The sequence below is a fragment of the Nothobranchius furzeri genome, chromosome 11 (assembly GCF_043380555.1).
Source record: "Nothobranchius furzeri strain GRZ-AD chromosome 11, NfurGRZ-RIMD1, whole genome shotgun sequence".
NCBI classification, from domain to species: domain Eukaryota; kingdom Metazoa; phylum Chordata; class Actinopteri; order Cyprinodontiformes; family Nothobranchiidae; genus Nothobranchius; species Nothobranchius furzeri.
In genome coordinates, this window is record NC_091751.1 from 51774508 (window position 1) to 51914314 (window position 139807).

Genomic DNA, 139807 nt, shown 5'->3' on the forward strand with positions numbered 1-139807 from the left:
AAAAGATATTTATCATTGTTGCATTCAAGTCAAGCAGACATCATAAAACATTAAAACTATGTCTGAGAACCAATAATAAAATTATTTATTTTATAGTACAACAAGGATTACATGCACCCCAAACTGCCCTGACGTTTTTGCTAAAACAGTTTTTAATGGGAAATCAGGTAGGCTGTTGTAGTCCATCTGCTTCAAGGTGTTTCCCATTTTTCTTCTACCTTTGATATCAAAAATGCATTTTCATCCACAAAGCTGATATCTTATTAGCATGCCCATTGCAACAAGGTGAGTAACAAAGGAATTGCCCTGGGCTCTGAGCTGGCCAGGGCCCCCCAGACAATCGCAGTTTCTAAACACTCATGTACACTAGTGCATTCTTGTGTATTTGTCAAGTACGTTCTTGGTAGATACAGCAGAAAGTCCATTTTACCGAGTACGGGAGGATGGAGATGGCATTTGGAACAGAACCGTACTCCATACATCATAGCAACAAGTGCTGCGTTAAGCTGCGGTTAATTAAAAAAACCTAAAAGTAAATTAAAAGTCTGGTTTGTCCCTTAGATAACAAAATAACAATCATTACATTATATTTGTATAATATTTGGTCCACTTTTTATCCACCGTTAAATGAGCAGCTATGCTTCTTATTCATCAAAACAGAGCTATTTAAGGCAACACTGCTTTTATTTTGATAGCGGGTTAGCTAGTTAGCATTTAGAGGTGTCATGAAGTCAGAAAAACAAAATACACACACAGCTAATTTTACACAATTAAATACAATGACAGACAACTTGATATTTATTTATTTAGACAATGTTATTTGTATTTTTGATTTAGAAACACTACAGTTATGAACTTTCTCTTCTGACTTTTTCCATTTGGGGGTGTAATGAATCAATAGAGGGTAAATTGGATTAAATTAATTGCTTAAGAGCTATTTATTTTTATTTTCATTACTTGTGACCCATAGCTGTGATAATCTATTAATTATAGAATATCACCTGCTTGGTCTTTAAGATGATTAGGCAGAAGATTCTAAGACTCTTTATTTATTCAGGGACTGTCATCACTTCGTTTAGGATTCAAGAACCAGTCAGGTTTGCAAACAAATAATAATTTATTTCACAAACAATTTGACACTTGACAAATGGTTTAAACTATTATTTACTGTGAGTGGATGCGAACTAAGAGATGGGTGTCTGGAACTAGGTGTGCATATAGTATTTCAGAGTCGGTATCATGAGAAAGCTGAATCCTGGATGGAGGAAATTTGGTTTGCAAGTAAGCTACAAGCTGTTATTTATCAAACTGCATACAGACGCTATCTGCCTGTCTACGTTACCCATAGAGGCACCCTCTTGACGGATCCGAAAGTCAGAGGGGGTGGGATGACCACTGGTACCGGAGGGCTGTAGAGTACAGAGATACCATCCTTTCAGTCCTAGAGATGTGTCTCGGGTCACGCCAGATGGATGGAAACCACGCGTCTTGGACTCTTAAGGAGTCTAAACAAATCAGCTTTTCTGCAGGAAAAGACTATCTTGTTGTTCGGCTTCACAGGTGCAAAAGCTTAAGGTTTTGACTATGTCAAAATCCTTCTGGTGAAATAGGCTTGCTCAGACGGCTGTTCTGAGCTTCTCTCTCCCTGTCTGTCTGACTTACTGAGACTGAGAGTGAAGCTCTTTTTAAGGCCTGGTGTTATCTCAGAAGTTGCCAAGCATCTCAGAACACAGTCTCCGATTCTGAACTCTGAAATGTGGGACAAGGTTACTCACGTGTCATGTCTTCATGGCTGCATGTCTTTATGGCTGCATGTCTTTATGGCTGCATGGTGGCGCAGTGGTTAGCACTGTTGCCTCGCAGCACGAAGGTTGCAGGTTCGAAACTCGGCTCGGCTGCGGCCTTTCTGCGTGGAGTTGCGTGTTCTCCCAATGCATGCGTGGGTTTCCTCCGGGTACTCCGGTTTACCCCACAGATCACAACATGCCCTATAGGTTATAAATTGTAAGTTGCTTTGGATAAAAGCGTCTGCTAAATGAATAAAGATAAACATGTCTTTATATTAGCCTTACTCTGTCTGCAAGTGTGATGACCTAATCCAGTAAACATACTTAGTATCATTGAAACAGATTCATGAAACATTTCATCATTTATAGTTATACATGGCAATATTTAGTGATTATTAATTATAAAATCTTAGTTTTAAGATCTTCTTTTCTTCAATGATTATTTTGAATTATAAAATGATTACTTTAGTTATGAAATCATCTTTCTTCAGGGAATAAAGATTTCTCTAATACAGTTCTCTTGTGAAGAATCCTGGAAAAGAATGCTACTGTCATTATCTGATGAAGCTTCAGTTCAGCTGATGAAGTCATCTGATTAAAGAGCCTGCGTGCAGACATTCCATCTCCTGTCAGGGTAAAATACAGCAGAACTTGTGTAGCCAGGGTTATTTGCTCTGGCCGTGCATAAGAACTGTGGGATCTCAAAATCAGTCCATTTGGTGACGTTACAGGGGATAATGGGTCGCAATCCATTATGGGATACTTTGTCGGCATGAGCTCGCTGAAGGGTGCATCAATGCATGCTTGATACAATGGGCAAAGCAAGAACACATCTGGGAACTTTGAACAGTACTTGAGCCAGCATTGATGACACACAAGTTCTGACGAATATGCACGTACAACTGGAGCAAACAGAAGAGCACACATCACTCCTATTCTAACGTCTCTGCACTGGTTACCCATAAAAATAATCCATTTTAGAATCCTGACTATAACTTTCAGAACTCTACATGGTCAAGGATCTTCTGACATCCTTTAACTCTGCAGTCAAAGACGCTAGGGTTTCCTATTTTTCCAACCTGGTGTCCCAGACCAAAGGGAACCCCAAGGTGCTGTTTAACACCATCAGCAGCATCGTCTCTCCTGCCTCTCTTACAGCCTCCATCCACTCTGTTGCAGACTGTGAGATCTTTCTGTCTTTCTTTGTGGACAAAGTCAATAAGGTTAGATCTAGCATCTCTCCTTCAGCCTCTCCTGACTCCAACCAGGCCCATCATCCTAGATAGCTTTGCTCCTGTTTCTTTGCCTGAGTTAACCAAACTAGTTAAGTCTATGAAGACCTCTGCATGCCCCCTCGACATCTTACCCTCATCTTTGTTTAAACGTGCTTTTCAGTCCATCAGTCCCAGCGTGCTCTCTATATTTAATGCTTCTCTGGTTTCTGGTCAGGTCCCTGCTTACTTTAAGAACGCTGTAATCCACCCGCTTCTTAAAAAAACAAGTCTTGACGCCTCTCTCCATAGCAGCTTCAGACCCATCTCTAAACTTCCGTTCATCTCCAAGATCTTGGAAGAGGTTGTGGCTAAACAACTCACAGCTGCTCTTGATGAACAGAACATCTATGATTACTTACAGTCAGGTTTTCGTAGAGCTCATTTTACTGAAACAGCTCTTCTTAGGGTCTCTAATGACCTTCTGACTCACTGTGATGCAGGGGACTGTTCTGTTCTGGTCCTGCTGGACCTGACTGCAGCCTTTGACACTGTTGGCCATCACCTGCTACTGGAGAGTCTGAGAGACTGGGTAGGCCTATCAGAAACAGCTCTGGAGTGGTTCTCCTCTTATCTTTCTGAGCGCTCCTTTTCTGTGGCCGTCTCCAAGTTTAGGTCCTCCACCACCTCCCTTACCCATGGTGTCCCACAAGGTTCTGTGCTGGGGCCTCTCCTCTTCCTCCTCTATCTGCTTCCCCTTCAGCACATCCTGAACTCCTTCAAAGGAATCTCCTACCATCTTTATTTAGATGACATCCAACTGTACATCTTCTTTAAGCCCCATGAGATGTCTAAGCTGCAGCTGTTACACACCTGCTTAGACTCTATTAAAACCTGGATGGCTGGGAGCTTTCTTCAGCTGAATGAATATAAGACTGAGATCCTCATCTGTGCCCCAGACAAGCTGGTTCCCAAAGTCAGAGACTCTCTTGGTCAGCTTGCTTCTCACACCAAACATTCCGTCAGGAATCTTGGTGTGACCTTTGACCCAGCTCTCACCTTGGATTCTAATGTCAGTTCTCTTGTTCGCTCTTCCTTCTTCCATCTCAGGAACATTGCTAAGCTGAGTCCCATTCTGTCCTTCTCTAAACTTGAGACTGTTCTCCACACCTTCATCTCCTCACGCTTAGACTACTGTAACTCTCTTTTCACGTGTCTGAGCAAAACCTCCCTGAACCGTCTACAGGTGGTTCAGAATGCCTGTGCTCGGCTTCTGACCAAGTCCTCCAAACACACCCACATCACCCCACTTCTCCACCAGCTTCATTGGCTGCCAGTCAACTTCAGGGTTTATTTCAAGATCCTGGTTCTGGTCTATAGGGCCTTACATGGACAAGCACCATCTTACATTGGTGATCTTCTTAGTCCCTACACCCCCAGCAGGTCCCTGAGGTCCAGTGATCAAAGCCTACTGGTTGTGCAGCACACCAGGCTTAAGACCAAAGGTGACAGATCATTTGCTGCTGTGGCCCCCAGACTCTGGAACTCTCTCCCCCTGAGCCTGAGATCAGCGGACTCAGTGGTCTCCTTTAAAAAGCAGCTGAAGACTCACTTGTTCAAGCTGGCTTTTGGATGACCTTCTTCACCCTCTCCTTGTTCTGCTCACCCCACCTATTCCACCTTCCTCAGGATCCACTGATTTCCCTCTTTCCTATTCACTCTCTCTCTCTTGCTTAACAATTTTTAATCACAATAGTCTACTTTTTTATATTTGTAACCATTTTCTAAATTCTTTTTTATATTTTTACATTTTTTTGTTTTTGTGAAGCACCTCGTGATTTCTATCTTGAGAGGCACTATAAAAATGATATTTTCTTCTTCTTCTGATTATCTCTTTGTGTTAACAAGTAACCGAACAGGTGTGCATTCATCCATTAGGTAACCAAAGGAGCAGGAGAAGAGATGGGTGGCTATCTCAGAGCAAACTTTCTATTTTTGTCATCGAACCTTTGTTCTTCCTCAAGTGCAAGAGACGAGAGTTGCCCCTCTAATTAAATGGCCATAAAAAAGCTGCATAGCAGGGTGCCAGAGGGCTGAGAATGAGTTCTGTCAGGCTGATAGACTGGGACTTTAACCTCACTATTAGCTGCAAGATGAAACTGGATGAGGGTGGTGAAAAGCTGTGAAGTTCTTTGTAAAGCCGCAGCTCCTGGTATACTGTATGTGCCAGTCTCAAGTAATGTGTTTTAGGGGCCTCTGCCTCCAACTGCAATGTCAAAATAATAAATAATGAAACAGCTATTATTGCAGATGGTTGAGGACTAAACTTCATTCTGTGGCATGTTACTTTGGTAGAAAACAAGATGATGAATAGATTAATTAAAGAAACTAAGTTTAGTTTCTATGTTTTTAATTCACCAGGGTTCATTCTTGATTGGGTCAACTAAAAACGAAGTCAAGTTCTACACGTGTGGTTTTTCATGCTGCTGTTTAGCATTCACACTTTTGGCAATCTGTAGATTTTTTTGTAAGCTTTTTGTAAGTTTAGCCATTTTTGTTTCAGATATTCCGTTATTCCATGCATGAAGAGCGTTCTCATTTACGTTTTGTCACCTGTTTAATAATGTGGTTTCTAAAGTGTCTTGATTTTAATTTCATGGTATTCTAAGCTCATCAGTTTCCTGGTTCTGAGCCACAATTTCTAACACTCTCCATCCACCCTTCCATTTCTTTTCTCTAATTGATCATTAATATTGTTGCTGTAAAGCAATAACCATGCCATCCATCCATCGATTTTCATTCACTAATCTGGGGTCGGGTCGTTGGGTCAGCAGCATAAGCAGAGAGGCCCAGACTTCCCTCTCCCCAGCCACTTGGGCCAGCTCTTCCGGGTAAATCCCAAGGTGTACCCTGGCCAGCTGAGAGTCATAGACCCTCCAGCGGATCTTCCTTTAGGTCTTCTCCCAGTCGAACGTGCCCAGTAAACCTCACCAAGGAGGCGTCCAGGAGGCATCCTGACCAGATGCATGAGCCACCTCAACTGGCTGCTCTTGATGTGGAGGAGCAGCAGATCTACTCCAATCCCCTCCCAGATGACTAAGCAATAACCATGCATCTCCCAAAACGTTTTATTTTTACAATAAATAAACTGTTTCGAAGTTTGCAAACGAAACGTTGCAGGTAAATAAAACCTTTCTGTTTTTTAAAAAGAACTAAAAGATGGAATAAGAATTTCAACACAGCAAAAACACACCAAAGATGTTTAAATAAACTCTATGTTAGTCACAAGCTCCTTTTTTTAAGTTTCCATAGAAAAGTCACAAATAAAAACATAACATTGAAAAATGAAGCTGAGGTTTTAGCTGCACAGCAATGGGAGATAAAGTTTCATTTGGGGATCTTCTGCTACACTAAAGCAGACCAGCAACATATCTTCGACGTGCTGACACATGCTGTCGTTAACTGTGTGAAATATTGTCTCACCCATGCTGTAATGATCTTTTTGGGTGATTCTGGACTTTCCCCAGCTTCACAGTCAAATAACAGAGGATGACGGTCCCTGAGTTCTCAGCAGTCACACCACCACACCTGGGCATTAGCATCCTTCCTGCCCTCCCCGGGAATTCTTCACTTTCACCACCTGTGGAGGTGCGTGGAAGGGTGGGTGTGAGGAGGTGGGGTCCTCGTCTTTACACCTTTCCCTCTCTTAAAGCCAGGCCCTGCAATTTCATTCTCTCTCTCTGCATTATTAGAGAAGCCTGTACAAGCTTGTGAGGAAGTAAAATCCTCATTAAAGAAGGGAAGACAGATGTTTTGTTTGGATGTCGTCGTACGAGTCTCATTAAAGGATGTGATGATATATGTAGGTGCACAACGATTACTCTTCTCCGCTTTGAATAACCAGCTCACAATTATTTTCTGAACACCCATTCTTCATCCTGGTGATGAACTGGTGTTTTGTTGCTAGTGTCCCCTGCTGGCTGCGTGTTAAACTAAAACTATTTATTTCACTGACACCATAGAGCAGTGGTACTCACTCCTGGTCCTGGAATGCCAGCATTCAGCATGTTTTACTTTTCAACTCTGCTTCAATACACCTGATTTCAATCAGCAGGTGATTAACGTGCTGATCAGGAGTAAGTACCACTGCCTTTCCAATTACACGAGAAGTTAAGGGAAAAGGTGCCTAGAGGTAGCATTCCATCTAATCTTGGTTGTGTTTTTAGATTAGACAGGTTAGCAGCAAGCTTAAGCAGCCAAATAAAATAATAATAATAAAGAAATTAAAAAGAATTGATTCTGCCAACGACATTTGTTTAATCTAACAAGAGTTGTGGTCACGCATTTTCATAGTTTGTGTTTTTTCATTTGGCAATGAAAATATGACATAGAAGTTGCATTTTTAGATACGTCAATGAAAAAGCAATAGATTATTTTGTATGAAACCACACTTTTGTGACAAATTGGCGTACTGGTGTTTCTTTGCCAATTAATGAGATTCTAACCTTTTTTTCTTTCATAAAATATGGTACAAATTAGACCTCTTTGAAACCAGTCAATTTGATTCTGTTTTCTTTTTATTCTTCCAGGTTTTCCTCTTTCATTAGAAATTTTAAAAATTGCTTTTCTTACAAATAGCATTGTCTCTAGTAGTAGAAAAACGTATGTCCTTGTTCCAGTTAAATGATAACTCTTAGCTAGCCTATGTTGCTACACAGACTCATTTAGAGCAAAAAGGTGTGTTAGCAATGGCTACATTCTGTTTAGAAAAATCCAGCGTATTAGAAGTTTTTTAAATAAACAACTGGCATGGGTGGAACATGGCCCTCGTCATTACGCCGCTTCCTTTTCTTTCAGGTGAAAGCATCTGCTGCAAATATCTAGCACGCCGTTACATTGCAGTCTCAACATTTCCAGGGATCTCTGCAAACCCAGCTTGTTGAAGGAAGAACCCTCCCTCATCAAGATTACACAAATCCTTTGCCATTTATTTACACAAAACATCAAGCAACGCAGTATTATTACACAAACATGCTGTTTACATGGAACATGTTATACACACAGACACAGTATTGCATGAAATGATTACCAAGACAGAAAATAGGTTATAAAAGTAACAAATGTCACATAGCAACACCAACAGCTTGGTTTAGATCATAGGTCCCTCGCTTGATAAAACAGTTACCCGTCCAAAAGTAAAAAAAAAAAAAAGGGGTCATCATCTCATATACAATAATACGTATTAGGGATGCACCGATATGAAAATGTGGGCCGATATCAATATCACCGTTTTACCCGATAACTAAAGTTTGCTGATATCACAGAAGGAATGTAAGAAAGTATGAATACACTGAAATATTGTAATATTTGTTTTACCAATATTTAAAAGAAGTATATGAGTTTTTTATTGAGAATTTACAAGCACATATTTACTATAATTCTTTTGTGTGGTGTAATTCAAACCTCGACTGCTAGGTGGCAGCAGCTTTTACCACCTTCACTGACAGAGCAACAAAATATTGTTGACACACTTGGAATGTCTGATCTGAGTTTTTCAATTAAGTTCAGTCAAAAAATTACATTTATCATCTGGCTTTTAGTTTTGCAAGATAATGTATCGTATCCTTTGTATTGGCAAATTGTTACTAATTAACACCCCAAATATAAGATATACTCTGACCACATACATTAACACTTCTGAGATGATTACTATCACTTTCATATGACCAAACAATTATGCATTATGAAACCCATCCCTTTCTGAAAGTGATGCACACATAGCTACTAGATGTAAAAAAAAAAAAAAGAATTTGTTTGTCAATTTCGCCTCAGTTTCACATATCGGACCGATACCGACTTGTTAAAAACATGACTCAGATCAGCCGATATAGGGTGCATCTCTAATATGTATATATATTTATTGTATTGTATAGATCATCGACAGATGACTAAGATGAGTCCTGTATTGTATATTATAACCATACTCTAATACAGCAGCCTCTATATTCTTTGAGAAGTAAAAAAAAAAAAAGATTATTGGCCATGAGTCCCTAAAAATGTTGAGTGGAATACTTTTACTGTAGTTTAAGAAAAACTCATCCAGTTAACATCAAAAATATATTATAGTTTAATAATAAAAACATATCTCCACTAAAATAAACACATGCTTCCATAAACATCATACATACAGCTTTTAAAGTGGTCGTGTTCAACACATCTAAAAGACATTTTAAACTATTTTTAAAGCCCCATACACATGTGAAGAGTACCATTGTCTAAACACATTGCATAGATAAAGAAGAGAACTGTATCCAAATTCTGCAAAACTGCACCAATTTGCTCCACTGTTTTAAAAGTCTCCTCCATAATAAAAGCAATTATGATGCTTCTGTGACCTCACAGCTGTACAGTTGCTTCAGCACGTAGATGATGACAAATACCAGAAAAATAGATGCAGCTATATAAGAAAGTTCATTTGAAAAAAAAAAGTAGTAAGAAACTGTACAAGACTACTGCTGATTACCAGTGGAAAACACATTTCTGTCATTTAGCTTCTTTTTTGACTAATTTACAGTTCATATAAAAAGAAATTAAATGTCACCATTTTCTTTCTCGTGGATATCATTCGTTTTCCAGTTAGTATCCAGGATTAAAGCCGTTTATCTTTCCAGGTGATCAGCTCTCTCCTACTTACTCCTTTGTGAACCGATCATCACTCTGGACACAAAGTTGACTATGGCACTTGCTGGCTGCTCAGGATCGTGCTCTGCAAACAGGTGACAAATGTTGTCCTTGGAAGTGCCAGTTTTCCTCGCCACAAAGCCAAAGATTCTGCAGAAAGGTGGAGTAAAGTACTTAATAGCAGCAACCGTGACCAACCTCAGACTGCTTTTAGAAATACTTCTGGTTGCAATTATGGGGAAATTATTTACTTACTTAGCTGAAGGGAATCCATCTTTTTTCCACCTATGAGTGGTAATAAAAGTGGATCAGCAAAGTGACATTTGAATAAAGACTTTTAAAAAACATTTAAAGGCACAAGTCAACTGGCAGTTTAGCTTGCTTTTAGCACCCCCTCATGTCCATTATTAATTCTCTGTGGTTAAACCAAAAATGAAACTCCTCGGTGTGCGTTCGTCTTTTTAACACCTCAATCTAACAGCTGAAATGTCTCCTCAGCTTTCATTAGTGTCTACAAGAGGGGTTCATCAATAAATTAAACTGTTAAACTGTGTTTGTGATCTAAAAAAATGCAGGAAACATGCTGGAACCAGACTGCAGCGCCAGGTATGTCAGCTCCGAAAGGCGCAACAGGCCTGAAGTTGCAAATGCGGTATTCCGGCCACAGGGGGGCAGTGGGGGGTCTAAGTGGCATTTCATTATCCTTGTAAATGGTCATTTTAGCACATACTGGCTCAAGAAAAGGAGTATGCCTTTAAATAAAATTTCATAACAGAAAATGTTATGAAAGCAAATAAAATGAATACTCACTTTCTATCTTGAGGGTCCAGAGTACAATATATAACTGTATTTGCATTGTAATGCCTCCGGAAAAAAAGCCTGAAAATAAACAGTTTTATGATTTATAGATGTATCTTTATATGAGCGATGTAAATATGTGTGTGTGTGTGTTAAACTCACTTCCTCTGATTGTCCGTCAGAGTGATTCCCTGAGAAGACACTTTGAAGTGGACCACAGTGGAGTTCGGTGGAGGATCAGCGTTCAGGGTCATGGTGGTGGCTTTCTGCACGGCCTGAGCGCCTGTGAGCGACTCCATATCCACGGAGCCGAGATACCACACATTACAGGCTGAGTTGCACAAACAAAGTCAAATCACACATTAGAGAGGGAGAAAAATGACTTGTTTGCAGAGCAGAAATAGACGGATGTGTCAGGTGTTTATTTGCACACTCGTCCTCTTGTGTTTGACATAATGTCTATTCAGAGTGAGCGATTACCTGCTCCCTGTTTCAGCAGCTCAGCAGCAGAGTTTGTGACCGACTGAGCAGGGCTCTCCACTACATCTTCAAGAAGATCTTAAAAATGAGAATAATAATAAAAAACATCAACAGCAACACTAACAGGCAAAATTCAACAATCATACAGATAAACAGTTTATTAGAATGATCTTTGCTTTCTTTGTTTTTGGAAACAATCTGTGTTTGATGGTGTACCTTTGTCAGGTATGATAAGTTTGCAGGGCAGGGCCAAGGGAGTGATTGAATGCTGGCAGACCAACGCGGTTAGGCTTCCTGTTAAACAATAGTGTGTCAAAACCAAATTATAGTTTACAGTAAAGGTGCAAAACACTACCTACTCCACTCTGTACATAATTAGTGAAATTTGGAAAAGTGAGAGAAGGGATATGAAGAAAGAAAACGTCAACGTCAAGTTTGTTTTAGATTGAAAAAAATAAAAGAAATATTAATCTCCTGAGACCTGAAATTGTATCTGTTATGATTAAAAAAAAAAAAAAAGAAAACACTTCTAGTCATTACAGGTTGGTTTACTCTCGTAAACGTGAACAAAACACAAAAAATCTAATTAAAAATTTAGCAAACTTCTGAGAAAAAAGAATGTTTAAAATTAAAGTAAATATTAAGTGCATCTAACTAATAAAAAAAAGGTCTAAGTTAAAGACAGTACAATATTATAGTGCAAAAAGTCCACATATGTGGAAACAGGGCCTTAAAACAAGAACATAAAATTATTTAACTGTAAGTCCAAAATATTCTAAATGATTGTTATACCCAATATCTTTCAAGACAACCAAATTTAATCGGATCTGAGCTCATATCTCAGATATAATGAATGATGACAGCTCATGATGCAACAGCAAACCACTGGCAGACAGCACCATGCACCAATAGAGGGCAGTGTCAGTCATAAAGTTGATGTTTTGCTGTAGAGGAACCAAAGAGACGGACGGTGAGGAAAGTCTCTGCAGAGGAAAGACTCACCGAAGTAGGGCTCATTGGGACATCCCTTCAACCGCACTCCTTTCTGCGTGCACTCGATCAGGAAGTGACGCACTAATTCAGTGGACAGATCTCCTCCTGCTGAAGAAATGGTTCCAGTTTAAACATCAGCTTCTGAAATGTGTCCTTCCCAAGCTCTTCCATTAAAGACATCAAACTGCCACAGTGAGATTAACTCTCTCTGATGTGGCAATAGGACTCCCTCTGATGGCGAGGAGCTTATTTGTGGGTTTGATTTCACACTTTTAACAAACTAGACAGCTTCCGGCTCAAATTGAGGCTCCATGTTATCACCGCAGGTGCTGCTGGACCACAGACAGCAAACAAAAGGACAGGTGTGAGTGGGACTGAACACCAAGTTAGATAGTTGTAATGGAGGAGAGGGGCAGTTAAGAGAGATTCTTGCAGACATGTAACTGTGAAATGTGCTATCACCAGTGATGGGAATAGCAGCGTTAAAAATAATAGCGTCATTGACGGAATTAGTGTTTTTTAATAGTGTGTAATTAATTACTTTCTCCAGCGTTATAAAGCGTGTTACTGTAATTCTGTAGCATGCTGTCATCTGATCAGGAGGTAAAGGGGCATGAATCTGCTCTGCATTCTCTGGGTCTGCAGCTGTACCTTCCATGGTGTGACCGCCGGAGCTCACATATAACTGCTCAGACGTCAGTTCATTCATTCATTGTCACGAACTCTAAACTTCCTAGATGCTTCTCCAGTCATCCAACTGGAACCAGATATTGTTCCTGTTCTTTCCCGAAGTCCCGCTGTAACAGTGACTCTGCCACATTTCGTCTGGGTGCTCAGGTTTTACTAAATACCTCCCAGCATCAAAACTTCCATGTTTTGGTCTGATCCAAGTTTGCAAATTTAAGTCCTCAACCACATTTGTGTCAATTCTAGATTATTTTTAAGGATTTTTATTTATAGATATGCTGCCACTAGATTTAGAATAATAGAAATGCTAATAAATGTAACAGTATTACACACCGCTTACAGACTAAAACTACTGACATTATTTGTCTTTAAAGAAATAAAATGCATGAATCCATATGAAAGGTAATTTACACCCAGGGAAAAAGTGATTTTCTACATCAGTTGTGAGCAATTTAATCCACCCCTGCCCTAATGTTAGAAATGTAGAAATAATTCTATTTGCAATTATTAATTTAATTGGGGTCTTGTTTCATATCACACAATGGCATTTTAATAGATTAGAATGTTTCCTTTTTATAGATCCTCCTGTTTGGTGTCCAATTCATTTCAATTATTCATTTTCAGAATAAATAATTTAACACACATTTTATTATGTTCACGTGTTTTTGGTAACTTATGTTTTAGTATTGTAGTAATTCATTTAAAATGCAGTAAGTTCTACAAAGAAGGGATCCAAATTTACTTGCATATACAAGAAAAAAGTAACGCAATAGGCTAGTTACTTTTCCTGGTAATTAGTTACTTTTATAAGATAGCAACTCAGTCACGTTTTTGAAGACATAACTAGGAAATATAATTAAATATTTTTTAAAGTAACTTTCCCAACACTGGCCTTCACACAATTAAACATTAATATATAGCATTTATGAGAATTAAACACCCGTGCTTGCAGTAAGAAGTCCTGTGCTGACTAAAAACTGAACTTGGATGGTAGCACTAAAAAAGGCTGTTTTATCATTTCTCTGGAACCATTTTTTTTTTCAAATCTGACAAAAACATAAAAGAGTTAATGCATTTGCCATTAAAGAATTCCTTATGTGTCTTACATTCCCTGCAGTTACATCACTCAAAGCAATTCTTTGTGTCTTTAAGTGATTTTTCTTTCAGTAAATGGACAACATAAATAATTAAACTTGTTTGCAAGGAAATATTTTGAGGATTTAATGTCTTAATGTCATCTCCTTTGTTTTCAGGCTCAAACATGGCCAAATAATGTTTGGTCAGGCTCCTCTAATGACCGTTTCTACGCCTAAAACTAAATAAGCAAAACCAAAATCAAACTACAAACTAAACAAACAACATATTTTGATTTTAGGACTTAAGTATAGCTTTTACGTCAGACAGGGAGGCGGTATGTGGAACAGGGAGTTTTCCTGAAGAATCTCCTGGCATTAGAACAGACGTATCCTTTGTTTGGTGCTGAAACATTAGCTGCACATCTAAAACTATCAGACAACAGAAATCTGTTTTGTTTCATAATGGCGACGCCCGGGAGAGACATGCAGATAAAAGAGATTTTGGACACGAACAGAGAAAAACAGTCTCAGGTTCCACCATGACAGAGAGTACAGTAGCTTTAGGTGTGACTTTTACGATTCTGTGGAAGTCTAATCAGAACTGTGACATTCCAGTGAGACTTTATGGAGTCAAAGGTTGGTGATCTCTAGCGGAATTAATGCCTTGCAAGTCGTATTCTGGGGTTAAAAAAAAGCTCAGAAGTGTCTATTTCAGCACAGTGATTTCAGACAGTTTTGGAGTTTTATTTCCTCATATTTGGACATCTCGCCTTTGATTTGCTAACAGAAACGCAACTACCATTGACTCTATTTGCTTTGCAATGCTGATGTTCTATCTCTACAAATAAAACAAGGAGTTCTGCTGTGTTGTGCAGTTGCTAACGGTTAGCTTCTACTGGCTGAGACGTTCTCTGCTGTTTCCTGGACGCTGAACCAACAACAGCTTTCTCTGTCACGAGTCAAGATGGGTGAGTCCATGAATGTTGAGTGACAGTGCGATGCCGATCTGTCAGGATTTTCAAATCCTAGCGTCTATTTTCTATCACAAGCTAATGCAGGAGATAGGTGGAGATTATTTTCATGTTCAGCCTACATGAAAACTTCAGCATGACCGATAATAATCAGAAATAATGACTGAAAAAAGTTTTGTCAGTGAAGAACCACTTTAAGTGTTATATTAGCATTGATCAAGATAGTTTAAAGCAGCTGAAATGCATTAAGTGATGTTTAAGGATAACTTATTCATCTGTTTTCTCAAATGTTGCATTTCTTCAAACTCAAAAATGTTGCAACGAAACAAGATTGGCACCAATCAGAAAGGAGTTTGATTTTAAACACACCAGACTGTAAACAAACCCTGCGTAACACACCTTTTTTGCTCTGTTGGAAAACCGAGGGAGGGGGCGTGGCCACCTTCATAGCCAGACCGTACGCTCCTTTGAAGGAGTGGCTGTCCCGCACAATAAAACAGCCGGGCTCTTTGTCCTTTAACACTGAAATAGCTAAATGGAGAGAAACAAAACTGTTGACTGAGTGCAGAAAAAGTTTCATATTTTCTTTAAAAAAATAAAATAAAAAAAGGAACAATATCATGAACCCACCTTGATCTCTTGAGATGTCTGGTTTGTACCAGAACTTCGATGTGTCCTGCACAAACTTGGCAGTAACTTGCTTGTTGGCTAGCACATCTGGAAAACAAATCAACCACCAATGTGTGTTTATTTATGATAATCCAGATGTTAGACACACATGGGGCAATTTGTAATACGCCGCTTACCTGGTAGAGGTGAGGATGGTTGAGGAGTCTGAGCTGACAGGTCAGGTAAGACGTTGGGGAAAGGAATACTCAAGGAGCTCCCACTATGTGGACTGGAGAACCCACTGAGTGCAGGAGAGACTGTTCCCATTGAGTGCTCCCCATCTGATGCTCTCTTTTTCTCTGGCAGCAGTGGAGGCAGCAGCAGAGATGTCTGAGGCTGATGCTGCCCTTCCACGGAGGATAAAAGGTTCCCGTCGATGTTCGGACAGTCCGTCCTGTAGCCGTGACCCGAGTCATCCTGCTCATCAAAGTTTTGAGCGTGATTATGGCTGAGGGCATAGCAGGCCATTCGGCTTAGCTGGCTGCATCGGGGAGAGCTGTGGGCGTTAGGGGCAGGGTGGGGGTGGTGTAAGGGAGGAGAGTGGTGGCCGTAGTCCAGAGACGTGGAGTGTGGTGGCAGCTGTCGGGCAGTGGGGTAGTTGTTCAGGGAGGTGTGGCGGCTCAGGACAGGATGGTCTGGCCAGGACTGACCCACAGATGAGCTTGAGTAATAATTGGAATAAACATTTTATTAGATTTAAAATCATTCTGACCGTACGACTCCTTTTACACCTTTGATTATGAAAAATAAAAAGGTGTGCTGCTTAAAGGCACACATGGCAGCTTTGCTTGCTTTTAGCATCCCCTATATGGAACTAGGATTGGGACAATATTACATGTAACTTGTACCAAGCTTTGTAACCTGTAACATGTTTTGTAACTGTAACTTTTGTTTTGTAACATTTGGTACGTAACGTGAAACTTTCATTTTGTAACTTGCAGAAAACAATCAATGTTCAAGTTTCAAATCACAACTCTCAAAACACACATCTTGGTCTATAGTTACAAAAATAAGTCTACAAGTACAAAACATTTTGGCCCAATTCTAGCTTCCTTCCCAAAGAACCAATGGCAGGCTTTGTCTGACCAGCCAATCATGAGTCTTGGATTCCTGTCGAAGACGATTTCTGTTGGAAGCAAGCTAGAATTGGGACAACATGTTTTGTATTTGTAGACTTGAGTTTTGTAACTGTAGACTGAGATTTGTGTTTTTGAAAGTTGTAATTTGAAACTTGTTCATTGAGTTTTTTCCGCAAGTTACAAAATAAAAGTTTCATGTTATGTACCAAAGTTGCATGTTGCCAAATGAGAATTACATGCTACAAAACTTAAGTCGAGTGTTACAAAATGAAAGTTACGTGTTACAAAACATGAATTACATGCTACAAAGCAAAAGTTACAGTTACAAAACATGTTACAAGTTACAAAACGTGGTACAAGTTACATGTAATATTGTCACAATCCTAGTTTCATACCCCTAGTGTTTGTTTAGTAGAACCGTCACCTTATCGTGGTGGAGGAGTTTGAGTGCCCTAATGATCCTAGGAGCTATGTTGTCTGGGGCACTTAGTGCCCCTGGTAGGGTCTCCCATGACAAATTGGTCTTAGGTGAAGGGTGAGACAAAGAACGGTTCAAAGGATCTTTCATGGCGGTTAAAACGAAGAGTCGGAGTACCCGGCCCGGAGGGTTACCGGGGTCCCACCCTGGAGCCAGGCCTGGGGTTGGGGCCCGTGAGCGAGCGCCTGGTGGCCGGGCTTTCGCCCATGGGGCCCGGCCGGGCCCAGCCCGAACCGGATACATGGGCTCGTCCAACTGTGGACCCACCACCCGCAGGAGGAACATGAAGGGTCCGGTGCAATGCGAATCGGGTGGCAGACCAAGGCGGGAGCCTTGGCGGTCCAATCCCCGGACAAGAAAACTAGTTTTTGGGACATGGAACGTCACCTCGCTGGCGGGGAAGGAGCCGGAGCTTGTGGCAGAGGTTGAGCGGTACCGGCTAGATATAGTCGGACTCACCTCGACACATTGCATTGGCTCTGGAACCCGAGACCTGGAGAGGGGTTGGACACTCTACTTTGCTGGAGTTGCTCCGGGTGAGAGGCGGAGGGCTGGGGTTGGCTTTTTGTTAGCCCCGAGACTCTCTGCCTGTGTGTTGGGGTTTACCCCGGGGGACAAGAGGGTAGCTTCCTTGCGCCTTCGGGTCGGGGAACGGGTCCTGACTGTTGTTTGTGCTTATGGGCCAAATATCAGTTCAGAGTACCCACCCTTTTTGGAGTCCCTGGGACGAGTGCTAGATAGTGCTCCATCAGGGGACTCCATTGTCCTGCTGGGGGACTTCAATGCTCACGTGGGCAATGACAGCTTGACCTGGAGGGGTGTGATTGGGAGGAACGGCCCACCTAATCAGAACTCGAGCGGTGTTTTTTTATTGGACTTCTGTGCAAGCCGCAGTTTGGCCATAACGAACACCATGTTCGAACATAAGGATGCCCACCGGTACACTTGGTACCAGGGCAGCCTAGGTCACAGGTCGATGATAGATTTTGTAGTCGTATCATCTGACCTGCGGCCGTATGTTTTGGACACCCGAGTGAAGAGAGGGGCGGAGCTGTCAACTGATCACCACCTGGTGGTGAGTTGGATCAGATGGCAAGGGAACATGCCGCGTAGACCTGGCAGACCCAAACGCATAGTGAGGGTCTGCTGGGAACGCCTGGCAGAAGAACCTGTCAAGACGGTTTTCAACTCCCACCTCCGGCAGAGCTTTGACCACGTCCCGAGAGCAGTGGGGGACATTGAGTCCGAGTGGGCCTTGTTCCACTCTGCGATTGTCGAGGCGGCTGTTGCTAGCTGTGGTCGTAAGGTGGCCGGTGCCAGTCGTGGTGGCAACCCCCGTACCCGCTGGTGGACACCAGAGGTTCGGGGAGCCGTCAGGCTGAAGAAGGAGGCCTACAGGGCGTGGCTGGTCTGTGGGTCTCCGGAGGCAGCAGACAGGTACCGGATAGCCAAGCGGGGTGCAGCAGTGGCAGTTGCCGAGGCAAAATCTCGGGCGTGGGAGGAGTTTGGTGAGGCCATGGAGAAAGACTATCGATCGGCTCCAAAGAGGTTCTGGCAAACTGTCCGGCGCCTCAGGAGAGGAAGGCAGCAACTCGCTCACACTGTTTACAGTGGGGATGGGGCGCTGCTGACGTCAACTGAGGCTATAGTCGGACGGTGAAAGGAATACTTTGAGGAGCTCCTCAATCCCACCAATGCGCATTCCGAGGAGGAACCAGAGCTGGGAGGCCTGGGGATGGACTGTCCGATCTCGGGGGCAGAAGTTGCTGAGGTAGTCAAACAACTACACAGCGGCGGAGCCCCGGGGGCGGATGAGGTTCGTCCTGGGTATCTTAAGGCTATGGATGTTGTAGGGCTGTCATGGTTGACACGTCTCTACAACATTGCGTGGTCATCGGGGGCAGTTCCTAGGGAGTGGCAGACCGGGGTGGTGGTCCCCATCTTTAAGAAGGGTGACCTGAGGGTGTGTTCCAACTATAGGGGGATCACACTCCTCAGCCTCCCTGGAAAGGTCTACTCCAAGGTACTGGAGAGGAGGGTCCGATCGATAGTTGAATCTCAGATAGAGGAGGAGCAATGTGGTTTTCGTCCTGGCCGTGGAACTGTGGACCAGCTCTATACCCTTGCAAGGGTGATGGAGGGGGCATGGGAGTTTGCCCAACCAATCCACATGTGCTTTGTGGATTTGGAGAAGGCCTATGACCGTGTCCCCAGGGGCACCCTGTGGGGGACGCTCCAGGAGTATGGGGTGGGTGGCTTTCTGTTAAGGGCCATTCAGTCCCTTTACCAGAGGAGCGTGAGTTTGGTCCGCATAGCCGGTAGTAAGTCGGACCTGTTCCCAGTGAGGGTTGGACTCTGCCAGGGCTGCCCTTTGTCACCGGTTCTGTTCATCACTTTTATGGACAGAATTTCTAGATGCAGCCGTGGTGTGGAGTGTGTCGAGTTTGGTGGCAGGAGAATCTCGTCTCTGCTTTTTGCGGATGATGTGGTCCTCCTAGCTTCATCCAGCTCTGACCTTCAGCTCTTGCTGGGTAGGTTCGCGGCCGAATGTGAAGCGGCTGGGATGAGGATCAGCACCTCCAAATCTGAGACCATGGTTCTCGACCGGAAAAGGGTGGCTTGCCAACTCCGGGTCGGGGGAGAGGTCCTACCTCAAGTGGAGGAGTTTAAGTATCTCGGGGTCTTGTTCACGAGTGAGGGTAGGAGGGATCGGGAGATCGACAGGCGGATTGGTTCGGCGTCTGCAGTGATGCGGACGCTGAGCCGATCTGTCGTGGGGAAGAGGGAGCTGAGCCAGAAAGCCAGGCTCTCGATTTACCGGTCGATCTACGTCCCAATCCTCACCTATGGTCATGAGCTTTGGGTAATGACCGAAAGAACGAGATCGCGGATACAAGCGGCCGAAATGAGTTTCCTCCGTAGGGTGGCCGGGCTCAGCCTTAGAGATAGGGTGAGGAGCTCGGACATTCAGGAGGGACTCGGAGTAGAACCGCTGCTCCTCCAGATCGAAAGGAGCCAGTTGAGGTGGTTTGGGCATCTGGTCAGGATGTCTCCTGGACGCCTCCCCGGGGAGGTGTTTCGGGCATGTCCTGCCGGCAGAAGGCCCCCGGGTTGACCCAGGTCACGTTGGAGAGGTTACATCTCCAATCTGGTCCGGGAACGCCTTGGGGTCCTGCCGGAGGAGCTGGTGGACAAGGCCGGGGAGAGGACGGCCTGGAGCTCCCTAGTTGGGATGCTGCCCCCGCGACCCGGACCCGGATAAGCGGAGGAAGACGACGACGACGACGACGACAAAAGCAAAACGTGTCTCCTCCTTGTGAAGTTGTCCTTTTAACACCTTAATCTAAAGCTGAAATGTCTCCTTGGCCTTCACCTTCAGGAGTGGTTCATCACTAAGTCAAACAAATCAGCTGTGTTAATGATCTAAAACATGCAGGAAACGTGCTGAAATCAGACTGCAGCGCCAGATATATCAGCTCCATTTTTTTCTAAGTTCCACAGACCGGACCAGCACTCTGAAGTTGCAAGTACGGTATTCTGGCCAGAAAGGGCGGTAGGGAGTGGCATTTCATTAACTTTGCAAAGGATAATTTTAGCACATACTAGCTCAAGAAAAGGATTTCTAAATATGAACATTTCCAAAGTATGCCTTTAAAAGCAAGTCTCTACCTGTCTGTGTGCTGATGGGTTCCAACTAAGGAGGCAGAGTGTGTAGAAGTTAGCGCCCTGTGGCATGTGATGGAGGCATCTGGCAGCGTCTCCACTGCAACATGACTGATGTCAGAAAATCCCTGGGGTTCTGCAAGGGTGCCAAGAAAATGTAAAACAAAAGCTCAAAAAGGATTTTGAAATGCAAAGGCTGAAAATACTGAGCATCACTGTTGGTGGTAAAAAGAAAATATTGATTGAAGAACGTTACGGGAAAAAATGCAAATAATAAACTTAAAATAAAATAAATGTAGCACTTTTAAGTCTACACCAAGAAAAAAAAGTGATTTTAATTTGTTTGGCTTTAAAAAAAATTTAATAATCAAGTTCAGTTAAGATGTTTAATCTTTTATTCAAATGCTTTTATGTCAAATTAGTTATTTTTCTGTGAAGTTCAGTGCATGCTTTGATTATTTATAGAAACTAAAATATGACCACGACAAAAAATAATTTATAAAAAAATTATATAAATTAAAATAAAAGAGTGAACATTTATGTAACAAGCAGGACTCCTTAACCAAGAAATGTGGTAAGGGAAACAAATGGAAAAAAAACTTTAAATGACTTATTTTCCTGTAAAAGTTGAAATGAAATGAAAACCTTCCACCAATCATCAAATTTAGGTATTAAGTCTATATATCCATATATAGAGTAAATCACAGATTGACCCTGCCACAACCCATGGAGTCAACAAGCCAGACTGTAGCTAGAAATTAAAAACCTCCTGCCATAATTACCCAAAATCTTTACTTAAATAAACCATAGTGTAGAGTTGCTGACATCTACTGAAATGCTGACGCTGGGTCTGTACAGTTGGGCTGTTTTTTTTTTTTTACCTTACTTTTATAGAAACCTGAGGTACAAAGCTGAAAGACACTTTTATGGAAGAAAAATACTTTTTTTTAATTTTTTTTTTTTTACTTTTCATGCCATGCTTTCTAACTCTGTCACCATGGAGACGCAGTGGAAAGGAATGCACGGACCCATGCCTGCATGTCTGAGGCACAGCAGGAGCACAGATCTGCACCCGGAGCCCCACATCCTTTAGATTTACTGTAGATCTCCATGGAAACAGGCTGACAAGAGGTAATAAAGGCATAAAATAAAAGTAGAAGGCTAAGAGCTTAGTGGGATTGTGTTCGGCACAGGAAGGAATAACAGGCACCAGGAAGACTTGAGTTCTCTAAAACAGAAGAGACTAAAAACAAAGTATAAATTTGTAGATGATGGTCATCCTGTGGGATTTTGGAGCAGACATTGCAAACAGGGTGTTCTAATCTGCAAAGAAATACCATGAAAAATGAAAAAGAAGAAAATATCATCTTAATTTAAAGAATAATGAAGTTCTCTAGAAAACTATTCAAGCATTCCTCAAAGGGCAGAGAGCGGTTAGGAGTTTCCCTGTTTTACCACAAGAGGCGGCACAGTTTTTAGCCTCAGTCTAAAAAAATGCAGAAATGTATGTTTAAATGTATTTATGCCTAAGGGTTCACCAAAAGAAAAAAAGATAATGTAGAGAAAGTGCGCAAGATGACTTCTGAACCTACCATGATTTGTTCTGTAGCCTCCGTAAGATGAAGCTTGCATGTGATCGGTCAGTTCAGACATACTTTTCACTTAAAACACATTTAAAAGAGAAACATCAGACAAAACATTAACATATTTCGGTAACGCTTCCTTTTACGGTCCCCTAATTACGAAGTACTTACATGGTAATTACATACCAATGCCTCAATTTCCTCTCCACTGTCGCTTTATGCTTGCTTAGTATGAGCATTGCTGATGCAATTTGCTGGGTTCCTTATATAGGAAACATTATTTCTGATTGGCTTAATGAACTGACCTGAATTGGAATGTTTATCATGTGAAGTGCCTTGAGACGACTCTTGTCGTGATTTGGCGCTATATAAATAAAATTGAATTGAATTGAACATTGTAAGTTAGAGTGTATTATTGTTTCTGAGTTCTTTAACAGTTATTACCATGTAACTCAGATTTAATTCTAGTTTTAGTTTTTTAATCATTACCAGCTTTACACAATAATTACACCTTATTACAATTATACATTTTAATTGCACAATACTACACTTTAACTTACTGTGTAATTACCATGTTATTACCATGTAAGTACTTAGTAACTAGGGGACTATAAAAGGAAGCGTTACCCATATTTCATAATATGGAGCTCATGCAACACTTACCATAAGGTGTTGGTGGCGAGAGGGGAAACGCAGGAGTGGGAGGAGTCATGTCACTGCCTCCCTCAACTCCACTGTCCATCATGTCTGACCCGTGGCTTCTATAACTGGCACTGGCACTCCTGTACAGAACAGCATGCTGCAGCAAGTGACACACAGGGATGTCATGTCCCAGTAGAACAACACAGAAAATGTGTAGAGGTGATTTTTCTGCAATAATTTGACAAATACTACCTGTAACTGAGGGGGGACACCAGGGGAGTATGTCCTCTGGCTTCTGTACTCCTCTGTGTCCCCCCATCCTGATTTACAGAAGACTGGGTGGTCCAGTACATGGTTGCTCTGGCAGCTCTGACTCCGTGTGATGCCGGCTCGCCCGTCGTGGCGCTGCGCAGCTGCACACACACACACAAGGCAGACAACAGCAACGAGTTCAGCAATTTGTATATTTTATTGAACTTCAGTATCAAAGTGTACTCTGGTTTAACTTTTTTGTTTTATTTTTCAGGTCCAACTCACTCAGAAAACACAAAAAAGAAGAAAATGCAAAATTATGGGAACAGAATCCTTGATTGAACATAGCCCGCCGTGGTATAGCTAATAGTTTACCTCAGGCAAAAGTCAGCTGAGGGGTGTTAAAGGTCAGAAGGGTTGGGCTGATGGAGGAAGTGGAGCTTGTGTGTGTTTTACTGAGCGCAGCCAATCATTAGGAGGAGGGTGCTAATTTGATTCTCTCATCAATGAGATCTGACCTCTTAGCACTAAAGTAAGCCAAAGCGAGGGATTGTTATTCCTGATGACATTAACATTGATGTATGGATACTTAGTGCTCAAAATCCTTAATAAATATGACAATATTCTATATATTTCTTAACATTTATTTTTATAAAGTGGATCTTTACTTAGAGCTACAATCTTGAGTATTTTTTCATCCCACAGCACAATCTAGTGGCTGACAAATGTATCACACCTTAAGCCTTTCTTATCACTTCTGTATTTATGTGCGACTGTGGTAGAGAGGGTTAAGTGTCCATCTCGTGATCGGAAGGTTGCAGGTCCAAGCCCCGCTCAGTCTGTCGCTGCCGTTGTGTCATTGGGCAAGACGCTGACCTAACCCATATTGCCTGCTGGTGGTGGTTGGAGGGACTGGTGGCACCTGTGCACAGCAGCCTTGCCTCAGTCAGTGCACCACAAAGCGGCTGTGGCTACATTGTAGCCCATCACCACCAGAATGTGAATGTGTGTGGGTGAATGATTGTGTTGTAAAGGGCCTTGGGGGGCTCTAAGTCTCTAGAAAGCGCTATGTCAAACGCAGGCCATTTAGGGCTGAAAGCAACACCTCTCGTTCGTGAAAGTGCATCTCTAGCCGGCAAACGGAGCTAAAGCACATTGTTCTACACGTATTTGTTCACGAGAAAGTGTACAAACTCTGCCTCTGTCTAGGTGCGTCCTCAAACGCTCGTGCACGCTCTGTGATTGACAGCTGTACATAAGTGGATGTCCAACGTTGTGGGCTAACACTGAATGGCAGTCATTTTAAACTGAATGGGGCTCAACAGGGCGGGAAAAGGCCTAGCAAAAAAATAAATAAATAAAAGACGTATTGCCTACATTAACTTTCTATTATAACCAAAGCAAAGAAGAAGTGGGTCTGTTGGGAGTAAAATCCACAATTAACACCTTGGCTCGACTGTGTGTTGCTTTTTTCCCAGGAGTTATTTTGAATAGCTGAGCAACCAAATTGTCCCACTAAAAGTATTTTCCTGGAGCTAGGTACAAAAAAAAAAAACCAAAGCTAGAATTAGTGGTAGCTGCTTCGTGTTAATTAAAGCTTTATTATCATATTTGGTGTGCCATCATTTACTGCTGCTGTGAGTTTGGCATAAACTGTACACACACACACACACACACACACACACACACACACAAACACACAGAGTATCTCTCAGCAGGTTGGGTGACAGTTAAAACAACTTAAAGTATTGTAGGAGGATCTTGGGGCAATTTTCCAGAGCCAGTGGTCCAACAGCTTCAGTGCAAAGTTCTTGCTTGACATGGACTATCATACTGACAGCAGCTGAAGGTCTTTTAGGAAAAAATAAAGTTTTACAATTCTAAACTCTTCTACTAGTTTCTTCTTCAAAAGGGCACCACATCATGTTTTACATAAACTCCAAATATTTTGTTTAACTGAGACCCATTTGAAATAAGGTTGAACTATGCAGACCGCATTTTCCCCTTTCGAAATTTTTAACCAGAGTTAATTTAGGTAAGAAATAAAAAAATAAAAAAACATGCTCCGTGGTGTATTCTATCTTTGGCTACATTTAGTAGACAGGGTTGGGTTAAATAACTAAGAATCTCAAGCACCTGACTGGGGTAAAACATCTTATTGTATGATTTTTAGGATTTGTATTTGTTTTTCTCATTAGAAACTCAAGTAACTCCAATTTCTGTATTTTGCACTCTGGGAAATGTTTAATTTTGTCAAGTAAAAATCAAATCTTTCCTTCATTACTAATGAAGTGAACAATACAACTGCTAATGAGACTTTGTAGCTAATAGAAAAGCAAAGACACACAGTAGGTCAGAAATAATGTGACCCTGGAAACCTATCAGCCTATAAACGCTTTAAAGGAGTGCTTGACTCATTTAATCAATTCATTTGCGGTGGTTTCTAGTAGGAATCAAAGTCATTTTCAGGGGGAAAAAGTATATACCGGTGGTGCACCATTTCTCTGACCTAAAAGTTGTTGCCCACATCACAGCTGATCTTCGAGTCTTATTTCCTGACATTTGGACATCTCGCTCTGGATTGGCTAACAGCAATGCGACTCTACCGCTGACTTGCAATGTTGATGTTTTATCTCTACAAATACCACAAGCCTTGTGGAGCTTCTGCTGTGTGGTGTTGTTGCTAATGTGGTTAGCTCAAACTAGCCGAGACATTCTCTGCTGATTACCGGACGTTAAATCAATTGCGAGTCGTGAGTCAAGATGGGTCAGTTCATGAATGTTAGTGTGACATAGATCTGTCAGAATTTTCAAATCCTAGAGTTTCATTATCTATTTTCTATCAGAAGCTAATGCATGAGATAGGTGTAGGAGACTACTTTCATGTTCAGCCTGCATGAAAAACTCAATGCATGTGCAGCTTAAAGGGGAAATCTAACTAGAAATATCACAAACTGGCATTGGATCTGTGCAGCCAGTTATAGTAAGGACTCTGCTGCAAACATCATTTGCACCGATCTATAAAATATCTGTGAACTGACAGGGAAAGAAAACAAATACTTCAACCAGAGCTAGTTTATCCTGCAAGATAATTACCACCTTCACTAAATGAAAAACAAAAGCTAGACTGCTTTTTGTTGTCGTCGTCTTCCCCCTTAACATGAATGAAGTCAGCTTCTAATTTAATCTCATATTAAAGTGTAACAAAAAAAACATCAAAAAACCCAATTGATTCCTATTACCTAGTTAAAGAAGCTCCTGTGTTGATATGCGTAGACAGGTAAGTATTGGAATCAAAAGGAAAAAATGGTGCCTGCGGGCTCACTTGTTCCCTGCGTGGAAATTCCTTAGGCCTTTGCATCCCCTCCTCCCCCACCCCCACCCCCCACCCCCACCTCATCTCCTCTGCAAACACACGCTCGATTTGTGTAGCTGTGTTTTGTTAGTCAACTTTGGTTTTTAGTTCAGCTGCATTTTGTGAGACTTCCTCACATGTAGGATGAAAAGTTTCAAACTAGTTAAAATGTTTAAAACGTATCAAAATGTTCATCTTTGTGGTTGGTAGCAGATAAATTTAGTTCATAGATGCAAGCGGGATCGTGTTGCGTAAGTTCTTAGGTCTCAATAAATCTAAAATCAAAAAACAAAATGAAGATATAAAAGCAAAAGGTGTAGTGCCTGAATAAAACTAGAAATGCGTGTACTGAAAAAGTGCATGACGATTGTAAATTATACATAAAGCATAATCAATAACTAACTGTTTTCATTCTAGGTTGGATTACTCGAATAACGAGAGCCTGTCAATGCTCACAAAGCTTGAAGAGAAGCTTCTCCTCTACCTCACTGATCCTGCGCTCAGATAGCTACGTGTGCAAGTCTAGACAGCACCCTTCCCTTAGAAGCACACTGAAAACATCTGAAACCCTGGCAAGAACCCTGCTATTTCTGCCACTAAAGCATGCAGGAGAGGAGGGAGCGAAGGTGCGCTCTGTTAGATCACCTCCACACTGCATGAGAAACAAAAGCAAGGCTGTTGGGGAACTATTCAATAATTAGTAATAAGAATATTTTATTTGTCTTCTGTTTTTTTCTGTTTCCACGACCACACCCCACTCAGGTGGTACGACCATCTTACCTGTCTGTTGTGCGTTTTTTGGGGCTGCCAATTTACTATCGTTGTATCTGAGATCGATGTCGTTCGAGCATTTGCTGACCGATCCGTTGACCTGCGCCTCGCCGTTCCTCTTAACGGAGCTCGACACTGGCACAAAGGTGGGATCCAGGTCCATGATCAGCTGATTGAGCTGATCGATGGAGTTATCGATGTCGATTGTGAGCGATTTAAACTCTTCGTCTTGTTTCTTATTGTTGCTGTTGTTTGTCATGACTGGCTCTCTGTAAGAGGAGGCGGTTTTAACAGGATCAGGTGGAGCGGCCCTGATGGGGTCTTGTGGTTCAGCGGGAGGTTGGCCATCTTTGGGCGAACTCCTCCCGGGTTTGTTTCCGGGATATCTTTCTGATTCATTCCCATCCTCGGGCATGTAGATAAACTGCTGGGCCACGACCATCTGCTGCTGACGAACCCACGACTGAGTAGAGTAGCTTCCCTGTCTGTACACATGCTGCTTGGGTGCTGGAGCACAGCTGGGGTTAGAACTGGCCACAGAGTTGCTTCTGGAGCTCAGAAAGGCTTTTCTAGCCTCTGCATAGGATCGCTCGTACTCTTCTGTAGGAGCAGGGTGATGCAGGTGGTGCTGGTTTTGAGCCTCTTCGCTTCCAGGACATCCAAATCCATCTGACAAGAGGGAGTTTTGACTGCTCTTGTGGCATGAAGATGACAAAGTCCCTAGACTGTCCACACTGTGCAGATCATGCCCTGTGATGACTTCATCATCAAGGATGTCCGTTTCCCTCTCTCGTGGCCGGGCATCTCCATTAAAGTGTACTTGTGCTGGGACAATCTGCTGCATGCCCACCTTAGCGCCTTGGTCATCCATTTCCTCTAGTGATGGATCTTCAAGTCCAAAACCACTGAGGAGTCGTTTGAGTTGGACCTTCTCTTGCGGGCTGGGTCCCTGGTTAGCCCTGAGGATATTGGTGGAGGTGACAACTGTGGGTTTATCTGCCCACAGGGAGGTGCTGGACAGGCCTGAGTCGCTGCTGACGGAGAGGGCGTGGTCACTGTGATCAGGACTCGAGGTGGTGGAGGTCGTGCGGGTCCCTCGTCCCAGAGTGGCCTCTCCTCCTCCTCCAATGGGGCTTCTCTTGCAAGCGGCTTTGTCCTGGGTTAGGCCTTGAGAGTGGGGTGCTGCAAAATAGAAGAAATGCAGCCCTTCATACGGTCATCCAGTATGGACACACGCAGAAACACACACACACAAAAATGGAAGACTCACAAAGACAAGGACGGGACTCGGGTTCGCACGCACAGTCATGACTTTCAGCAAAACAGTCTAAAATTGACAGGGACACTTGACATCACGCCATAACTCATTACAACCACATACCAGACAAACAGAACAAATCATCAGAACATTACAACAAAAACAGACAGAAACATTAATTATGTTATTGAATGGAGACAAATCACCTAAATTAGAATCGGCACAAAAATTCCATCCTATAAGGTCAACTGTAGAAGTTTCTAGTAATGGTGTGGAAAGTGGAATGTTATCTCTTTGTGCACGTTCTAGACTAGATGTTGAATCTTCTGCCTGCTGCTACAAGATTCTGTCTACAATGGTTTCTTTTGACCCCTGCATTCCTCACACTGCTGAGATCAAGCCACTCTACTTACTCTCGCTTGCCCCTTGACCCCAGGACATATGTCCAAATAAACTCCTTAATCCACAGAAGAAAAGGGGAAAAAATCTCAAGAGTCAAGAATCATCTGGCCTCACCTTGTAGATGTCTGTAAAATGACAGATAGAGATAAATGGGAGGTATGGAGTAGAAACAGATATACGGCCACCCTCCATTTGCCTTAACAAAAAAGGAGCTGGAACTTGACTCCTGTGCTTTTCTGCCTCAACATACTACCTTAAGAGCTTGCCTTTCAGTAAAACCATGACTAGAGGATCCAAATACCAGACACGCATGATAAAAGCTCTCCCTCTCTCTCCCTCCTCTTTTGCAAAAGCTCCCATTTTGCATGCCATGCCCCCCCACCACCACCACCACCTCTACTCACACAAACATGCATCATGTCCCGAGCAGCTTCGGTTCAGAGCTAAATGCAGGTCAGTCCCATCGGGATTTTTTTTTCTACAAATACTCCTCAGGATTTAGCCAAGTGGAAACCAGCTTTTTAACCTCTTCACCTGCATTCCTGATGTTTTTTCTCTGCCACCCCTGACATCTGTAACCCCCTAAACTCGTCATCACCCCTACAACTCTTCACGACCACCCATTTAGGTTCAACAGAATGTCCTACCTTGTCTGTCCCTGCCAGGTTTGCACACGAGACAGTCTCCAGAAAACGTACACTCACAAAGGAGGAGAGACAACGCAGACACATGAGAGCGAGCATGGCTTTTGACCAGCAGGTAATGGTCAGGGCCAAGACAAGAGAGTTTGAATAAGTTGGCTCATTTTCTTTCTCTACTGAGAAGGTGAGAGTGTTTGCACTCTACACAAGGAAGGCAGTGTGGTGGTGGTGGGGGGTGGGGGTAAGGGGGGCTTGAGAACTCCAAATAAGGGCAGAGGAATGTAAACAAGTGAGGCGGGGCAATGTGGCAGAGGCGGGCTAGAGGGAACCAGTAACCGACCTCTTGCCCCAGTGTAAAGGGACTACCCCACTGGGGAGTGTGTGTGTGTGTGTGTGTGTGTGTGTGTGTGTGTGTGTGTGTGTGTGTGTGTGTGTGTGTGTGTGTGTGTGTGTGTGTGTGTGTGTGTGTGTGTGTGTGTGTGTGTGTGTGTGTGTGTGTGTGTGTGTGTGTGTGTGTGTTGGGGGTAGAATGAAAGTGAGAGAGGGAAGGACGATGAAAACAACATTCCTGGAGCTCAAGACATATCTACTCTGTAAAAAGACACTTTGTAATTAAAGCAAAGATTAACTTCTGCCCGGAGCCTTGAGCGATTTCCATGAAAAATGGCTGCCAAGTTGATTTTCTCCTCAAGTTGTGTGTCAAGAAATAACACGCTTTCCATATTCACTCACAGACTACATAGAAACAGATGTTCTTTAAATGCTTTCAAAGGCACCCGGGAATGTTTTCAGTAACTACCTAGGCTACACCAGCAAGTCAAAGATGGCTTACCAAGTATGCGAACTTGAAAGAAACCATCTCTATCTATGTTGCCTGTTGTGATACACTTGGTTCTTGAATAAAAAAAGAAAGAAAAGAAAAATCCACCAAATATAGTGCAGAAAAACAGAAAAACCACAGCTGTTCCCTAAGCATCAGGAGCGCTGGTTGTGTAAGGCTGTGCAATTACCCAACCCTTTCCGTTCTGTGTCATTCTCTACCATTCCACAGCATCCAAACACAAACAAACATTGCAAGGATGATTATCTTGATCTTCAATTTCAATTAAACGCACCTTTGGTGTAGTTTAGAAATCTAGACCCACCATAGCACTAGCAAAAGATTTTGCTCTGCAGGTCGGTCTAGACACGCTCCATTGCAGCCCCAGCAGGTCTTACATTGGACTGAACAGTGTTTTGTCTCGCCAATCACAGCGGGTTTAACACTGGAGCTACAATGGAGAAAAACTGCAAAGATGGCATCGGCTCAGGAATGGTGCTTGTTTGAAATGGTTTTGGCATCAACTTTGGATGATTTAGACAAGTTTTTCTTTAAGACATGAGCAGATAGGGGAACTTAAGTCCTTTATATCGAAAAGGATGCATTTGCTTCTTGTTCAATGGTGTATGGTGGACTGTCCCGTTGACTGACATCTGTAGTGGTGAATATATCACGTTGTTTATTGCTCTGATTGGTCCTAATGTTGTCCAAATGTGTGTGGAGACAGTTGGAAAAACAACCGTAGATTCCACTCCACGACTAAGTGGTTTTAATGGCTTGTGGCCAGACTGTATATTTACATGCATACGATGGCTTGCTAGGCTACCTTTGGTGTATACATGTTTATGTTTGTGTTTATTAATTTAGCAGACGCTTTAATCCAAAGCGACTTACAATCTATAACCTATAGGGCATGTTGTGATCTGTGGGGGAAACCGGAGTTCCCGGAGGAAACCCACGCATGCATGGGGAGAACACGCAACTCCACGCAGAAAGGCCGCAGCCGAGTTTCGAACCTGCAACCTTCGTGCTTCGAGTCAACAGTGCTAACAACTGCACCGCCATGCACATTTTAGCATATTTTTTAGGTCCGACGTGTTGCTACCAGACCTACAGTGTGAGCAGTCTGGTCGCATCCGAGAACTGGGTCGTACAGTGTGAGCACATAACTCGTGAGTTCTGCCCTGCGAGGGAGTCGTAAAGTTTGAGCTGAAGCTGAGTGCTACGAGTGAAAAAGTTGCACAGTGTCCGCCCAGCTTAAGTGGGTTCATGCGATGTAATTAAAGAACAAGCCATGCACATTTTCTTGTTGGAAGGTAGTTACAAAATCATTTCATCTCATTTTATGTGGTTGTCAACACCTCCTTGGTTCCTTACACTTTCTAACCTACGTAAACTTGATTGGGACAGTTTTGATTTGGATTCCTGAAGCCCGTGATGATTCTATTTGACTACTTTGAGGGGATTTTTAAACACAAAATTTGAGAAATCAAACTGAGGATCCTCACAAATGTTCTGAGACAGTTTGAGAACTTTATTTGAGAATCCGTCCATTTTCATCCGTTTATCTGGAGTCGAGTCGTGGGGGCAGCAGCTTAAGCGGAAAGGCGCAGACTTCCCTCTCCCCAGCCACTTGGGCCAGCTCTTCTGGGGAAATCCCAAGATGTTCCCTGGCCAGCTGAGGAAAAAATTTCCCTCCAGCGTGTCCTGGGTCTTCCCTTGGGTCTCCTCACTGTTGAACATGCCCAGAAAATCTCACCAGGGAGACATCCAGGAGGCATCCTGACCAGATACCCGAGCCACATCAACTGGCTCTTCTTGATGTGGAGAAGCAGTGGATATAGTCTGAGCCCCACCTGAATGACCGATCTTCTCACCCTATCTCTAAGTGAAACCCCAGACACCCTGCGGAGAAAACTTCTTTTGGCTGCTTCTCTCCATCACTACCCAAAGCTCGTGACCATAGGTGTGGGTAGTAACGTAGATCTGTAAATCAAAATCTTCGGCTTCAGGCTCAGCTCTCTCTTTCCCACGACAGACCGGTACTACAGACGCGGCACCGATCCGCCTATCGATCTCACGATCCATCTTCCCCTCATTGGTGAACAAGACCCTAAGATACTAAACTCCCCCACTAGAGGCAGGACCTCATCCATGACCTGGAGAGGATATTCTACGCTTTTCCAATTCAAGACCATATTTATTTGGGAATGCCATTCGCAAAAATTACCAACGGTTACAGCCCAATTAGTCTAAACAATTCTACAAGTGTATACTACCTGGTTCGTATGATAACGGTTTTCTTTCCGTTAGGAGCTCTGTAAAGATAAATCCAGCTTGAATTTCATCGTGACCCTGTTTTTACTGAGACTTAGGTCATTAATTAGGTTCTATGTGGTGACGTGGGAACCTTTACCCATAAAAAGTCTGTAAATGAAGTGAGAAGAGACTGTAGAAGAAACTCACCACTAGTTAAAAACCCTTCATTCTTAGTTTTGGGATAAACACATTTAAATTAACGAGGAGCCATTCAGGCAAATACAGTTTCCTCTTCACAACCTTTGCACTAAAGTGTGACTAAATATCTGGCCGTCTTCCTTCCTAACGAGACGAGGTGGTCTGCTCGAAGCAAACTGGGCCTGCGGGAAGACTGCTGGTAAGTAGATGTAGAATTTCATCAAAGCTTCCAGTCCTTCCTCTTATATGTAGTGTTTACATGAGAAAACAAAGCAGTAAACATCCCACATGAATGGTTTGGAATCGACATTTAAAAGGAGCTGGATTTGGTTGCTGTTGAAGCTTTCCTTTGATGGGTAGCTAAAATGAAGCGGTTGTGCTGTCGTTTTAATAGACACAAACTTCTGAGTGGATGAGTCGGGTGATTTTAAATAAAAATACATTTTTAAAAAGGCAGTTTGTTCTCATCAAGCAGAGCTTAGCCAATAAAAACACTCAATGAAAACTGGAAAAGGGTGGATTTGTGTTTTTGTGCTGCCACTGGGATGCTCTATTCTGAGAGGTTGTTGTCAATTCTGTGGTTCGGTGGAGAGAAACAACCGCAGCGAGAACGGGACGCCCTAACAGGGTGGCTCTGACTTTAAGTATAAGTGTGTGTGTGTGTGTGCCTGTGTGTGTTTGTGTGTGGGCACTAGTGAGAGTGTATATTGGTGTGGGAAGGCTAAAAGCATGCCTATTTATTTTCAAGAGTTGGAGAAAACGGAAATCTCCTGAGAACTATCTGCTCTTCCTCTGAACCCAGCATTCCTCACATAAAACAACACTCCTCTGTACTTAGAAACAGCACTTGCTGCGCACTGAGGTAAATGGGAGCCTCCCGTTTCGTGTCTCACCATAGCACTGCCTGAGTTTTAAGTTGCACTTGTAAGTAAAGTCCATCAGCTTTTGTTACAGGCATCAAGAACGTCCCACAGGACCTGTCGCCATGTGTTAATTGTTTGTGAAATAAAAAAGAGAGGGAGAGAAAAAGAAAGAAAGAGCCTTAAGGTGGGAAACTGCTAAAGGTCTGCTGTTTTTTAGTCAACTGTTTGTGTTCAAACAAAGTCTGAGTCATCATTTAGACCTCGGCGTTGTTGTAACAAAGCCTTCATGAGTCATGCTGCATCTGATGTGGCGCATCAATTGTACCTTCACCGTCGCAGATGTTCTGGTACGAGTCCCAGCGGGTCAGAGGATCTGTTGTGTTGTAATCCACAACAACATCAGGGCCATTCTGCCACAGGTCAGCACCTGGAAAAAAAATTTATATAGATCATGTTACTGTATAAAAACCATGAAAACGTGACAATAGTACCTAAAGCTGCAACAGTAAATAGGCAAAACAAGCTGGCTTTGAAACACAATCACGGTCATGGAACTCTCACACCTTCTATCAGCTATCATTCCTAGGCCACGCCCCCTGATACAGGAGCCCGCGTTGCCAGAGTAAACAAGATAGCGCTAAACACCAGTCAAACTTTTCTAAGTCCAAACGTTTTTTGTTGTCTGTGACTTCAAATGCCGTTTTTCTTTTTTGGACTCTGGTAGTTTGTCCTAAAGTTGAAGTGGTAGCAGCCAGCTGTTTCTCCTTCTCTGATATTATGATTTTGTGAACCTCTCACACCTGTGGTGTTCTGTTGCTAAATATGAGCGTGTGTAATGAGTGGAGGAGCCAGGGAAATGCGGAAGTGCTATGGTTCGGCGAGACAGACAACTGGATGGTCCAATCGTTGGTTTTGGACCGAGCCGTCTTAGTGGTTGAGGTTTCTAGACAAATGCGGAAGAAACACTTTATTCATTTTCTTCAATTTTTTTTCATCTCCACAAAATATGTATAGCTATATTGGGGGCATTTATACATTTCTCCAGGGTTTACTATGCTTGAACATTGTTAAGAGGCATTAAAAATAGTTTTAAGCTGGCTTGTTTTGCTGATTTGCCTTTGTAGCTTTGGTAAGCTCTGGTCTTGACTGTACTAGCCTTTAGCTTATCAGTCATGTAGGATGTAAACTCTGTTTCACTAAACAGAGGCTGATCAGTAATCTATCTGCAAGGGGTGTAACTGAAATTTAAGGTTCATTGTTTGCTACGTATGGGAAAAAAAGTAAAATGATAACTTTTGGTGTTTTTAATAGGTGGCATTTACACATTTCTCCAGGGTTTAATTGTGTCACCAGAGGGTGTTTAAAAGTGCACAAGCTATGACCCATACAGCTTATCATACATCTGCCTCTTACTCAGCCGCTAACAGCCATTAATCCCCATTTTCTTTTGTCATGACCATTTGCAAACAATTGTTTTATTTTGAAAAATCAAAACCAGATTCAAGATGGCAGAGGTGGCTGTGACTAATTTTCTCATCATCTGGTTATCTGTGCCAGTCCCTTCTGTGTGTACCATGAAGGCTTGATACAACTTGTTCTCCCTGGTATCTACAATGAATTAGACAGTAATTATTAATAATTTTAATACAAAAAATACCCTTCTAAATGGCCAAAGAAATCCCGTTTTTAGTGAAGTCTCAATAAAATGTTTGCATTAAACTCTCAGCAAAAGAAATGGTAATTCGTCATTTTCAACAGACCAAAATGTTCAATAATAATTAGATCATTTATTAAGTTACCAGAATATAGAGGATCTGCAGTGTGCACAGATGCACATATAACACCCAATAAAATCCTACAGAGCCACATAGTTTGACTCTTGTGGGGTTCTGGGGCAGCACATGCTGTGCCTCTTTACCCCTCTGTCAGCACACACTTCACACTACATTTCCCTTCTGCCGCATTCCACATCGCCTCCCACCAGGAGGCAAGAGGGGGAAGTACGAAAACCAACATGAAAATAGGACAAAGTCCTTCTTTTCCAACCACCTCTTCTCAACACAATTGAATTGTATTAAATTTGAAAAGTTAAAAAAATCTACCTGGTATCCTCTCTGGTCCCTCAGAGAAGATGAGCTCAACTTTCCCATAGCTGGGAAATCTGGGATCTGAAACAGCAGCACACACACAGGAACACCATGAATGTGGATTTTCTCCCCGTACATGCAACATGTTTGGGAAAACAAGATTTCTGGGCAATTCCTAAACTGAGTCCAGACTGATGCTAAGAGAAGCTCACTGATAGATGCAAGTTGAGGCCTGCTCTGAAATCCATATGTTTTTTCTCCAGGTGTACCTTTGTTAGCACTCTCCATGTCTTCTTTGTCAAACATCAGGTTGTAACCCTGCACCGCTCCTGTGTGGAACTGCAGCCGGAAAATCACCTCACGCTCCGAAGTGACATCACTTTTGTGATAGCATTTGATCTAGAAAAAACACACAAATAAAACACGCTGCAGTCTCGGTGCGATGTCACTTTGTTCTAGGAATATTTATTTCCTACCATGATGTCCCCCTTCAGGAGTTGGGCCGGCTCCAGAATGATGCAAACACGGTCTCTGTGGCCTGCACCGACGTGGCTAAAACACATACAGTCAAAGTGAGCCGCAGCGAGGAAACGAACACAGCAGTGACTCCGAATCCAAATTAACAGGCTAATTTAAACAGAAGTCTGCTTTTAAGTATTACAATGTCCTTTGAAGTACGTGAACCACATGTGCTACTCACTAGACTCCAGATGAGTACACGGCCTGCATTCCTTGGTAGACCTTGATGTATGGGCGACACACTGGAAACAACAAGAAAGGAGAAAAGGGGAGAAAAAGATTAAAACTACTCATCTTCCTGGATGTTCACTCATGTGAGAATGGGGTTTTCACTCCATGATGTGACGTCAACTTTTGTTGATTCAATCAAATGAGCGCAAACAGTAATTTACCACATTTTCATAGAAATTCCCATGACTTATTTCAACCCCGTTTGCCTGACAGTACAAGTGAGTGTTTAAAAAAAAAAGAGTTAAAGTTCATGTAAGACTCCAGCTCTGATGCGGTTGTGTTTAACCCTCCTTTTTTATAATTCATTGAAACTGGCAGCTGTGTGTTGTGGTGAGTTTAACCTCTGGTGGCGGCGTCGAAGTTTGGTAGCCCGTGAAGGATGACGCAGTGCAGGAACAAAGGAGAGGCATTGATCTTCATGGATCCACTCAGCAAACTGTTGAGGATCCATACGTACCTGACAGGGGGGCGGACATGTAAACGTTAACATTTAACAGGACTGTTGCAAATATTTAAACACACACAAAAACATGAAGATCAGGTTACACGACTTACACAACTAATCCTTAACAAAAATCTTTCTGACTTTTTCCTCACTGAGTAATTAGATGTTTAATGGATGTGTTTAAGAGGTGTGTGTTCATTTGTAGGCATCTGGTTTAAATGTTTAATTTAATACCATTTAAGGTCTGATCTAATAAGCCACTGCTTCAAGGTCTAATTAGTTCAAACATAATTGTTTTTATGAGACAACAACAGTTACTCCACAGCTGCAGGGTTGCGTATCACATATGCTAAATGTTTACACGACTAAATATATAAATAATTTAAATGTTTGGATGAAAATCCTGGAAATTATATATTTGATGTTTTGTTTTTGAACATTATAGTCATGTCTACAATGTTTACAGTTTTCACCACAAATGTAGATGTAGTGTTCAACATACACTCTAAGAAATTAAGTGTTCAATTTAATTAACCAAGTTATATCAACTGGTTTGACTAGCTGCATAAATGTAAAGACTGAGACTTTTTAACACCTTAATCTAACTGCTGAAATGTCTCCTCAGCCTTCATTAGTTTCTACAGGAGCAATTCAAACAAATCAGCTGTGTTCACGATCTAAAACATGCTGGAAGCAGACTCCAGCGCTATTACTATTGATTAACAAAGACAGGTCTGGATACTCTGAAGTTGCAAGTATACAATTATGGCCACAGGGGGAGGCTCGGACTGAGTGGCTTTTCATTAACCATGTAAAGGGTCATTTTAGCACATACTGGCTCAAGAAATTTTTTTTAAAGGTGCAGTATGTAAGAATAGAGTGAGAATTATACAGTGAGAACTTTTCAAAATAGTCTAATGTTTCAGTCATTTTGGAAGGAAGGTTATACTGAAAAATATTTCATATCCAGCTGGCTGCACGGATCAAAATAAAGGAAGGAGGGATGTAACTACTGTTTACCATCAGTGAGTGTGGGGTTACCGTGTCTCCTGCGAGCTAATACTGCAGCACCGGTAAAAAGCTCCAGAGTTGATAGAAATGGTTACAATAACCACATTTTACCACAGGATGTCCTTTTTACTTCATTTCTACACAATGCACCTTTAAAAATATGAAAAAGTTGCATAGTATGCCTTTAAATTCAACATTTCATTTTTTATAGTGTAATGTTCAAAAAGATCTCTTATTCATGTGTGTATTTATGACAGCTTCCGTGGTTCTTCATCTGCCACACGATACAAATGGGCTCATGTTGAACAGTAATCTTTACTTCACTTGACTTAAACCAAACTGTTCTGTCGTCATCTCTTGACAAAACACAGATTCATGACTCATCCTCGCATAAAGTCCATGACTGCTTCTGTTTAGCTCATTGTTTTCCTGTTTTTCTCCATTTCTCTATCTAAACCTTGCTCTCATCATATGATTTCTTTGACTTTGGTCACAAACATTGATTTATTTATCCAGGGATGTCTCTGCTTTCCATCAGTCAGGTTTTTATTGCTTACTTTGGTCTGCATTAGAGGTCAACAGATGTTGTTTTTTCCATTGCCAATATATGTAGGAGCCAATGGTCAGCCAATGGTCGATATGTACTACCAATTTTTGGAGCCAATTTTCGTGGCCTATATCTAGACATTTTCCACCTTATTTTCATGCTAAAATGTCGTTAATGACATCAGTTGATGCACAAAATTTCCTAAGCTGACTCAGTTTTTGAACTCTGAATTTAACAGAGAAATCTTATTTTTGCACTGCTCAGTATTAAAGTCAGACATCTAAATAAAGTTAATTTTGAGTATTTATTATGCAGATGTTATTAGTGAATGTAAAAATTCATTTAAATAAAATTTTGCAGGAGCACCGGGCTGCCCGAGGATGTGCCCAACTTATATCGGCTTTACTAAAGCGGCCAGTGCCGATATATATAAAAAAAGTTAAACATCAGCACAATACGTCAGCCGACCGATATATCATTCTACCCGTAGTCTGTATTTACTGACTTTCATTTAGAGACTCATCGTGTGTTTGATATAGTGCAGTTGATTGTTTAAAAATACAAAAATGGAGATGATTCTTTCATACTTTCAGTTCATTCTTAATCCAAAATTTGCTCAATTTAAACAAAATACTATTAATTACATACATATATATTGTATTAGATGTATACATTTAAAAATGTATTTCTCTCATATTTTATTATACAAAACAAAAAAAATCTGAACGTAGTTTTTAAACACATTTTTGCCTAAAGTGTGACTCCATCACACCTAATGTATAGAAACAACTAAATTATATATGCTTTTATTTATTAACCCCTTAAGAATCCCAGCCCATGGGACAACCCCCATTGTGTTCATTAAACCTGGAAATTTAAGGGTTTGATTGAAGTCATATTTTTATTTATTTGTTGGCATCAGATCCAATATCTGTTCCATTTTGAAGCACTTTTGAAAAGTAAAGGATGAGTGCAAAAAATTTGAATTTCAAAATGTCAAGTCTATCTAGAAAAAAATGCTGATTCAAAAATTTGAAGATCAAAAGTTTCTTAATACTTTACTTTCCTTACGTCCAGCTAAAACAAGGCACACACATGGTCAAACACAATATTGTTCAGTGCTCCTACAATCCTTTTAGGATCGTTGTCTTCTTTCCAACACATATACGGCTCAACTAGAAGTAATACTTTCAAAATAAAATCTAATAATTTACCAGAAAATGTTTAACTTTTTCATTGTCCTATTATCAAGCTGGATGTCAACAAGACCTGAAACAATATGTTGAATAGGGATGTAAGAAAATATCAACATGACAATATATCATAATTTTTTGCCAGCAATATTAAATAGATATTCAAAAGCCATGTATCGAACATTTGGAAGAATTTACATGCAAGCATTTGTGTATTTTCTTATCGATTGGTGCAATTCAAACACCGACCACTAGTTGGCAGCAGTGTGCAATATGTTTTGTTTCCACCACTGAAATGTAAATCCCTCTATTATGGTTCAGATACATCATGTTAAACATGTTACCTATCAGTTTGGACTGTTTATTGAATTTTCCTACAATTAATTCAGTCCGAAAAAAAATCACTAATATGGTCTGGCTGAATGTATCGCAATAAATCGTGGTATATCGTCTTGTCCCCCCGTATCGTGATATGGATCGTATCGCCAGAATTTCACCAATACACATCCCTAATGTTGAAATCTCAATGATCGCACAAAGATGAATTTGTTTTAAGTTTTTACCAGAATCAGAGTGGAGATCATTACTGTGGTGACAACAAGAGGAAGTAAACGCTAAATGGACTGTATTGATGCAGCACCCATTAACTTCAGCTTGGTTTTACTTATTCAGTCATTTGCACCTCAGTGATGATGGAGGTGAAAGAACTGCGGACACACAAACAACCCACTCCACTTACTGCCACCCCCAAACTGAGTGCTGTTTAAGTCCTCCAGTTGTTTACTTTGGATATTTGTTTTTACTTCAACTTGAATTCAAGTAAACATAAAAGGAAAAACATGATTATTTAAAGAAGTGGAATTAAAAAGTGCTGAATATGAAAAAAAAATATCCTAAAGCTGATTTCTTGATGTTGCAACAGTTTGTCTTTGTTGTTCCAATTTTGCAGAATAAAGAAATCAATCTTGTGCTTTATGCTAAATGCAAGCCTTTTGTAGAAAGACTGCAAGAAAAAAAAGCAGGGGATGCCGGTTACACTAAAATCCTCTTTCTGGCACCTCTATGGATCAGTAACCATCGTCATCGCTGACTGTTTCTACAAACACGAAGGCAGACTGCATGGAGTAACCAGTTCTACCCATCAGAGTGAGTGATGATGAATCATACAGGTTTAGGATTACACTGGGTCACCATCAGATCCCATTCTCATTAACAATGGTGGGCCTTCAGCTCAAAAACAGACAATCAGGACCAGAACACGGAATTTTTTTCCACAGAAAGGGCGGGTCAGAAACATATTTGGTTGCAACTTGAAGACGCTCCTGAATAGAAGGGCGTGATTTTGTTTTGGTTCTCACCGTTTCTGTGACGGCGTCATCAAAGCGGAGACCTTATCGTCGTAGTATTTCCTCATGGCGAAGCGGTCCAACGCCTGATCAGCACTTTGAGGGAGACAGAAAGACGGGCTAAACACTTGTGGTAATTATGACTCAAAGGGAGATTATACTCTGAACTGTAATTGACATCCACACACACAAACACACACATGTGAATCCAGACATCACTGACAAGAGGGAAAGTAACTATAGAGAGAGGCAAGACGATTCCAGCAGAGAGGAAGAGAATGCCAGCCTTAAGTAAACACAGAGGGGACAGAGTGTGTGCACAGCTTAGATGTTCAGACACATCTAAAACCAACAGAAGCTGCAGCCTTTTCACCAGAGCTGGAAATCTGCCTTTTTGTTTTCCCATCTCTTCCTCTTTCTGCACTCTCTTTCAAATTCACTCTGCTGAGCCGGTCCCCCTCACTTGGAAACAAGTACTTTACATATTAAAAGAAAGTCTAAATCAAAAGCTAATATGAGCCCCAGGCAGTGTAAACATCCATGTTTTAATGGTTGGTGGGAAGAACGCATTGAGAATTCCTGAACCTAACACTGTGCTCGGAGGATCTGGAAGTCACAAACATGAGGTTGATTCATGCATCGATGCCTAAATCCCAAGGTTCTCCTTTGGATCTGAAAGAGGGAACATTTTTGGTCAACTCGTTTCTGAATCATCTTCCCTCAGAGATTAAAGGAGGTGAATATGTCACCTGTGGCTGAGTAGAGACGCAGCTTGAGGTCTACAACATGTCTTTGAGAACGGTGAGTAGGTGCTGCCTCATTGTGAAAAATCGGCTTCAGAAAATTGGAAAAGCATTTGGTTGTTTTGGTCATTCCTCAAAGCTCATGACCATAAGTGAAGCTTGGAACACAAATCAACTGGAATATTAAGAAATTTGCTCTCTTGCTCATTCACCAGAAAAGGCCTATCAGCTGCTGTTCCATCCGTCAGATTTGGAGATGTGGCTCCTCATCTCAGCTGCATCATATTTGGAAAGATTACGTCTCTAGACTGGCCTGGGAACACCTTGGGGTCGCACCAGAGCAACTAGTGGAGGTTTCTGGTGGAGAAGTCAATCTAGACCTCTCTATTAATGCTGCTGTTCCCATGACCCAGACCCATATAAAGATGATAATGAGGTATGAGGTATGAGGTAACATGAGAACAGTGGTGGTGGTGGTGATTACCTGGCTGATGCATCAGTGAAATGCACAAAGGATGAAATGACGACACCAATCCGACCCTTTCCACCCTAAACAAACCAACAAAAACAAGACGCCACAGATTCAGCACATATGGTGGTTTTGGTCTATTTTAAAGACATGAAACAGCTTAAAGGTCTCCTTTATTCATATTTTAAGTACATTTGCAGTGGTCTCTTGTAAGAATGAATGCCTTGTAAGCGATACTCTGGGGGAAAAAAAGCTCCGGTGCGCTTATTTTAGTAACTAAAAGAGTGTCGGATAAGAGGTGAGCTGAACACGGCAGGATTCCTATTTCCTGTTATTTGGACACCTCGCCTCGGATTGGCTAACGTGACTCTACCACTGACTCTGCTTTGCAACCTTGATGTTTTATCTCCACAAATAACTGAAGCCTGAAGGAGTTCTGCCGTGCTGTGGAGTTGCTAATCCTAACAGTTAGCTTCTACTAGCTGAGACGTTCTCTGTTGTTTCTGGTCCCTAAACTAACAACAGCCTTCCCCATCGTAAGTCAAGATGGGCGAGTCCATGAATGTGAAGTGACAGTGTGATGTCACACTGTCAGGCTTTACTAATCCTAGAGTTTTACCGTCTATTTTCTATCAGAAGCTAATGCAGGAGATAGGTGTAGGAGACAATTTTCATGTTCAGCCTGCACGAGTGACCGATTATAATCAGAAACAATAATTTAAAAATGCTTTTTCAGTGGAGTTATTTACTCTAATCTATTAATTTTTAAAAATGCTTTAGAAAAGTTGAAAAAGGCATATTTTCATATTCCTGCGAAGAGATTGACGCATCTAAGATGCACATTAAAAGCTGCGGGGAGAGTTTCTAACACTGTCAGGATCAGCAATAACATAACTGAAGATATTTTATTCAGTCTTTGGAGTCCAACATTGGACTCAAAGTCCCTGTTGTAATTCATAATGAGGAAACCAAACAGCTGAACTCATGATGAACCGAGTAATTTACGTCTGGTCTCACTGAAAGTTTCTGCCAGGAGGCCAATTTTTCTGCTACCTTAAGTATTTTGAGGTGAATTAAGATTACCTTCAACTCTATGATTGTTTCATGTATGATGTTACTACAGACTACAAGTGTCTGACAATTTAAGTCAAGATTGTGTCAAGAAATAAAAAAATGTTTTTGTTATCAAATGTTGTAGAAATTTTCCTGAATGGTTTCACTTGAGATAAATAAAGTTTAATTATTATTTGTATTTGGAATTATCACTAGCAGCAACTAATGCAGCCCTTCTAATTTTCCCTGGGGTTGACTTTTTGTAGTTATTAAATTTCTCAAGAAAACATTTTTTTATAATAAATAAATGCAGTGAAAATACTAAAAAACGTCACTTGAACCAATATAAAACATTGGAAATTGGAGCTATTTAACAGCAGGAGCAACATATCTTGGTCCAGGTTGCACTTAGACTAGCCGTTAGCTCATCGCTCCTGTAAAACATTTTTTTTATTTTTGACCATAAACATGTAATGAATATGAACATATGAGATTTATTCCAGATTTAATTAACAGTGAAAGGAGGTTGCCTAGATGCCAAAACAATTGTAAAGCAGAATATTTAATTTCATATAAAAATATGAAACGAGATTATATCTGTAACCCCAAAACCACACACAACACCCCAGCATGGATGCTCACCCTGCAGTGTATAACAACCACATGTAGCGGGTCGGCGTTGAGCCAGCTCTCCATGGCCTTACATATGGTGCAGATCTTATCGAGAGGAGGAGCGTGCATGTCTGGCCACCCTGTGTCCAGTGTCTATAGATAAAAAACATTCACGTGTTATAATCTCTACAACTCAGTTAAAAATACAAAATAATGTATTTGGGATACTGCTTGTATTTTCAGAAAATTAATTAAAAAAAAGAAAATAATCTTACCTTAGGATTCATTCTGGAGAGATCGTGCCTTTTCTCTGACAGGTTAATAGTCTACAGAAAACACAACATGACTTTAAATGACCCCTCTGCTCTCTACTGCTCAAGACTCAAGCTGACATCAATCTCTTCATGTCAACATCTGGCGAAAGCCCCATCGCAGTTCACATCAGAGCACCCTGACATCTGACTTCAGCACATTTTGAGGACCAGACAGGGAGAATCAGCACTGACCAGGTAATTATCAGCATGCTTGGACTTGAGCATCCGCGTGACGTCCTTCAGGTTGTGGGAGTAGATCTCCTCGGAGCAACCTCGAGGGAAGGAGACAGCGATGATCCGTTCTGTGATGTACGTGAGGTCCAGCTCATAACCCTCTTCCATCGTGGATCGGTCCTGTTAAAGTGAAATCAGAGCAGACGTGAGGAAAAGTAATAAGGTTGGTTCGATTGTGTTACACCATCACTATTTTGAGCAGGCGACTTTACTTAAGTCAATATTTGGAGGTCAAAGTCCTCAGGTTTAGTCATTCTTTGCAGGTTTTCCACAGATATCTTTAGGGAATGACTTCAGCTTGAGATTGTAAGATAAAGGACGTCTTGTTTGCACAGTAACGGCCAACAGCATGTGTCCCACATACTGTACTGGCTGAAACAAAACAGGGACGTTTTAGAACATGGAAGATGAGTATTACTTATCTGGGCCGTGAAAAAAGAAGAGAGTTAAAAGCTCGGGCACCAACAATCTGGTTGCACAGATGGTCCGGTCGAGCAACGATGACAAAGAAAGAAAAAGAAAACAGACGAGGTCCAGCTGAAACCAGTTGTTTTAAATCCCTGCGTGGCAGCTTGTCCCTGTGACCTCATGGTCATGAACTTCCTGCCTCACCCCCCTTACTGGTGCCTCACCACACCCCCAACTGTCACATCTTTTACGCCCTTTTAATCTTGGTCTTTGCTGCACTGCTTCAATGTCTGTCAGCTGGAGAAAAGCAAGTTGTTGCTCAGATTCGAAAAGCAGGATTGGATCCCTACCGACTGAAAATCTCACAGCAATACATTTTATTTTTAAAAGGTTATTTAAAAAAACCACATTAAGACAACTAGGAGACGCGAGCAGCACTCGTATCTTGTCACAGTGCTGCATTCTGTTGAGCATGCTTGCTATTTTTTATTTTGCTTTTGATGGGAATTTATGTGATGTTGCACATACAACCCACCCCTACAATACTAAAGGTCAACTTCCCTGAAAAAATATTTTTTCAAATTATTATTTATGATTATAATCGGTTAATCAGATTTGAAAAGCCTGACAAATCTACTTCACACTGTCACTTAACATTTATGGACTCATCTTGACTCGTGATAGGGAAGACTGTTTTTATTTAGCGTTCAGGAAACAGCAGAGTATGTCTCGACTAGTAGAAGCTAACTGTTAGCATTAGCAACTCCACCATACAGCAGAACTCCTTCAGGCTTTTGTTTTTTTGTGGAAATTAAACATCAACATCATAGAGCAAACAGAGTCAGTGGTAGAGTTATGTTGCTGCTATCCAATCAGAAGGAAGATATTAAAATATCAGAAAATAAGACTTCAAATCATCCTGTGTTCTGGCGCTCTCTTCTCCAGCTGACTTCTCCATCCTAGAATGGGCACCTTGAAGCTTTTTTTCCTCCCAGAGTATGACTTACAAGGCATTTATAATAGGGATGTACAATAGATCAGCATCAATATCGGTATCGGCTGATGTTAGTCATTTTTTAACATATCGGTATTGGTTCAATAAAAAAAATGGGCCGATATTAACAACCAATATTTTTTCCATCTCATCTCCATTTGTTTGCCTGTTTCAGAGGGGGGGGGGGGGGGGGGTATGTGCAATTATTTAGTCATGTGAACAGTGCATCAAATGATCTCAGAACTGTAAATGAATGTGTTGTGTGTACATAATAACGTAAATTCAGTTTTGATCATTTTTATTCTATAGAAAATCTGCTGATTTTAGAATAATTAATGTCAGTATATCAGTATCGGCAAATATCGGTTATCGGCCATAACAGTGATCTCAATATCGGATATCGGTATTGGCCCAAAAATTTCATATCGGTGCATCACTAATTTACACCTACTAGAGACCACTGCGAATGTATTAAACATATGAGTAAAGATGACCTTTAACTATAGATGAAGGAGCATGTTCCGTTACAGCAGCCCGTTTTCACTATAACACAACTACTCCAGTTTCTCACACAGCTGCCAAACTTTCCAGATTCAAATCCATTCACAGGTTTGCAGGATGTTACAAAAGAGCTAAATGACTCAGACAACACAAAACACATCAAAAAGTCTGGGAATCAGACTTCAATCAGACTGTTTAATGCTTTAAGACTGTGATTGTAATGATTCAGTTTAAATTAAATAAATATTTGAAAAGAAATACCCACACTTTTGTAAACCAAACAATCTCTATGTTTAATTATTGAAATCCATCCCTTAGACTACAAATTAGCTCTATTTGAATTCATGTCTTTATTTTTTTTAACTAAAAACTTTAAGAGAAGGACTTTGTTAAAAACATTTCCTCATTTTTTAAAAACATTTTCTGATCAGATATCTTCAAATCCAAAGTAAAGAATAGATTCAGAATTTCCAGAGAAGCTTTTAGAAATATCTTATAAAAAAATACACAACTTTGTAATGCAAAGCCAGCTCATGCGACTCTGAGTATATTTATCTCATTTTTGAGTGTGTTAAAATCTTCTGCTACCCTGCATGTATTTTTATGATACTCTTGTTTATTTGGCTTTTTTACAGTGTTTGTTTGTAAGTTTAACCATTAATATATGAAGTCAAAGACAATTAAACTGTGGAACCACTGTTCTACATAGATGAAATATTAGGAAGCCAACAGTGACTCACTTCAAAAGACATGTACACTAATATAATGTATCTAGAAGTTTGGGTATGGTAGTCGCCCAAACCCCTATGAAGCATACTAGGAATGCACTGTTTTGTATCTGTAAGCACAAGTTCCTTTCTTTCATGTACTTGCGTTAACAACAGTCAACTGAGGTCTACATTAAGAGGAGGGTTTGTCCCAGTCCCTAGCATAATTCCAGCAAAAGGGTCCTGATAATAAGAACAGTACCGGTAATACACATACATTTTACATGTCATTCATATTCAGCCCTGCAGTCATCAAACTCATCTTTTCTACCGCACCCTCCCATTTCTCCCACTCAACATCACCAACCTGCCCCAGCACGCACTTGAAATAATTGGTATTTAATTAGCACTGACTGCTTTTGTTCCTGCGTGGTTCTGAGACACGGCATTAGCTCACAAAGACAGAGTAAGCAGCGGCAACATTCTCAAATGCAGAGCCCACCCATGGTAGCGAGCGCGAGGCTGGCAGAGGTGTCGAGTACATGCAGAGGTTGCTGGGTACTGTGGGGAGCAAGCTCCAACAGGTTTGCTAAGGTCAGGATGTTGGGGGGATTAGGGTGTGTCTGCCTCCCCACCAGCTTCAGCCCCTGCAGGTAAGTGCTTGACTGAGCTGTGTCGGTGCTGTCGGCCACGTTTACACAGGCATGACCATTCCCTGGAACTTCTTGCAAATGCCTTTCTTTCAGATACGCTGAATAGCATAAAGAATTTAATTGAATCAAACATTCCAAATGGGATGGTGATGGAGAGAAAAATGTTCCCTTTAGACACAAGGAATCTCTAACCAGGTGCAAGCAGGTGAAGCTTGAGGAGGTTCTGAAATCTGAGGTGGGACATTAAGGGTGTTAGCTCATCGTTGTCGTCAATCAGACAATCTGGAAACTGAAATTTTAGCAAATCTGTAAAAGATCACATGAGATGAGAGGATAAAACAACGGAAAAATAGATAAATAAGGTGCCTCCATGCACATGGAATTAATGAAAGTTGTCCAACCCCTTACAACACTAAAAAACAAACATCTAGTGGGTCGCTTTTATGAATGGGGCAACGACTCCCATCCATCCGTGTCCCAACATGATCTTAAAGCCTCTTTTTTTCTGTTGTAGCACAGGTTCAGTCACAGCTGGGTGGTACTTCTCTGCAAGCAGACGATGCATCTGCTTTGCAGGTTTAGAAAAAGGAGGTCAGTCCTTTCTTTTTGGGGGAGTCTGGACAGAAAAATGATCTGAGTTGTTTGTGAATCCGAGTTACACTTTATGTGCTGCAAACGCCATAAAGCATCAGGTTACAAGTTGTATTCCTAAATATTTTTTTCATTCTAATAAAATATTTTTGCAGTTTTCATTCACATCTAACAGCCATCTAGTAAACAGGAAATCTGTTTTATCCATTCCAAACCTGTTTCAGCAGGGCTGTGCGTTTCATTATGTCCACAGCGACACGATGAGCTGATTTTAAAGCACAGAGAGGGACAAGGCCACAGTTTGTTCTGGCCTTTTTCCTGTCAGGGGCTCTGTATGTTTATGCTGCGGCTTTGACACCCATTCACGCTTGAGGAGCTGAAATAAACAAGCCACGAGAGCTATTGGGGAAAAAGAAAACAAGACGGAAAAGTGGGTGTGGGGTATTTTTAGCTGGTTTATTACCCAACACTGAAACTCTACTCTAGTGCATTTTTGTCTCACATTTTCATGAGATCTTTTGACTAAAAATGACCGTACCAACTCTGTCCAGATTTGTGGAGTCTGAAAGCTTCCAAAGTGCTCCCTAATTACCATTTTCTATCCCAAGGTCATAGTGGAATGCGTTCCAAAATGGATTATGTTCCTACTTGTGCTCTGCCGTTCTCTTTTCCCCTCTTTCTTGCTGTCCATGCCCTGTAACTGCTTTCATTCTCCTTCCTCGTCTAGATCTCTGCTCCTTTAATGACTTACACATGTCACCCAAAAGGCAGCAGTGCTGCGACAAAGTGAAATGCCTCCGTCCTCTGTCCTTTGCTGCAAACACAGTGTTATGTTTACAGTACACAACCCCAACCCTCCGCCATTTGCAACTATTGCTTGGGATCCTTAAGGAAAATACTGACATGTTTATTTTGTTCCGAGGAGAAAGAATTTGTTCGTGTGACTCAGAAAGAACCAGCAACAAAAAAACTATAATTGTCAGTTTAAAAAAAAGTTTCTCTTGTTTTTCGTGGTCTGTAATTAGAGGAAATCTTGAAAGCATTCAGCCTGCAAAACGGCTCAGAACAGCCCGCGTGGTTTATGTCGGTTGAAAGGAAAGGTGTGCAGGAGGGTGTGGATGCAGGTGTGTGTCTGATATGCAGGTGAGGAAGACTGGGTCTGCACTGATGTAAGCACACTTGTACAAGTCATCAACAATGGCTGCCTGAGAGAAGCGAAAGCCTCGAGGGTACAAATACCGCAAAGCAGCTGTAGCTCAAACCAAAAAAAAAAAAGAGTAACAATAAATAGTGTTTTGTGACTATTATTTTCTGACTGGGAGAAAAAAAAACAAAGGTCCTTGTGTGGCCAACATTTATTTTAGGTTTTAATCTTTTTTTATTTTTGGATGCAAGTCATTCACGAGCATGGTTATGTGTTTCATATTATAAAAAGTTATCGTCCACCAAAACACCAGAACACCAAGAAAACCCAAATTATAGCTTCTACAAAGACACAATTCTCCAAGGAGGGCCTTTAAAAGTTAAAAAAAAAAAGAATACAAGATCCAGTCATGCTGCATGGAGTTCACTGTAAAGGCCTTCAGTAACACTTATCCAAAGTAAGCACACACACACACACACACACACACACACACACACACACACACACACACACACACACACACACACGATCAGTTCTTGGTTAGTTTGAAAGACTACATTCTCTGTCCTCACACAGAACTGATTGAAAACAAGCAGAGCTTGCGCGCGCACACCCACACACCCACCACTGGTGTGGGCCAAAGTAAATACAAAGAGCAGTGACCTGTTTTGCTCATAGAATAAATGAGCAACCTTCCAAATCAGGAGCCAATAAGAAAGTTACACATTCCTCCAGGTGAAAAAAGTGAGACGTTTCCTTTAAGAACAGCCTGATTTAAATTAATGATTTACCTGAAATTGTTCGCCCAACGTGACTCACCTTCTAAAGTTATCCCAGACACGTCTTCCTTGTTCTTTTTCCACTCTTGATTCTTCTAGCTGCTGAAACAGAATGAGAAAGTCCAAAGAGTCCCCTGCCCGTCATACAGGCTCAGTGCGGACTGAGAGGCGCATTTCTCCTGCTGGAATGTGATCTGAGGCGCTCCACTGGACCCACTTTGTGCCTCAAACCGGCGCTCCCTTCGCCTCTTTCAGCGGTTATCTGTGATGAATTTTAAATCCTGAACTTGCGCACCAAGTCTTTCTCAGTAGATTTCCTCCAGTGCGAGCTGCCGCTGCGCCGCGCTGCGCACACGCATACCACAGGTTCTGGCACGGGGTAGTCCTCCTCCTCACTCCGGCGCGGAGGCTGTTCCTCATGTTCCCTCCCTTTCCTCTCTCTCTCTCTCTCTCTCTCTCTCTCTCTCTCACACACACACACACACACACACACACACACACACACACACACACACACACACACACACACACACACCCTCGCTTCTCACGCAGATGGGGACTTCCTGCCAGCCCCCACAAACAGCACACCCCTCAAAAAAACTTCAGGAGCAAATAAAGCAACCATGGAGCAGTTAATGACGTTTTAGAAACATCTTATATTGATAAAGGAAAAATATTTATTTCTGACTTAATTGTATTTTTGAATCACAAACAGTGAATGTGACTAAAAGTGGATGTTTTCACCTGCTCTTCTGAGATCCTGATATCATTTTAATTTTCCTTTAATGAAAGAAAAATAACTACTTTTTGTTTGTTGAGATGAAACCTCCAAGTGAGATATAAAATCTACACCTAACTAAAAAGATAGTTGCATTAGATAAAAACACAAACGTGTCTTTAAATCAAGATGAAACAAATGTTTTACTCAAAATCGTAACTCGATTGTTTAAATACTTAACATTTATATTTTTAAGGTAGACTTTTGCGAATTTAAGACAAATTCTCCACTAAAAAATCTAACATCTGTGGCTGTTCAAACCAAGTCATTAAATAATCTTATGTTGGTCATGTTTTTGTCTGGTAGGGATTATGCTGCTTTACAAATTTTTAACAAAGATAGATAGAGCTGCAAATATTAAACTAAATGGCGATTGTGTTTTATGTTTTAGAGTTAACATGTCAATTATAATTATCCTGAAGAAAGTCTATTCACAAAGTGAGATTAAGTGTAAAAAGTTTAGAGCTGGAATGGATGAGAAAAAAAAGGCATAAATCCATTTTGACAACTTTATTTGTATTCAAAAGGGAAAAAAATACATTTTTTAAATGGATATAGTATTCTTTGTAATTATTTTCTGAATTTTACCAAAATATTTGAGATGAACAAAAATGATCTCAGAAAACATGAATGAAGCTAACATAAATGAACACATTAGCATAACAGAACAAGCAGAATCACTTATATGTTCATGTTAAATCTGAAGTCAAAAGCTTTTAAGGTAAAAGTTTAAAAATATATGCTGTGTGCTAAAACAAGCCAAAGAGTATAATCAACAAGTGTTACAATATGAATAGTACTCAGCATTAATAATAACAACTAAATATAACGACAACTGAAGAAAGCTGCAAATCATCAAAACAAAAGAATAAGCATTACAGTAAGCAGTTAAACAACCAAACCCTGCTAAATAAACTCTAATGGCAATTGTCAAAAAATAGAACTATTTCAGAACAGTTGGGGTGATTGTGCATTAACAGAGACTATTAGAGCTAAAGTTGGTGGACGTGAAGCTGTAAGTGAAAGTAGATGAGTAATCCACGCTGCCTCTACGAGACCCACTCCTTGAACCAGCTCTGGAGCCAGAGCGAGATCCTGGGTTTGAGACGTTGTAAGGGCTGCTTATTCCCTTGCTGGATATGGAGGATGCCTGAATCATCTTCATGCCATTTTTCTCTTCTACCATACAGCTGTCCATGGCTTCTTTGTACGAGATCTTTAGTTTGGTCTTTGGACAGGTCAGGTTTTTCTGGTGGTTTCGTGTATCCTGCAGCTTCTGTGCACCTTGACCATCTATCCACCCTTTACGGATAGCCTCCTCCATTGTGATTCGACGTCCATTGCCTGGTTCTACAAGACCCCCTGTCAGGTACTGAAACTCCAAAAACCTTTGGCCAGCGTCATATGGCAGCCATGTCTCCTTTACTGCCTCAGCTGCAGAAAGTCTTCTTTTGGTTTTCAAATCTTCAAAGCCAAGGTAAGCTTTCTGGGCAGGCTTCAGCTTTGCGGCCATACTTTCATCGATAATGCTCTGATGGACAGCATCTTCCAGCGACAGCCGCTCACCTGTTGCAGGGTTGATAATGCCACCTGTGCAAGCCTGGGCCTCCAGCAACCTTTGAGCCGTAATAGTGTCAACTATGCCTCTTCTATGCCCTTCAGGAATAGTTATCTTCTCCAAAGTCTCTGTGTCAAATATGGCCGCCACTGGGCTCTGATCATCAAACATTCCAGGAGGGGAGACTGTGATAGAAATACTGCTGAAGCGTTTACGAACAGTAGGAGAGGATGGTGCTACCTGGGTGGGGCTGCTGCAGGTGACCATGTCATCAACATTGCTGGCTGCAATGGTCATCTCACTGCTGCTAGTTTTGCTGGTAATTTTGTCAGCAAGCTCAGTCAAGGTTAATTTACCAGAACGGTATTGATCAAAAGCATTTTGGTCAATCACACCTTTGTTCAGACAGCTCTGAATGTCATACTGGGTTCCAGTTTTTCTATCCACAATCACCAAACGTGAAGAGCCATCTGGTCCTTTGATGTTGATTTCTTCCCACTCGCACTCCTGCTCCGACAAGTCCAGGAAAGTTTCATAATCAATCAGCTGCTTGTGATAGGCCTCCCTAACTGACATTTCAAGACCTGTGTCTGGATCAACAATGACAACACGCCTCTTGCGAAGGATGTTGGTGCGGCTTTCCTGTGATGCCTTTTCCTTGTTCTTGTCTTTGATTGGCAGGAGTATTAGCCCAGTTTTAGAATCGGTGATACATCTCTCCTTCAGTTGAAGATAAGTCAAGTTCTCCTTGGTATTAGGGTCAAAGAACCCTTTTGTATCATCTCCTTCATAGGTTAAGATCTCATTCATCTCCTTATCAAAATATCCTCTTTTATAGGCAACAGAGACATCAATGCGGTGACTCTCAAGAGGGTCAATAATTCCACCACTAGCTATTTGGGCCTCAAGCAACCGGATTCCGTGACCTTTCTCAATAAGATCTTTCTCAATGGCCTGGAAAAGGGAGATCGTCTTTCCTGTGGATGGATCTTTGTATCCAGTTACTGCCTTTTCAGCAGAAAGCAGCTTGTTCTTAAACTCCTTCCCAATCAGACCTCTTTTTGCAGCATCCTCCACTGTCAAAAATACATTGTTAACTGGATCAACAATGAAGCCAGATGCAGCTTGAGCCTCAAGAAGCTCCAGAGTGGTTCCCCTCATTAGCAGGCCTTCCTTCATTGCGTAATAGAAAGACATAATTCTGTCGTTGGCCTCATCATAGATCCCTGCAATACAAGTAGAACCGTAGAGATAAGATTTCAGCTTGTCTTCAATTTCTCTGCATGACAGGTGTCCCTCGTTGAGCTTCTGCAGGTCCGTTTTATCCAGGAGTTCAGCTTTAACAAGCTCTGAGACGGAGACTTCTCCACGAATACCCTTCACTGTCATTGACTTTTCAGGACCCCGAAGCAGAAGCAAACCAGACACTGGTTCAACCGCACACTTCCTTTTGAGGTCAGAATAAGTTATCTTCTCTCCTGTTGCTGGATCTAGGTAGCAGGTAGGTTTTTTGTTCAAAGCCCTGTAGAGATCCTCATCTATAAGATTGCGATCCAAAGCCAGATCTTTTGGAAGGAACACACCCAGAAGAGGGTCCAGTATGCCTCCAACAGACTCCTGGGCCTGGAGCAACCGAATGGTTGTTTCTTTGTCTATGTGACCATGTTTGTGAGCTTGTCCCACGGAAAGTATCTTGCCTGTGAATGGATCTTTGAAACCCATGCTTGCAGCTTCAGCTTTCAACAAGACATCTCTGTCTTCTGTGTTCACAATCCCTCTGGAACAGGCTGTATCAACAGGCATCCTCTCATTGAATCCTGGGTCCACTATATAGCCTGTTGCTGCTTGAGCTTCCAAAAGCATGAGTGCACTCTCTGGGTTGAGGAGGTTCTTGTTTTTGGCTTCAGTGAATGGCATTTTTCCTTGAGCGCCTGTTGTCATTCCAGCAATAATGCCAGTGCCCTTTAGACTTAGCTGGATGTCCACCGCTACTTCATCCACAGTCTTCTTACCCTTTAGTAGATCATCAAGGGTGGCTTTACTGATTATACCGCAGTCACAAAGCTGGTGGGCTGTGACTTTGCGGCGTACCCCATCAAATAAGAGCTTTGATGGATCAATTGTTGGGACATTCTCATCTGTCTGGGTTTGCCTGGTCAGAGAACTGGGTCTCTGCTTTAATAATTGGATCTCTCTCTCCAAGGCATCTCTTTTGAGAGCCAATTCAGACGCTTCTTTTTCTGAGCTCAAAAGACGGCTCTTGTACCTCTCCTCAACAGTCCTCAACTCCCTCATCAGCCGCTCAATCTCACTTTTCAGTGACATCCTCTCTCGATCAGCCTTGTCTCTATCTGATTCACAGTGCCTAATCTGGGTCTCTTTAACCTCAAACTGGGTTTTGATAGTGGTGAACTCTTTAAACATTGCATTCTTTTCATCCTGCAGTCGCTGCTTGCTGCGAATCTCGGTCTCTAGACTGAGTTTAGTTCGAGCAAGTTCTTCTTCTAAACGTTGGAGACGATTCTTGTCCTGCTCCATCAGTTTCAGCTTGGACAGCAAACTATCCCTCTCAAGTTGCAGTTCAGTGTATTGGCTTTGGGACTCATGCACCCTCATGGAGGTCTGTGGAGAAATAAGGACACAAAGCACTGAATACAGTAGTATAATGTTAATACATGCACATAGAATTTGACTTGTTGGTACATTTACATGTATGTTAGGTAGTGCACAGTCTTTATTGCTGTGATTGTTAATATTGCATGAGGAATGGTCAGTTACATTATGTGAAATTGAATTGCATGCATAATTAAGCAGAAGAATTTATAAGTGAGTGAATTTAATGATCATTTCATTAAAAACTACGTAATCACAACTATTTGATATCACAGCACTGCATTCAAGCACATGTAACCAACCATGCAAGCAGCAATATTACTTTGCATTATGAGTACATGACCCTTCAATGTGATAGAAAATACCTCAATGGTTTGCTTTTGGAATTTTTCTATCTCCGTTTTAAGCATTTCTCTCTCCTTGGTCAGTTCACTGATGAGAACCTGGAGCTCAGTCGTCCTCTTGGAGCTACTCTGAAGTTGGACATTCAAGGCTGAGATCTGAGTAGCTTTTTCTCCATCAACAGCATCTTTGCTACTCTTCAGCTCGTCTCTCTCCTGTCTTGCTGCTCTTAGCTCCTCCTCCAGCTTCAGTCTGTCCTTTGTCAGGTTCTGTGTCAAAGTCTTCAGCTTTCCGATCTCTGTGGTGTAGTCATTAAGCAGGCGACTCTTGTCCTCGATGGTCTTATACAGAGTTTCATTACGCTGGTTAAGCTCATGACTTCGCACCTGTTCCTGCTGGAGCTTTTGTTTGAGTGTTTTTAACTCATCTGCCACTGCTCCTAGGTCTTCCTTTGTGGCTTTATGATCCCTCATGCTCTTGTCCAGTGCTTCTTGGAGGGCCCTAATATCCTGCTCATACTTTCTGCCAGAGGTTGAGGCCTCAATCTGAACCGATTTCAATGAGGTGATCGTAGTGGTGTGCTCTCGGCAGGTACGTGTCATTCTCTCCAACTCTGCCTCCATTCTCTTTCTACGAGTGAACTCTTCCTGTGCTGCGTTCTTTTGCTTCTCCAGCTCGGCCTCCATCCCATCCAGAGAGCACTGAAGTTCCCGGATATGGCTCTGGAGCCTGGCAGAGCTCTGCTCAGCCTTGGTTTTATCACTAGTCTGCTTTTCTAGCTCTACTCGGGTGATGTGGATCTCCTGCTCTGTCACCTTGAGTTTGTTAATTGCTTCAAGATAGGAGACATTCTTTGATTTCAACTCTGCTTCAGCTTGTTTTAAGTGATTGATTTCCAGTTCCAGTGCCCTCCTCTTCTTCCCTTCTTCTTCCAGGTTAAATGAAAGCAGGCTAATCTGCCTGGACTTATCCTGATTGCTTTTCATGGCCTCCTTCAAACTGACTTCATCTTCTTCTCTCTGATGCTTGAGGGTTCTCAGCTGCAATTCCAGCTCACTGCGAATCCTTGTTTCCTGAGTCACTGACGCCCTCTGCTGGCCGACCTCCTGCTCTGCCTGAGTTTTCTGAACTTCCATGAGAGTAATGGACTGTCTCAGTCTTCTAAGTTCCTCCTCTTGATCTCTCTTCTCATCAGTGAGTCGCTGAACTAGCAGCCTCAGCTCTGTTGCGTCTTCTTCTTTCTGCTGTGATGCTTTCAGAATGGTGGTCTTGGTAACGTGGATCTCTGTCTCGTATGTCTGTTTAAGCTGACTAATCTCCTGGGTGCACTGTGTTCTTACCTTAGAGATATCTGACTCAGCATTTCGTCGACGGGTTGCTTCCTCTTCTAGCTGTAGCTTCAACCTCTCAATTTCTCGCTCTTTATCTTTCACAGCCTTCTCTAAATCAATCTTCACCCAGGTGATCTCTTCATATTCTTTCTGTCTACGGCGAACAGCAGACTCATACTCTTCCTGCTGGCTGTTGTAGCGCTCTTCTGCAAGCCTTCTTTTCCTCTTTTCCTCCTCTAGCTGGTATTTAACGCGGCTCAGCTGCTCATTAAGATCTTGAATCTGGCCTTGTGTGCTGCCTAAGCTCTCCTTGACAGCACTAACTTGAATTGAGGTTGTTCTCTTCACTTCCTCCAAATTGATGAGTTCATCTTTTGACTGACTGAGCTCTAACTTGTATTGCTCCAAAGCATCTTCCAGAGACTTGTTTTTTTGGTTTTTATCTAGGAGGTCATCCTTTAGACGTTTTAGTTCCTCCTCTAGCATCTCAATCCTGGTGTTTCTTAACTGATAAAAAAGATCAGAGACAAAGTACGTCAGTCACCTCCGATTACGTTGTTATTGTTTCATGTAAACTTAGCTGCTCAAACCTTTACAAATATTATTAGAATTTTTATGCAAATAAAATAAAAATACCAACCTTCAGTTCTTCCATATTTTTCAGCAGATCTCCCAGGAACTTGTAGTAGTCACTAGAGCGGGTCAGCAGCTCTATGTAATGGGCCTGGAGTCCAGAAGCCTGATGGAAGATAAAATGAATGGGTAAATAATAGTAGTAGACTCTATAAAAAACTATATCTAATTGATCAGACGCTTTATAATTAATAATCTTGATTTGTCACATTTTAATCGTTCAAGACAATTAGCAATCTCTTTTTATTAAAGACCCACTCTAATAATCTTTTTTAGTGGTGCACCGATATGAAATTTTTGGGCCCATACTGATATCCAATATTAAGATCACTATTATGGCCAATAACCGATATGCTGGTATTAATGCTTCTAAAATCAGCAGATTTTGTATAAAATGAAAATTATTAAAGCTGAATTTACGTTATCATGTACACACACCACACACATTTACGGTTCTGAGATTATTTCATTCACTGTTCACATGACTAAACAATTATGCATGCTGTACGTGCACACTCCTTAACGAAAATAACAGCTGAGACAGAGCAGAGAGCTCTGAGAGCGTCCCGTGTGTGTGTGTGTGTGTGGCCCGGAGGACAGAAGAACACAGCAAATTATTAAAATAATGTGCCTCTGTCTCTGCAGCTGCACTTTCTCGTCGGCCAGCCGAACGTGCAGTGTGTGTGTGTGTGTGTGTGTGTGTGTGTGTGTGTGTGTGTGTGTGTGTGTGTGTGTGTGTGTGCGCGCGCGTGTGTGGCCCGGAGGACAGAGGACAGGTGAACACGCTGCTAATTAATTAAATAATTTGGTTCTGTACCTTTCTCTTCAGCACAGCCGACAAACGTTTATGATGGGTCACTACTCCTGCATGCTCAGATCATTCCCTTCCCTTGCTTGAAAAATTGTTCCAAAATGAAAGTTGAACCCACATCTTTTTTATCCGTGAATTCAATGCATTTCGGCGAGTCTCAATAAAAAATTTGGGTGTCGTATCATTGGAAAAAATATATACAACTAAACTTGGGCTCAAATGTAAAATTTGAATGCAGTTTTTTTACTAATGAATTAATCATAATTAAGGTGTTAAATTCCCACCCCTTGTAAATACTAATGAAAACCTATACTTTCAAATGACGCTGGTGATAATCACTCGAAATATACAGCATACAGGTGCTGGCCAGTAAATTAGAATATCATCAAAAGGTTGAAAATATTTCAGTAATTCCATTCAAAACGTGAAACTTGTACATTATATTCATGCAATGCACACAGACCAATGTATTTCCAATGTTCATTACATTTAAATTTGATATTCATAAGTGACAACTAATGAAAACTCCAAATTTGGTATCTCAAAAAATTAGAATATTCTGAAAAGGCTGAATATAGAAGACACCTGCTGCCACTCTAATCAGCTGATTTACTCAAAACACCTGCAAAGGCCTTTAAAAGGTCCCTCAGTCTTGTTTTGAAGGCACCACAATCATGGGGAAGACTTCTGACTTAACAGCTGTCCAAAAGACAATCATTGACACCTTGCACAAGGAGGGCAAGACACAAAAGGTGATTGCTAAAGAAGCTGGCTGTTCGCAGAGCTCTGTGTCCAAGCACATTAACAGACAGGCGAAGGGACGGAAAAAATGTGGTAGAAAAAAGTGTACAAGCTCTAGGGATAACCGCACCCTGCAGAGAATTGTGACGACAAACCCATTCAAAAATGTGGGGGAGATCCACAAAGAGTGGACTGCAGCTGGAGTCAGCGCTTCAAGAACCACCACGAGGAGACTCATGAAAGACATGGGATTCAGGTGTCGCATTCCGTGTGTCAAGCCACTCTTGAACATGAAACAGCGCAAGAAGCGTCTCGCCTGGGCCAAGGACAAAAAGGACTGGACTGATGCTGAGTGGTCCAAAGTTATGTTTTCTGATGAAAGCAAGTTCTGCATTTCCTTTGGAAATCAAGGACCCAGAGTCTGGAGGAAGAGCGGAGAAGCACAGAATCCACGTTGCATGAGGTCCAGTGTAAAGTTTCCACCGTCAGTGATGGTGTGGGGTGCCATGTCATCTGCCGGTGTTGGCCCACTCTGTTTCCTGAGGTCCAGGGTCAATGCAGCCATCTACCAGGAAGTTTTAGAGCACTTCATGCTTCCTGCTGCTGACCAACTTTATGGGGATGCAGACTTCACCTTTCAACAGGACTTGGCACCTGCACACAGTGCCAAAACCACCAGCACCTGGTTCAAGGACCATGGTATCCCTGTCCTTGATTGGCCAGCAAACTCGCCTGACCTTAACCCCATAGAAAATCTATGGGGTATTGTGAAGCGGAGGATGCAATACGCTAGACCCAACAATGCAGAGGAGCTGAAGACGACTATCAGAGCAACCTGGGCTCTCATAACACCTGAGCAGTGCCACAGACTGATCGAGTCCATGCCACGCCGCATTACTGCAGTTATTGAGGCAAAAGGAGCCCCGACTAAGTATTGAGTGCTATACATGCACATTCTTTTCATGTTCATTCTTTTCAGTTGGCCAACATTAGAGAAACAAACATTTTTTCATTGGCCTTTAGAATATTCTAATTTTCTGAGATACCAGATTTGATGTTTTCATTGGTTGTCACCTATAAATATCAAAATTAAACGTAATAAACATCGGAAATACATTGGTCTGTGTGCATTGCATGAATATAATGTACAAGTTTCACGTTTTGAATGGAATTACTGAAATATTTTCAACCTTTTGATGATATTCTAATTTACTGGCCAGCACCTGTAATACATGAGATAAAACTTTTTCAATTTACAAATAAATAACTTATTAATATAAACAATACAAACAAAACTGGAGCAGGTCACGACTAATACCTCTTGTCTGACCACTTTAGCAGGGGACTGCAGGACAGTTTTCTTGATAGGAACATTAAGCAGAGTCTCCAGTCCTGAACTGTAAGAAGCAAGCTGCAGCTCATAATCCTGCAAACATCAAACTCAGTGTTATTCACACTGATGCACAACACATAAATGTGCTTTGAAATCAATTAAAACGTGCACCAACATTTATAGAGGCAGCACAGTTGTCTGCATTCTTCTGCATTTCATCAACTTTGTCCTTCTTGCCTTTAATTTCATTATAAAGAGTCTAAGAGAAAAAAAAACAGAAGACATTATTGTAATGTGACTTTGCAGTTCTGTAACAAAATATAATGAAATTAATTTTGTACTTTGCTAATTATTCTAAGAATAATTGACATTTCGCTTTGCACAAGCTAAGCTTTACAATTCACGCAATTCGAATATATCTGTAAACGTGATAATTAAATAAATTAAAGACAAAAATGTGTTTTCTTGTGTGCAAAAAAAGGAAAAGACATACCTTTTGTTGGTTGATGTGGTCCATTAACATCTGGACATCATTGATCTTAACCGTCTGGAGAGTGTCCTGGCGTTTCCTGGCATTGTCTATCCAGAACTCCAGGGAAGTTTTGCTCTGCTGATATTGTGTTACCCGATCCTTCTGTTTGTCCAAGTCCCACATTCTGAAGTGGAAAGAGGAAGAGGAAAAGATGGAAGGAAGCATTACTTTTGTTTACCAGCGATGAGGAATGTGTCCCAAGTTTACCGGTCAGCCTGCTCTACCTGTTGTCAATCTGGGTTTGGATACGGCGCCAGCGGTCACCCAGCAGGTTCACCTGCTCAGAATATTTGGCCAAGTCAACGTCACACTTGTGGAAGGAGTCAGAAATCTGGCTGTTAAAGTGGGATGCTTTGGACAACTCAGACTCCATAGTTGTCAGTAGTTCTCGTTTTAGTTCCAGTTCATTCTTCATGTGCTTTAAAACAGAATCACAAGATATTGTCATATATTCATCCAAATATCACAAACAGTGTTATTTAGAAAATGAGTATGTGCTAGAATCGGTTAGTGCAAGTCATTCATTGAGCAGCTATTTTTCCTTCTTTGTTCATCTTTAGTTTTAAATCCAAATATTCCAAAAATCTAGATTCAGTCTTTGATGTTTATTAAATAAATTTTTTTTTGTCAGCACTGAACATATACATGTTAAATTGGTGTAAAAATGCAAATAAAATCCTCCTAAATCCTTGCAATAGAGAATTAAAATGGATTAGCCAGTATTATTAACATTTTTTTGTTTAATTTTAGGGTAAAGAAACACATTTAATGTTTTTTTTTAATGTTTGTATGCATGAAAATTTAATCCATCAGTAAAAAGTAGGTTAATAAACAATAGAAAAGATATATTTCTAAGTATAGTAAAAAAAAAAATGTAAATCTAAAAGTCCACTATTGAGGTGGATTACTTAAGAGGAAGTTGAAAGCTGAGAAGCTGATAAAATCCAATTTAGTCTCAAATAGTTTTACAAATACGTTTACCTGTAAGATGCAGTGAAATGTATTTTAGCAGGATATTTTCAGATTTAAAATATGGCAAAAAGTAACGAAATATGGACTCAAACCTTTAATGAGCTCCGATAGTTTTCCAGTTCTATAGGGTCCAGGGAGCTGGTGTCCTTCTCAGTTAGCCGAGCTTCGTGGACCTTAACGATATCTTCAGCCTGGAGAAGGCTCTGGAGCAAGGCCTTCAGCGCAGACAGTCTGTTGTAGACACGCAGTGATTACATTAAAACAACAGAAGAAAATGTTTAATCAGTTGTGATGAATGTTAAAAATGATGTTTTGTGAATAAATAACCTTACCTCTGAATGTAGGCTGAGTAGAGACCCTGCAGGCCTCCCAGTTTCTGGTTGATGATTTCTAGTTCAGAGCGGAGAAACTTGGCCTGATCAGAGTCAGCGGGAACACCTTTCAGCTGCTTTATTATCATCTCTCTCAGGCGGATGTACTCATCGTGAATCAACTCCAGATCTTGATGCACACCCTGGAAGTGAATATATTTTATTTTTTTTGAAGTTGAAAGACGCTTCCATGAAACTGGGTTGTACTTATTTTTTGCACATTTTTGACCAAAAAACTCATAAATGCATTCTGAATATAAGAAGGGGTTTTGCACCTGCAGCTTCTGAATGTGCACTGAGCACTCGTGCACACTGTTGTCCCCAAAGGGAACGTGGAGGTGACTGGTCAAACCGGATTCAGCGATTTCCAGTTGGCGGTGAAGATCCTGCAGGCTGCTGAGCAATGTGAGGCTGACGGAGGAACTGGCTTGTGTGGGTGGCTTCCCTTTGGTTACCGTGGCTTGGGTGACCTTAACTTCTGTTTTTGGAGGTGCAGTCTTGACCGGTACTTCTGTCTTTGTCTGTTGTGCCATCTTTGCCTGTTCTATCTTCACCTGTTCTTCCATCTTCGCCTGTTCAATCCTCGCCTGTTCAATCCTTGCCTGTTCAATCCTCACCTGCTCTATCTTCGTCTGTTCCTCGATCTTCCACTGTTCATTGGTCTTCATCTGTTCTTCCCCCTCTTTAACTAGTGAAATGTTAAGAAAAGATAAGAGAAAAATTTTTAGTTATTTGTAGAAGCACTAATTAAAAAAAGCTGAATTTGGGATTCTGCAGATCATGCAACAAAACAACCCCTCAAGACACATAAAATTGTAAAATTCATTTTTAAAAACAAAACAAAATGTATACTCACTAAAGATAGGCAGCTGAATAATCAGCGTGTCATAGTGCTGTTGGGTTTTGTCAAACTGGCCCTGAATGTTTTTCTTTTCCTCTTCACCAAACATTTCAGAGCCTTGGCTCGTACGCACAAACTCCTGGTAGTGGGTCTCCAGTCTCTTGATGAGGGTGCGGTATTCCTCAGGGTTCATCTTCGACAGCTGCCAGAAAGACAAGGCGGATTAAACTAGGTAAAACATTGCGACTGATCTTCTAGGTTAACAATAAAAAACAAGGACCACATTTAGCCTTCCTTTGAGTGAAATTAGTATCTTATTTTAGTGAGTCAAGAGTGTACTTTGTGACTTTTTACCATAGTGAGAGTGAGGGAGTTAATATAATTCATGTCTTTGAGGCAATACTGCCAGGAGATGAGGCTTTTGATGTTGATATAGAGCTGATTCCAAATGCCCAAGATGGCCTCATAGTACTGCTCGTTTCTGAAAACAGGACACAGTCGTCAATCTTTCTATTAAAACATCCAAAAATAACAAAACGTGATTTAATGCATCCTATATTTTGAAATCTGCTAGCCTATCTAAACAAATCCTAGCAGTGGCAAAAGATTTAGCTCTGCAGGGCGGTCTAGCCATGTTCTATGGTTCCCTCAGGAGGTCTGCCATTGGTTCAGATATTTTTAAACCTTCTCAGTGGCCTAGTTGTAGAGTGTTCACCCTTGGACTGGGAGATCGTGGTTCAAGTCCCAGTTCAAGTCCCAATCGGGTCAGACCAAAGACTCCCTACTTGTTAGGCCAGTGGAGAAGTGGGTGGACTCCCATGCAGCAGATCCGGATTCAGAACCCATCTGGGCCATGAAATGTGTTGACTTAGAAAATTCCCCTTAGATCATAATTTGCAAGCTAAACCCCAGCTAATTAACCCCCTGCTTAAGTAATTAAGCTTAATTCAGCTTAATTACATTTTTTGGGCTGTGCGATGGAGTGGCCGTGTCTGCAGCTCACCCCTCCCCAAGGGGATGGGTCAAATGCAGAGATGTAAATTCACCAAAAGTGTGAAGATGACTAATGGGGCTTTAACTTTTAGGCGGAGCCAATCACAGGGCTCTATGTACCATTACGAGCAGAGCTTTTCTACAAATTTTACAATGACAGGAATGCTGTGATATTTTCCCCAATTTAAATTTGATCATGAATCTTACTTGTTGGCAAGTCCAACGCTGATTGGGTTTGGTGGTGGGATGATCAGGCACACGGAGGGAATCGTCATTTCAAGGCCTCCAGGTCCCGTCACAAGCCACTTGCTGCGCTGTGAGTTGTCTTTCAGAATGGCTTCATCCCCCTGCAAAATACCTTTCTGAAACGCAAAATAGTCCACTAAGTCATGTTTATGACATTTCATTTGAAACTCTGAGTTTTTGTGTATCTCTTTGAGTGTGTGCACAAAACAAAATAAAGACAAACCCCACCTGATCCTGCATGAAGTCACATAAAGCCTTGACTATGACGGGGCTGGTGCTTTTCACCTCAGGGTTGCGAGGTTTGAGCCTGACAATGGACTTTGACTTGCTGACCAGACTTTGGACTTGCCTCTTATTTTCCAAGACTCGCTGTTTCTCTTTCTGTTAAAAAAAAATAAAAAACATACAATCAACAGCATTAACAGAGTTTTAACAGCCACTGCATGTATAAAACCTAATGACAAATGCAAACGTGCAGACAGATTTCCTTAAAGCAACACTAAAGAATTTTTAACACTTTAAGCTGATTTCAAACTGGATTCAGTGGTTCTTGAGCCAGAAACTGCACTTAATAGTTTTGTGGTTCGGGTAAGAACACTATAATGGGAGGGCTCTACCGGCTATGCAATTGCTGTTTGCTGTGCCGGTAGCTAACATTAAGGTTATCCGGTAGCTAACATAAAAGCTAGCTGTTAGTTTTTTTTGGTTCGTTGACCAGCAAGCATGAGAAGAAGAAGAATTTAGCATTTTTGTTGGTGTCGTGATGGAACATGGAAGTAAAAGCGAGATTGTAATGTCTTTGGAAGTGAGACAATTAAAGACAAAGTACAATTAAAGTGCTAAAACCAGAAGACCAGAAACTGATGGTGACCTGGCCTTGTTGCAACTGGACTTAGCGTGGATCTTTTTACATCATGGCTTATTTAGTATCAGCTGCCTTGTGTTCACATTAGCTTGTTGTTATTACTAGCTACAGCAGGCTGCTGCAGGGTTCTTTGGGACAGTTGTAATTTCACTTTCAACCAGTAGGAGGGAGAAGCAGAAAACTTATTTAGTATTACTTTAGAATTACCCCCAACTAGTCCAGTGGGTATGCAAATCGTCTGCAGGATAAGTACTTGTGAATATTTACAGCTGCAGGGAAACGACTCAATAGTATGTAATGTAGTGTAAATACACCTCCAGGTTTTGTAGGAGTTCTGTGAGGTTTTCCAGTGGAGTGCTCTTGTCACAGCTGAATTTGGTTCTGATAGTCTCGTGCTGTTTTTGAAGCTTTGCGTAGGTCTCGTTGGCCTCCTTGAAAAACTGCAGATAGACATGAAAAGTTAGCTTACATGAAAGCATGCAGAACTTTAATCAGAGAGCAGGCTGGAGCACTAACTTGGCTGTAGGCAGAGTTCTCCTTCAGATGGACATGGATGCACTTGGTGATCTTCAGAAGCCAGCTCCACTGGGTCTGCAGGGTTTCTAGGTAAGCCTAAGGGTGCACAGCGTTGTGAATGCAAAACCCAAGAAAACCAGCCTGTTTTCGATAAAAGAAGAATATCTAGTTACCAAAAGTTTGTCTGAAGCAGGGTGGTTGTCACTCAAGAGAGCATTCGCTTTCACGTTCAACTTGTTGATCTCTTTCTCCTTCGCCTCCAAATCACTCATCAGCCTCTGTTGCACAAACAGAAATCAAAGACTCACAAACATTCACACAGTGGACACCAACAACAAATGCTGGGATTGGTCAGGGATTCTCACAGAGTAGCTCTCCTCCTTCTTGGGGACATACACATCGATGTTCTTGTCTCCCCAGTCGAACACCAGCTCCTGCTCTTCTTTTTCATTCACCCACATGATTTCAGAACTGATCGCATCAAGGATGCTCTCAAGGTCCCGCAGCTGGTTCAAGCGCCTGAAGGAAGTTTTCTGCAAAATTCAACAAATTCATCAATAGAATGTAAATAATAAAAAAGTGGTTATGATGTAAAGATCACTGTTTAAATATCACACTGATACCATCAGTTGGTCCCATTCTTGCTCCAGCAGGTTCAGCCTGTACTTATCGCCTGCTGCTGTCTACAAAAGGAGAGTATTTTTATTTATGTATTTTATTATTAGGCATTTATTCCTAAGTAGAATCATAAAAAGACCATCGACTTAATAAAAAAATACATACCAGTTGAAATTTGGCTTGCTCTACTTCGTCGTTTCTTTTGATTGAGTCGTGGAATTGGTTGTGTTTTTTAATTTGGTTGTTTATGGCGACAGTGTCATCCCCCCACGGAGCAGTTTCAATGATGCGCTGTCAGACATAAAGCAGAAATTTATTATTTTCCTATCACAGCTTTCAGACAAACTAGGTAATGTGGACATGCAGTCTTTCAAAATTCTGCAACCAGATTCTGAACTTCAACAATTTGAATCTTTTTCTACAAAAGAAAGCAACAATTTAAAGTCTACAATAATTAAAATCCATGGCATGAGCTGAGAAGTTCAATGGATTGGCATTTTAGAAGACAAGCTACATGAATGAGAGCAATAAAGAGATTATTTGCAAAATGTCTATGAATCCCCGACAGTAAGACACACTTTTAATTAGTTTTAGTGCCTCCGTCTTTTGGTCTTTTATTCTTTTTGCCCTCTAGGTGTCAGCATATAATCATTAGGTTATTGTTAAACTGGGAACTATTCCAACTATGCCCTCCTTGTTTGAAGCCGACTGCTTTGATAGGAGCCTTGCCAGCACATAACCTCAGCCCGTCCCTGTTCTGTGCACTGCATTTTTTTCCCACCCCTTCTCTCTCAAGGCTTTTGTTCTCTCGCCACTCCCTTTTTTCCTGCACAATTGCTTGCCTACAGCAACAAACGGCGAGCCATTTCTGATTCTCAGAAACGTAACTAAGACGAGACTGAAAACATCAACAGAGTTCCCCCTTGAACTGTCAGTCTGGCCAAATATGCAAATGAAGGGATACAAGCGAAAAGGAAAACGTTTTGGTTTAAACTGGAAAACTGCAAAATGGGTGCCACAGCAGGAACACAAATGGCGAGATTCAGAGGGGAGAGGCTGGAAGCAGTGACAGAATGACAGGGTGTGTTTCTGGGAAGGTGGAGAGGAGTGTGTGAGTAGAAGGGCGTTTTCCAGTGAACAGTCTAAAGGTAAAACGAACGCTGCACTCGTCAAAACCTGACTCAGTCGAGAGAACATCCCACTTTTTTTTTTACTCCTTTCTCTTTTGCTTTAAGGCCGCCCTCCTTCCTCTTGTCGACCATTTTCTCTCTCTCTCTCTCTCTCTCTCTCTCTCTCTCTCTCCCTCCTCTTTTGTTTCAACCCTCCTGTAAGTCTATTGGTCTTTTTCACTCATGGATCAGGTTTTGGCAGCGAGTACAGAAGGTTTCAGTTACATTAGGGTAGCATGCGTGATAGGGTGAATCCATCTCTTCCTCCACCTCCCACTGAGCCAAATCATTAGCTGTCAGTTGCACTTTAAACAAATACACAGCTGCAACATAAAAGTTATTCATTACTCGGCCTTTGATCCCAGAGTCATAATAAATCTAAGTTGGAGTTGTTACCAAAAGGCACGGAAATTAATAAGCTAGGAATGCAATCCACTCACATGCATAAAATTAATTTTTCCCACAAAATTTGAAATATCTGCTTTAAAGGTGTTGTTTAAATGACGTGCAACAGTAAGTGTGTCTCTAAAAATCTGCCCAAGCAGCAACAGTTTGCTAAAAAGAATTGCAGCTGCATCAGATTCGAGTTCAGCTATTTGTTTTTGTTTTTCATGTTCTTCCTGTAAGTGTTCTCACAATCTGTTGGGCAATCCAGCTGCTGACGTTGTTAAAGAGTCGCTCCCCATCACCGCCAACACTCATTCTTTTCATTTTCATGGTTCCAGTGCCAATGGTCCCAGTGCCAATGGTCCCAGTGCCAATAGTCCCAGTGCCGTAAAGTTTCTGCTGCACACTCGCATGCCATTGCTGTAACTTGTCAACACTGCAGAAACGTACAAAGAAGGAAGACTGTAAATCTTTCAACCAGAACACTGCTCATGCTGCTTTTACAGAGCTTTCTCTGTTTAAGGATTAAACAACATTTAGTGTAGAGCTAAAAAAAAAAAACTGGAAAAATTTGTTTTAGCTTACGTGCTGAAAACATCATTTTGTATATGCATTTCTTGCAGGTCTCTGCCACAGAACTTCAGAGTATTGAGGGCCTCTGCAGCCAAGTTCAAGAACTTGTCTGCTTCAATAGCAGGGCCTCCCTATGAGATCCAGCAAAACAAGAGCAAAGCTGCTAAATGATCTGCCTCAAAAATGCTACACTTCAAATCCATACCTAAAATCTGCTTTTACAATTAAAATGTTTAAATAAACAAATGAGTTCCATTTTATTGAGTTTGGTTGGGCAAGTTTTACTTACACTATTGATGATCATGCTTGCTCTCTCCAGGTAATCCTGACATTGATTTTTCAGGAAAAAAGCTTTTTCCTGAATGGCTTGTGCACTACACATCAGATGGGGGAAAACAATTACATTTTTAATATATTGAAAAAAAAACTCTCTTATTAGAAGATGCTAATATAATTATTAACATGTTACAAAGTTGTCCGTAGCCCTGAGAAAACTAAAAATAAAGCATTTATTCAAAATTTAGGCAATTATTTAAACACAAATAGCATTAAATAACTATTTTATTGTAAAATCTTATTATAAATTTTAATAACATATTGAATTGTTGATTAAAGGTCACAAAAGGGTCAGAATTCTGAAAAATAAATGTTTTTATTGAAAACTTCAAGTTTCAGAAAACATTTCCAAACTTCTTGCCTAAACTTTTAGAATAAATTGACATGACACACAACTTCAGCACACTCATGTCACACCAAATGACTTTGAGGGGTGTGTTTGGTCTCATTTATGTTAGGCAACAGATTAGGAATGAAGCAAACAAATAAAAAAAACGTAGGCAAACTGATGGATCAGGTGGTAAAAACGCTATTTTAGAGATCAGGTTACGACAAATGTGTAATCCTAAATGAACAAACACTGCCTTCATTGTGCTCTTGGTGCTGTTTTTAAAGGTGAACCTGCTGGGGCGTTCAGTGCGTTTCATCTGGAGTTTTAGATTTCATAAAATGTCATTTAAAACACAGAGGAGAGAAAAAAAACATGGTTTATAATTTTGATTTCTAGCTAATTTCCTGTTTTTCATTTCAGGTTTTAGAACCGATGATAGAGGAGCGCTTACCTTGGCACAGGCGCAACTCCGACGGCGCTTTGCTGGAGCTTCATTCCGCCTCCGCCGTGCATGGAGCTCCTGGAGAAGGTGGTTTGGTAACTATACCCTCCCTCCATCTGTGGGTGATCTCTCTGGAAGCCGTTTCCAGGCATGAAACCGTCGTTTCTGTAACTCGTCAAATCCTGTCGAGAGTTACTTCTTTGGGCATAAGAGGCTAGTCTGGGGTTGGAGCCGTAATGACTCATAGTTTGATGCGTTTCTGTAGTTCTCAGATAAAGTTTTTAGTTTTGTTGTCCGAACAGCGACCGAACTGTACGCCTTTCTCTCTCCGTCGCTCTTTCTCCGCCCCGTCTCTTGTTGCGCTGATAATACTCTGAATAGACGGAAGCTGCCTGCTTTGGGAACAGAAACCACACCTTGTGTATTTGCGAAAAGCCCTGAAGCAAATGTGGGACCGTCTGCAGGGGCGGATCTAAAATATTTTAAATGGGATAAAGGAGGCACAAGACGTCTAGATAGGGGTGCACCAATACTGGATCATCTCATAATGAATGTGAAAATACCCTATATGTATTGGTGAAACTCAAAAATGTATAATATAGTGCAATAATTAATTTATTTCAGTAGTATAACTTAAAAGGTGAAGCTAATATAAGAGATAGACTCAAGCGAGATATTTCAAGACTTAGTTTGTTATAATTTTGATGATACAACATACAGCTTCTGAAAACCACGCAGCGTCATTATGCATCGATGCAAGGGTTCTCCGACAGGCACACAGGGGTGGACAGAGAAAAGCCCAATTTTTAAAACATTTGTCAAACGCAACAAAGAGCACATCTGTGTTTGGTTGGCCCTTCAACAATGACAGCCATGGGGGACGGACACGGACATTCCACCATCTTTTGCTAGCTCCTTCGTGTTGAATTCTTTGAAACAAAAGTTTTCTTTCCAGCTTGATGAAAACTTGCTCTCTTTCGGCCATTGCTTCTTGAGCGGATTAGCGTTTACAAGATTTTTTTTTCAAACTTTATTTAACAAAATGGAAACAACAACAAATTCCAATATCAACACAAATCTTAAATTTCTATTTCAGTTCACACCTTCTTCAAAACTTGTACGTTTACAAGTAAATAAAATGGTTTAAAGAATTGCCTGTGTGTGTGTATAGACACATTACATTGTCCTGTGTGTGTGTGTGTGTGTGTGTGTGTGTGTGTGTGTGTGTGTGTGTGTGTGTGTGTGTGTGTGTGTGTGTGTGTGTGTGTGTGTGTGTGTAGCGCCTTCTTAGGATTCTACAACCCCCCAAGGCACTTCACAACTCATTCATCCACACATTCACAAACTAGTGGGGATGAGCTACGATGTAGCCACAGCTGTCCTGCAGTGCACTCATAGAGGTGAGGCCTGCCGAACACTGGTGCCACCAGTTACTCTGACCACTACCAGCAGGCCAGGCCGATTAAGTCTTGCCCAAGGACACAACAGCAGCATTCTCTGATCCAGGATGGACTCTACAACCTTCCAGTTACTGGACAACCCAGTCTACCTCCTAAGCTACTGCTGTCCCAATAAACTGTTGTCAACCAGAGACAACACTGCAATGGTGGGCAGACCTACCAAAACGGTTCTACGCCCCCTGCTGTCTTGGCGGAGAATTGTTTTGCCGCACTGACGTAGACTGAAGTATTAAAGGAAATCCAATAGTGAGCCTAAGTCGCCGGTCTACTTCTGATTCTTGGGTCCCCTACTGCCAAAAGAAAAATAACGTGAATCAACGGGCCGATAGCAGTTATTGCCTGATCCCGTCTGATATGTGCCATGGATTTAACATGATGTCCATGAATTTTAGAGACACATTTTGATGCAAAGAAAGCACTTATTTTTGACAGGCGGCAACCGTGATTTTAGGTTAGAGGACTCCAACTGCTCGTCTCACAAAAATTATGTCATCAAACCAGACAAGGAGAAGAAAATGATATTTTCGTTGGACTAAACACTCAAACACTTGAATCATTGGACTTTATAAAAATTTAGGACTCATTCTTAACGTGTTGTATAATTTTTGGACAAAATAAACTCCCATGTGGCTTACACTTCCTCCTCTTTTAGTTAAACTTTTATTTATTCCAAGTCTTAGGAGCCCTATCCAGTTGAGAATAATTAATGGAAACAGCAACCATAACATTTTAACCACAGCAGAGTGAGAGGAGGCGGTGGCTCCACAAAGAATCTGTCATCCAGAGTTCAACATTCTTGAGGTCAAAGAGGGTCATTTAGAGAGTTCAGTGTTTAGAGTCACTGGTTAAGCTGACAACCAATCAGAAGCAAGTAAAAGTGCATATTTTGTTGTTTATCTTTTAAAAACTCAGTCTTTTCTCCTTAAGCACTCTTTTGTTTGCTTGCAGCACAAGTGGGCGTGTCTTGATTTAAAAAAAAGTGAAGAGGTGTGGGAAAGATAAGGAGTTGGAGTGGTGAGCCAAAGAGTGAGAAGGCATTTAGAAAATGCTGATATAACAACTAAAACTAGACCCGCCCTGAAACCTTCAGTTTGATTCGGATTGTTCAGATAAAGGAAGAAATGTTATTTTAAAAATCTGTGGGTCTCCAAATTCAACTGAATCTGACTTTTACATTGATTTGAGTTTATCTCAACACAGGAAGGAATGTAGTTGACTTAGCTGATGGAAATACTCACTTTCAGGTGTTATAGCTTTATTCTCACAGTCAGGTCACAAAAATCACATAGAAGTGTCAGAGTAGAGTGGATGAAACAGAAAAAAATACCTGAAAATAACCAACAAGCAGACCAGAAAATGATAGAGCTTTTAGACATTTAAGTGCTTATTTTTCTTGGAATTATTTATTTATTTTAATCTGTGTTGATAATTATTGAGCATGCAGAGGTTCTTCTATTAAGTTACCATCTGTTTTATTTTTTTATTTTTGTAAAAGCCAGTTCCAAAGACTGGGGCACACCCTCACCCTCAAGAGGCTTTTTACTTCATTATCTCACTCTTTAACAGGCCTTCTCTCAATAAAAACACTGCAAGACTAAACATGTGCAACTTTCCAAGTGAGCTTGTAGTTCTCATGCGAACATGGAGCTTCACTGGAACAACAGTGCACTAAATCAACAGAAAAACACAAGATTTCCAAGACGTTCTCTAAATGCACAACAGTTTGACTACTGTCTCTTTCTTCTTATCTAAAGTTAATATTTAACATGACGTTTGTCATGCTGAGATCATCGTGCTGGTTCTACTTTCTCCAGCCATGGAAAACACCTTTTTTGCTGCAATCTAGGTGCACCGAAGTGCACCAGCAGCTAAAAGGCTCAGATTTAAAAATAGCTCACTAGACATGATTCCTAATGAATATTTGATTAATCAGCAGCAGTAAAAGGGCAGCCCCAGGTTAGCAGTCACTGCTCACATCCTGATTCACAGCGACTCTCAGAGCTGCTGCCACCTAGACGCACGTCTGAAATCATTTCCAGACATTGATGCTGATGATATCACGCTCTGAGTAAACGGGGGCAGCTGGTTTTGTACACTGCAGGCAGTTCACGTTATCTTGTTTATTAATGTGACATTCTAACTGCTGGCTCCTCAGGCTTTACACTGATTTCCATTACAGCGTTGAAAAGGTGAAATATTTTCAAGGCTGTGGGAATTGAGTTGTAAATGTTTGCAGTGAATTGGTCTAATCTTTGAAATTACACTGGTTTGCCCTGAGATAATGCAACTGTTGGGAAAATGTGGATGACAGATATCATCACTGGCGTTGTTGTGAACAAAAACACCACAACAGCAGGGATGTTAACTCCTTTTCAGGTCATTGAACTCTCTTCCTGGAACATATCAAATAATTTGACTCAAAGCTCATTTCAAAAATAGTTTGAGCCTGAAACTAAACAAATCCCATGTCTCATGTAGAAGCATTAAGAAATATCAACACTTCTTAGAATTCCCGGGACTTATAACAGGACTTTGTAACTTTATGCCAAGGGTTAAAGGTCAACCATGGCTCATGTCAAAGTTAGCATTAATGGAGGGAAATTTGGATCTGTGATCTCCTTTGAAAACATGATCTTAGTTTTAACACTATCAGCAATTCCTTTAAAAGTGGGGTTCAGTGATTGTGTAGGTAGAAACTTTAACAGTTTCACTTGGGACACCTTTCTGCAGCCCTCTGATGACCAGACACAGGACTTAACAGTTTTGTGGAGAGGCTAGGTGCCCTACGGGGTGCTCTTTACCTGCTTGATGGCTGTTAGCTCTTTTTTGTGCCAGTAACTAATATGAAGGCTAGCAGATAGCTTTTTCAGTTTGCCGACCATCAATAAAAAGAAGAAGGAAAAAAGAAATTTGCTTTTTTGTTGGCGCCACAGTGGAGGCTGGAAGTGAAAATCAGAGAATTGTGACTTTGGAGGCAAAGTAATGAGTTAAAGCCAGAGTGAAGATCGGCATGACCTACACTCATTGGAGGAAGCTAAAGGAGGCTATGAAATCAGGGGCTTATGGTGACCTGGCTTTGTTGTAATCAATATTTTTTTGTTCAACAGTGTGGATCTTTTTAATTTGTGGCTTAGTTAGTACCAGTTGGCTCATTTTAGCATTAGCTCGTTGTTAGCGCTATGTACGGCAGGCTGTTGCAGGGTTGTTTATGACAGTTGTAATTTCACGTTCAACCAGTAGGAGGGAGAAGCTGGAAACTGTTTAGTGTTACATTAACTAAATAAAACAATCATTGATGCAATCGTGTTATTCTGTGAAAATCAGTTCTCAGGCTCTTTTAGTTCTCAACCTGAGAACACACAAATGAATTTATTGTTTTACCAACTTATCTAAACAACTATCTCTAAGATACTGTCTCTAAACTAATAAATCAACACTATCTGGTGGACCTTTGAGCTCAAGCGCACAAAAATTATGATGCCACATTATTTTCTAGTAAAAGTGTCATTTTTGTTTTGATCAGATTTAACTTGTCACCAAGGAAAGTTTTAACTCTGACTCACATCTTCATCTGGAACGGTCAATTTCTTTTTCACACCAAAGTTTTGGATTGCACAGTGCAGCGTTAAAATCTTCAGACATGCCTCATATTTTTTTTCCACCCGATGTGTAACCAACCGGTTTATGACACAGAGACAGACAGAAAGAACAACAAGTTCATGTCTATGCCTGTACACATGTACAGACACTAGCTCACTCACAACATTGCACCTGGGCGAAACCCTGGACACACCTGTATTAGCTGCTAGGTATAAGAGATTTGAATGACGACAAAGAAAAGACTTTGATGAGACGGTGCCAACGGTCAAATGTTGTTTTTGTTGATGCAACTGTATAATTATTCTTTTTACACCCACTGCAATAAAAAAAATGCAGCACATAGAGTTATTTTATTAAACTCAAGTGGGTGCAATGACAGTTTTGTTGCATACCTCTGTACAAAATAATCTTTAGTCTAAATGTAAAACTTATGCATAAAAACACACTTTATTTTTGCAGACATTGACTTTAATGCATTTTCCCCCAAGCCTACAAACTAAAGTCTAAGAAAATTTAAAAGAAAATAGAATATGCAACAAGCTGCAATTCCAGGACAAAGCTGTCGTTGCTAACATTTACCTGCAGGGGTCAATAGTGTGTAACAAACAGAAACAAGACACTAAACAGGTCCAGTTAAAAACTAGTAAACAACAACGTGTGAAATAAATGCAAAAGCTTATTTTAGCTGAGTCACACAGATTTTTAAAAAAGTTTTAACAAATGTTAAATAATTAGAAATGGTAAAAAAATTAATAAATGATATGAATAATAATTTGAAATAGAAATGCTGAGTGGCGTAATAGCACACTAATGCCAGAAGGGGGAGGGATTATAAAAGAGAAATGTGTAGCAGCCTCACATGTTCAGATTGTTAAAATTTGTGAATTTAACATGAACTATTTTATTACTCTGATTACCTGATCCAGATTCTGCAAGGTGTCAAGAACAATGGCTTCATAGTGACAACTCAGTGTGTACGCTGTCATCTTGCATCAGCTTTTGTATTCAATAAATAGCAAAAAGGTGAAATAGCAAAGGATGCATTCCATTTTTTCACGCTGAATTTCAACAATTGCGCAAGAGCACAACCTTTTTTTTAAACATACCTGTGACCTCTGTGTTCTAAGTCAAAATCGCTGCAGACTATAATGACTGTGGCACTTTAATTATTTGACACATATCGATAGTGGCCCTTGAGGACCAGGATTGCACTCCTATGCAACACTATCAGTCCATTTTACCCTTTAACTAGCAGGTCACCCATTTGGCTGAGAATATTGTATTCCCAATTTCTTTTGAAAACATAGGAGGGGGGGGGGGGGGGGTCTAAAAATATGGGAATGTTTGAATACAAGGTTGATTATGGTATTATTGGTATTACCTTAATAATAATAATAATAATAATAATAATAATAATACTTTTGATTTAAAGTGCCTTTCAGGGAACTCAAGGTCCCTGTACAAGAATGAGAAAAGTCAAGCTAAAAGTTAAAAATGGCACAAATCACTTATAGAAACCTTAGGAAAACAAAACAAAAATCACATAACAAGCAACAGAACTGTCTCATAAACAGTATGCAGGCCGACAAAGGTGAATTTTTAGTTTAGATTTGAAGGTGGGAAGGGAGAAAGAGTTCTGGATAACTTGTAATGTTATTAATGTCACTTTGTATTATTTTTAGTGGTGGGCATAGATTAATTTTTTAATCTAGATTAATCTCACTGTAATCTTGGAATTAATCTAGATTAATCTAGACTAAAATGGCTCATTCAAATTCTGCCAAAGGCATATGTATGTGCTACCTAGATAATGAATAAAAGCAAGTCTTTGAGAATGGAGGCGTATTTCTTGTTTCAATAATGCATCACAGACTGATAAAGCAGTTTTACTACGATAACTGATGATGAAAATAAATAATGATCAATAAGTATTTGTGTTTAATAGCTATTTATTCAGTTCAACAAATTCTGCACTGTAGGTCTACAGAATAGGTCATGATTAACTATTTACAGTCAGTAGCATTTGGTCAATCAGTCCAAGCTCTATTTCTCCTTCTTCCACCAGTCACTCAAGCCGACCAGCTTGTTCACATTGTCTGGTGACAAACTAGATCTTCTCTTCTGCACAATATGGCCTGCTAAAGAAAAAAGTATATATATATATATATATATATATATATATATATATATATATATATATATATATATATATATATATATATATATATATATATAAACACACACACATACATACATACAGACATACATACATACACACACACAAACTATCTGGCCTGGGGAGGGGGTTAAATTTCTGGGGTGCCCTTCCAATGCCCCCCTTTAGTTTGCATGTAGGATCGCCTCTGGTGAATAGGAGCGAGAGCTGGAAATGATGCCACAGCTCACCTGTATGAGCAGAAGCCAACTGTTGCTGTTGTTGTCTCTGAAAATGGCAAGCGGAGTTATCCTAGCTCAACTTTTCTAAACAAATATAAAAATGTATGAGTAAAACGTTTATTATTACAGGTGAATTTGAGTCAAAGCCACATGAACAACGACCTGTAGAAACAATTTATCACTTTATCACAATAAACAGCTGCTAAAAGAGCTAAACTTAGTTGGAAACCGCACCCGTCTGAGAAAGTCTTGTCTCGGTTTTCTCACATCCGAGCGCTGCTTCGGCCGCGGACGGTTAAGTGTGGCCCGGGGAAAGCCCGGCTGGAAATGTCGGAGGTAAACAAAACAAAATAAAAAGAATGAAAGTCAGATTTATGGATTAAAATCTGGTGAAAGTACATAAATTATTTACCTTTCCCGGGCGATGAGAAGGGAGAAGCGCTGCTGGTGGCGAAGGTGCGACTGTTCGGCTGCATTGGGAACATTAAACTCCGCGAGCCTGGCGTCCGTCCATAAGTACGATGATCTGCACCGAGTATACATCCGCGCCACCAGGTATCCATCCGTGCAATGTGAAAGTCATCATAGCTTACTTAGTATAGACCCAGATCCCAACCCAACTTTGAGAATAGATTAACGGCGTCATTTTTTTTATCACGCGATAAGAGTCTGGCTTTGCCGCAGCGCGTTAACGCCGATAATGGCCCACCCCTAATTATTTTACATTATATCATCACATTTTTTTTACCTCATATTAGCAAGAAAAAGTAGCAAAAGTGAAAAGCTGTCATTTATTTATTCATAAATTTTTGGTGTTGGAGAAAGTATTATAACATTTTACTTTCTTTGACATGGACTGTGCTACTACTAGTTCACCTGTTGAATTAATTACAGATTCACTAAAATAAAAACAATGAAGTTTTTTTCTTAGAATATCTACTAAGATATCACAATGTAGACCTAGATACATAGGCGTCATTTTAACCGGGGACGCAGAGGACATGTCCCTGGCAAAATTTGTGATTGGCAGCTGTGTTCCCCATAATCAATTTAGATTAATTTGTAACATTTCTGAAAAAGCGCCCTGCGTTATGCAGAGTATTCTACACTGCCACCCTGCAAGCAGCTGTCAGCAGTTGTGATAAGCAGGAGAACACGTCACCCACACTGCTCAAGAAACCCTTAGTCTTCTTTAGCTCCAAGAGGTAAGCAATATGTTATTAAACACCAAAAGAATGTGATATTTTAATGTGATTAATGCAGGGGTCCTTCAGGCGTGCTTATGGCCACCCCAGCTGTTTGCATGTAGCTGGTGGGGGTGAGTACACATGAGCTGAATTATATGTTGTTAATAAGTCGATTTTAAGTTGAGTTAAGTAGCTTTTGTGACTTGTTTTCCACATGTGAACGCTCTTGGGAGTATTCTGTGAGAAGTTTAGCTGTAGCTTTAAAAAGAAAAGCAAGTTTTATGGGTGATAATGCTTCGATTAGCGTGTCGCTATTAGAAGCCAACTTCTCGTTAGTGAAAGTGTTAAGTTACTTTGCTGTATTTTTACCCTGAAAAGAGTGTGATGCAGGATAACACACATTAGCCACGTTTAAATGCCTAAAATCTCCTCTATCTGATTACAATCTTGGCTGTTCGGAAATCCCAAATATCTGTTTACATGGACACTAATAGGTTGAGCATGCGCAGAGAGTTGTCTTTCCCGGAAAAAATGGTAAACACTATAAATGAAAAATGTAATGTGCAGAACTTTTGATCTGATTGGGTGTTCAATCCAATTACTTGTGCCCGTGTAAAGGTGGCTGGTGATGGAAATTGTGTGTTCTGTTATACCAGGTAGTCTCGTATATGAATGTTATAGAAGAAAATGTATTAGTGTTACAAGTGTTGTTAGCAACTTTTGGTTATCCACTATAATTTGTTTTTTACGTAAATTGTGGGAAAAAAACTTGAATAGTAATAATAATAACCACTATACAATCACACAGCACAGTAACATGTAAGTTGGTGGAGACCCCTGTGTGAGGCTGGATAACACGCATTGATGGAAATTGTGTGTGTTCTGTTGGACCAGATTGTTGCCAATAAAAGAATGTTGAAGAAGGTGAATGCGGAGCACAAGAGTGATGACACAAATTGTCCAGACCACATCTACTGAACAGGTCAGAAGGTGATCCGTTACATTAGTCGCTCTCCCTTTATTTTGTTTGGATGCCTTGATGAGTCTTTTGAAGCTTAAAATAATATGAAGGATTCTTTATTCAAAGATGGATCAGTTAACTGTTTTATTAACAGAACAAAAATGAAAAGGGAAATAACCATTAGGTTTGAATGCACACACATACAGATTGTGAACACACTGAGAACAGTGGAATGATTAAATTAAATGCAGCTAAAAAAACAATTGGTGAAACAAAATTAAATGCATATTGAACTTGATGTCAGAACTGTAACCTTAATAAAGAATGCTGTTTGAGTGTGTTTGAGACAGTAAACAACTGGATTGTGTGTGTTTTATGTATTTTTCCAAGTCAGGTGGAGAGTTAATAGTGGCCAAAGATGTACACCCGTCTCCCAGATGTACCAATGATAGTTGTGGTGATTTCTCTTTTGTCTAGCCTCTTCCCTGTGGATGTGGCAGACTGCAGTGCTGTTGAGCCTCAGCTGTGTCATTTTTGACCTCAGCCAGGTCTTCAACCGTCGCAGAGCACTGAAACTCCTTTCAGCTTCACAAGATGACACTGGGACCACAATTAGCAGTCTCACCAGAGTCTCAACTTGTGAGAAGAGCCCTCTGACCTCTAGTTGCATCCCTCTAAGAATTTGGGCAGCCTCTTTGCAGGAAGTGTAGGTATGGTTCGCTTTAAACATTGCCAACTGAATTTGCATTTTTTGCAGGTCCAGTTCTGGGTACAGGCTCACCATACCATTGGTCTTTCCAGTAAGCAGCAGCTCCTCCAGCTTGTTCAGATTTTCCAGGCTCGGCTGGTCAAAGCGATCATGTAGCTGAGTGATCACTGTGTCAATGGCACAGAAAAAATGGACCCGGAAATACTCCTCTGGTGTCGCAGGAGTATGACGCTTGGCTGGACCACCATATTTTCTGGATGGCATTTGGACATGAGGTGGGTATACTGGCTGGAGGTCCAAGTCTGCAACAAGTTTCACAGCTTTACCATAGATGCCCATGAAACTATCATTAGTCCTCAAAGAGAGAAAGCCCTGTCTGGTGTATTCAACAGCTTTCAGCATTCCACTGATGGTTTTTCCTCTTGCCTGCAGACTCAAGTTCAGGTCCTCCAACATCATGAGGATCTCTTATCCCAGGAGAAGGCCAAGAATGGTGTTGCCCTTTTCCAGTCTGTCAAGTAGGCCGTTAGCTTTAGAAGCAGTACTGTCAGTGAGATTTGTAGATGCCATCTCTTCCAGGGCAGCCAAGATGGACTCATATTGAGTCAGGACTGCTCTGATTGCTGGTGTGCGCACAGTCCATCTGGTGGCACACAGAGGCTTGATGGAAGTGAAGGAGCCTTTTTTGATATGCATATATCTTTGAATATAGTTTTGCATTTGACAGACTGAGCGAACAAGCAGCCCAGCTTGTATGCCCACTGCAGAGCATCCCTAATCACAGGTGTGGAGGTACATGTAGCCTGTGTGACAAGGTTCACACAGTGTGGACCACAATGGACAAAGGTGGCCAATGATTGCTTGCTTCTAATCTGAGCTCGTAACCCTGACAGGTGCCCCGCCATGTTGGCTGCTCCATCATAGTTCTGTCCACGTAGACCTGAGAAAGGCAGGTTTAGATGGAGCAGCACATCAGAGGCGATTTTAAAAAGATGTTCGCCAGTTGTTGAAGAAGCCTCGTACAGTCCAGCAAAGTCCTCCTTAGGCTCCAGGCCATCATCAACATACCGGAGGCATATTGAAATCTGTTCAGTGCCAGAAATATCCTGGGTCCCATCCATTATCACAGAACTGCAGTACAGGTAACCCATGGACTGCAGTTGTTGTTTGTCTGATAAGGTTGTTGCTCATTAACATCAGCAGCTCATTTGACACGCAGGACTTATGTAGGAATGGTTCTTCTGCAGCCAGCTTGCCAGATTGAGGTCATTCTCAGCCTTCTCATCCAGATGCTGCTTGGAGTTTCCATCATTGTTGTCATGACCTCTGAGAGCTAGGCCCTGTTTTGCAAGGTACCTCACTGAACTAACAATCTCTATCAGTGCTGACCTGGCCTTCTCCTGTGCACTTTCTGAGATGCTGCATAGTTGCATTCTGACTGACCTGTGTGTGTGTGTACAGCAATTATGTGTGCCCTACTACCAGCGTGCCTGTCAACTGACTCCCTAGCCTTCTTCCAGTTTAGGAACCCCTGAGAAATAAAGGTATGTTCAGTTTTTTTTTTTTTTTTTTTGCCATTGTTGAAATGTTCTTTTTAAAAGCAGTTGTGCAGTAGAAGCACAAAACTCATTTTATTTCAGGACTGTAATGGAGCCAGGGGAAGATTTTGAGCCAGCTCTTCTGGAAGTGAAGAGTGCGGTTCGGCAGAGTTTGTGGCTCGATTAGCTGTGCTGCTGGTTGGTATGGGGAACTTGGACCCTCAGCTGTATGGATCTCCTGGTTTGCATGTGGAGGGTTATCCTGCTTCCCCGCATCTGTAGCTGATGGCTCGACTTATAATGTAATTATTCAGTTGTCATTAGTTTCTTTACATAGTTCTCAGAAATGTTTTGATTCTAGTGTTCTCCAACTGATCTACTATTGCCATGATGTTATATACACAACTTTCTTTTCTGTTTGTATTTTAGTAGTAATTGTAGTGTTGTAGATCTATCTGTTGTTTTAGTCAAATCTGTTTTCCTTCCACATTTTTGTACAAGTTGAGCCAATGCAAAGCCCTGCAGATGGACAAAACTTGCATATGTTTTCTTCCTGAACCCTCACCTGCTGAATCTGATCTGAGCTTGTTTCAACACTCCATTTCTTCATCCAGTGATTGTGCTTGCTGTAAGAGTATACCAAAGTTGGTTTCATATTTACTGTAAGGTTATATCTGATTTTCTGTTGATGTGAATTTTACCTCTGCATTCTCAGCTGCCTGTTCCTGCGTGTCTTCATTTTACTGTCACATGCTGTTCCTGATAGAAAATGGGTATTCAAATTAGCATTACAACTTGTGTGATTTGATTTTTTTTTATTTTGCAAATGCAGCATAGACTTTGACTTAATAATTTTTGGTTTTGTTGGAAAAGTAAAGGTTCTTTGGGTGTCCATTAGTTGACATCCAAAAAGGAGACACATTCCTGAAGCACTGAACTTGTGTTCTGTTTACTTGAAGAAAGCTTTTGACTTTAAAGTGTGCCTTTTTTATGTGGTTAGAAAATATAAATAACTTCAGCTAGGCTAATAAGTCAAAAAGTAAAAAAAAAAATAATAATCTGTAGAAATAACTTAACGGTTTAAAAAAGATACCCTGAAACAAATTAGTCAGTCATATGGGACAAAAGTCAGAAATTTTTTTCAAATATATAATAAAACAAAACGCACTAAGACACATGTGACTCTAGGGGGTGCTGATTCCTACTGAACAAACGTATTTTGTATTATCAATGCCATCAAAATCTTATTTAAGGTTAACACAGTTTTGCAAGGCTATGGAAGGGAACATGGTTGTTGTTCAATAATAAAATTATTCCTCAAAAATACAACTTGCCTAATAATTCTGCAGTCCCTGTATATCACAGGGCTGTGCTGTCGTGAAGTCTTCTGAAAAACGATGAAAACTTAGACATTTGATCAATTTAAGAAATCTTCCCAGATGCCCCTAATAGCACATAAAAAGCAAAAATGTCACGGAAAAAGAGGTTTTGTCACCTAGCATAAACAGCATGGTTTTTAACCATTATTTCTGTTAGCTAACTGTTACCAGTAGATGAGAGAACCATTGCCCTCTTATCTACTGCTAAGTCTATATCAAAAATGATAAAACTGGATATCTTAGTCTTTTTTTTTTTTGTAGGGCTGCACTTCTTGCCGAAAAACCATCAGATATCGGTTGCGTTCTTTCTTTTTGACATGGTCGACGGACACTACTTTTCACCTACTTCAGCTTCTTAACTTTTTAAAAAAAATCAATGAATCCGGTAGTTCACGGACAGCTAGGCTGTTGGAGTGTGGAGTTGACCAGAGAGTGGAGCCTGATATAAAGATGAGTATTTCTCTCTGAAAATCTTATTTGACAGTCACAAATAATATAACAAGGATATACAATATAATATAACATAATACAATAATAATATAACAAGGATCTTTTTTGCTGGGCTAGCTATGATATGGATGTAATGATTCCAGTACCAACAGATGAAAACTCATATATGCTAGCCTATTTAATTATTGTCCCCAGCAATTTTTAAACCCCACTCAAGTGTACGGTCATTGTCCCCAGCAATTCTGAAAACAAACTGATACCCATGCCTAGATATACTACTGGTATATATATATATATATATATATATATATATATATATATATATATATATATATATATATGTGTGTGTGTGTGTGTGTGTGTGTGTGTGTGGATGTGTGTTGGTGTATGTGTGTCTGCTCTGTCATCTCGATCCCCCAGTGAGTCGTGACGGATGGCTGCTGAGCCAGGTTCATCTGGAGGTTTCTTCCTGTTAAAAGGAAGTTTTCCTCTCCACTGTCGCTAAACGCTTGCTGCTTAGTATGAGGATTGCTGTAAAGACACCAGTCAGCGACTTGACGCAACCTGCTAGGTTCCTTATGTAGGAAACGTTTTACTGATTGGCTTCATCATGAACTGAACTGTATTTGAAAATTTACTTTGTGACGTGCCTTGAGACGACTCTTATTGTGATTTGGTGCTATATAAATAAACTGAATTGAATTACAAAAATGGGTGAGTGCTCACTTGATCTGATGCATAAAAGAACATTTGCATAATTTGTGAGGTCACAAATGTAGCATATGTAACCTCTCAGCAGCCTCATGCACTTCAGGCCAGATAAAACATATTCCCAAGTTCACCTGCAAAGAAAAGGAATATTAACAAAGGTAATTTTAGATGTTTTAAAGACTAAACTGGCAACATTAACTTTAACCACTTCAATTGCATCGTTCAAATTTGTTCTAAATCTATGTCAATAAAAGAAATTGTTTTATTTTCGGGTCTGACGCCATGCGTGTTGGTGAACCCTACAGCCATTAAAGCCGAGGTCACACAGGTGGACCGTAGGTGCAACAGCCAATGAAAGAAGAGCTTCTGTGGGGCATTTTACAGCCTGTGTAATATGCACAAATTGTCAACAAGCATGGTTTGTTGCAGGAACGCTCATGCACCACGACAAGTCTGCTATTTTTCATGCAAAAAAAAAAAACCCAATTCTCATAAATATTATAACCACTCACGTGAAAGAAAGGAGTTAATACCTTAATGGTAAAACTGGTTACAGAAAAAAAAAACTTGAGACTAAATAAATGGGAGTCCATTTACTTTTTGCTGTAGGTACACATCATTTTCTGCCGGCGGACAAACCGGCGCAGGGCAAAGGCGGAGTTTACTCTCCATTTTAAGCCTTTATCGATTGTTTATGTATGTAATATGACAGGTGATTTTTTAGGTTCTCTGTGGGTTTGAATAAGCAACTAAAACCACCAAATTTATTGAATTGGATCAATTTCAAGCTTTTTAAAGGGATTTTGATTTTCTTTATTGCACATTTTATGTTGCCAGTTAATAATGACACAGTAAAGTCTAACAGGCCGTCTCTGATTCATGAAACAAAACAAACTTACTCCCCTTCATTTTAATCACAAAACTCCTCCTTTGATGCTTGTCGTCATGTATCGCTGAATCATAAGCCGTCATAATGAAAACAAACATACCCACCCTTTATTTAACACTATTTTTTATCACAGTTCCTAAACAAAACGCAAATGATCGATTTGATTATTCAAACGTATCAACTATAGAATACACACATTATGTACCGATTACCTAACTTAATAACAAAAATGATTTTCTGATTTCTGTCACTGAAAATGAGCTAAAGTTGAGTTCCCAGATATAAATAATATAATGGATGATAAAGTGGACATCAAACAATTGTTTACTTTCTAATAGGTTTCAGTGTGTTTCTACGGGCGGGGACAGCTTCGCCGTCTCCTCCTTGTTAAGACAATTGTGGTATAATGATCCAATCCGTTTTACAGTGTAAACAATAGGGTTTATGGGCACCAGATTGGTATTTTATTAAGCCAGTTTATTTTAGTAATTATATGGATTTAACTGCAAGCTCCTTGCTAATTTTGACTGTCAAGCTACTTACTGTCTTTGTGACACGTGGCTGAATTGTTTAAATCCCACTTATATCAACCTTTCCATACAAGATATTTTGTTTTATTTCTAGTATTATTATTATTTTTTGGGTTCAGAATGTGTGTGTGTGTGTGTGTGTGTGTGTGTGTGTGTGTATGTGTGTGTGTGTGTGTGTGTGTGTGTGTGTGTGTGTGTGTGTGTGTGTGTGTGTGTGTGTGTGCGCGCGCGCGCGTGCTGTAACATAATTTGTCTTCTTCCTGGTGGCCATATTGGAGCTAGGAGGACTCTACCTTTACGGTCAGGTGTGTTACCTGTGACTCTATGAGGAAGCACTTCCGAGGACTGCTGCCATGGCTGATCAACGTTGAACCGAATGAGAGTCACGATGATGGGGAACTATCATAGGGCGGATTTCTTTGTGATTACCTAAGCGGTTAAACCCATTTTTACTATAAATTTGCTTTTCTACCTCAGCTTGCTGTCTGCCAGCACGGGTTTTAGTGCCAGACAGACACGGAGCCGACTGGAGCGGAGGGAAGTGCTTCCTGATAATGAGGAGGTGCGTCCTTTTTCCATTCCAGTGATTGACTGCGCACGGCTTCCACCGCCCGAGCAGAGCTGGGGGCCACTGACGCATTGTGGAGTCGGCAGGGGGGCAGCAGCAGCTCTGCAAACCCCGGCTTCGCAGCACAAATCGGAGGCATCTCTTCGGCGGAACCGCGATGTCCGCGGTGCAGCTCGAATCGGGGGACCACCAACCGGAGAACGGCTTCGTGACTCCCGAAGCCGCGTCGGCGGAGCTGCTGACACGCATCGATGACTCCGTGCTGCCGTTTCTCGGGGGATTTGGGAAATACCAGAAACAGCTGATCGTGCTGACATGGATTCCGGCGTTGTTCATTGGATTCAGCCAGTACTCCGATTATTTCCTCCTCGCCCTGCCGAGCAACACATGCGTTCATCCTTTGGCCAACCAGACTAATAATAACCACAGCCTGGCTCCCTCCTCGTTGTTGCAGCGTCCACAGGACACCAGCGCGCTCCTGGCGTTTGATCAACATGCCGGTGGAAATTACAGCAGCAAGTGTAATTGCAGCGAGTTGAAGCTGCACACTGGGCTGGTGGAGAACGTAGTTACCAAGGTAAGCTGTCCATCTCAGGGATGGGGGATCCTTTTTAGGTAGCAGTGACACCCTACACTCTTTGTTCCAGAAGCGTTTTGGGGGGGGGGGGGGGGGGGGGCACACACACACAAGGGGGAACACACACACAAAAGTATGACTCCATCAAGCTGCAAACACAACTTCAATTCATCTAATCCACATTTGTGCATCTTCCACTGTTGTGATTGCCGTTATCCAGAGTCAATGGATGCCGTAGGTGAGGACATGCATCTGACACTGAGTCATGGCAGCAGCTGACAGACACAATGAATGAATGACCCTGAGGCACAGAAACACCAGCATTGGGCAAAACCGGAAGTGCTGCTGGAGATTCTGTGTTTGTCTTCTCGGACACGTGGAGTCTTTGATCTAGAGCAAAGGTCATTAGTGTACTCTGTAGAATAATGCAACCCCATCCCTGACCAAACACCACCTGCCACTACCCTAACCAAAAAGCACATATCCCTACACCGCTCCCATAGAAAGGACCTACTTTTCATTGTTTTATTCTAGGCAGTGATGCATTTTTTCTACATTTATTGCTATAAAACTATTTGCAAAGGCTACAAATCAGATTCTGCTCTTACCTTTTTAAACTGTGAACTGGAAGGTAAAAAAATAGATTCATGGTGTTAGTATTAAGATAAAATACTAATTATTTTTCTATGTAACAAATACTATAACCTATTTGATGCACAGCCCTTTTAATGAGAGGTTTTATATCTTAATCTGCAGCAGCCCTTGCCTGGGATTTTTGTCATCGTGAGAAGTTATCACTAAGAGTTTGATTTGAGGCCATGCATTGAACTGTACAAAGAGCACTCATTGAAATGCCAGCAGTCCATCTGCTTCTAACTGATAATGTCTGCAATGAAATAAAGCAAGTAAAATAGCCCTGGCATGGCATTTTAATTAAGCTGCAAGCCACAGTCCACTTTTAATACTCAATTTCATTTACCATCCAACGGGTGACTTAAGGGTCAGGGTTTTCATTTAATGCCAGGATGAATAACATTTTATTTTTGTATCTTTTTAACAAACATTCACTTTTGTGTTTCTAAATTGCTGCTGACAATTTAGACACATGCGAGCAGAAAACGAGTCGCTTAGATCCGTTTTACAGCAGCTGGTTCTCTTATGGTTTTAAACCAAAACAAGCCTCCTGTGCAAAAAGCTGAAGCATGGAAAGTCTTTGTGATGCTGGCACTTGGAGATGCAGACCTTTGTGTTGCCTTTGCACACATATTAATAATGCTGTGTTGATACTACCAACACCAGCAGCTGATTAAGAGAGATCAGCCATGCTGAAGTGTATTTCTGAGTAAAGGTTATAAATAACCACAACATAAACAATTGTCGATAGCGTTCTAAATAGTATAAGTGATGTTAAGAAAATCTGAGTTGTTTTAAAGAGGCACTAGCTAAAATAAAGTAAATCCAAAGCAGATTACTGCTGTCTTTAAAAAAAACTCACCATTTTCCTAAATTTCACCACATTTCATGGCATTATTTTATCAAACTAACACATGTTGGTTTTCCTTAAAGCCCGGGCCATGCTGGGCGTTTTTCGGCCACCCTTCTGTAGTTCTCGCAGTGTGGCATGAGCAGTCCTGTGTGATAGCCAAAAAACGCAGCGTGGTCCACACTTGAAATGGTCATTTGGTAGAAATTGTAATTAATTCCTTCCAGATTTGACTCCTAGACGCACAAGAAGTGCAACATTTTTCTGTAGCTGTTGATATTTACATTTACAGAAGTCCACACACATAACGAAAAACCTGATGGTGTTCTAAATAATTTTTTTCTTAAATGTGTTTATCTATCTTTTACAGATTTAGACTATTTAAATTTGGCTCTGACTAGCCATTAGCTCATCAGTCCTGAGAGAAGCTGATTCTGATTCTTAGGGCTGACAACAGCTTCCCACACAGCTCTAATCTGCTGCTACAGATTTCGTCTGATTGTGATTCATCTCTAAAAATATGATTGAAAATATATTTTCGTTTTAAAATGGGCCAATCAACAGTTAAACTGATCATGCATAGTATTGGGATTTTTACCACATGAATTTATGTTTCATTTCTTAAAAAAAAGCACAAGTTCACTCAACACCCTCTCCTTATTCTGTTTTTATTCCACCTTTCCCGGCATCCATTGATTTACCTCTTTCCTATAAATTTTCTCTCTCACTTTCCTTACTTTTTTTTCTTTTATCCTTTTAATCATATTTTAATCATTTTAGAAATCTTTTTATACTTTTTTTTGTTTGTTTTGTGAAGCATCTCGTGATTTTTATCTTGAGACGTGCAGATCGTCTTCTTCTTTGACAGAGATTTTTTGCTATCTCAAATCATTTGGTTAAACTAGTTTTTTGTGTATTTTATTTTTTATTTTTTACAAAGAAACACTACAAAATAACAAAAAAAAATCCTTTAAATTGTATGTGTATCATCTTTTATGATTTAAGACATGTAAATCATGTTATGATTGCTGTTGTGTCGACATAAAATCCCAAAGAGGACTCAGCAGGGAAGCAAAGTTGACCGGCGCGCTTGTCACTGGCCTTGTCTGTTTTGACAGCCTTCCCCCCCTCCTACCTCCATCTCCCAAGATTCCTCTTTTCCCATCACTGCACATGAACTAGGACGTGACGCCACATTCGGAAGTGATGACCTGGCATATCTCCTGGAGTTCGGATTGCACTGGTATAACTGCACATGAGTGGGGTAACTATGTGTAACACGTGATCCCTGACAAGCAGGGCAGAGTGCCAACACAGATAAAACGCTTTCTGCGCAAAAGTCTGTCAACACTTCCTAAGCCTCTTTCTGCTTAGATCACACAAGGTCAACACATGGTTGTTGCTCTTAAATGTCTGTTTCACATGGATTAACTTAGAAATTACTTCAATTCTTCTTCTCAGGGTGACATAAAACAAGTCTTGAATGCAGTTGAAGTCATTGAGAAACATCCTAAGTGGTTAATGTGTAAACCCGCTCTAATTGAGTCCACGCTCTCCTTGGGGGTCCCTCTCTTAATTGAGCTGAGCCGTATCATTACTCAGAGACGGTCTCTGTGTAGCCTGACCACTCAGCTCACATTCATACAGTGACTTCTACAATGGTGATGCAAGTGTTTTTCATTTTAAAATGGTAACCAGATGTGCTTGGCAGCTAATGATCTGTAGTTGTTATATTGTAATGAGGTGTGCTTGCACTTTATCTTTGGGTGTAAGAGAGACACATGTCTGTAAACATTTTGAACACTAAGATAGAAAATTGTCAATTGGTGCTTACGTATGTGGACAAAACTGTTGGTACCTTTCGGTCAATGAAAGAAAACCAACAATGGTAACAGAAAAAACTTGAATCTGACAAAAGTAATAATTACTAAAAAATTCTATGAAATGTAACCAAAGCAAGTCAGACATTGCATTTCAACCCTGCTTCAATGGAATTATTGGGAAAAAAATCAACTCATGGATCAGGCCTGGACAGAGATGATGGTATCTCTAACTTGATATTTTGTAGCACAACATTTTGAGGCAGTCACTGCAATCAAACTATTCCTGTAACTGTCAGTGAGACTTCTGCACCTCTCAGCAGGTATTTTGGCCCACTCTTCATGAGCAAACTGCTCCAGTTGTCTTGGATTTGGGCGCCTTTTCTAGACGACGTGTTTCAGCTCCTTCCAAAGACGCTCAGTTGGATTGAGGTCAGGGCTCATAGAAGGCCAATTTAGAAAAGTCCAATGTTTTCCTCTTTAACTGTGTGTTTTGGGTCATTGTCCTGACCCATGACCTGCAACTGAGACTAAGCTTTCTGAAACTGGCCCTCAAATGTCTCTCTAGAATCCCCTGATATTCTTGAGATTTCAATGTACCCTATACAGATTCAAGACACCAACGCAGCCCCAGAACGTAACACAGCCCCCTCCATGTTTCACAGTAGGGACAGTGTTCTTTTCTTGATGTGCAGAATTTTTCCATCTGTGAACATAAAGCTGATGTGCCTTGGCAAAAAGTTCAATTTTTGTCTCATCTGTCCATAGGACATTCTCCCAGAAGCTGTGCGATCTCACACTGATGTTCCTTGAGCTTGAAGTTCACCTTGGATCTCTTTAGAAGTTTTTCTGGGCTCTGTTAGTATTTGGATTATCAGTCTCTTTGATTCGACATCAGTTTCCCTCCTGCCGTCATGTCAAGGGAGATTGACTACAGTCCCTTGAATCTTAACTTTCTGAATAATATGTGCAACTGTAGTCACAGGAACATCTAGCTGCTTGAAGATGGTATTATAGCCTTTACCTTTAACATGCTTGTCTATAATATTCTTTCTAATACCCTGAGACAACTCTCCTTTGCCTCCTCGGGTCCATGTTATGTGTGGTACACACCATGTCACCGAACAGCACAGTGACTACCTGAAGCTCTGTAGATAGGCTCACTGACTGATTACAAGATTGTAGACGCCTGTGATGCTAATTATTAAACACCCCTTGAACTGACATGTCCCTTTGGTGATATTATCAGTCTTTAGGGGTACCATCATTTTTGTCCAGGCTTGTTCCATGAGTTTATTTTAATAAACAATTCAGTTCATCATGGCAGAAAAGCAATGTCTGACTTTCACTGGTTAAATTTCACAGAATTTTTATTGATTATTACTTTTGTCATATTCAAGTTATTTTTATGACCATTGTGAGTTTTTCTTTTATTGACCAAAGGGTACCAACAATTCTGTCTGCGCCTGTAATTCCTGAACAGATGTAAAAATGTAATTTTAAAGGAATACTGTTTCAGGTAACTTATGTGGTAAACACCTAGGGATGCTGGACCATGCGTACAGGAAGATATAACTGAGGATGTTGAACTATTTATGCACATGCTACGCATAAAGCATTGTATGTCAGCGATCATTTAGAAATGTTGTGAAAGCACACCGATGGGTACACACGGCCTTGGTGGTATCGCTGCACAGGAGATTGCACACCCATATATTTGAAAGATGATATCGTAGCTGAACACTCTTGCAGGCCTCTCCACTCTGCGTCCCTCATACTGTTTACCCAGCTGGTTGACTCTGTCCTCTGACCCTGGATCAGTGAGGGACTTTTTTTTTTTAAACGGTCTCAGCTGTCAAAGGCGACGACCCCACTGCAGATATCCAGCCAACACACAATGACAGCCTCTCACGGCGTCAGCTGTGAGGTGGAGGAGACGCTTGTGTGTCCAGAAGATAAAACTCTGCTGAGGCTCTGTAAGCATGTGTGATAAGTGTGTGTGCTGCAGGCAAGGTCTGATAAGTGCTGTTTTCTAACAGGCAGGCACGGACCTCATGGGTTAAAGTTATTGTTACATACATGCAATGAAATTTAGTTTATTGTTCATGCAGGGATTGTTCTATTGGTATGATAGATGTGCTATGTTCAGATATCATTAACAGAAGGTTGAGAGCTAACATCTATAACTGCTGATAAGAGCAACATGTAATTGTCATCACCCAAACTGGAAAAGGTGTTTAACCAGATTATTGCATTTTTTCCCCCTTCATTTTGCATCTAAGTGTGAATATGAGTTGTATATAGATTCATTCCTTTGCTTTCCTTCACTCTAATTTAATACCAGATCAGTCTAGACGCAATCCCATTATTGGTGTGGTTTTCGGCCCCTGGATGATTGTTAAACAGCTGTGCTAAAACTTCTTCTTGGAAGCAGAGTCTGATAACCTCAGTGATGGTCTGTTGCTAGGCAGTAACTATGCAGCAGTCTCTTCATGTGTTTTCTTCCTCTTCCTCACAATTTGAAGCATCTCTTATCCCCCCTCGTCAGTTAATAGCTTGTCATCTGTTCAACTTTTCTAAAAGCTTTAGATATTTTTTTCTGTTTTCCTTCATATTTTCTTCTAAGTTAGTCAATATAGTTTATAAATTTTTATCCTTCCTCAATGTCCTCCTCTCTCTCTCTCTCTCTCTCACTCTTTCTCTCTCTCTCTCTCTCTCTCTCTCTCTCTCTCTCTCTCTCTCTCTCTCGAAACCTCCACCCACCACTGTATAGTTCAACGAGTGCAGAAATGTGCAGCTGAGAGTGGCTTCGTCTTCGAGTGTCATCTGTGTAGTCTGATTCAGCTTGTTTTTATGTTAAAACCAATATGAAGAATATATATTTATAATACAAATTAGATGAACCCACCTACACAGAAAATTACTCAGCTCTTGCCACTTTAGTCATGAAAAATCTGATGTTTGCTGATTGGTCATACGTCTGCGGTGACTAGTGTGAACCGCACAGACACGAGACTTCCAGGTGATCCATGCATAATCGCAGTCAGACGGTTTCAGTACATCGTTGTCACGGTTTCAGAGGAGAAAGGCAGCTTCTCCTTTCCTAACACGCTCTGTTGTCCTGCGATTGTGCAACAGGAACTTGTTTCCCCATCTGTCATTTTCTCTGGTGACAGTGATACTGAAACCAGGAATGGGTTGCATGCTTTGATCACGTGACGACCGAGTGGTAATGGGCAGTCTTGGAGCATTCCCTTCTGTACAGGTCATTGTGTCTCGAGGTTGTGTGAGAAAACACTTTATGTCAACAAAGGGTAGAGTTGATGTACAAATTTATATATATTTTTCTTTTTATGTGATTCTTTACAGTGAAAAGCTGTGGCGCGCGCACGCACGCACGCACACACACACACACACACACCTGCTGTGGTGACCACACCCTTGTCTAACTGCTAGTTTTGGTGCACAGCTGCAAGGCATATGTTGCTATGAAACCCTGTAAACATTCATCTCTTTCTCTCTGAAGTTTATCTCCTGGTTTTCTAAACCATCAGAATTGTGTTACTCTGCTAATGACGCCAGTATAGCAACCAAGTGTCACATAAATTCGGATGTTGATGTACATTTTCTCCAGTGAAGAACAACTGAAGAAGAAATGGACACAAAATGAAAATATAACAGGAACTAACAGTCTTCCACAAATTACAAAACGATTATCAGACAGAAAAGGTAGCATTGGCTGATAGTTAGCAGGAATTGCCACACCGTGCTACACGTTGTTATATGTCCATCCATCCATTTTCATCCGCTTATCCAGAGTCGTGTCGCGGGGCAGCGTTCTTAGTCGGGACGCCCAGACTTCCCTCTCCCCAGCCACTTGAGCCTGCTCCTCTTGGAGAATCCCAAGGTGTTCCTTGACCAGCCGAGAGACATTGTCCCTCCAGTGTCCTGGGTCTTCCCTTGGGTCTCACCTGGGAGGTGTCCAGGAGGCATCCTAACTAGATGCTCGACCCACCTCAACTGGCTCCTTTCGACATGGAGGAGCAGCAGATCTACTCTGAACCTCTCCCGGATGACTGAGCTTCTTACCCTACCTCTAAGGGAGAGCCCAGACACTTTGCAGAGAAAACAAATTTAGGCTGCTTGTATCTGCGATCTTGTTTATTCGGTCTCTACCCAAAGCTCGTGAACATAGATGAGGACTGGAAGGTAGATGGACCAGTATATCCAAAGTTTTGCTGTCATATAACAAGTCTTTTTAAAATCCCTTAGTCCCGGGTTATGCAAGAATGAGATAATGAGTTAAACCTTTTTGTAAATTCCTTTTTTGTTAAACATCTCATTTGTTTTGAGTTTAACCGGCTGCAAAGTTGCATGATAATATGCAAATGTTTCAGTTGTGTTCACACTGAATTGGTATGTCCAAGCCTGTTGCAGCTAGCATTTTTATGTTATGATCTTTTAGAGTGGATGCAAAGAAACTGGGAGTACTGGGAGTGTCTTTTTGTCATAATTTAGTTAAGCTGTCTAAATTTTGTCTTGTTTCAATTGCATTTTGGTCTCCAGCTTCTGCCAAAGTTGTACCCCAATTCTGAAGCTAAATTCATGAAGTCACAAGACGAGATCCAGATGCTCAAATTGCTCTGTAGTTTTTTTTATGAGGGGAAAATTTATCAAATATTTCTGAACAAAATTTCTGTGACACGAGAAAGGCCCTGTGACTCAAACTGAGAATTCTCGCAAACATTTTGAGACGGTTTTGAGACTCCCTTGTAAGTCGACACTAACAGTTCCAGCCCAAAGCAGAAATATGTGCTTTAGGCATTTTTTACATACGATTTTCAAACTGCCTGTCAACATGAACACTTTAACTTAATATTTGCTTGCTTCTTTTATCTATTCACCTTTGGTGCCGGATAGTGATTTAATACGTTTCAATGTGTTTCCATTTCTCTCACCGTGGTTTGATGTCTGCTGCTGCGTCACATTTTGAGTCCAAGAATTTTGGAGGTGCATTTGTCACAACTTGTCTGTTCTGTGATGGGAGGGGTGGCAGGAGACTCCCAAGTATGTGTTGTGCATGCAAACTCAGCAGCCTACTGCAGTGTTTCCTCTCCAGGAATAACACTGTAGTAAGTAGTAATCTGCATTTATCATTGTGAAAAAACAAAACACAACAAAATGCATGTTTCTTCCTTGCATTTGATAGTCTGTTTTACTCTAGTGGGTTTTCACTTGTTAGAATTGTCAAAATCCCATTTTCTACATGACCCGATCTAATCAGCCATTTTTTCTCTCTACAGTGGTGTTTGGTGGATGACTCGGCATGGAAGGTCCACATCGCAAAATTCTCTTTGTTGGTGGGATCAATTTTTGGTTACTTGGTGTTTGGGATACTTGCAGACTGGTAAGATCTTTAAACCAATCCTCATTGACCAATTTGTAAAACTTTCAACATACAACATCTATGAATTCTTCAGGTTTGGCCGTCACCGAGTGCTGATCATATCAGTGCTGTTTATGCTGGTGTTTGGTCTGGCTGTGGCTTTCTCCACTAACGTCCCCATGTTCAGCACCTTACGTTTCTTTGAGGGCTTCTGCCTGGCGGGCATCACTCTCTCGCTCTACGTTTTGAGTAAGTAACTCCGATAAAGGCCTGAAAAACACGATGTTGAATAAAATTTCTCTCAGCTACATTAGTAGTGTGTATAAAAACACATTTTTTTATCACTTTCATGTAAGTTATTTGCTTTGCTGCAACATTTAATCTCAGTATTTACAATTAGCTAATTAGCAAGCATGTATTTGTCATAGACCTATAATAAATGGTAAATGTCCAGTATTTGATATATCACCTTCTAGAGTCCTGGAACAACCCCCCCCCCACCCCCCCCAAAGGCGCTTCACAACACAATCGGTCATTCACCCATACACACACACATTCACACACTGGTGGTAATGAGCTATGATGTAGCCACAGCTGTCCTAGGGTGTACTGACAGAGGTGAGGCTGCCGAGCATTGGCGCCACCGATCCCTCTGACCGCCACCAGCAGGCAAGGGGGGTTAAATGTCTTGCCCAAGGACACAATGACAGCGACAGACTGAGCGGGGCTCGAACCTGCAACCTTCCAACTACAGGGCGAGCACTTAACTCCTGTGCCACCGTCATCCCCTACATGAATGCGTAGAAGCCCCATTGGGCACTGGAGAGCGTTAATGCTTTACCGCCCAACTGAAGTCAACGCAAAGTGAGCAACTAAGCCCATTTTTTTTTTGTTCAGCCTACGGTTTCAACAACCGGTGCAGTATTGAAAACAACGTGGGATTACTTTTCTATCCTACCGGTTGGGATTTTACATTTCAATTTATTTAATTTTATTATATTTATATATTTATTTTCGTGCCATACCATATGTCTGATTCAATGAAAAAGCACCATAAAGTGTGTGTTTCTTTAGTTGTTTCTACAGTTGTTTCTCTGTAGGAATAAATGCACTGGAGGCAATTGAAGACCCCTCCAAGATGGCGGCCATCCACTTTGGCAGCTCCAGTAGGAAATGCCAGTCCACAGTGTCTTTAATTAATACAAAAAAAAAAGAAGCCAGTCAGGACTCACTAGCCTGTTGCTACTTTTTTGTTGACAACAAAAATGATTTAGAGGCAAAATTAACTATAATCAAAATAGTAAAAAAAAAAAAACAACTATAAATTAATTTGTGAAATATTGAATTTGCAGTTTTTAAAAGGTTAAGAATTAAAGAAAAGAAGCTTTTATGGTGCTTGCTTATACTTGACATGTGCAATGCATTCTGGGTCAATTATGTGTAAACTCGGTTAATAATCATATGTTACGTTCATAGTCATTTATTTCTAATGACAATAATAAGACAAACTATGATATAGAAAACAAGCCACCGTTTAATTTAGCATGCAGTTTAAATGTTTCACCAACTGAGTTTAATCACTTCTAGCAGAACTTTCTATTATGCAAAACTGAACTCTCAACTGCATAATGATTTTTCACTTCAATGTGATTTTTTCCCCCCAAAACCAACACAAAGTTGTCATAAATCCTAGTCTGTCTTTGCCCGCTGCATCATACAGCTGATGGCAGGCCGCTGAGCTCTGAACGTCAAACACTTTTCCACTCTTTGAATGAAAGGCTGCCGTTGCACACCCTAGACTCAACTCCACGTTCATCTCTGTTGCTTTCAAATCATCTACATCTAAATGTATGTTTCAAGAAATGTCTTCAGTGATGCCTTTACCACTTACCGCTGTGCTAAATTTAAATGAAAGCAGAGTGGTAGCCGTATACATTTCCCATCAAAGCCCAGACACTGGAGCAGTTCCCTTCACTTCTGCATCACTGCTAGATAAATTCCATTATGCTTAAATATTAAATCCCTGGTTGAAGGGATGTCAAATTGTTAGATAATCCACGCTTATCTAGTGTCAAATATCATTTGCAGTCAGTGTAGACAGAGTAGAGAGAATTTTATGGCAGTAAATCAGTTTTCTTGAAACATTTGGAGTTTTTTATGATGCTTGACATTTGTAGAAGAAGAAACTAGCTTAAACTATTTCAATAAGAATTTTATGGAAGACGCCACCCGTGGGATTTCCTGAAAAGCAATTTTCTCAACCACAAATTCTTTCCAAAGGAAGACCAAACACTTAAAGTGCAAGGTTCACTGAGAAATGTTTTTTTTATACCTTTTTTTTTGTTATATGATCGATCACTCAGAGTTTCACATGCAGTCTGAATGTAAAAATAGTCTTCAGCCCCTATTTCCTACATTAGCCGCCGAATGAAAATCGATGGGAAAATGATTGGATCAGTAAAGCCAGTCAGATCTATGTCACACTGTAAAATTAGCATTTATGGACTCACTCATCTTGGCTCGTGACGGGGGAAGGTTGTTGTTGATTTAGCGTCCAGAGAGATCAGAGCACGTCTTTGCTAGTAGAAGCTAACCATTAGCATTAGCAACTTCACAACACAACAGAACTCCTTCAGGTTTGTGTTATTTGTGGAGATAAAACATCAACATTGCAGATCGAACAGAGGCAGTGGAAGAGTCACAATGCCGTTAGCCAATCAGAGGCAAGATGTTTGAATTTCATGAATACTATTGAGCAAGACTAACCCTACTTCTCCGGCTGACATCTACTTCCTGAAACAGGAGCCAGAATTTTTTTTCCACAGAAAACTACTCACAAGGCATCCATTCACACTAGAAATCACAGCAGATTGGTAAAAACATGTCGTTGAGAGCTTGAAACTAGAGCAGGAATTGAGACAGGATGTTGGGGTGTTGATTTACCAGTTGGTTAGTCAAACTGGTTTGCTAAGAATTTTTATTAATTAATAGAAGGTCTTGTTTCGGCATGTCTTCTAAAAGTAAGTATCCTGTGAGATTATTTAAAAAAACAAGAGAAAAGGAGTTTATTCCAAAATAATTCACACGCTTTTTCTCACTGATGCGTCACATCCTAAAGCCTGATTCATGCTTCTGCCTCTGCGTCAGTGCGGAAACACGCAACGCCATTATCCGTCCTTGTGGGCCTACTGGAGAGCCCCTGCAAGGACGGATGGAGTTGAGCTCTCTTTTCTAAACATCCGTCCGTCGAGACGGAGAATGCAAGCCTGTGATTGGTCAGGGCACCGCTGTCGTTCGTCTACACCACCTCCATTGCGCCCTCAAAAACATAAATAGAGCCGAGGATAACTAGCGGCAGACACGAAGAAGCTTGAAGAACACCTCGCGAAAAAACTCTAAAAATAGAAACGTTTAATTCCCCTGTGACTGGAGGAGTGAAAAGATACGCAGCAAGCATTTTATTTGTGGACGGAAATGACAGAAAACGTGGGTTTAGAGGTGGCGAGCGCATGAAGAGGGGGAGGAGAATGAGAGACAAATTTGTCTGTGTTAAAAAGTCTCTTAAATACAAAAAACACAATATAAACACACCATCTTGGACCGGACACGACAGGATACCACAGAACAGCGCTACGCCCTCTGCTGTCCTGGCGGGGAATTGCTTTGCAACACTCCCCAGGAGACTGAGAAGCATGACGACTAAATGTCTCCGTCCGTGCGTGCGTCTCTCCCTTTTGGAGCTGACAGAGAAGCATGACTCAGGCTTAAGTTAAAAGCATATTCTGCTCTAATTCTCATAGCAGAGAGTGCATTTAAGCTAAGAGAGAAATTATCATGTTCCAGCGGCCAGTATGTGTCCCTGCCAGTTTGCTCTCTCCTTTAAATGGAATCCCTTCATTTTCTTTGTATACACCAGCAGTCATTTTATAACAGATATCAATTCTCGTTAGAGCTGATCAATAATTTACTGACTGGGATGAGAGTTTGGGGATGGAAAAAGCGATAACTTATGTCAGCTGCAGCGTCACCCTTCTCAGCTAGTAGAGTCTGTGGGCCTCTGAAGTGTTTGTTTAGATTAATTCCCTCTGTTTATGTGACCTTCTGTCTGGACAGAAAAGGTTTTTAATGTTTTTTTTTTTCTGTGGCACCGGTGAGCTAAACTGGGAGTGAAGAGACTCGTGGATAGTTGCCTGATAATTGCCGTTGCGGAAGATGAAACATTCTGGGATGGGCGATGGATCTTTTAAAAGCCACTTTCGCTGCAGAGGGAGGCTGGAAAAGTGTAGAGAATGGAGGTAGAGATGGAGGGAGGGAGCAAGGACAAAAAAGATGAGGAAAGGGCCCCCCAGTGTCCTTGTCTTTCTAATTTACTCCTCGCTTGTATGCCTTGGACAGCTTTACCACTCAACATGTAACGGAACAACTGTTCAGGACAAAAGAGCGAGGGTCAGACTGGTGGCGTTGAAGGGGCGGAGCTTAGTGTATAGAAACATTCAACTGACATTTGCATCCATTGTTTCTTCATTAATTTTAATTCACTTCGATTTCATCTCTGTGTATTTTAGCTAGCTCAACAAATTCTATTCAAAATCAGAATTTCAGAAGTGGATCAGTTTAAATATCGGCATTAAATGGTCTTTAACTGTAAAAACTGTTCGTTCTGTAATACTGATTTTAAAATATACATTTGTTCTGCATGCTGTCTGTAAATTGCAGCTCGCTCAGTTAGGGATATGCAATAAAGACCACTAAAGGGAGCAAAGGAGCCTCTTAACCACCAAATCAATAGAGAGGAAGTGCAAATGTTTTCTATAATGATTTGTAGCAGGACCACACTCCAAAGTACATTTATGTCTCATGAGAGACATGACTGCCTTATGGATGTTTCTGTCCTATATTTGATCTACTTTGTATCCTTTTCAATAACCCTTTGAATGCGTTTGAAGTTCTTTGCTTTCATTCCACCATCTTTTGATCTTTTTTCCCCACTTCTGCACATTTACATTTCCAGAATTGTAAAAGGTTTTTGCAAATTGTGTTATGCAAGCCTACACAACCTGCAAAAGCATCGTCTGCAAAGTTAAGGAGGTCCTTCACTCATATTTTCAATACCTTTGCAGTAGTCTAGTAGGAATTAATGCTTTGTAAGTCATACTCTGGAGAAAAAAAAACGTTTATGCACCTGTGTCATCATGGATATTTCAGCTGGAGGAGAAAGTAGCTTCAGACGACAGGATTTGGAGATCTCACCTCTGATTGGATACCAGCAACACGACTCTACCACTGACTCTGTTTTGCATTGTTGATGTTTAATCTCTACAAATAACTCAAGCCTGAAGGAGTTTTACTGTGTTGTGGAGTTGCTAATGCTAATGGTTAGCTTCTAGTTGACGAGATGCTCTTTGTGGTTTCCTGGAAGCTAAATCAACAACAGCCTTTCCCGTCAGGATGAGTGAGTCCTTGAATGTTAAAGCAGCTATAGAAAGTCTACAGAACAAACATGGTTTTGAACACGATCACGGAACTCTCAGCCCTCCCTAAGACGCTAGGCAAGGCAGCTTTATTTGTATAGCACATTTTAAACTCTAAGCAAATTCAAAGTGCTTTACGGAAGCGAACACAATAAGACTACTACCGGAACCGGAAATCAGCATTTTCAGAGGAAAGGAGAGAATGCTAACGTCACCGTTTTCTAAATCCAGACATGTTTTGTTGTCCCTCGCCCTCCGTCCGCACCCCCTCCACTCCATCCCCAACGCTCTCTCAACCCATCACCCTGCAACCAGTGGCGCACGAGCGCCCATGCGCGCTAGACACCCCAGCGTGCACTTAACTACGTTCACTGTGAGCTGTCATCTCAATGTGACTCAACCTTTCCTCCTAGCCTGCCAACAGTCCCCACTAAAAATGTTTTACATTAGCAAAATATTCCAGCTTTGAAAGAAACTCTAACTTCATTGGAACAAAATGCCCGACTTCCTGTGGGATATAGAGCATGGCTCCATGAGACTTCGTTGTAGGCCCAGGCACACTACATAAGTGTGCAATATTTCACAATCCTCAGTCAAAGCATGACTTGAGGCTGAGAGTTTTAATGGTCGTAGGAGGCACTATTTCAGAAAAAAGGCCACGCCCACTAACTTATGACATCTATTTATATTGGGGGTCAGACTAGAATCACTCACAGAAATCTTTTGGTGATATCATGAGAACTGAGGAATTGAGAAGCAAACGTGTTTCCATGGCATGATGGCGAATTTCGCCATGCTCCCATGGCCCTGCCCTTTTTTTAAACCTGCCAGTACTAGACACCAAGTGACCCCAACTTTTGTATTGCTATTTGGCAGAGATTGATGTTGAATAGATGAAAGGAGTCCAATAGGGAGCACTGAAAGTATAAGCATGGTGTGGTAACAGGTCAATGTTTGAGGCTTAGCCACGCCCACACCGTTAGTTTTAGAAAATCCGTAGGTTCAGTTTTTCCCGCTTTGTCTTAAGGGTTTTCAGCAGAAGCATGAAGGTGATGTGGGTAAAGGGCGCTGTGGAGTTGATGTACCTTTGAAGTGTGCAAAAATCACAAAATGGCATACTTGGACCAAAATGGCCGACATCCTGTGGGATATGGAGCATGGCTCCAAGAGAGTTTTTTGTAGGTCCTAAGACATTACATAAGTTTTCCAAAGTTTCACAATCCTCAGTCAAAGCATGACTTGGGGCCGAAATTTTTATTGGACCTAGAGGGTGCTAGTGAAGAAACTAAGCCACGCCCACCAGATTTTCAGGGTAATATTTATTGAGGTTTGGATTTGTATCAGTCACCTGAATTGTTGGATCGATAGCATCAGAATTGAGGAAATGAGAGGCAAACGTAATTCCATGGCGTGATGCCAAAATTTGCCATGCCCCCCAAAGCCTTGCCCTTTTTTGAAACCTGCCAGTACTGGACACAAAGTGATCCCAACATATCTACTGCTATTTGCCATAGATTCATGTTGATTAGGTTAAAGGAGTCAATTTGGGAGCTTTCACAGTAAAGCATGGTGTGGTGACGGGTCAAAGTTTGAGGCCTAGCCACATCCACACCGTTAGAAATTTGGAAAATCCGTAGGTTCACTTTTTCCCGCTTGGTCTTAAGAGTTTTCAGCAGAAGTATGAAGGCAATGGGGGCAAAGGGCGCTTGGGGATTGACGTACCTTTGAAGCGTGCAAAAAACACAAAATGGCGTACTTGGACCAAAATGGCCGACATCCTGTGGGATATTGAGCATGGCTTCAAGAGAGTTTTTTGTACGTCCTGAGACACTACATAAGTGTACAAAATTTCATTATCCCTGCGTGTCCCTGATCGTCATTTCCTGTCGCGCTGGGGCATCCCGAATCGTCATATTTTGAGGCTTGGTCACACGCGTCATATTTTGACGCTTTGGGTGTGAGAATGTGTTGTTAGAATTGACTAAATGAGAGGCAATCGTATGGCCATGGCGTTACGCCCGACTTCGCCGCACTATCACAGCTGCGCTGTCTTTTGAAAGCTCCCGTAAAGTGAGGGACAGCAACCCCAACTTGTCTTCAGTTATCTGCTACAAGTTTGTGGTGATCATACGAAATGGCAAATTTTGGGAAATTTCACAGTAAAACTTGACCTTTTTAGTCCTGAGGGGGCAACCATTTTTCTTCGGGGGCTGATGAGGAATGTGCACAAATTTTTTTAATGGTAATTCTTTCATTTATGAAATTCTAGCCATTTGAATTTTTTTTTGGCGAGTGCTCGAACTTCGAGGCCTGGCCCCGCCCCTTCAGTATTTACGAAAAGTCAGTTTTATTTTCTCATTTAAATTGTCTATCCCTTCTGATCGATTGCACACTATTTTTGAGACGATCGTGCGAAAAATTACCAAACTGTTCAACCAAATACATACCCTACAAACGACCAAAACGGGGTTAAAATCGCTACTTCAGTCCAAAATGGCCGACTTCCTGTTTGATGTTGACCATGGGTGCAAGAGACTTTTCTGTGCGTATTGTTGAGTTCTACAAGTGTACCAAATTTAATCATTCTACTGTAAAAAAGGTCAAAGCGGAGGGTATTTTTAATTTTCATGGGGGCGCTGTCAAGCTACTTTTTTAGCAACCTTCACATCGCCATTGAAATATGTAAATTTCACGCACTTTCTTTATTGGGCCAGAATTTGGATATGATAAGACCCCCCAAAAGCCATTCAAAGACGCGGAAAAAAAATAAAGTAAACAGAGCAGATACAATAGGCCTTCGCTGCTCGGGCCTAATAAAAGCTAAAGTGGTTTCTGTGTGTTCAAACAGTCATGTTAGGTAAAACACATCAACAGCAATGCTGCACTGTTGGCCTAGAAAGCATTTGTGTACACTTCTACATCACATGTGAAAACAATTTCTCATTCAGTCTTGCTGCAGGTAGTCATTTATACAATCAGATACCAGCTCTCATCTGTATGTAAAAAAGAAGAATCAAAAACGGTTGCATTTCTTCCTGGCTCTAATCCACATGCTTCGCCTTTGCAGGTGCTAAGTGTTCAGAAAATAATTAACTAATTTCCCCACGAGCTGCTCTAAACAGTAGAGCTCTTTATAAATTCTGATTCTGTGTATTAGAATCTTGCCTCATTAGTGTGTGTGAGAAACCCCTCAGCTGTTGCAGGATTTCTGGGTATGTGCTTGTTAGAAGTTCTGCATCGACTTACTGTCACGCTTATTTTAAAGCATCTGTGGCCTCTGCTTCGATCATATGACATTTACCCTGCAGGCTTTGTCTAATGACAAAAGTGGACACAAGAAGAAAATCGCTCTGGAATATTTTTCTGGAGATGGCTGGAATGTGAGAACTTTAGCAAGTTCTCATTGCAGGCGTGACGCTCTGTCAGTCACATGACATGTAATGTTACAAACCACATGACCTTCTTTTGTGGCTAGCTTTGTTTGCTTCTGCTTACAAAGGAAATCCAGAGCCAAATCCCTACTTCAGCTGTGTTTGCACTGGAGACATTACTCTAATCCCTCTTTCCTACCAATCCGTGTTCAATTAGGTCTTACTTTGAGCATCCTGAAGACTGAGCACTACTGCATTCTACCACTCAACCAAGTGTAGGATGGGTCCAGTTTTTGTGCTTGAATTAGCCAAAATATTTTATGCAAAAAAATTAGCGATGGGAAAGTCAAATATATTAGAGGTTTTCCTTGAAGCAATAATTAAGGCATCCACCACATTTCTACCATATGGGTAAGAGTTTAAGGCTGAAGAGCAATTAGTGCACAATCACTATCAGTTCCACCAGAATGGCCTGCCACAGACAAACCCGCAGCAGGAGTTAAGTGACTGATGTGGTTTGACAGCTGTTCAGCTCCTGATGCTAACTGGCTCACAGAAAGAAAAACCAAATGGTGAGAGGGATGGTAGCAGGCTAGTTTAACGAGAGAGCGAGAGAGCACTAATCAATGGCATGACAGCACAAGTGATGCTCTTTAACTACTAAATGTGTCTGTGGATGAAGGAAAGTTTCTGACTTCCTCTTCCAGCTAATCGTAGCTTTGTCAAAAATGATCAGCTAGATCAATAATCTTAATCCTTGGTTTTCCACAAACACAGGATGCAGCATAGCATCCAAATCATCAGTGGTGGTGGATCTAAAATTGGGTTTACGTTAACATTTTTGAATGGTAGGCACAAAATCAGTTATTTTGAAAGAATTATAAAGTTGTTAACTTGAATGTCATGACTAGAGACAGACTATGGCTGCACAAACAAGTTGCACATGCAACGCGAAGCCACTCTTTAGCATAACAACATCCTGCCCATGGGACAAAACACATTACGTTCACGAGATCAAAAAATGTAAGGGGTTTTAAGGAGGTCTCCCACTGGGCGCAGGGAGAGGGAGGCTTTATCCACCATATGAAGGTCAATTTAACTGATAAAACATTTTTAGTTATCGTTTCCGATTATATAGAAACACTCTGAGTTTATCATGCTGGCTGAACATGAAAATAGTCTCCTAAACCTAACTCCTTCTTTAGCTTCTGTTGGAAAATAAGGTTTGAAAAGCCTGACAGATCTATGTCACACTGTCACTTAATGCTCATGAACTCACCCATCTTGACTCACAATGGGGAAGGCTGTTGTTGGTTTAGTGTCCAGGAAACGGCAGAGAACGTCTCTACTCGTAGGAGCTAACCATTAACATTAGCAACTCCACCACACAGCAGAACTCCTCCAGGCTTGTGTTGTTTGTGGAGATAAAACATCAACGTTGCAGAGCAGAGTCAGTGGTCGGTTGTGTTACTGTAAGCCAAGCAGAGGCGTCCAAACATTAGAAAGTAGAACTCCAAATCTTGTCATCTGAAGCTACTTTCTCCTCTTGCTTAATTCTTCGTTGACAAACAGGCACACCGGAGCTTTTTTTCCCCCAAGAGTACAACAAGGCAATTGTTACTAGAGACAACTGCAGATGTATTAAAAATATGAGTGAAGTCTAAGAATGGAAACAGAAAAAACCAACAGATAAAAAGTGCTTGACTAAAACACATTTACACCAATGCTGCTGTTAAAAAAATATGGGTTAATTTGTACCCTCACAGCTACCCCCCGTCATGTGCAAAGGAATCTTTTTCATACACTTAAACATGTTCATCACACTGATTTAAAATACATTGACCTCCAACAGCAGAATAGCAAAGCCAGCAACCATTCAGTCATAGGATGCAGAGCTTCTATTTATACCAAAAGCTCCCATCAGTGTTAGTTAGTCTTTTCATCATCACGCCACAAAGCTTATTGTGCTCATAAGTCAGCATCACGGTGCTGGCCACTAATGCCTTTCTACAGTAAACAAACCCCTTCCCCCATACACCCCCATTTCACCTGGTGTACAAACGCACACGATGCTTCAGCCTGCTGAGTCATGCTAGCTGGCTGCGCAAGGAGAAAAAATATGTGATCGGCTTGAGGTATGATGATTGTGCGGAGTTCAAGAACCATGTGTTGAAGATGTTACATTTTCCATCATACGTGTGTAATGCCCAGGCTCTGCTCTTAGGGATTTGGTTAGACTCGAGGTGAGGTATGTGTGCATGCACGTGTTTTTAAAAGACAGGTGCTTTGTAAGTGGAACAGAAAACAATCAGAGGAATGAAGAAGGTGGGGAGATACAGACCTGATGAAGAGGAAATCACACATCTGTCATGTATCACAAAGAAATGCTAGACTATAATGTCTGCTCCCATGAACCGTTTTGATCTCTCTCTCTCTCTCTCTCTCTCTCTCTCTCTCTCTCTCTCTCTCTCTCTCTTTCTCTTTCTCTTTCTCTTTCTCTTTCTCTTTCTCTTTCTCTCTCTCTCTCTTTCTCTCTCTCTCTCTCTCTCTCTCTCTCTCTCTCTCTCTCTCTCTCTCTCTAACACTGCTCAGCGTCTCACAACTGCTTGGCAAGTATAAAGGAAGTCTTCTTTTCAGACTGGGAGTTTGGCGCAATGATTTTACTTCACATCTCAGGAGATATTTAGTGAGAAAATGTAATAAAATATTATGGGAGTGATGTCACTATGCAGAGGAGATTTCACTCATTTCAGAAAGTTTAATTTTTTTATGGGGAATTGTATCTTGACTCAAGTATATTGTGTTTGTGTGTTTGTGGAAAACATTCCAGTCATGTTAAGTGTGATTATGTGTAATTGTCATAATTCATTTGCCTATACTAACTCATCTGCTGTAGAGAGTACTGTATACCTGAGCAGGCTCAATTACAATAATATAAAGGGGGCATCCTACATAAATGATGAGATGATTAAAAATCTGAGCATTTGACCAAGGTCAAACTATATTTAATCTCAAATCTTCAAAATCGAACAGCTTTTGATTAAAACGTCAACATAATTTTAGCATTTTTGGCTGAATAATATCAAGAATTTCCTACTGATTTAACATTTTCTTGCAGTCGTATGCATTTCACCTGCTACTGATATTTACTGTGATGATATATTAATGAGAGTTTAAAGATTAGATAGATAGATAGATAGATAGATAGATAGATAGATAGATAGATAGATAGATAGATAGATAGATAGATAGATAGATAGATAGATAGATGGGTAAACTTTATTGTCTACCTCGAATTGAGGCAGAAATTCGCCTTTGACATGGCTCACCTTACAATACAATCCATATCGCATTCACACAAATACATAAAAGACAATTAAAAGGTATTAAAATGTTATCATCATAAAAATAAAATAAAACTTTAAGAATTCAAAATTGTAATTGTGGTGGGAACAAATGATTTCTTAAAGACACCTTTCTTGACCAATGGAACTCTGAACCTCCTTCCTGATGGAAGTAGATGAAAATGTGGGTTCAATGGATGGGTTGAGTCTGCACTGATCAGGGTAGCCTTCCTGTGTGCTGCTCGCTCATGAAGAACAGAGAGTGGGATCTGAAGTGAACCTGTAATTTTGCTGCCTAATTTAACAATGCGAGAGAGTTGTGTTTTGTTTTTAACTGTAAGAAAGTTATACCAAGCTGTAATATTTAAAGTTAGAATGGATTCAATCAGTGATTTATATACAGTTGTTAGGATGTCCTTGTTCACATTGAGTGCTCTTAGCTTCCTTAGCAGGGAGTCTTTGCAGCGCTTTCTTGTAGACACCGTTGTTGTGATTTGCAAAGGACAGGTGGTCATCAATTTCTGTTCCCAGGTACCTGAATGACTGAACCTGCTCCACAGGCTGACCCTGTATGCTGAGGGGTTTGAACAGGGATGTGTTTGCCTCACTGACTGCCCCACAGTGCATTTCTTTAGTTTTTGAGATATTCAGCCCCAGGTGAAAGTCTCCAAATGTCTGGACCAGATTGCTGACCGCCTGCTGATATTTAGACAGGTCCTCCGATGTCTTTACTGATGCCACCAGTGCCATGTCGTCTGCATACTTATACAGGGCCATTCTCTCACTATGGCACCGGATGTTGTTTGTGTAGACTGAGGAAAGCACTGGAGACAAAACATAGCCCTGTGGCAGTCCGATGCTAATGACACTTTTCGTGGATTTAAATCCTCTTAAAAATACTTGTTGTGGCCTGTCTTTCAAAAAGTTGTGCATCCATAAAAGCAGTGTTGTGTGGAGATGGAGATCCGAAAACTGTTCCAGCAAAATGCTGGTGTCTACTGTATTAAATGCAGAAGAAAAATCAATGAATAAGATTCTTGTGTATGGTTGTGTAGAGTCCATGTGTTTAGTGACAGCATTTAGAAGTGTGAGGCAAAAAAGACGTTCAGCTGTTCTGCCAACGAGATGGAGTCATGGCAGTTGACTTGCGGGATCTCAGGGTCTCTTCCCATCATGATGTTCAGGCCCTGCCAAGCCTTACGAGCATTTCCAGATGTGAGTTGGTGCTCCACATTCTGTGTTTGTTTCCATTTTGCAAGGATGACCTTCCGATGAACGACTACAACGTTTAGGAGATTAGAGCAGATGTCAGACAGCAGAAAAACATTTTGGTCTTGGCTGTGCTCATTTAGCACGTGTCATACCCGAAGGCAATTCAGTGTGTCTTCCATTAGCGAGAATCGAGAACATTAAAATAATGTGACAGCATACTTAAAATACACAAATTTCAGATTTAAGAATCAGAAAAAAGACAAAGTTAAAGAGTGAGCAGTTACAGTGCAGAAGGTGCAGCACAATAAACATTCATTCAAAGGGTAATGAATACAGGAAAGTTTTCACTTTAGATTTAAGTTACTAGAGACTCTTCAGCTCTTCAGTCCTGATAAAACGTAAATGTTTCTTCAAACTGAGGCCTTTCTCGTAGCTGCCTACAACAATCACTATTTGAACCCTTTGCAATGAAGCACAGGTCAAAATGGATGAAATCATTATGGAAAAGAGAGAAAATGTTTGACCATAATTAGATGAAGAACATACATTAATGCTCACTTAGGCCAGGAAAAAAAGGAAAAATGTACTTAAAAATCCTAACCAGGGGAAGGGTTGTGGATTTCCTTTGGATGTGATGGTGAGAAAAAAACAGGTCAGTTCTAGTTATCTGTTAATATTCGACAAAGCAGAGAAGTGAGATCTGAAACAGTCGCGTGAACTGACCATACACTCGGACCCAGACTGTGTCAGTGGGTTCTCTGGGATCTTCAAATTTAGTTTGATGCTAGATGTGAAATAATGAACTCGTTTAAACGCAAAACCGTTAAAAGGCAGCAGATACGAGCAGAGTGTGAACTCAGAACTTAGGATTTTTTTTCTGCATTCAACACAAATAAAATCACTGGATCAGCCAAAGTGGGTCAGCATAAATCACAGATTAGGTTCCGGTAAACGAGTTAATTAAAGCTAAGTTAATGCCAGTGAGAGGGTGAATAGTGCTTTTAGAATTGATTAATAGACATAGCTGGTTGGTTTGAACCACAAAATGTCAATAGTAGAACATTCTTTATAGCAGAAGAGGCCTGATTTCAGTGCTGATTAAACCTTGTGGTTTTCTATCGACTTCTCAAGTCAATCCATCAGTCGTTTTTGTTGTAATTTGTAAAAACAAATTAAGGCAATCTATTTGGAATAGTTTCTGAGATGACAAGGAAATACATACTGGATGATATCAGGTGAGCGTGTTTGGCCACTTCAGGTGAAATACTTTTTATTTGTACATGAATTTCCCAGCGGACACGCCTAAAGACTGCAAATATGGATTTTATTTGCTGTCACTCCCTTTGTACACAGTCTTTGTTACTGTGTGCACACAAGAGCAGGCAGAAATGCATTTGACAGAATGTAAATGTGATGCACTTTGCAGGAGATTTTCCCAGACTGCATGTGTAGTTTGAGTATTAGATTGATGCTGCTCTGATCACACGGGAGGATCAGTGACATGCACCAAGAGAGGTGCTGCTGAACTGCTGTCCTGTATAATTTCCAGGTTAGCTAGACCAGGCCAGCCCTTTCTTCTTCTTCTCTGTCGGCCATAATGAGGTGCCTTCTCTCAGTGCTACCAACTTACCTCAGGCATTAATCTCGCTGTACACAGGTGAGGCTCAAGAGGCGATGTTGAAAAGTAGATATTCTATGTGGGTATCTGCATAAAAGATTTTCGTGATTGTCAAATTCAGTTCCCGCTCTTTTTTTTTTTGTCTCTAAATCTAACAAGCAGCTCAGACTGTTTGCACATGGATGTTTCTAAATCTGGTCTAACTTGAGTTTAGTCTGAAGAGACATTACTTTCAATTTCCTCTTTGTCTAAGGAATCCCAATTTTAGATGTAAAGGGTGGCGCAATATCCAGAGGACAGACGAGACGTAGCGTGCAAAGTATTTAAAAGTGCAACGGTTTTGTATCCTCGCCCTAATAAAGTGTTTTTCTTATGGGCTCGACACACGGGAGGCGATAAACGACCGCAATCAGCGAAATTCATCGCTGTCACTTTTATTACCTGACACACGGGAGGCGACCCGCCGCAAAGCCATCGGCGCGTTCTGTTCCATGGCAAAATCGAATCTTCCGTTGTTTTGATTGGCTGCATCAGGTTGGAGGGAATTAAGGTTATTTAAGCGGTTCAGAGTTTAAAAAAGCGGTAGATATAATGTTTCACATGATGCTGCTAGAATTATGTGAAATCTTACTTCTGATTTTACCATATAAAAACAAAACCGAGAATGGGTTCATCCCATATTACAAACCAGGAGAGGGCTACTCTCTGTCTATCAGGAATTGCTTCAATTTATTACACGGTTTGGACCTCACATTAAGACGAACAGAAGGAGAAATGGAGTCCATGTTTGATCGGAGATGTACGGAGCATCCTGTCCGCTCATTGGTCAGTGAATGAAACCTTCGTTGATTGGTCCTCGTCCGACTGACAGCGATGAAAAGTTGAAAATGGCCTTGTTTGAGTTGAGCAGCGCCTCGCCTGGAAAACAGACGAGAGCAGACAGACACAGCAGGGGGAGTGGCTGAAAGTCGGCGTTTAATGGGCTCGACACATGGGAGGCGACATCGCCTCTCCTCCATTCATTTTCAATGAGACATGCGCGACAAAGCGATAATCACGGGTCTCCCTCCTACTAAGCAAAACACCAAGAACGTGCGTGTGAAATTTTGTGCTCGTGCACAGGTGACCCAGCAACGCAATCCCAGGAAGTTGGAATATTTTCAACTTTTCATTGTTGTCGCTCGGACGAGGACCAATCAACGGAGGTTTCATTCACTGACCAATGAACGGACAAGATGCTCCGTACATCTCCGAGCAAACATGGAGGAGAAGTTGATTATTATGTTTATATAGTAAAATCAGAAGTAAGATTTCATATAACTCTAGCAGCACCTTGTGAAACATATCTACCGATTTTTTAAAACTCTGAACCGCTTAAATAACCTTAATTCCCTCCGACCTGACAGAGCCAATCAAAACAAAGGAAGTTTTGATTTTGCCATGGAACAGAGTGCGTTGGCGGCTTTGCCGCTGCTGCGGGTCGTCTCCCGTGTGTCACGTAATAAAAGCGACAGCGACAAATTTCGCTGATCGCGGTCGTTTGTCGCCTCCCATGTGTCGAGCCCATAAAGTTGAGGCTGAGCTGTACTTCTGTCTCTTTTTCTCTCTCTTTCTCACACAGAATCTGCTTCAGCGGTCCCCTGATGCATGAGTTTAGGTGCACACACAGGTTTTATTTTTATTCTGAGCAGGGTTAAAGTTCCATTTTGTGCAGAGTCAGCATTTTATGTTGCTCAGCGTGCATTCTCTGCTTCAACATCACTTTGCACATGTTTACTGAGGGTATTTCTAAGTCTAAGAGACTCCTTCCTGTTTTACTTCTGGGGTCAGAGGGGAATTGATCGTGATGCACATTGCATGACAGCTTATCTCATTCTATGGTTTCCTGACTGAAGTCAAGTGATTGGCTAAATCAGCTGTGGAAACCTTTGCACTTTCTTCTGATGCATGTAGAAAAATAGTGCTGTTTCAGTTGTAAGATTACGAAATGTGTTGTGTTAGGCCAGTCAGCTGTTTATCAGCCACCCAATTCCCCCATGGCGACTTCATGAGTTGCTTGTTTTTTGTGCTGATTGTTTTTTTTTCTCTGTGTGTGAGTGGGAGGAAGGGAGGGAGGATGGGAATGCCAGTGGTGGAGAGTAGGGGACTTACAAACACGCAAACAACACAATCAGAAAGAAAATACTGTCCTCTGGTTGTGTTTTTTCTGGCGTGATTGTCGAAAATTCCTGCAAACCAGGATCAAAGGAAAAGCCAGAAGCAAGCTGGGGTTAGTTAGAATTGAGTGCAACGGAAGATAAGAGACTAATCAGTGAGTTTGGCCTTCCTTGTAGTCAATACTCCCTCTTTTTCTGTTTGGCTGAAGGTAGAAAGGTCGATATCTCAGGATGTTTGTTTGCTAAGAGTCACTGTATTTAAAGAAGAGTGCAAACGAATACAGAACGTTCTTTGGGACTAATTTGTGATTAAGCTGCAGTTTGTCCTTGCACATTCGTACCCAGAATCTCCATTTTCTACAATCACTAGGATCCTCCAGATGCACAAACAAATGATAAGCATGACTTCATTTGACTTGACAAAGTCCTTTGACCTTGTCAGTGTGTGTGTTTTAACAATTGTGTTTTGGTACTCTGCCAGGTGGTAATTTTCTGCTTGATTTCAAAGGATACCTTAAAACCAGTCTGATTTATACTGCAATAAATTCCTGACTGAATGACTACAGGTCAATCTGTAGCGATGCCAGGAAAAGACTTGTGTTCTCCAGACCTAAATCAGAGAACTGAGGTTTACTGTAATTTGAGACAGGGTTGGCCTGCTTCCAGAGAAGGGACCTAAAGAAAGCAACATCATAGTTGATTGTGTGAAGTTTTAAAAATTTAAAATGACAACGCAGCAATTTGGGGTTTCAGCACCAGTACTGGTACTGATTTAATAGTTATAGATTGGCCAATCATTCAGAACATTGGCCAACTGCAATCACCGAACAGTGGATTTTGTTCCTCTATGTCTATCAAGCTGATAATAGCTTCAGTTGAAGTGTAAGGCCTCATGGAGTTTTATGCAGAATACACAATCTGAAGTTTTAAAGAATATATTTGTCAGCATTTTTAAAGGTTATAGTAGTTCTGTGGTCAAAGCAAAACATTTTCATGGAATGTTTTGCACATAATCCTCCTCACAAAAAGCGACTTCAGCATTTTTATCTTTGACATATTCAGTACTTTCCAGAATGAGCCGTTTCCTGGTCCTGTTGCTTAAAAGCTGGCCACTCTCACCCCTCCCCTACTCGGACTGCTATAGGCTGAGAAGTTCCAAGGGGCCATGAATTGAGCTGTTGCTCCTTCAGCATCAACAAGAGAGAGATGGTTCTGTGGAAATTTCCCCTTTTGTGACATCACAATGGGGAGCTTTTTGAATCGGCTCATTTTAGGCACATAATTCTTAAAACTAAACATAAACTGAGAAAAGATGGACCTTTTTGCCCAAATTTGGAATGATTATAGAGGCAATAGAGACCCACACTGAAACAAAAAGTGAGTTTGCATAATATGTTGTCTTTAGAAAAAACAGTCAACAAACTAAACTTTCAGCTGCATGGTGACAGTCGGTAGCATTGTCGCAAGACCTGTTTGGTACTTTTTCCACAAGTTGGTACATTTTTACCCCTGTGCATGAATGGGTTTGAGTACTCTGGTTTCCTCCCATAGACCAAAATCATGCCTGTCGGGCTGATTGGAGACTCCCTCCTCTCACAAGATGACCACTAGAGATTGGCACTAGCATCTTCATAAATGTAGTTTAACATGATAGATTTTTTTTCTCTGGACAAGAAATATACAATATGGCCCACATCTAGATGAAATTTTAATAATTTTACATTAATTATAAATATATAATTTAAAAGCACCAGTGGGACATTTGATACATCTCCAGCTCTCAAGTGTGTGTGTGTGTGTGTGTGTGTGTGTGTGTGTGTGTGTGTGTGTGTGTGTGTGTGTGTGTGTGTGTGTGTGTGTGTGTGTGTGTGTGTGTGTGTGTGTGTGTGTGTGTGTGTGTGTGTGTGTGTGTGTGTGTGTGTGTGTGTTGACGGCTGCAACAGTGTTTCTAAAGCTCAGACTGGCAGAGAATAGGCACTAAGGTTAAAGTTTGACAAGAATCAATACATTTGTATGCATTTAATCTACTGATTTATCCATATAATTTCTCAAGACAGCTTGAAGTGAGTTAACTTGTAAATATTTTACAGGAGGAAAAATATCGATATATATTGTATATCGGAATTCAGCTAAAAGTTATCAAGATATATGTTTTGGTTGATATCACCCAGCCCTATATTGTGCCTATTGTTGCTCTTGAAGTTGTAAAATAGTATGCTACAGGCCCTTTAATGTTTGTCTGAACCGTGCCCCAACCCCCTTCCAACCCCCGTCTGTTTTATTGGGTGTTTCTAAAGCTTGCATTTTGGGACAATGCACCTGCAGAACTCCAGCTGAAGGAAGACTCATTTTAATCACTTAATACTTCAGAGAATTTGGTGATATATTTAAATAAGGGTTACGTTTACTCGCAGGCATCGATTTTAAAGGTAGTTGCATTTGACACAAAAAAGTTCATGTGGGTGTGACTACTCTTTTTCTTGCAAGAAGACTTTATGGTACACTCATTTGTAATTACATAAAAAATACCTTTCCGAGAAGAAAAATACAAGCAGTTTTCATCATGATCATAAATTCCAGATTGACCATGTTGGACTCGAGGGCCATATGGACCTCGTTAGAAGTTACATCATGCATGCTGAGTGCATTCAGAGGTAAACTATTCTCTTCTACCTCTAAAACTGCAGGCTTTTTAAAATTTTCAGATTGATAAAAGGCTAAAGACTCACACTGCAGGGGGTAGCTCATATTTCTGGACTGCCAAATCAGCTAACTCGTCAAAGCTTCTTTGAGGATCATCTTCCTCACTAATAGGCTACTGTCCTGATCACTGATGATGTCATTTGTGCATCCACTCCTGTCAGTTTCTATTAACAGTGGCTTTATCGTTTCCACTTCACCAGCTGGTAGGTCTCTTTTGGTTTTCTTTTGCAACCTGACTGCTGCCTAGGAGTTTTGCATCTGGTGAATTATTAGTAGATTTATGTCAATAAGACAGAAGCAGCAGAGCTTTAGGGGAATGCTGATCGAGTGTTTTGTTGGAGGATTAGGGTCACCTGGTGTAAGGAGCTCAAGATAGCTCCCATTGTTGGAGTTCACTCTGCAGTAAGGAGACAAATGATTTGAGATGAAAAGTTACGATGAAATGACATCTCAGAAGAGTTTAGGTGGTGATTCGCTGTTTTACACTCAATGACAAGCATATATTTTTCCTTTCTTTATAACCAAACTGTCCTAATTGTAGGGCTGGGTGATTAGAAAAAATCCTATCATGATATTTTTATATCAGTCGATATCGATATATATATATATCACGATATAAAATAAATCACTATTGTTGTCAATCTTTATGTTGCCTGGCAACACTTAATACGCAGGACAGCTCTTAATGTGTTAGGCTGTTCGTTACTGACTGGTTGTCAAATTGACGAAAAGTTATTTTGAAATGTATGTTACTATCATTTATGCCTTTCTTTATGGTGTTTTTAATGGTAATTTAGTTTGTGTCTTGGTGTGTGTGAGAACCCATACATAACACAAACAAAGAAATTGTTTTTTTTTTGAGTGCATTTTTAGATTACTTCCTGAAAAGCCCGTTTTCAGGTAAATAGAGCAATAACCTTTCGTCTGGGATGCTCTCAGCCTAGCCTTTAGCTTATCAGTCTCATTTCTGAGGCCATTCAGGACTTGTGGCTTTTCTCCCAGTGGCACACAAACTGAGAGCCTTGAGGTTAGTTGGTTCAAACTCAGCGGGCCTTGCACCCATCGCCCTGCTCGCCGCTCATTGGCTTTGTCATTCCAGCTGCGATCGTGTCAGCGAACAGAGAGCATTATTCAAGTCCTCAGGGGGAGCGTGGAAGGGGTAGTTGGCAAATCCTAATTGAAATTCCAGTCTTTTCTACTGGAATGAAGTGAGACTGACAACACCCACTGTATTATCCTGGCCCTGTCACCTTGAAAGTCTCATCTGAAGACGAAAGGAAAGAAATTGTGATGCATCACAGAAAAAAGTATGAAAGGAATTGGACGAGATTTAGTGAGGAGTATTACAGTAGTGCCCCTTTTCAGTGGCATAATGTGAACCTGTCTTCTGTACGGCAGTAAATAAAGAGCCAGGCTGTCTGGGGTTGCTGGTGGTCAGTGTGCTGTGCATGCTAATGTCTGACTGAATGAATCAGAACCATTCTGATAGCAGAGAAATTAGTACAAGGAACCCGTTTCTGGTCACTTCACCCTCACACACATTTACTATTCTCATCCCTACACCCTCTCAGACAATTTTTACAAATAAAAATCTACAAAAAGAAAAATATTCCCACCAACTCTTTGCAAGTTTCTCTTTAATCCCCATTGTACGTGGAGCAGAGTGGCTTTCTTTACTTCTGGGGCTCGTGTTGCATCTGAAAATAAAAACCTGACTGTGTGGAAAAACATTAATGACAGGATTCTTGTCCTTGCCTGTCTGCCTCACCTTGTCAGGTGTGTTCCATCTTGTTGGTTAGATATTAAAGATTTTTCTCCCTAGGGTGAGAATTAATGGGATACATCTCTAATCCTTACACAGGAAAAAGCTGATCTTGTGAATTTTGGTGTTTTGTATCTGACTTATTACTATTGAAGGAATATTGGTAAAATTTTTGCTCTAATTTTTCCTATTTTCTAATGTCCCAATCTTCTTATTTTTCTGCCAGGGGTTGAGCTGTGCCTGCCAGCATGGCGGTTTACCATGACCATGGTGGCCAATTTTGTGGTTTTAGGCGGTCGGCTCCTTATGCCCGGGGTGGCGTACCTCTGTAGTGACTGGCAGGTACTTCAGGCTGTCATCATCTGTCCCCTGCTGCTTATGCTGACCTACATTTGGTAAGGAAAAAAAAAACTTTCATTAAAGCTTATTGCCTCTTGACAACATTTTAACACAGTATAGCTATAAATATATTGTGGAGATGAAATAAAAATGAATGAAGTGGTTCTCTCTCATTCGTCTAAAACCTTCGCCAATAGTACTTTTTGGACAAAAAGCAACTTTTGGACCATTCGATTGTTGGTCTCACCAAACCGCCGCACTTCCCTGGGTCCACCATTCATAACGCACTCTTGTATTTAGCAACAGAACACCACTGGAGTCCAATAGAGTCCCAAAAAGAAAAACACCATTTGAAGTCACAGACAACAACAGACGTTTGGACCTAGAAAACAGTGACCGGTGTTTAGCGCTCTCTCGTTTCCTCTGGCATTGCGGGTTTTAGGTTCCAGTAAAAGTGTCTCAGGGACGATATACAGAAGGAGGGGTGAGTGTTCCATGACCATGTTCAAAACCTAGCTCGTTTGCAGATTCACTGCAACTGCTTTAATTATTATTATACTGGTGAGCAATATCATACATTTTCCTACACTTTTCATCACATTACAATGTCCAGGGAAAAGATTTCCAAGAAAATGTTGGATTGTCCAGGTACGAAAAATTCATCAATGTTAAAAGAAAGTGGAAAGTCTTGGAGACGTCCTGTTCTTTGCAAAAGCAGCCATTTGAAACACTTTTCTGCTTCAAACCCTGCACATGAACCCATCCAAGTGCGTGCATTCATTGTATATATTATTCTTCAGAGTTGGCTTGGTATTCAAGCAGCTTTGGATTAGCAGCCACCTTTGAATACAAACACAACAAATTTGTAATCCAGTTTTTGAACTTTGAAAGAAAGAGGATGTTCCTCACCCACGCTTTAACCCTCAGTAAATTAGCTGCAGCACATCTTTTTGTTCGCGTCTGAAAAGTGATAAAGTCCTTTAGCCACAGAGTAGAGCTGCTGTTTGTTCATACGTCAATAGATTCAACCTCTGTCACTTGGTTAGACAGAGTACAGAATGCTTGTTTGCTGGAATACCGAAGTGACTTGTTGTGAAATCTGTAACTCTAGAAGGACGTGGATTCATTTATGTGATAGTAAAATATCACATTTTTATTCTAAAGTTGAAATTTCAAGAGTTTGTTTTTCTTAAAAGACTCTTTAATTAATCAAAAATCAAGTCAATTAAAATAATAAATATTTACTGATGTGTTTGAACTGGGCAGCATGGTATATAAAATAAAGTGACCATTGTGTGACCACATTTAAGAGGTTAATGGAGTTATTTTGTTCATTTGTGAGGAAAAATGTTCTGTTTTTATTAATGGGAATTTAATGATTCTAATTACTGCAGGAAAGAGAAAAAGTCCCTGGGATTTTCTCAGCAGAAGTAAAATGTAATAATGTAAGCAAGTCTGTTTAATAAAAATACTAATAACAGTAAAAATATTAGTAATACTTTTAAAGCCCTGTTCTTAGTTTAAGGTAAAACGTCTGAACGTGTAGAGGAGCTGTGAGCGGGGGTTGAGACATAGTTCTGGGGACGTTTTGCAACATAGAATTGTACAAACTGTGCAAACTACAAAGATGTTGGAAACGTTACATCCAGTCTTCCACTGGAGCATTTTGAAGGAGAGAGTTTATCTTTTGCAAATAGCCAGATTTGTGTATTGGAACACTGTGATTTTTAATTTTATTTTCTTGCAAATCACCAGCCTTGCCAACATCAAAACAGCCGACTAAGCATCAGGATTCAAAAGCTGCATTTGTAAACGCAAATGTTATCCACGCCAGAGCTTAGCAAGATTAAAGCTGAGTTGTTACAAATTCAAGCAAATACCTAAACGCTTAGTTTTCTGCTATGGTGTCAGCCGAGCTGGAGGCAGGTGGGTGTTCGTTTTTGCAAAAAAAATATATATATATATAATTAAATAAAAGCTGCAATAAAGTTGGAACATGATCTAAAGAAAATGTGCATTTAATGTAACATTTTCTTTAGAATTATAAAAACATGCAACACAGTGATTTTATTGTCTATTTTCATTTTAAGATGCAATCGGTGTCTGAGGGACATTGTTATATACACAAACCCGGTAATGAAGCATGAAAGCGGCTGCAATAATGGCTGTTAGGCAGAGTCAGCGGCACACGGCGTGTGTTTAATGTGTTTGACTCCATTTCTGTCTGGGATATGTTTAACCACCTGCCCTGTAATAAAGATTCCCCTCTCTGCATCACAATCGGACTGTGCTGAAATGCTTCCGCGTGTTTGACGAACGAGATCATTTTTTGCACCGCTAACCCTCGCCAAGTGAGATTTGAATCAACTTTTCAGCAGCAGGACCCTCCTTTTCTTTCTGATTCATTTTTCACGGCACATTAACAAGGACTTCCCTTCGTTGTCTTTCTGACAGGATTTTCCCTGAGTCACTGCGTTGGCTGTTGGCCACTCAGCAGTTTTGCCGCTCCAAATGGATCATGGGACACATCGCTGAGAAGAACAAGGTGGACATGCAGCTTGATGCTGACAACATCCTCACAGGTATGGAACTCACCAAAATGCTGTTTTCAGTATTAAAGTAATTCCCTCTAATGGGTTTTATTCTGTTATCTGTTCACTCGACTTCAAAGATATCAGCTTCCCCAGCTGAGCTGAGCTAAATAAGACAACTTGACAAGGTTATGTTGATTTCCTGTCTTGTTACCATAGCAACTCACCACTTCGGAGGTGGCAGTGGGAGTTGTACATTGCATTATGACACCCTCAATGTTCAATAATTTCATTATAGGCCATAAGAGTAGACATAAGCAGGCGGGATCGTCCGATGGCAGATGGAGGAAGGTTGCGCCCTTTGACCCCGGGGTAAACGTGGGCTGTTGGGAGACCAAATGTTGCCAAAATCGCTCTGAGCAGTAAAAAAAGTGTTTTCTTTTCAGTTCTTGTTCTAAAATGTGTTGCTCTTTGTATTTTTTAAACTTCTCAAAAAAAGGCAACTAATGGGGAAACTGCTTAAAAGAGAACTATTAAATCTTAAACTTTTCTTAGTTTTTCCTTTGAGCTGACTGGCTTTAGGTTGATGCAGCATTTACTGAAAAAATGACATCGCCAGAAGCATGAATTTATATCTTCTTTTGTTAATGGTCTCTTTCAAACCCCAACAGTCCTGTTCTCCACTGTAAAGCAGTAAAGGCATGTTATGACGCAAGAGTTTTGGCCCGTTCGTGAATATAACCATCGATGAAGCCACCTTTTTAAAAAAAAATAAAAAATGAGTTGAATTATTTGCAAAAATCCAAGGAGGAGAAGTCTTACTCGGCGGTTTGAAGCTCAGCCAGGGAAACTCTGGAAAGCCTTGAGGGGCGGTGAGGAATGCTGACATAATTCTGAGTCAACGTGGAAGTACAGCACCATGTATCAGAGGTGTGTTTCTGTGGCAACCTGCAATCTGATACCAAAACATCCATTTGTGTTGGTGTGTCACATGCACTGTGGTGCAGAGGTGTCGCCTCCTTAGGAGCACTGTCACACCCGAGTGAGAAAACAGCAAGGGGCTAGCTCTGTGGGAGGAGACCTTCACATTAAAAATGTAAAAGAGTTCCTTTTTTCGATCCGGCTGCTTGGAAGTGTTCAGTCTGCGTCAAGTTTTCTTTTAATTAGAGAATTCTACTCTATATGACAATAATCGAGAAGATAGTCTAATATTATGTTTCTTTTCGATCTAATCAAATTATTATTCTGGGTTTTGATTTACCTGACAAGCCATCCTATGAAAATATTTAGTCTAGCTACAACCCATAGGGAGAGTCCGGTTGTGAGGTGGAATGTGCAGTCGTCTTTCAAACTGTCTCCAAATGTAATTGGACAGCACTTGGACCAATCAGAGCAAAGAACAGTGGGCCGTATCCATTGCTACTAAAATCAGTCAACGGGGCAGATATTGTCAAAAAAGAATAACATCTGCTTATATCTCAGAAGCTCCTTTTTACAAGACACACCGTGTCGGCAAATTGGTGTGATTTTACCGCAACAGTGTGTCTTATTAACGCGCCATGCCGGCATGGTGCTGTGCGAAATTTGCGGCATTCATTTAGCCTCGCTTGCTAGTAATATGGCGGTAATTGTCTGTCTCATAAACAGAGATTGCGCCTTGGCGCAACAGAGGGCGATGTCATGATGATGAAGGGAGCTAATGCCGAGCTCCGGCCGGTAACTGTATCGAAAATAAAAGTAAACATGGGCTGTAAGTTTTGCTTTTTGACCAAAATCAGCAGAGACTGTAAACTGGAGCAATTCAGCGTCATCTGTACTCTTTTGTGAAAAGGACACGCCACAGTCTGACCACTTATAAACGACCTAAGGCTCCCTGATACCGCCACGGCGTTGCGACAAATTGACGGCATTGTTTTGTAAAAACGGCTAAAGAAAAGCTCAAGTCTGAATCTTTCATAGCTGATGCCAAAACGGTTTCAAATGGACGCCATTGTTTAGTCAACTCTACCTTTGTGGTTTATCACCATTGCAGCTCTGGCAACATCTCTCTACAAATGTTGAGTGCTGTGATTGGACAGACCTAAAACTGTATGGGCCAATGGTAGACTTGCTGAGGCTACAATGAAGCATGGCTAGACCGCCCTGCAGAACAAAATCTTTTACTACTGCTACAGTTTCCAGGCTAGGGTTTGATGAAAGTCAACGGAGCTTTTTTCCCCCAGAGAACGACTTACAAAGCATTGATTCCTTCTAGAAACCACTGTAAGTATTGATTAAAAATATAAGTAAAGTTTACCTTAAACGTTTTGTTTCCCAGAACTGCAAAGAGCTCTTCAGAAGAAACCCAAAAAAACTTGCATCGTGAAAATGGTTGGGACGAGAAACCTGTGGAAGAACATTGTTGTCCTCTGTGTCAACTCGTAAGTGTTATGGCTTTCTAACACAGAAACCTGACTGGATGCTTTAAGGGGCCAGCGTGGCCATGTGAAGATCTGAAATCTAGGAAGTGTGTGTGTGTGTGTGTGTGTGTGTGTGTGTGTGTGTGTGTGTGTGTGTGTGTGTGTGTGTGTGTGTAATGCCAGTCATAGCTGGCATTTTGTGCTGCCATGATGCCGATATAAACCTGCAGATTCAGTACATCATTGATCTTTATTCATGCCATCGGTGTTGCTCTCTGTTTGGATCTCTCTGGGGATCTCCCGTCTCCTCAGTCTCCGCCTGAGACCTCATCTGCAGCTTTATCTCAGCTCCAGAGAGTGGTGTATTCCTGACTCCCTTAGCTAGCATGAATTTTACATAAGTTTTGTCCCAAGGAAACATTAGACAAACATAGAAGACAGGAGGATATGAGTGTTTGCCTATTGTGTGTGCGTACACGCACACCTGCTCTGTTTGCATTTGAAGTTAGAGAAACAACATAAAAATAAATTTAATATTTCCCTCTTCCTTCTTTGCTGCAACCCTCTTTTTTTGTATTACACACATCGCCCTTGCAGTCATTGTATTTTGTGACATTTACCTCTGTTTCACATGCTTGTTTACTCCTCATCCAGGCTAACTGGCTATGGGATCCACCACTGCTTTGCTCGAAGGATGATAAGGCAGGAAGCTCAAGAAACCAACTGGTTCCATAACTTTTATGCACACTATTACACAACAGTGGGCATAGCGGTGGCATCGTGCATCGCTTTGTGTCCAGCGGTGTGCCTGATGGGACGGCGGGGCGGGCTTCTCGTGTTCATGATCATCACTGCTCTGGCGTCGCTGCTCGAGCTCGGTCTGCTCAACCGTGAGTTCTTTATGAAAACCCGCACTTAACCACTGATGTCCAACGTCTGTCTCACTGCTCCGATGTGGTTTATCCCATTCAACCATGTCTGGAATGACTTAGTAGCTACTGAAAAAGAGAAATAGAGCTTTATGACTTAAGAAGAAGAGTTGTAGGATTCTTGGAACGATGACTTGCCTTCTTTTCAAAAGAAAGCTGAAAATGTCTTCACTGCTTTTAGATTTTGTAAATCTAAAGCTGTCACTAGCAGCCGTAAGTGAAGAGCTAGTCTGGTTCTGTCTGAAATGTGGACTAGCTTACAATTCGTGTAAAAATGATCAAGTTTTACAACATTTTCTGCACATTTCTGCTACCTATTAACCTACTAACTACCTCACAAAATTCAGAAAGCATGAAAAGCACATGCAGATTAATGAGTGCAGTTAGCGTGCCTCGACTGGAACCGCACAGGTATTTAAGCACAAAATCAACCAAAATATGCACGCCCTCTCAGTCGCTCTTTCACTATGAAGCAGCTTTGAACAGAACCGTTGACGTCATCGGGAACACATGCTTCACAGACGTGCAAATCGTTTTTCTCTGCAGATGTGCATCACAACGAGCCTGAAGCACAATCATTCAGGAAGTTTTCATCTCTTCACTCTGCATAAATGCTTGTTTTTCATGAAGTGACTGAACATGGTTACATTTTATTTTATTGGTGTCAAAGGTCTTCCAGATAAGTACATCTGAGATTATACAGTAGCAAACAAGCTTGAGTCAACACATCAAGGTTACGCTTTATGTGCCATTTAAAGATGTTGTGCTTGTTGAACTCTTGACTAATTGCATAACTTTGGATGTAATGTTTGACACAGTTTTAGTGTTCTCATGTGGTTCTTGAACATAGCAATTCTCACTCATCCATATCTGTTTACCCCTCTAGTGCTGTGGAAGTACAGTGACCACCTGAACATAGGTACGTTCCTGTTTATTTCTAGTATTTTGTACTGCTGCTGATCAAGAAGTTGATTTAAATGTAATCACCACTCTCGTTTCTCCTCTTTGTGTGGAGGTGGATTGGGTTTGTGGTTACTGAGCTCGCTGCTCTCTTCCCTTCCTCGGTGGGAAACAGATAAAGATCACTAGGCAGTCTCCTCTGATCTTCTTGCCACATTTCTTATTCATTACACTCTGTGCTTGGGAATAAATTGGTATTTGTTTGCCAGACAGATTTTCAGTAAGTCCTCAAAATTAGCATTAGTGCCAAAAAAAAGAATACAATTTTATCAAATGTAGCCACTTCACCTAAAAAATATTTTGAATTTTGCAACTTTAAAGGGTAAAAACAATTTTGTGTTTGCATGATAAAAAATAACTCAGAAGTCCTGCCTGATTATTCCCTAAAGTTACAATAGTTATTTAAGACCAGATGATAAGTTTGGACATGAAAATATGAAACTTTTTTGTACATATTTAGATAATTAGATCGGTTTCCAGTAAGTGTTGGTCATATTTAGTAAAATATTTTGGTTTAGGTCTTTTTAATTTACCAAGTTTTAAAACATTTGATATTTCAGGACTACAGCCGTGACTTTATTTAGCTTTTAAATTAAATTTGTTTTGAACTGTCAGCTTTTTGTTCGTTTTTAGTCTAATCTTTGCTGACTAGCACATAACTAAAGTTACACTTCCTCATCCTGTATTTCACTACACAGCACTGTTATTTACTCACTAATTGCACAAAGTGCTGAGTGCAATGTCTGCATGTGTGTCCTGTTCTGTATATGTTCCTAACCGAGCACTTCGCTCTCAGACTGCAGGTTTACTGGTGGTTCCCAGGATATCTAGAAATAGGATGGGAGGCAGATCTTTTAGTTATCAGGCTCCTCTCTTGTGGAACCAACTCCTAGCTTTATTCCGTGAGGCAGACACTTTGTCTACTTTTAAGACTAGGCTTAAAACATTTTTATTTGATAGGGCCTATGGTTAAAATCTGATGTTGGCCTAGATCTGGACAAGTGGGGGAGTAGAGGGAGGTGGAGTGTACAGTCGGTAAAGACAGCTCTCCCTTGCCCTGCCTCCAACATGCATCCATCTAAAAGGCTAGGTTATCCAGAGTTATCTCTGTAGTTATGCTGCTATAGGCTTAGACTGCTGACCACTGTTCACACTCTACTACTTTCTTCTACAATTTGCTCTTTAACTGTATTATTTCCTGCTATTTCAGCTGTTAACTTTATTTTTTCTATAAGTGTTTTTTCTGTCCAGAAGAAGCTACAATGATGTTCTGATGAGCTGTGGTGGCCTCATAGAGGGGGCCATTGTCTTGAACACTGTTGCCAACCATTTAAACATTCTCCCTCTCCTGATAACATTTTGCTTTCCTTGACGTTGGATGTGCTACTACTAGTTTACCCGTTTAATTATAGATCCACTAGGATAAATACAATAAAGTTTATCTCTCACCCAATAGAATATTTACTAAGAAATCACAATGTAACCATAGAAACATTACTTTGTATATATGTTGTGTGTGTGGATGTGTGTTTGTGTGTGCGTGTGTGTGTGTCTGCTCTGTCTTCTCGATCCCCAGTGAGTCGTGGCGGATGGCTGCTTATACTGAGCCAGGATCCTCTGGAGGTTTCTTCCTGTTAAAAGGGTTTTCCTCTCTACTGTCGCTAAATGCTTGTATAGTATGAGGATTGCTGCAATTTGCTGGGTTCCTTATATAGGAAACTTTTTTCTGATTGGCTTAATGAACTGACCTGTATTGGAATGTTTACTATGTGAAGTGCTTTGTGACGACTCTTGTCGATATTTGGCGCTGTATAAATAAACTTGAATTGAATTGTGTACAGACAGCTCCGATACGCTGAATGACAAGTTCTCCACGGCCTTTTCCATCATTGGCATGTTCTCGTCTCACGCAGTCAGCAACCTGAGCATCTTCTTCTGTGCTGAGATCACTCCCACTGTGATCAGGTAAAAAAGTAAAATAAAAAAAATCCCAGACTGAATATATTAAGATAAGACATGTGTTTCTGTAAAAGTAGACATTCTGACAACAGATCCAAATTTTTTCCTTTGAATTGGTTTTATCTTGCTTAGCTGGATTGTGGTTCCTTGGTAACCTCACAGCTCCACCTGCAGGTTAAGGATGGTTTTAAGTCCATTACAGACTTGAACAAGTACTCTTGATTTCTGTTGTGTGAAGTCACCATCTGGTGACAGATGTGGGTAATGACAGGTGAGGAGATCTTAATGGCTGCACAGCACTTTATGCTGCTGCTCATTACAACGAATCGGATGACTATTAATTCTTTTAAATGTAGAAATGTAAAATCGGCAGTCGAGATCGATACCCAGTGACATCATATTCTGTTTTTTACTCTAGGGGTGGTGGTGTTGGCCTGGTTCTGGCCTGCGCTGGTTTCGGCATGCTCACTGAACCCATCATGGAGCTGCACAATCAGAAAGGCTATTTTCTTCACCACATCATCTTTGCCTGCTGCACTCTGATTTGCATCATCTGCATTCTCCTGTTGCCTGAGACGCGCTACCAGCCTCTCCCTGAGACGTTAGCAGATGGTGAAAACTACACCCGTCAGCCGTTGCTGCACCCGAGGAAGCCGGGAGAAAAGCGCCTGCTGCTCACCCAGTCTGACAGCACCAGGGACTACACCAGAGTCCATGACACGCCGCTTCACGAGGCGGCCAACATCGCCGCGTCCACCATGGAGTCCACCGCCTCTTCGGCTGTTGATTTGACCGTTCCGATGGCTGGAGAGGTGTCCGCTCCCACCCACGTGAAGGAACAACACCTTGAGACTCAAGACCCCAACGGTCACACAATTTCATCTCCATCCCTGGCCTCTGCAACAGCACTGAGTAAGGATGGCTTCATCCCTGCCAAAAAGGAGCACATTTTGTCTTCCAGTCCCATACACCACCCCCCATGCATCACAGATCCTCTTCTAGCTGATGCAGAAGAACTTTCTGCAGTCCTCGACTCAGCTGAACCACAGATGGACTGTAAACCTCTTGAAATAAATGATGCAGTTCCTTCCCTGACGAGTGAAAACAACTCAGGCCCGGTTGCTTCCCTGGACTCCTCTCCCCCTCTTACACCAAGAACTGCACCTGCTTCTTTGGTGATTTGCACAACCCCCATCATTGAGCCACCTCCTAGCTCCACGCTGGAGTCTCCAGACCTGCAGGATCATCATGCGATCATCACAAAGTGTCATCCAGCTCCAACAGAAGATGCTAACATACCAGACTCCCCTTCTCCACCTTTGCATGATAGCCTTCCTCCATCCCCAGTCCCCTCTCCTGTTCCTGTAGCAGACTCGGTCATTTCTGTTCCCACAACCATTCCACAGACTGATAGTCCACCTCCTTTAGGAAACTCTGATGGCTCTTCTTCCAATAGAGACTCTCATCCACCTAATTTAGATTTAGCCTCCAACAGTGATAACGATTCATCTCCTCGTCCCTCTCCTCCCCCTTGTTCAGGCGATTATTCAGCAAGACTCACGCCTCCCCCACCTGTTGACTCAGTCAACATGCCCTCGGCAGACTCTTCCACCCCGACAGCGTTTCTCCCCATTCTCCCCGTCACAGACATTGTGCAGACATCAACTCCAGAATCAACGTCCCTGAACATCACAGACAGTATGCCAGATTCAGCTGTTTCTCTGGGCTTGGATTCAAGTTCTAATGCTGACTCAGGCCTGACAGAAGCAGCTCCCGCCTCTTTAATAGACTGCACCGTGTCCTCCCCCATAGACTCTGGATTTCTCCCCGTCAGGGACGAGGAGGCGGTCAGCACAGAAAACAACACTGTCAACAGCACAGAGTCCACATGATTCTGTGTTGCAGCCAAGAAATGAAGCTTTAAGTGTTGCACCAGGTGGTCGCCAGTCACGTCTGTAACACAGGAGGAAGGGAGACGGGGGTGAGAACTCCCCTGCTCTGACTTCAGGTACCTGGGGTCGAGTAGACTTACCTTAGAGAGCTGCTTTGTGTTTCTCGTGCCCCTTCCAACTTCCTCCCCTCTTTGTGCCGTTTAGCCAACAAACGAGACCACGAGAGTGAGCGTATTCCACCGGCTGGTTTGTGATGATAAGTTTGACTTTTCAGGAATGTCACTGGAAATCACCAGCGTCCAAAAAAACCACCGACTTAAAAGAAAAGGGGAAATCACAGTTGTTACCTTTGATCACTGAGAAATGTCATCAGCACTGGAGAAGGAATGAAATTATCGCAAATAGTCAAATACAGAAACGTTGCTACTTTTGCTTCAATAAAATGTTCATATTTGTACAAAAACAATGTCGCCTTATCTAAATGGACAAAAAAAAAACACCTGAATGTTACAAACGGACTTCTTGTTGTGAAGATAAACGATTCAAATTGGTGGATTTTTGTTTCCTTATTCAAACTCAAACCAAAAACTACCCTAACCAAAACCGTCCCGTAGATGTAGTGCCAAAACATTAGAAGCATCTTTTTGGGGAAAGCCATGGAGGACGGGAAGCTGATGTCACGTCACATTGAATTTTGGGTATTTGTGCCAAATTTTTGTAAGTATAAAAATATTAAACTCCAGCTTCTAAAGTTAGGTTTAATTCAATTTCTGATGTTTCTATTTCTAAAGAAAAAAAAACAACTCATTTAATATTGTCAGTGATCATAATGTGTTTATTTGTGTAACAATTTCAGTTTATTTCAAATGAATTTGTCTCTATTGGTCCGTTTTCATCCTCCAACCCATTATTTTCCAACCGAACTGGAGCTAAGCTGGCACCAAAACCAGTCGGCATGGAAACGAGGCACTCCTGTCCCAACATGCAATCCGGCGTGACGTAACTTCTCATTCTCTAACTCAAGATTATTATTTAATATGGAAAATGAATTCAAGAGAAAAGCTGTTTTGCAATCTGATTTCCTATGAATGTGGGCTGAACTGCTTTTGTTAGCACATTTCTTAAGCAGAAAATGTTTATTTTACAATCGTTTCAGCCAATGAAAGCTATGGTATGCAATTGTAAAAGAAAAAGAGTAAATGGTAAACTAGTTGTGCAACTGGACTCAGTTTTGTTTTTAAACTCAAAGTATTATTTTTGACACTCTCCTATGGCGTGCCCTTATTGTACAGAACTATTTCTTACAGTATTTGTGACACCTCGTCGCGGTGCCACATTATCGTGTGTGGTGAGGACAAAAAGCATGAAAAAAAAGTTTGTGAATGTGTCAAAACTATAAAAAAAACATGAAAAAAATGTTTTTGAAGTGTACTCCATGGACTCCAAAAATGTTTGATGCAATTTCCAATCATCCCTAATTATGAGTGTTTTCCAGATCATCTTCTGACATTGACAGTTAACGTCTGTGCTTTTATTTAGACAGACACACTAACACACCTAATCCCATCTGTTTAAAAAATTGCAATACATGACATTTAAAAAAATTAACTTAGTATCTTTTTTCTATTTTTATTTTTTAATAAGGAAGCACTTTCTCTTCCAAAGCCTGTGTCCATTTATGGACATCAGTATACTTGACTTAAAGGGGTGGTTCAGATTTGTTTTTGAAGCGGTGTTCTGTAGGAAAACGTTATGACCTAATATCATCTTACCTGTTGTAGATAACTCAACAACCTCAATTTGGAGAAGTAGATTAGCCTTGATTGCACTGACATGCCTTAAAACTTCAAAGTAAACTCAGTCGTAAAAATGTATTACAGTTGAAGCAAACGCTTTATCATTAGCCTTTGCCCTGTTGGCGTCCAGGTCTGCAGCAGCTATTCCCACCTTTCCAGATTACCATTCATCCAGGGCATAACAGCCCTAAAAGTTTAAAACAAATCATTTTCTTGCATCTTGAAGACATTTCACCTTTCATCCAAAATGCTTCTTCAGTTCTGATCATGGGTTAGAAGTTCCAGGCTCATAAATTGTTCTAGAACAGTCACTCAACTCCCCTGGTGGTTTCACACCTTTAGGAACGTGATCTAAAACACTAATTTCCATGAACTGCTATGAAAATCTTCATTGATGGGTTTGCTTGTCAGTCTAGTCGGAGCTAATCTGTTAATCCAAACGTATTTCGGTTATTCCAGCAGCTCTCTACAGCAGGTAAGATAATCGTTCCTGACATTTCCACCAAACCTCACTTTAAAACACAGGTATTACTTGACAGATGTGAAACTTTTGAAGTTTAATGTTTGCCAAAAGAAGGACATGTGATTATGAATTAGCCACCGTTTACAGCAAGCCTCACAATAATCATCAGTAATAATAATTTAGTACTTTATAAAACTCAGAGACCACTGAATGACATCTTGTCTTTCCAAATGTGATAAAACTCATATGTCCAGGGAGTACTGGTCATCCATCAGTGTGTCGTTAAGGTGTCAAACACATTTAATGTTCTGCAATCAGATGAAATATACTCCAAAATTAAGTCTGCACAGTAAAACACTGCTACATCTTTTAGCATATTTTATGGATTCATGTGTTTCTCAAATGCAAAATGGATAAAACTGTTCACTTTTGGTTGTTGTATATGTGCCACAAACTGCCACTATTATTAAATATAATCAATGGTTTAGTGCTATACGTAAATGCTGCGCCCAAGCTTGCTGCACATCAAAGCACAACGAACAGCAATCATTAGGTGTTATAATTGGCGTTTTTATGTGGAAAAACAATAAAAAAAGGGAAAATCATTTGGGATTTAGTAGTTTATCTAAAAGGTAGTGACTCGTTCTCTTCTGCAACAGAATCCCGTGACAGGGAGGATGTTAGTGCTGGATTTCGTAAGGAATCAGTCAAATGAGCGTGCTATTGCAAGTGTTAGTGTTTGTCTCAGTGTGTGTACGTGAGCATTGAAGCTGTGTTTGTTCAACACCTCGTGCAAGATCTGTGACCAAGCACACATTTAGTGTCTCCTCTGAGAACTGTTACTTCACCTTCTGCCACACAGCTATTTCAGCGCTGGAGGGGCCACATCTCATCCATGCTCTCAATTTAGATATAAAAATTTTTCATAAATGCTACATTACCACCAGCGACAGGGTAGATTGACAGACATTTGTGTTTTGCGGAGGGGAAAGACAAGTTGAGGGTTTAAAAAAATGAAGGATCAGAAATCCTAGCACAGACTGGTGGAGCTAGTTTTGGAGAGGAGGCAGAAACGCTGCACACATTTCAGGTTTTGCTTTCTCTCAGCCGTGCAGATTTGAATGAATGTAACAACCATGGATTGTACACTTGTTTGGTTTCATTTTGTTATTTTAACAGGCATATTGCACTTGTATATAAGCCATACCTGTTGTTAAAATAAACCATTATTTATTGATGAAGCTGGCTCTGAGGGATCTGTTGAATATTTAGCCGTTTTTTTTTCTTTTGAGATATTAAAGATCTTGATCTCATGAAAAATAAGTATTTTTCTTGTAAATTATTGCATTTGCAGCTAAGAACTGATTATCAACCAAGCAGAGCAGAAAATGATCAAATATATTCAAAATCAGCTCATTGCTGTACCAGATGGACCTATTGAGTGAAGACGAGTGATGTTTTTTGTTCATATGTCACTGAATTTATCACAGAACCAATTAAACAAAGGGGCTAACAAATGTCCAGACTCTGATACTTTATTGTTTTTGGTCTTTTATTTGGGCAAAAAGCAAATATTTAAATGCAAAAATTTATTTTTGAGTAAATACAAAAATAAAACAATGCAGGCAAGTCAGACTACAAACTTTGTGCCAGAAAGCTGCAAAAATTGTTGAATAATAAATAAAATCCGTCGTTATTTGTGGAGATTACATGTTTTGTGATGATTTTTGTTTAGACATGTTAATGAAAATGTATTTATTTGCTTGTGTCATCATCCAGACTGATTTGTTTGACATTGTACTGATCATGTGCAGAACAGTCTCGATCCTGCAAAAAGAGGCGAAATTTTCCATGTTTGGGACAGGGTGGTGTCACGGGGTGCAGGGGTGGGTGGGTGATGCGGCAGGATCCTCCGCTATACTGCATCAAACCGGACAGCTCCTATTGGCTGGAGCGGATGCTGCGACGCGCTTCGCGTCATCCGATCAGCAGTGCGTCCATCCTGCTATTTCATCGGCACTCCACTGAAATTAAACAAGTGCTGAATCTGAGAGAGACAACAACAAACCGACGGAACGAGAAAAGGAAGCACCGAGTCCGCATCTGCAGCTCAGCATGAGGGAAATCGTTCACATCCAGGCTGGACAGTGTGGAAATCAGATCGGGGCGAAGGTAGATTATTATTATGATTACTATTCTTTATATGGGGTAAAACTGCGTGTTTGACTTTATTAACAGTTGACAAAGTCAAGTCGTTAAAATCATTAAAAAAAAGTTTAAAACTGCTGAAGCAGCTGTGTTGAAGGGTGGGGTTCAGTTCGTCTGGTCCAGCGGCTGCAGCGGTGTGGCCCCCAGCTGAGTCCAAAAGCTGACGCACATGCTCCAACATCGTTTTCTGATCGTGCATGTTCTTTAAATCGCTCCCAAACAGACAATCCTACACATATTTGTCTCATGTTAGTTCTGGGAGGTGATAAGCGATGAACACGGCATTGACCCTACCGGCAGCTACCAAGGTGACAGTGATCTGCAGCTGGAGAGGATAAACGTCTACTACAATGAGGCGTCAGGTAACAAAGCCTGTTTTGCATCCAACACTGTTGACACGATCATTGCATGCTTTTAGCTGCACATAACTCGGATAAATACAACATTTCCATATTTTAGTTGAGCAATATTTTAAAAAATGGTAAAAATAGGACAATGAGCTTGCTAAAATCTCTCTCTCTCTCTCTCTCTCTCTCTCTCTCTCTCTCTCTCTCTCTCTCTCTCTCTCTCTCTCTCTCTCTCTCTCTCTCTCTCTTTAGGGAGCACAGGTATCTGCAGTCTCTGCTGACTTCAAGCAATTTTCCTCAAGTATCTTTGGATGTGCATGGCATGTTTAGTTCCAAATGCATCTTTCTTTTATGTTCTGCTTCTAATTGGAGATTGAAGTTGCAATTTTTGGTTTTCATAATTCAGGATTTAGACAAATCAAACATCTCATTTACGCCTTGCAATGAAATTAAACACAGCTGTCTTGTTTATCCTTGGCGTGCATGCTGATCCGTTTGTTTTGAACGCATGGGGAAAAGAGCATATAAATGCCTAAAATAAGATAGATTATTAGGGTTTTGCAACATTTAGTTCAGCAGTGAAGAGGACTGCTGAACGTTTGTCTGAATTCACTCTGCAGAGATCAGCACATTGAAAAGCCCCCTGGTCCTGAAGAAGCAGCACAGCATGCTGCAGCAATTTGCTTGCAAGAAGTGACAGCCCCACTGAATCAAGAAGATAAAAGTTATTAAAAAAATAAACTGTCTTGACAGGATTTACTTTTAAAATGCAATGCAAGAAAATGAAATAAATAAATGCATTCATAATTTTTCTTCTCTTTTCTGTAAAGGCAGCAAATATGTCCCACGTGCCATCCTGCTGGATCTGGAGCCTGGGACCATGGATTCTGTACGCTCTGGGCCATTTGGACAACTCTTCAGACCTGACAACTTTGTCTTTGGTGAGGGAGGGTGGGGGTGGGGGGTTAATCTAAATGCAATCACTCATCTTGAACCGGCTGCACATGCAGCATTAAGTCAGCAGCTGCTGTCACATCCTGTAAATCAGTTCCTTAGATTCACCAGACAGCCCCACACATCTCTGTAATGTAATAATACACCGCTTCTGAAGCATCTAACTAATATGTCACTATTATGGGATGCTCTGTCTACAGGCAGCAGCTCTGACTCTGATGTGCCTGGAGACCTTAATAAATATAATCTCCCCTCCAGAAAACATGAATGTATGATTTGTGTAGAAACACGCTGAAAGTAAATGTAGCCAAGTTGGCCAAGAAGTTAGTTCCTCTGCCTAATTTCTTTAGGTGTCAACAATTAAGTAATAAATCATCGGAACCAGCAAATAATGCAATTGCCAAATAATTTTCAAATATAGCAATAAAAAATTATGACATGTGTAAAGTAATTTTTTTGCTCACAGTGACGAGACTTTGCTGTTCTTCTTGTGTTTTGAACACAGCGAAGGTGTTTTCATATAGTAACATGCTAATGTACGATTTGTAATCATAACTTCAGTCCCAAATGGACATGTTTTTGACCCAGGATTAACATTAAATATAATGTTAGCTTCATCTGTGTTGTTCTGTGTTGACATACAAGCTACAACAATGGAACGCATTTCAATTACAGGATAAACACAGCATTATGTAGATCATTTGCACTTGAACATCATATCAAAGATCAATTACAGTCAAAGACAAATTTTAAAATCATGTTTTGAACAAACAGTCTGAATAACCGTTAAAGCTAGCTCTAATGCTACTCCCAAAAACCAGGGTTCAAATTACGGGGGAGCCACGGGGAGCAAGGCTCCCCCAAAAGGGTGATGGGCTGCCCCAGAAGGCCTCAACAACACACCCAGGGGAGCTTGTAAGTATTTGGAGCCCTGCCGGAAATTAATGAGAGGGTTAATATTTCATACCAAAAATGGATTTGATCAGACAATAATCATATATCAGATCCTTAAAACACAAATATTTGTACAACCACAGCATCTATATCCTGTAACTATGCAGAATTATACAGACAGTCCAAATAAATGCACTTTCCCACATGTTATGGGGATATGACCTCACCTGTTTAGGTCGTTCTAATACCAGTGCTGAGCCCAAGGAAAACTGGTCATCCAGGTCTGGAGTCAATGTGGCAATTACAGAACACATTGCATTGCTTTTTGCTGCTTTTATTTTCTGCTTCTTAATCATCAAGCATTACTTAATTTTAACTATAAAAATTTTGAAAATCTTCCAAGTTTATGTTAGAGAATCAGACATTTTAATGACTAATGACTGGCATTATTGGATGAAGGGTCATGTTGAAATCAACATTAAAGAGATGTGGAAAGTTGGTTTTTTTATGTTCATCTGTACCTTTTGATGACTTTTGAAGATTTTCATCAATCCTTACTTTAAAGCACTTCTAGTTCAGCTGGAGTATCTAGTCTTCTCAGCAGAGTTCTTCGAGGTCAGTCTTTTAGTGACTTTTGTTTATTTCTATGTAAAGGTCTCAACACATCCTTTAACGGGAGCTTTTTAGGTAGAGCACCGTGAATTCTGAGATGTTTTCATGATTATTATCTACTATACCGACTACCAGAATCTTGTTGTGGCTGCAACATATGCAATGCAAATGCTTACCGATTAAGATTTGGTTATTTAATGCCACAGTCTCTTGAGCTTTTATGGATGTCTTCAACGGTAAAGATGGGTTTGATTAGCCTGTCTTCCTTTAAAGCCTCCTAAATCCATTTGGTCAAACTCTTTTGCAGGTCAAAGCGGGGCAGGAAATAACTGGGCCAAGGGGCACTACACAGAGGGAGCCGAGCTAGTGGACTCAGTCCTGGATGTCGTGAGAAAGGAGTCTGAGAACTGTGACTGCCTTCAGGGTTTCCAGCTCACCCACTCCTTGGGTGGAGGCACAGGTTCAGGGATGGGCACGTTGCTCATCAGCAAGATTCGTGAGGAGTATCCCGATCGCATTATGAACACCTTTAGCGTCATGCCCTCACCCAAAGTCTCAGACACTGTGGTGGAGCCGTACAATGCCACCCTCTCCGTCCACCAGCTGGTAGAAAACACAGATGAGACCTTCAGTATTGACAATGAGGCCCTGTATGATATCTGCTTCCGCACGCTGAAGCTAACCACACCAACCTACGGAGACCTCAACCACCTGGTGTCGGCCACCATGAGTGGGGTGACCACCTGCCTCCGCTTCCCTGGCCAGCTCAACGCTGATCTCCGTAAGCTGGCTGTCAACATGGTTCCCTTCCCTCGCTTGCATTTCTTCATGCCGGGCTTTGCTCCTCTTACAAGCAGGGGCAGCCAGCAGTATCGTGCCCTCTCTGTTCCAGAGCTCACACAGCAAATGTTTGACGCCAAGAACATGATGGCAGCATGCGACCCCCGCCACGGACGCTACCTCACGGTGGCGGCCATCTTTCGTGGCCGCATGTCAATGAAGGAAGTGGACGAGCAGATGCTGAGCGTTCAGAACAAGAACAGTAGCTACTTTGTGGAATGGATTCCCAACAACGTCAAGACCGCCGTCTGTGACATCCCACCGCGAGGCTTAAAGATGTCTGCCACCTTCATCGGGAACAGCACGGCAATCCAAGAACTGTTCAGGAGAATATCTGAGCAGTTCACCGCCATGTTTCGCCGCAAGGCCTTTCTCCACTGGTACACTGGAGAGGGGATGGATGAGATGGAGTTCACCGAGGCTGAAAGCAACATGAATGACCTGGTCTCTGAGTACCAACAGTACCAGGATGCAACAGCGGATGAAATAGGAGAATACGAAGAGGATGAAATGGAAGATGAAGAGGACGTTCGACATGATGTCCGCCACTGATTATAAAACATAGACGTAACATTAAACTAATTTTAGAGTATCTAATTTCTAGGAAAGGCCAGTGAGACGATGTGAAGTAAGCTAGCAATCCAGAAATTCAATGAAACATGCACATCCTGGTGACATTTTGTTGTTTAGCTTAAATAATGCTGCTCTTAACCATTGCTTTAACTGACAAAGCTAATAAAGGGTGTTAAAACCTGAAATATGCAAGAGCTATTTCATTTTGTTTCTCAGTCGTGCTTTGCTCGTATCAGAAAAAGTACAGAAAGGCTTGTTCTTATAAAAGGTTTTGTAGAATTTGCTTCACCGTGCCTCCATGATTTGTAAATTCAATTAAAATTACAAAAATTAGGCTTCATGTCAAGTTTCTTTTTTAAATGAAATATTAGAACTAAATAACATGGTCAAAGAATCAAACTTTAAAGTCATTTAATGTTATGGGACCAACATTTCTTTTGTGTTTTGATTCAACTGTTGAAAAAGGACACATCATCATGCTGTTTATTTAACTTTCAGATCACCTTTATGGTCTGCTGAATGTTGATGGACTTTTCTTTGGTGACTGTTGACTGATGCCACTGTTCCAGCAAGTTTAAGCAACAGAGCTAATGTCTGTGGATGCAATGGAAAGCTAATGCTAATGCTAATACTCCCAAATTTAGTGTGCCAGCTTTGAAAGAAACTGGACCGGCTCTGTACCGCAAGCTTGACCCTCAGTCTACTTATTGGTCAGATCCATCTTGGATGGCTCTACCAGACATAAAAACAGGAATTAGCCTGAGCCCGTTTAAAACATGGTAAACCACCTCTCCATTTGCTGCTTAATGAACAGTTTGAACTCAAGTGCTTTTAGGAGCTAAAATATATTATGTTGTTCATTCATGTGAGCTTTCTATTAACTTATAGTTAGCTAGTAGTTATGTGTACTCTACCACTTCACAGAATGCAAAGAAGGTGGCTTCGAGAAGGTGTTATGCTTAAACTTGTAGCATAAACCTGGTAGTTTTGTCAAATCAAAGATGGTCCGAGCTTCTACTATTAACAAACACTCCTCCAAAGGTTCTCAATATGTTTGCTTTGCTATGCATCCTGGTGAACTTACCGTGTTCACATCTTAAAACGCTGAATAACTGCAAAAAAGACGCTAAACCAGGGTTACGTTTAAAAGAACTAAACAATGTAGGTGTGAAAATCTTCTAATTCTCTAGAATATATTCTTAACAAACTACAGGTGTGTGGCTGAATTACAACAAATCTGAAGAGCCTCTAATCCTGCCAGTCTTACTTTTTTGATGACCAAGCCGACACAGGCCTCACATCCTGGAACGAGACCCTGCAAAATCCTTCATGTTCAGGTTGATAGTTATACATCATAGTGGGGTCTTCATGCTGTGGAAAGGGGCTCCAATGGAGAGTGTGAATTTTATGCATTGGAGAACCATTGGAATTTTCATTAAACTGGCAACTGGTTTATGTTTCAAAAGCAAAAATTAATACAGAAATACGTATTCAAGAAATTACTTCAGCAAATTTTGATGGAGGTTTCATTTGTCATTTTTGGGAGCTCAGATGAGGGCCATTCATTGCAGCTTGACTTGTTAGGCCCAAACAACAAAGTTGAGGTCAAGGCGTACCCAAAATGTATATAATAATAATAATAATTATTATTATTATTATTATTGTGCCAAATAAATATATTTTATGGGTTTAAGGGTTTTCAGACTTGGTGTATAAATCTAGCTCCACAGTGCCCCCTAGAAAACTTCTTTCTTCTCCAACAGCTGTGCCCTAAAAACAGGATGTTAGCAATGTAGAGTTTAACTTGTCCTTTTGCTAAATAGCTTTTACAAAAGATGGCTTTTTTCTCAATTCATTTTATGTACACTTTCCAAAAATGTCTACAGCTTTTCTCATCATTTTCTAAAACTCTATGTTTTAGGGCAATTTTTGATCATTTACGTCCTGAAACTGAGTGCAGAAATGACCACAAAGTTGAGTCGAAGTATATATTTTTGGTCTTCTCAACCATAAACACATTTTGCACATTGACAGACTCCTCCTTTACTTTACTGAGATGTGGTGAAATATGCACTCTGCTCTGTCATTACCAAACTTAACCTAGGAATGATTAACAGCTACCAGTTACTGATGCAACACTCAAAACATTCTTGCAGAGTTTGAGCTTGCAGAAATATTTTGTCTAAACGAAGACATGCATTGTGACATCTTGACTGATTGCATAATTTTTCGAGCCACTACCTGATGCACATAAAACAACCAGGGAGGGGCAGCAACTGACTCCTTACAGAAGGAAAGGTGAAAGTGACACAAGTTCAAAAACGGACAATTATTAAGAGAACAATGGGACTCTTTTAGAGGAAGAATAAAAGTGATACGCTTGTGAAGCACCGTCACACCAAAACATGTCGCAATGTCTGTCATTCGTCGAGATAAAAGTTAAGATATCTACGGTTCTTTCTGAAATGTGGTCTGCATGTGCCACACCCTGAGAAAGCAGGATTTTTTTTAGTCTGACAGCTGATGAGAAACATGTGCTTTGAGATGAATGATGGCCGCAGGACTAAACTTCCAGAGCAAAGCAAAAACAGAAAAGTTAGGCTTTGTTGAGGGCAGAGGAAGGGCCCAACTGTCCTTCTGGTATGTGGGCGTAAACAAGCTCTTCAGTGCAGGAGTATAATCTGGGTTTCTGTCAGGGGGATAATTTTTTCCTTTTGTTTGGATGCATTTTACTTATTTATTCATTTCAATTTGAGGAAGTTAGACAAACAAATTCATAACAAAGATAAGTTTGACCACAGGTAAAAGCCTGTCTACAGGTAAAATAAACAAGCTTCTTTGTAACAGCTGTTAAGCAGGTTTGATTCTAGACTAGACAGGAAGTTGCCAGTCTGACAACTTAAGCTTGAGATGTAATCTTGTTTGGACTACGGCCCTTATAGTTGCTCTTTGGTCATCGCAGAAGTTTTGAGATTAAAACACACATTTAGGAATCCACTTCATGATTTAATAGATAGCTTTTCAACAGCGGGTGACTTTAAATTATAAATATAAGCAAACCTGCAGGCAGCATTTTCTAACAGCCATCACATTTAAATTATTTTGATTGCAATTCTTTAGCTAGACCGGACTTCCTTCTTAGCTTCAGACTCTTTTTGGAGCATGCGATCACACAGAGCAAACCATTGTTCTGCACAGGAATGCTACTGTTTGCTTGGATGAACTTGAAATGTGAACCATGCTGAGCAACACTGTTTGAAGCCCTTCTCCTCTGTAGCCTGCTGCAATTTCTCCTTAAA

At 41.0% G+C, this 139807-nt stretch overlaps 4 protein-coding genes and 2 long non-coding RNA genes across 9 annotated transcripts; 3 read left to right on the top strand and 3 right to left on the bottom strand.

Moving 5' to 3' along the window:
- Nucleotides 1–9529: 9529 nt before the first annotated feature.
- Nucleotides 9530–50439, bottom strand: LOC107383918 (tensin-3). 3 transcript variants are annotated; one of them, XM_054740735.2, is made up of 27 exons: nucleotides 50239–50439; nucleotides 44380–44541; nucleotides 44149–44199; nucleotides 43904–44026; nucleotides 42224–42288; nucleotides 41009–41092; nucleotides 36796–36911; nucleotides 36405–36465; nucleotides 36181–36256; nucleotides 35974–36103; nucleotides 35720–35785; nucleotides 33943–34044; nucleotides 27186–28358; nucleotides 23051–23211; nucleotides 22820–22955; nucleotides 22166–22234; nucleotides 20580–20709; nucleotides 15491–16014; nucleotides 15315–15401; nucleotides 15084–15215; nucleotides 11960–12055; nucleotides 11174–11251; nucleotides 10958–11035; nucleotides 10640–10808; nucleotides 10490–10558; nucleotides 9935–9964; nucleotides 9530–9829 (listed from the first exon to the last, which is right to left on the bottom strand). In XM_054740735.2, exons 2-27 carry the CDS (start codon nucleotides 44527–44529, stop codon nucleotides 9685–9687), a joined length of 4101 nt encoding a protein of 1366 aa, XP_054596710.2. In that variant the 5' UTR covers nucleotides 44530–44541; nucleotides 50239–50439; the 3' UTR covers nucleotides 9530–9684. The 3 variants fall into 3 exon arrangements, with proteins under 3 accessions (XP_054596710.2, XP_054596690.2, XP_054596719.2); XM_054740715.2 differs by having other exon boundaries at nucleotides 11960–12058; XM_054740744.2 differs by lacking the exon at nucleotides 27186–28358 and having other exon boundaries at nucleotides 11960–12058.
- Nucleotides 50440–51471: 1032 nt separating this feature from the next.
- On the bottom strand, nucleotides 51472–69910 carry dspa (desmoplakin a). Of its 2 annotated transcripts, none has more exons than XM_015956822.3 (24): nucleotides 69540–69910; nucleotides 68711–68795; nucleotides 68434–68552; nucleotides 68098–68284; nucleotides 66458–66583; nucleotides 66298–66357; nucleotides 66040–66207; nucleotides 65848–65952; nucleotides 65675–65770; nucleotides 65473–65598; nucleotides 64522–64674; nucleotides 64255–64409; nucleotides 63409–63535; nucleotides 63070–63256; nucleotides 62489–62901; nucleotides 62175–62356; nucleotides 61935–62073; nucleotides 61095–61288; nucleotides 60832–60994; nucleotides 60514–60597; nucleotides 60324–60431; nucleotides 57461–57559; nucleotides 56830–57327; nucleotides 51472–55156 (listed from the first exon to the last, which is right to left on the bottom strand). In XM_015956822.3, exons 1-24 carry the CDS (start codon nucleotides 69773–69775, stop codon nucleotides 51950–51952), a joined length of 7017 nt encoding a protein of 2338 aa, XP_015812308.3. In that variant the 5' UTR covers nucleotides 69776–69910; the 3' UTR covers nucleotides 51472–51949. The 2 variants fall into 2 exon arrangements, with proteins under 2 accessions (XP_015812308.3, XP_015812307.3); XM_015956821.3 differs by having other exon boundaries at nucleotides 55513–57327.
- A 7002-nt stretch (nucleotides 69911–76912) lies between these two features.
- On the bottom strand, nucleotides 76913–77533 carry LOC139073120 (uncharacterized). Its single transcript, XR_011521900.1, has 3 exons — nucleotides 77400–77533; nucleotides 77222–77308; nucleotides 76913–76996 (listed from the first exon to the last, which is right to left on the bottom strand). It is a non-coding gene; the product is annotated as an uncharacterized lncRNA (long non-coding RNA).
- A 3534-nt stretch (nucleotides 77534–81067) lies between these two features.
- LOC139073121 (uncharacterized) lies at nucleotides 81068–81618 on the top strand. The gene is made up of 3 exons (XR_011521901.1): nucleotides 81068–81196; nucleotides 81306–81388; nucleotides 81485–81618. It is a non-coding gene; the product is annotated as an uncharacterized lncRNA (long non-coding RNA).
- Nucleotides 81619–85862: 4244 nt separating this feature from the next.
- On the top strand, nucleotides 85863–128372 carry LOC107383925 (solute carrier family 22 member 23). Its single transcript, XM_015956825.3, has 10 exons — nucleotides 85863–86486; nucleotides 95093–95196; nucleotides 95270–95424; nucleotides 117039–117207; nucleotides 119606–119733; nucleotides 122000–122102; nucleotides 122736–122971; nucleotides 123897–123929; nucleotides 125812–125935; nucleotides 126348–128372. Exons 1-10 carry the CDS (start codon nucleotides 86067–86069, stop codon nucleotides 127819–127821), a joined length of 2946 nt encoding a protein of 981 aa, XP_015812311.3. The 5' UTR covers nucleotides 85863–86066; the 3' UTR covers nucleotides 127822–128372.
- A 3685-nt stretch (nucleotides 128373–132057) lies between these two features.
- Nucleotides 132058–136693, top strand: LOC107383927 (tubulin beta-2A chain). The gene is made up of 4 exons (XM_054740688.2): nucleotides 132058–132252; nucleotides 132542–132650; nucleotides 133466–133576; nucleotides 135403–136693. The coding sequence occupies exons 1-4, from the start codon at nucleotides 132196–132198 to the stop codon at nucleotides 136485–136487; spliced, it is 1362 nt and encodes a 453-aa protein (XP_054596663.1). The 5' UTR covers nucleotides 132058–132195; the 3' UTR covers nucleotides 136488–136693.
- The last annotated feature ends 3114 nt before the right edge of the window (nucleotides 136694–139807 follow it).

What these genes read in the sequence shown, in the direction of transcription:
- LOC107383918 (XM_054740715.2), bottom strand. Translation starts at nt 44,529, where the DNA reads ATGGAAGAGGGTTATGAGCTGGACCTCACGTACATCACAGAACGGATC. An exon ending in GAACATCTGCGACGGTGAAG is followed by an intron (nt 28,359 to 33,942) that starts GTACAATTGATG and finishes TCTATTTTGCAG; the next exon opens with CACCCCACTCTCAAGGCCTA. An exon ending in ACCATCCTCACCTCTACCAG is followed by an intron (nt 15,402 to 15,490) that starts GTAAGCGGCGTA and finishes TTTGTTTTCCAG; the next exon opens with ATGTGCTAGCCAACAAGCAA.
- dspa (XM_015956821.3), bottom strand. Translation starts at nt 69,775, where the DNA reads ATGAGTCATTACGGCTCCAACCCCAGACTAGCCTCTTATGCCCAAAGA. An exon ending in CAAAATGATGTTTTCAGCAC is followed by an intron (nt 68,285 to 68,433) that starts GTAAGCTAAAAC and finishes ACGTTTCTGCAG; the next exon opens with TGTTGACAAGTTACAGCAAT. An exon ending in AAAATATGGAAGAACTGAAG is followed by an intron (nt 57,328 to 57,460) that starts GTTGGTATTTTT and finishes CTTTTTTATCAG; the next exon opens with TTAAGAAACACCAGGATTGA.
- LOC107383925 (XM_015956825.3), top strand. Translation starts at nt 86,067, where the DNA reads ATGTCCGCGGTGCAGCTCGAATCGGGGGACCACCAACCGGAGAACGGC. An exon ending in TGGAGAACGTAGTTACCAAG is followed by an intron (nt 86,487 to 95,092) that starts GTAAGCTGTCCA and finishes TTCTCTCTACAG; the next exon opens with TGGTGTTTGGTGGATGACTC. An exon ending in TGCTGACAACATCCTCACAG is followed by an intron (nt 119,734 to 121,999) that starts GTATGGAACTCA and finishes TTTGTTTCCCAG; the next exon opens with AACTGCAAAGAGCTCTTCAG.
- LOC107383927 (XM_054740688.2), top strand. Translation starts at nt 132,196, where the DNA reads ATGAGGGAAATCGTTCACATCCAGGCTGGACAGTGTGGAAATCAGATC. An exon ending in GAAATCAGATCGGGGCGAAG is followed by an intron (nt 132,253 to 132,541) that starts GTAGATTATTAT and finishes GTCTCATGTTAG; the next exon opens with TTCTGGGAGGTGATAAGCGA. An exon ending in ACCTGACAACTTTGTCTTTG is followed by an intron (nt 133,577 to 135,402) that starts GTGAGGGAGGGT and finishes ACTCTTTTGCAG; the next exon opens with GTCAAAGCGGGGCAGGAAAT.